The following is a 139,322-nucleotide window of genomic DNA, read 5'->3' as shown; positions in this document are numbered from 1 at the left end:
AGGCTAAATCAATGCTGTTAGAATAACACTAGTAAGAATATTAATTTGTTATTGACTAAGATACAAGTAACTGCTTACTTGATACTTTTCGCTGTTTGTGAATTAAACGTTAGAAGGCAATGAATTTTAAAATGATGCAATGTTCTCTCTGAATGATGTTAGAGTTGTAATATCAAGGTCAAAGGTGTTAGAGCTAATACGTATAGTTTATAGGTAGCTGCTATTTCTCTTTTTTGGTTTTTCTATACTTTTGTCTGTTCTTGAATTGTATTAGAGAAAATTATTTTCCTCTGTTCAATCGATTTCGAATACCTTTAATGGCATATAAATAGTTTAACATTAGCATTGCAAGATAATAACAGCCTTTACAACTTCTGACGAGTTAAAATAACACCATTAAAAAATTTAGCCACCGCTTCCAACAGTTGTGACTGTTTAAAAGATATATAACCTTCTGTTTATCTGTAATGCCTTCACTTCCATTCAGGAAGGGGATTATGTGCTTCTTCCTACCTATCTCATCAAAAGGACAATCCAATAGCATATGAGATACTGTTTCCACAGAACCCATGCCACACGGGCATTTCCTTTCTTTATGTGGAATTCCAAGGTGGCGTCCAAGGCTAAAGGAGGAAATTATTAAAGAGAAAAATTATTAAAAATATAAAATAAAAATCGTGACTTAGATCTCACTGTTGATTTTGTAAATCAGCAGCTGCTGGCAAAACTCGGATTCCGTCTAGTATTCTCTGAATGCAGTAATCGCTATTGACGGGTCAGGTCTCGAAAGGGAGAAAAAGGTGAACAGAGCGAGGCCAGAACAGATAGTAGACGCAGTTCTAGCTGCTCTTTGTTGTCTTCTTTTGCCCGCGGCATACCTGAGAGCTCTTCTCCCAGAGCGCAAGAGAATCCCTTCCTACAATGAAAACTGGGCACATTGCTTGTGAGAAACCTCTTCATAATTAATTTTGTTACAGTTGTCGCCGCTGACCGGCCCCACACGATCACTCAGTCACCAGCCAACTGGGGTGCCCTTTGATGCTCGGTGAGGCGAGCAAATTGCCTCCGCAGTGGCTGTACATGAGCCTCCCAGACAGAGACGTTGCCCAGATGACCTTGGCGACCAATCTGAATTGCCGAGTGTTCCCACTGGAATCCCCTTGTGGAAAGGACAAAGTTAGGTGGAAGGACCTGTGATCTTGGCAAATGCACCTTTCCCAAAGGTGTGTTTGCTGGTTTGGGGCTGGGCTGGGGTGGCATTTGCAGTCGAGAATGAATCATAGAATCACAGAACTGGAAGACAGCCCAAGGGCCATCAAGTCCAACCCCCTGCCATGCAGGAGCACACAATCACTTCTGACAAAATGTTCATCCACCCTCTGTTTAAAAAACCCCAAAGAAGGAGACTCCACCACTCTCTGAGGCAGTGAATTCCACCGTCGAACAGTCCTGACAGTCAGAAAGTTCTTCCTGATGTTTAGGTGGAATCTCTCTTCCTGCATCTCGAATCGATTGCTCCATGTCCTAGGCCGAATTCCCACTGAACATTTAATCCAGATACAACCAAGTTTCAAAAGAATTGGCACCTTTTCATCCAGGTTCCAACATCCTCGCTGCAACATGTTTCTAGTGAAGACAACTAAGCCTGCCCCTTGGGGGGGGGGGGGGGTGCCTGCTGTCAAGGGTGCAATTGTTAAGCTAGCAGCGCCAAAATTTCAGAGTATCTTTAGGAGACCCTCCTGATGGTACCACCCAGGTGTGGTGAAGTTTAGTTCATGGGGGCCAAAGTTATGAACCTTCAAACAAGCTTGCTCCCTCTTCAACATGGCTGATGCCTCGGGTTGCAAGCTTCCAGGTAGGTTCTGGAGATCTCCTTGTAATAGAATTGATCTCCAGGGGTTAGAGATCCATTCTCGACTTGTTGTGTGGTTCTCAAAATCCAGAAGTCAGGGAGAGACAGAAACTGTACAAGAAGGGTTTGCCAAGGTGGTGGTGGGGATGGGGAATGGAGATATTTCAAAATTCAGATCTCCAGGTTCCTTCCTTCCTTCCTTCCTTCCTTCCTTCCTTCCTTCCTTCCTTCCTTCCTTCCTTCCTTCCTTCCTTCCTTCCTTCCTTCCTTCCTTCCTTCCTTCCTTCCTTCCTTCCTTCCTTCCTTCCTTCCTTCCTTCCTTCCTTCCTTCCTTCCTTCCTTCCATTTATTCCACTTCTCCTTGAGAATATGCATGCTTAGAAGAAGAAGACGACCCTGTGAGGTTGGTGGGGGTGAGAGAGAACGCCGAAGAACTGTGACTAGCCCAAGGCATGTGTTGGAGTGCACAAGCTAATCTAGTTCCCCAGATAAACCTCCACAGCTCAAGTGGCAAACCCGGTTCTCCAGATTAGAGTGCACCTGCTCTTAACCACTACACCACGCTGGAAGGATCCTGCACGGCATTACAAGGCTCCTCCCCTCCCTAAACCCCACCCTCCTAGGCTCCACCCTCAGATCTCCCGGTTTTTTCAAAGCCAGAGCCGACAACCCTACAACTAGTGAGTTCTTGTTGCCCCCTAGTCTTCTATCTCCCTGTCAACATAACTCATGCTTCCTTGTCAACATGGCTGCCGACTCAGCCAGCGTGGTGTAGTGGTGAAGACCAGGTGCACTCTAATCTGGAGAACCGGGTTTGATTCCCCACTGCCACTTGAGCTGTGGAGGCTTATCTGGAGAACCAGATTAGCTTGTGCACTCCAAACACACGCCAGCTGGGTGACCTTGGGCTAGTGACAGTTCTTTGGAGCTCGTCGTCACCGTTCTTTGGACCTACCTCACGGGGTGTTTGTTGTGAGGGAGGAAGGGAAAGGAGTTTGTCAGCCCCTTGGGAGTCTTTTTACAGGAGAGAAAGTGGGGATATAAATCCAAACCCTTCTCCTCTTCATCCCCAAAATGGCAAACGGGGGCCTAAGGCTGTTTCCTTTCTCTCTGCCTTTTCCCTCACCTGGTGACGCCGATCGGGAGACAGAACACAGGAGCCCTGGATGCTTCCATTGTCTGAGGCAGAGTCGCCAGACAAGAGGCTTTGGGGATTGTCCCATGAATGAACTTCTGCTGAATGAAAGGCCTCGACGGACGATATTGCAGCAGAGAGACATCAAAGAGGAGCAACTTTCCTCCGGGCCTGTGTCTGTCTGCCATGCGGGTAATGCGCTGGGATCATCGAGGCAGACGCTTCGCGTGATGGCGCATAATATTTTTTTGCCCTTTCCTCCGACACCTGCCTCCCCAGACAGGCAGACAGGGAAAGCTCTGACAGGCCTCAATTTAGCCGTTTAATTTTAATTACGGGCAGTTAGTGTCACGGCGCAGACGCTCAGGGTCACAAGCAGAGAAGACGCGCGCTGGATGAGCCACTCTCAGATTTCCAGCAAGGATATTTGTTTTCTTTTTCGATAATAGCAATCATAGGTCACGATGGTGATTTGGATTAGGGCCACGGTATTTGTGGGGGTTAATTATCCCCCCCCCATATGTACTGTGGATTTGACCCCAGGGGTTACTACTAACCCCACTGAAGGCTGAAGACGGGCAAATTCAGGAATTATGAGGCAAAATGCATCTCCCGGGGACTATCTGAAGTGGGGAATCATATGGTGGTCCTGAATAGAGCATCTCCGTGGTGCCAGGGGCCTGGCGCAAATTGGGAGTCCTTCAGTTCTAGACTCTGCATTTAGAAGAAGAAGAAGAAGAAGAAGAAGAAGAAGAAGAAGAAGAAGAAGAAGAAGAAGAAGAAGAGTTTGGATTTATATCCCCCCTTTCTCTCCTGTAGGAGACTCAAAGGGGCTTACAATCTCCTTGCCCTTCCCCCCTCACAACAAACACCCTGTGAGGTAGGTGGGGCTGAGAGAGCTCCGAGAAGCTGTGACTAGCCCAAGGTCACCCAGCTGGCGTGTGTGGGAGTGTACAGGCTAATCTGAATTCCCCAGATAAGGCTCCACAGCTCAGGCGGCAGAGCGGAGAATCAAACCCGGTTCCTCCAGATTAGATACGCGAGCTCTTAACCTCCTACGCCACTGCTGCTCCTTTACTTTATTTACTTTATTTATATTCCAGCTTTCTTCCCAAAGGGGAACCAAATCAGCTGACATCATTCACTTCTCCATTTTACCTTCACAACAACCCTGTGATGTAGTTGTGGTGGGTTTTCCGGGCTATGTGGCTGTGGTCTGGTGGATCTTGTTCCTAACGTTTCGCCTGCATCTGTGGCTGGCATCTTCAGAGGTGTATCACAGAGAGAAGTGTTTTATACACTGTGTCCAGTGAGAAGGGAAAGTTTAATGTGTTCACCTAGAGCAGGGGTCCCCAAACTTTTTAAACAGGGGGCCAGTTCACTGTCCCTCAGACGGTTGGAGGGCCGGACTAAAAAAAAACTATGAACAAATTCCTATGCACAAATGATTGTAAAATGTTTGATTTCACCTTTCAGCCTTTCTGTCATGGTCTATTTTTAGAACAGTGACCAAAGTATGTCAAGTACAGAGTGGGCTCCAAATATTGTTGGGGAGGCTGTGGAATACCTTCCCCTGTAAAAAAAAAAAAGCAGAACTTTCCCAATGAAGCATTCCATCTAACCCAGGATCAGGTATCTTCCTGGGTTCTTTCCTCCCTAGCAGCCAGCGAGCGATTCGCCAGCCTGGCTGATGCCAATGGGAGTGAGGCGGAACAGAAAGCCTGAGAGCAACACATGGAGTAGCCGAGAGGGAAGGGCGGAGCAGGCGTTGCCACATGTAAGGTTTCCGACTCTGGGTCAGAAAATGCATGGAGATTTGGGGGTGCCATCATGTAACTGCAATCAATGGCCATTGGGGCCGGTTTCCCTCGAGCCCCCACTGCACATGAATGGAGCCATCGCTGCCATGCCTGGCGGGCTGGATAAATGCCTTCAGGGGGGCCACATTTGGCCCCCGGGCCGTAGTTTTGGGACCCCTGACCTAGAGAGTCACATCCATCATATGCGCTGTTTGTTGATGAAAACAGATTCCTACGGAAGATTGTTCCATGGATTATTAATACAAGAAGGAAGAAGAGGAAGGATTTAGATATATACCCTGCCTTTTTCTCTGTAAAGAGACTCCAGGTGGCTTACGAACTCCTTTCTCTTCCTATTCCCAAAACAGACCCCTTGTGAGGTAGACGGGACTGAGAGAGTTCTGAGAGAACTGTGACCAGGCCGCGGTCGCCCAGCAGACTTCACGTGGAGGAGTGGGGAAACAAATCCAGTTCACCAGATAAGCCTCCACTGCTCATGTGGAGGAGTGGGGAATCAAACCCGGTTCTCCAAATTAGAGTCCACCTGCTCTTAACCCCTGTACCACACTGGCTTGAACTAAACTCTACGACATTTCCTTGCCGTTATTTCCCCGTTTTGTTTACTTTGCCTTCTGCCCCTCCAGAAAGATGCCTCTGTGCATTTCAGCGAGGAAGCCAAGTCCTGATCTCGTTCTCAAAATGGAACCGCTGAGGGAGAGGCCCACTGATAACAGAGCCATGTTTCCTGGAAACCAAACACTTCTGCACAGGCTCCTAGAAACCGCTCGCTGAGGCTGAGAAGGTAGATTAAAAATCCTGAGCATCAGCATAAAAATGACCCGCAAAAAGAAAGCTAGATTTGAGTCCAGTAGCACTTCAGTGACCAACAAGATCTTCAAGGTACAGGCTTTTGAGAGACAAATCTTCCTTCATTAGATACTCCGATGTGAGAACAGTTATAGCCTGGAAATACAGTCTGTCTCTAAGGGGCCGCTAGACTCGAATCCAGCTCTTCTAGCGCAGGTTAACATGGCGAGTTTCTGAAACAAGAAAGAAATGTTGGCAATTGAGCAACCGGGTGGCCAACCACTCTGCGCCAATGATTTAAATGCTCCTGTACGAAGAAGAAGAAGAAGAAGAAGAAGAAGAAGAAGAAGAAGAAGAAGAAGAAGAAGAAGAAGAAGAAGAAGAAGAAGAAGAAGAAGAAGAAGAAGAAGCAGCAGCAGCAGCAGCAGCAGCTCTAGATTTTCACGCCATCTCTGAGGGCACGCAAGAGGACCTGTGACAGAAACCTGTTCCAAAAAGCTGGTTACATATGTTAAGATACATTTATAAGAATTCTCTGGAAATTAGAAGACTTCTGAGACCAATCAACAGGGAAACATGTTATTGGGTCAATCAGAAGAAAAATGAGACCAACCCTTACAGGCCAAACCTGCTGTATTTTTTAAAAGGATGTCCGAGAAATCATGGAGAATCTATGATTTCCTCATAACCAGTCACAGCCAACTCAAGTCATCCGCATAGGTGTCAAATTCGCGGCCCTCCAGATGTTATGGACTACAGCTCCCATCATCCCCTGCCAGCATCATGCTGGCAGGGGATTATGGGAACTGTAGTCCATAACATCTGGAGGGCCGCGAATTTGACACCTGTGCTGGGTTTTCAAGCTAAGACCCAGTCGGAGGTGGTTTGCCAATTCCTGTCACAGAGTTTTTGCCCAAATGCTAGAATGCCCTCCGTGATGCGCTGCCGCCACTTCTGGGAGCATGTCGATATGTTATCAGTGATCGCCTTTGTAAGTCTCTCACCCATCACCCTATATGGTGAGCACCTTCAAAAAACAACAGGCATGCACAAACTCAATAAAACTGCAACAGCCGCATCAGAGGCGTAGCTGGGCTAAACTGCACCCGGTGCGTATTCTATATTTTCCACCACCCGATGCCCTCCCCCCGTGGCACCCCCCCTTCCTCCCTTCCCACACTTACCTTAGTTCCTTTCCTTTTCCTAGAACTTTCTTCAGGCTGAAAAAAAGGCCTATTCACAGTTCAGGCTTAAAAACGGAACTATACTTCCCAGGAGACCTTGTGAGCCCCAAGGTCTCCTGGGAACTGTAGTTCCTCAGGCCGTTTTTAGCCTGTACTGTGAAGAGGCCTTTTTTTCAGCCTGAAAAAAGTACTAGGAAAAGGAAAGGAGCTAAGGTAAGTGTGGGAAGGGGGAAGGGGGAGGGTCCTGGGGAAGGGTCAGGGGGATTTTGCGCCCCCCACATGAACCAAAACCGTGTGCCCGGTGCATGGCGCACCTCCCCACCCACCGGTAGCCCCGCCTCTGAGCCGCATAGCCTTTGTTATAGGCTTCATGAGCCACTTTGGGGTCAGGATACACTAGTGTGGGGGGCGAAGCACAGGAGAGGGAGAAATAGGGGTTTGGGAATTGGCATCTGGGGAGAGTGGGATCTGGGGAGTTCAGCAGTGACATGATGCCCTAAAGTCTGCCACGAGAAGATGCCATTTTCTCCAAGAGTTCTGTAGTCAGGAGATCAGTTGTAATTCCCAGAGATCTTCTCCAGCAGTGGCGTAGGAGGTTAAGAGCTCGTGGATGTGATCTGGAGGAACCGGGTTTGATTCCCAGCTCTGCCTCCTGAGCTGTGGAGGCTTATCTGGGGAATTCAGACTAGCCTGTGCACTCCCACACACGCCAGCTGGGTGACCTTGGGCTAATCACAGTTCTTCGGAGCTCTCTCAGCCCCACCTACCTCACAGGGTGTTTGTTGTGAGGGGGGGGGAAGGGCAAGGAGATTGTCAGCCCCTTTGAGTCTCCTGCAGGAGAGAAAGGGGGGATATAAACCCAAACTCTTCTTCTTCTTCCATTCTCCTAACAGAGACAAGAATCATTCGTGAGAAACACATGTGAAATACGACTTCTGGAAGCAGGCATTTCCTCATTTGCAAAATAATGCCGAACAGATATCACAACGGCTATCCTTTCCCCTCTCCTGTAGGCCATATATATTTCAGAGATGGTTCTCCCTCTAGCTGTACAGCGAGGAATGTGCTGACTTACCTTCTCGACATGGTGTTCCCATAGCAATTTTTTCCCCCTGGACTTACTTGTCTCCTGTCCCCCAACCGTTCCATGACACACTGTAAAAGTCAGACACTCAGGGCCTATTCGAGAGAGCCAGCGAGGTGTAATGGTTAAGACATGCAGGAAGACATAATCAAAGCACTCTGGTCAGATGTCCATCCAGCCTCTGTTTAAAAACCTCCAAAGATGGAGACTCCACCACACTCCAAGGTAGTGCATTCCACTGTCCAACAGCCCTGATGGTCAGGAACTTTTCCCCTGATGTTTGGGTGGAATCTCTTTTCCTGCACCTTGAACCCATGACTCCTGGTCCTAGTCTCTGGAGCCGCAGAAAACAAGCTACCTCCCTCACCAACATGACATCCCTTCAAGTATCTAAACATGGCCATCATGTCACCTCTTAACCTTCTCTTCACCAAACTAAACATCCCCAGCTCCCTAAGTCTCTCCTCACCTTTGTCATGGCATTAGCTGACCATAGTTGATGAGAAATTTCAAACCCTACCGAGTTTGAAACACAGGCCGTTTCTGCATGGCCAGAGGCAGCGACTTCCCACCGGCTTAAATGAAGCCGGTGGAGTGTCGGGACCGTTCGCACGGTCCTGTGCGGGCAGTCCTGACGCTGCAACTGCCAATAGGGGCGGCTCCGCACGGAGCCGCCCAGGGTGTGTGCGAGGGACTTACCTTGCTTTCCTGTGCAGCTCCGGGCAGCTGGACAGACACGGCCATGCTGCCCTCTGACCCCCGGGCATGCCTGTCCAGCCACCCGGAGCTGCACAGGAAGGCAAGGTAAGTCCCTTGCACACATCGGAGTGGCCAAAAGCGGCGCCCTCACGCTGGTGCGGTTTGCACCACACCGGCGCAAAGACAGCGCTTAAAAAAACCCTCACTTAGGGAGTGTGGTTTTGAAGTGGCATTTTTGTACAGCTTGGACGGGCCCAGCACGGCGCTGCTGCGACGCAGCAGTGCCTGCTGTGCGAACAGCGCCCCAGGGACGGTGTTTTTACTGTCCCTAGGGCGCTGTTTTCCGCCTGTGTGGGAACAGCCTTAGTTTGCAAATAAAATACAATAAATCCATTGACATTTTAAAGCGAACAATTTGCATCAAACTTGGATTTCTTTTCTGTTGTGAAGACGGAGCACCCTTGCCCGGACAGGAGAGATAACTTCTTACTTCCGCCTGACCTCCACGTTCATAAAGAAATGATTTATTCATGGGACTGGTACCAGATCCAGCATCGCTAATTGATGGAGCCAATTTGTTTTCTTCAGACTCAAAGTTTAATCAGGAAAGCTGGCCTGGAGGAATGTGAAGAGGAACAAAGAGACAAAGTCTGGGGCCCGAAGCAGTTGAGGCTCATGAACCCACAAAGCTGTCTTCTATGGAATCAGACCCTCGTTCCGTTTCGTCAGTATTGCCTGCTCAGACTGGCAGGTGCCCTCCAGGTCTCGGGTCACTTTCCCAGTATGGTTCTTTTTCGGTGGAGACGATGAAGATTGAACCCAGATCCTTCAGCAGTGGGGTAGTGGTTAAGAGCAGGTGCACTCTAATCTGGAGAACCGGGTTGGATTCCCTGTTCTGCCGCTTGAGCTGTGGAGGCTTATCTGGGGAACTAGATTAGCCTGTGCACTACAACACACGCCAGCTGGGTGACCTTGGGATAGTCACAGCTTTACGGAGCTCTCTCAGCCCCACCTACCTCACAGGGTGTTTGTTGTGAGGGGGACGGGAGATTGAAACCCCCTTTGAGTCTCCTACAGGAGAGAAAGGGGGGATATACATCCAAACTCCTCCTCCTTCTCCTCCTCCTCCTCCTCTTCTTCTTCTTGTTCATGTTTCTTCTTCTCCTCCTCCCCCCTCCCGCTCCTCCTCCCCTCCTCCTCCTCCCCCTCTTCCTCCTCCCCTCTCCTCCCCTCCCCCTCCCCTTCCCCCTCCCCTTCCCCTTCCCCCTCCCCCTCCCCCTCTTCTTCTTCTTCTTCTTGTTCTTCTTCTTCTTCTTCTTCTTCTTCTTCTTCTTCTTCTTCTTCTTCTTCTTCTTCTTCTTCTTCTTCTTCTTCTTCTTCTTGTTTCTAGGACCAGGAGTCATGGGTTCAAGGTGAAGGAAAAGAGATTTCACCTAAACATCATGAAAAACTTCCTGACAGTACTTGAATATTCACGAGGCCGGAAAGGCAGGGGAACTGCGCACATAGGGCATGCAGCCCCGCACTCCCTGGCTGTGGTGCCACCTGTCCCTGCACTCCCAAGCTCCTGCCCTGCCTGCCTGCGGAGCGCTTCCCCCTCCACGGCCCCGGCCACGCCTCCGCTTCAGCTCTGCCTGGGACATTGTTCCCCTTCTCCCCGTTGGCGCTACACCACTGGCTGTCCAACAGTGGAATGCACTACCTTGAAGTGTGGTGGAGTCTCCTTCTTTGGAGTGTTTTAAAGAGAGGCTGGATGGCCATCTGTCGGGAGTGCTTTGATGGTGTGTTCCTGCATGGCAGGTGGATTGGACTTGATGGAGTCTCTTCCAACTCTATGATTCTATGATTCTTGCCAATCCTCAAAGGAACAAGCTGAAGGCAAAACCTCTTATGGCACAGGTGTCAAACTCGCGGCCCTCCAGATGTTATGGACTACAGTTCCCATCATCCCCTGCCAGCATGATGCTGGCAGGGGATGATGAGGTCCTTTAACGATCCAAGTGAGCATCTGAGAGCTGCAACCTGGATTCCATATGTCTTATGGCATTTAACCCTTCTTCTGCTCAGTTGGGAAAAGCAGAAAGTGCCGTTTTGATTCAGAATACCTCTTGTCATGATTTTAAGGCGAGCGAGAAGTCCAAGTGGGCCATCGTGGGTCCAGAGTAACTTCAGGACGTCAGGGAGACTTACCAGCATCTTGCGTCATTTCCTCCTTTGTTTTTACACAAGAGCAAAAGCGAAGTTGCGCGTGGAGCTGCTCTCAGCCAATCAGACTGCTCTGGTCGTCAAGGTTGCGAATTATTTCTCCACCGACGCTGGCAAAAGGTTCTCTCCAGCTGCAGGGCTGGGACTTCGCCAGCGCCTGTTGTGTGGTGGCAAGCTGCCAGGGCCCAGGTCTTCTGATACGGCCTGCTATCTCCATCCCTACGCTGCCAACGGAGGCCCTGTAGATGGGGTAAAGTGGGTGGCACTTCTGGGCAGCAATGAGACGATGCTCTTATCTGCACAGACCTCCCAGCACTACTGGTGAAACGACGACATTTGGTTTGAAGGGTCACAAATGGGGGGGGAGGGAATGAAAGACACACAGGAAGGTGGACGTGTGGATAGCTGCTCTCCTGGGTGTAAGGCTTAGGTCTTTCACATCACCAGCAGGGTGTAGTGGTTAAGAGCAAGTGGATTCTAATCTGCAGAACCGGGTTTGATTCCCCACTCCTCCACCTGAGTGGCGGAAGCTTATCTGGTGAACCAGATGTGTGTCCATGTAACCCCCATGCCCAGAATGGGTTGACCCAGAAAGGGGTGGAGACTCAAAGCAGCAGAAGGCTGCAGAGCTCATGTAGTTTGGAGGAGACAAGGCTACCAGACTGGGACCTTGGTTTTTATAAGTCCTTAACACCTTGTTAAGGTAACTGCAATGTTGTTGGGAACTACTGGGAAGGTAGTTGTTTATTTTTGCTAGGTTGTAAATGTTGGAGTTTATTGTTTCAGGTTTCCTATGTGGGTTGTAGAATGGGTGAGAGTTCTGGAAACCTCATCATGTTGGAGTCCTGTTCATCAAGCCTTGGAGTCTTCCCTAGGAACCAACCCTAACTTGCAAAGAAAGAATTGGACTTAGCAGTGCATTTCAGTAGACTGTAAATATAAAGCAATTTGCGAAAATGCACCCTGAACAGGACCTTGAAGTGTGATGTTAAATGTTGATGTTATATGTTAAGAAAGTAAACCATTTTGTGTGTTTTTTAAAATTTGTTGTTGCAAACTCATTCCAAGTTCTGCCCCACAGAACCCACAGATAGAGGTTACATGTCCACACTCCTACATGCCTGCTGGGTGACCTTGGGCTGGTCGCAGTTCTCTCAGAACTCTCTCAGCCCCACCTGCCTCACAAGGTGTCTGTTGTGAGAGAGGAAGGGAAAGGAGCTTGTAAACCACCTTGACTCTCCTTATAGGAGAGAAAGGTGGGGTATAAATCTAAACTCCTACTCCTCCTCCTCTTCCTCCTCCTCTTCCTCCTCCTCCTCTTCCTCCTCTTCTTCTTCTTCTTCTTCTTCTTCTTCTTCTTCTTCTTCTTCTTCTTCTTCTTCTTCTTCTTCTTCTTCTTCTTCTTCTTCTTCTTCTTCTTCTTCTTCTTCTTCTTCTTCTTCTTCTTCTTCATTATTGAGCCAGGGCATTAGGAACAGGCTGTCGCTGTTGAACTTGGCCGGTGAGAGGCAGAAGTTTGTGGCCTAGAGATGTGCCCAAGAGGTGTTCCTCCTCGGGGGTCTCCCCATAAACCTGGCAAAGTCCTGGTGGGCCTTTTCCAAAGGGAGCCGAGGGAGGCTGTTTCTGCTCGGCTCAGCAATGACAGTAATGTACAGGATTACGGAGCAAAGATAGATTTTACTGGAAAGATGAAAGGAAATTGCATCTTTAATAATTTCTCCAGGCAGTTTTGGGAGGGAGCCATGGGTTGTGGTCTCTCGGGTGCTGCCGTCAAGAAGATATCCCTACCATCTCTGTTCCTTGGAATCTTGCAGTGACTCCCACCAGCCCCAGAGACCTACAGGAGGCTGTGCTTTCTCTCATTAAAGCTAGTGGGCTGGCTCCACTACGTGTCTAGACCAAGGTGAAAGGTTAAAGCGCTGCAAGCCGGGAACACATGAAAGCGAGATCCCTGGCCCAAATGGGAGGGGCCGGGGGTGGGTGGGGAGAAGATGATACCCCAAAAGAAAAAGAAATTGAAATGAACAAGAGAACCTGATCCATAGAGCTGGAAATGATGCAGGCAAGTCTTAGCACTCGTGCTAATAATTCGGGTCCGGCTGATCTTCTGCTCCTCGGTAGTCGCTAGCTTTGCCTGCCCATCAAGGTTGGCCTTATCAGTTCTACTTCACACCTGCAGAGTTGAGTTTGATTCCCCGCTCTGCCACCTGATTCCCCACCTGCCACCTGATTCCCCGGGTTTGATTCCCCGCTCTGCCACCTAAGCTGTGGAGGCTTATCTGGGGAATTCAGATTAGCCTAATACACTTCAGCCTTGCGCTAGCTGGGTGACTTTGGGGCTAGTCACAGCTTCTCAGACTCTCCCTCAGCCTGCACCTTCCTCTTAGGGTGTGTGTTTGTTGGTAGAGAGGGAGAGGGAGCCAAGGAGATTGTAAGCTTACTGAGTCTCCCCTGCAGGAGAGAAAGGGCAGTGGATATAAATCCAAACTCTTCTTCCAAACTCTATGACCTTTGACTCTGGCAAAGGTGGTCCACTGGCTAGGTTGCACGCTGCAGCCTGGAAAATCCCTGGAGGTTTGGAGGCTGCGTCCATGAAGGAGAGGATTTGGGGAGGGAATTCACCTGCAGTCCACGGCATGCCGTCGAGTTTACCCTCTGAAACATCTGTTCCCTTTGGAGGAAGTGATCTATGCTGCCTGCAATTCAGCAATAATCTCAGGAGATCTCCAGGTAGCACCTCGAGGTTCCACCATAATATAAACCAATAGGGAAGGTCAGAGGTGGGATCCAGTAGGTTCTCACCAGTTCCCGAGAGTGGGTTACTAATTATTTGTGTGTGTGTAGCGAGGGGTTGCTACTTAAGTGGGTGTCCAGCCTTTTCTGTTACAAATTCCATTAGGTCCAAAAATCATAAAGTCCTGTTGTTTCCTATGTGGCTGGTTAGCGAAGGTAGAAAACGGGATCATTCTCCCTGTTGGGCTGTTTTAAAATTTTAATATTTTAATATTTAAATGTTTTAATATTTGAAAGTATTAAGTATTTGACAGGCAGTCAATCAGAGGAGAAGTAGTTGTTTCTGTTGGCAGTAGACGATAGGACTTGCTATAATGAATTTAAATTATGGACAGAAAGATACCAGCTGGAAATTAGGAACTTTTCTTTTACATAGTAAGGTTTTTTTACAGTAACAGAGAAATTATTAATGCTGTGCCCTGGAAATGCCTGGCCATGCCCTCAGATAGGTACCCTTCCAGGCCTATTACATGCTATGCACACTGTTTGAATCCCACTTCCCATAGGAACCTGTTACTAAAATTTTTGGATCCCACTCACTGGGAAGATTGCCAACAGAAAGCCAGAAAGTTCCAATCACTTTGTACTCTGACCAAGGCGGTACCCTGATACTGAAACAGTATAAAAGGCAATTAATGCCTCAACAGCTTAAGAGGTGTCTTGGAAGCTCAGTTTAATCAATAAATGCGTCAAACTCACTCCTAATATTGTCAGATGTCTCGTGATCTTGTAATTTTTCCTAGATGCTTGTAAGTGTCTTCACAGACTATTATACAACCCCATATACACAATAATATTAGACCAATAAACTTCCAGGCTCATTGGCCACCCATTTCAGACCCGATCTCGCCTGAAATGCTTCTGAACTCCTGAAATGCACTTTTTTCCCCCCTTAACAGTGCATTTGCAATTATCATTCAGGACAGCAATTCTCTCATTGCCCGTAATCTCAGGAGAGATCCAGGCAGCACCTGGGGGATGGCAAGCCCAATTACAACTCTAATGGCAGCTTCAGAGGGCAAACTTTGTGGTAAACCATAGATCCTAGGTGTATATGTAACCCCCATGCTCAGAATGGGTTGACCCAGAAAGGGGTGGAGACTCAAAGCAGCAGAAGGCTGCAGAGCTCATGTAGTTTGGAGGAGACAAGGCTACCAGACTCGGACCTTGATTTCTATAAGCCCTTAACACCTTGTTAAGGTAACTGCAATGTTGTTGGGAACTACTGGGAAGGTAGTTGTTTATTTTTGCTATGTTGTAAATGTTGGAGTTTATTGTTTCAGGGTTTCCTTTTGTTGCTAATGGGTGAGGAGTTCTCCTGGAAACCTTCATCATATTTGAATCCTGTTCACCAAGCCCTTGGAGTCTTCAGAGCCAACCCACTACTTGCAAAGCAAGAATTGGACTTAAGGTACTTTCAGTAGGAGCTGTAAATATCACAGGACTTTGAAAAATGCACCCTGAACAGGGACCTTGGAGGTGCTTGATGTTAAAATGTTGATGTTATATGTTATATGTTAAGAAAGTAAACCATTTTGTTTTTTTAAAATTTGTTGTTGCAAACTCATGTCTCCCAAAGTTCTGCACCCTAGAACCCATGCCAGATAGTTAAGGTTACATATCTAACTGCTAGTGCATGGTATAGTGGTTAAAGGCATATGGTTGCACTCCTAATCTGGAAGGAGAACCGGGTTTGATTCCCTGCTCTGCCACTTGGACCTGCGGAGGCTTATCTGGTGAACAAGATTAGCTTGTGTACTCCCAACACATGCCAGCTGGGTGACCTGGGTCTAGTCACAGTTCTTCAGAGCATGGATCTCCTTTTGGTAACAAAGTGAACCCGCTTGGACTTGGTGAGAAACCAATTAGGTTATCCAACAGACCCTTCTTTGTCACTTAAAGAATTCCTCTTTCTTCGGGATGCCTGCTATGATGGATGCACGGATCTCCTAAAAAATAAACGTACGCACTTCAAGAATCAATTAGCTAAAAGATACAGTGAGATCCCTGTGTATTCAGGGGGATCATCTGTGCAACATTGTGCCCTGAACACTTCACAAAGCTCTGAAGCAGGGAGGTTTGACTTTTGAAAGCTTATACCCTGAAAATCTTGTCGGTCTCTGAGGTGCTACTGGAATGGAGACTCTCTCTCTCTCTCTCTTTCTGCTTTCTGTGGCCTTCCTGTTCTTGCAAATGATCAATTAGTCAATCGATTAAAAGCCGTATGATTAATTAGTGGGTGAGTTCTTTTGGATTAAAAACAGGTGGCAGTCTGGCTTTGAAAAGTGTAATGGGATGCTTCTTTTTTGACCTCACTCCTGCTGGGGTGGAAGGTCGTAAAGAGTGTCAAGAACCTCGCATTATCAAGCAAAATGCTGAGCTTCTGAAAAAAAACACACTTGGCTAGTGCAGACAGATTCCATTCTAGGCTTGACGGTGCTGCCTCTTTGGTTCCCAGGAGGCATATCTTTAAGCCATATCAGCCTGCCTGAGCTATCCAATCCATGCATGGTGATTTTGGTTGGCTGGGACTCACAGCAGGGACTTTCCAGCAGTTGCCCCTGAAGACAAGGCTGATCCTGTTCCTGAATTGTTTATGATTTTATTTATTTCAATATTTCACTGTCCTTCCCCAAATAACACCCCCAAGGTAGCAGACAACAAAACATGAACACATTTCAACATAAAAGCAGCATTTAAAGTATACACAAAATAATTTTTTTGATAAAAGCGCATAAATACACATAACAACCAGGAGGAGGGCCAATAGCATTAAACAGGAGGTGGTGATGGCCACTAACCTGGATCGCTTTAAAAAGGGCTTGGACAGATTGATGGAGGAAAAGTCGATCTATGGCTACCAATCTTGATCTGCTTTGATCTCAGATTGCAAATGCCTTAGCAGACCAGGTGCTCGGGAGCAGCAGCAGAAGGCCATTGCTTTCATTGCTTTCACATCCTGCAGGTGAGCTCCCAAAGGCACCTGGTGGGCCACTGCAGTAGCAGAGTGCTGGACTAGATGGACTCTGGTCTGATCCAGCAAGGCTCTTTCTGATGTTCTTAAGAAGATTAGGCCAAAGACCTGTCTTTTTCTGGAATTATTTGGATCAGATTCATAATGAGATGGAGTTTAGGGGTGTGCGTTGGGCAAAAACCAAACTGGAACACCCTCTCCCCCCCGGTCTTTTTTTCTTCCTGCAAAAAATGATGGCAATTTAAATGGAGTTGAAAAGCAGATGCCAAATGTTTTAAGCATGACTGAGGCTGCTATGGCCTGCTGCCATTGAGGGGGGGGGGGAATTCCTTCTCCCCTCCCGCCTTCCTATCTCCCTTATTTACCTGCTAAGGCCAGGTTGGCACAGGACTCCTCTGCCAGTGTCTCTGAGCTCCACATAGGACTCAGAGATGGCAGGGAACAGAGTGGCCTTTGGGATCTATTGGATATCCCCAATATGGAGGTTCAGAAATATCTGGGTTTACCGCCCCCCCCCCTCCAAAATCAGGTCCATTAGTCCCAAATGTGAATTTTAGCAATTTTTTTGTTTTGCACGCCCCTAATGGAGTCCATTTCCCTGTTGGCTTTATGTTATTCAACACCGCTTCCAGTCCTTTGTCTCTTAATTCCCCTGACTTGGCTTCCCAAAGACCACAAGCAGAGAAACACTCGGCGACATTGATACTGGAGATCAGAGTTGTACATATTGCCCCGGTAGGCCCCTCCGCTCCTTGGAGGACCTGACCTACTCGTGATCCCTGGCTCCAAAAAATGATCAGGCTGGCCTCGACAAAGAGGGGCAGGGGCCTTTTCAGCCCTTAGCCCCTACCTGGTGGAACAGGCTCCCTAAGGAGATCAGGGCCCTGTTCCACCAGGCATTTGGCCAGCCTGGTTAAAAATACATCTACCATGTCATCTACCATGTCATCTGGCCTCCCGTGGGCAACAAGTGGGAAAGAGGTAGCCAGGCATGCCATCCACATTTTTTTAAATGGGTTCTGTTTTTATGTAATTGGTATTTAAATCTATGTTTTTTTAATGTATGTTTTAACCTTTGTTGTGAATCACTTCCTGAGCCCCCTCAGGGGGAGGGCGGTATATAAAACTAATAATAAGTAAAAAATAAAATAAAATAAATAAAATGTAGGTTTGGAGGAGAAAAGGAGTGGTCCTTCAAGTATTTATTTATAGTTCGGTTCTAGTCCCAGAAAATCCTAGGCAAGATGCAGGAACCTGCGGCTCTCCAGATACCCAGGAATCTACAATTCCCTATCAGCCTCTGTCTGGGGCATGGCCAGTGGCCAGCTAGGCTGGATAGAAACTGATAGAGCTATGGTCCTGGAACATCTGAGAAACACTGATTCTCTTCAACACACACACACACACAATTTATGGCTTCCCAAAAGCCGCCCCCACCTCTATTGGAGGCCATGGCTGTGCCTCTCCAAGGTCTTTCACATCATTTCCGTCCTGAGCTCTTTAACTGCAGGTGCCTGGGATTGAACCGGGGGCCTTCTGACTACCAGGCAGATGCTCTCGCATGGAGCCGCTGACATTCCTCCAGTTTTGAAAAGGACTCAGAGGCAGACAACCAATGAAGTTCATTCCAGCTTGGGACAATACGTTTGCTCTCCGGACTTGCTCCAAACAGCAACTTGGCTCTAGCTTTTTGTATAAAGTTCTGGTGAGCAACTCCACATTGCAATCACCCAGTCTGAGTCTGATCAGAACATGAGCAACTGTGGCCAAATCACAGTGGGTCTGGCCTAAAGCAGACTCTCCCATGTGGTCCCCCCTTGAGTATTTCTTGAGTCCTGGGAATAAAATTGGAAGGGTCTGAAGGGGGGGGGGGAGAGAGAGAGAGAGAGAGAGAGCTCTAAGCATATCCCGGGCAGGCGCATCACAATTTTGTGCTGTCAGCTTGACCACAGACATTTGTATGTTTCTGGGCAGCCCTGAAACCCTGATCTCTGTTTGGAAACTGAAGCCAACCTCTATTCTTTTAGGGTTGCTGTGGTTATGCATTTCTCCTCTGAACAAGGAGCTGGTTTAGATGGCCTCCAACGTCCCTTTCAGTTATAACACTTGAAGCAATCCTTTCATTGAATCATAGAGGTGGAAGAGACCGCAAGGGCCTTCCAGTCCAACCCCCTGCCATGCAGAAACACATAATCAAACACATAATCAAAGCACACATACGTTCATCCAGTCTCTGTTTAAAAACCTCCAAAGAAGGAGACTCCACCACTCTCTGAAGCAGTGGATTCCACTGTCGAACAGCCCTGACAGTCAGAAAGGTCTTGCTAATGTTTCCGTGGAATCTCTTTTCATTCATCTTGAACCCATGACTCCTGGTCCTAGTCTCTGGAGCAGCAGAAAACAAGCTTGCTCCCTCTTTGACATGGCATCCCTTGAAAAATCCCTTCTGCTATTGCAGAGGAGAAAAGCTTGTTTCCTCACCAACATGACATCCCTTCAAATATCTAAACTTGGCTATCATGTCACCTCTTAACCTTCTCTTCACCAAACTAAACGTTCCCAGCTCCCTAAGTCTCTCCTCGTAGGGCATGGACTCCGACCTTTGACTACCATTTGGTTGCCCTCCTCTGGACCCGTTCCAGCTTGTCAATATCCTTCATGAATTGTGGTGCCCAGAACTGTACACAATATTCCAGGTGAGGTCTTCTCTCCTTCCATATCTCTTCCACACTAAACTAAGAAAGTCTTTTCAGACCACCAGAACTGATACCACGTTTCAAAAGAAATGGCAAAGAGTCAAGCTCGAAACTTTTATTACTTAGATGATGCATTTTATAGCATACAGCGGTTTAGGGTGTTCCATAAACAAAACTGAATTGCCACGAAGAATTGTACTCTCCCTTCCTTTAACAGTCTATCAAATGCTGAAGATGACGGGAGCCCTCTCTGTATTACAAACATCTAAGTCACCCCAATTCCAGAATGTTTTTTTTCCCTTTTCAACTTTTTTTTTTAAACAAAAGCACTTTGGAAAACAAATATGATAAATGATTAAATTACATGTTGGTTTTCAAACAAAATAAATACTTTTTTTTTGCAATTAAAAAAAATCATCATTAGCGCAAACTCTGCGTTCTAAAGAAAATCACCGCTCCCTCTCTTTCGGACACAGGATTTCAACCGTTTAAGCATTAACTTGTCCTAAAGACCCTAGATATAGCCACATGGGTGAAATATTAATAATTAGCTAGTTAAGAAGGTCAGCATTAAATAAAAACAGACGGGAATGGGGTAAAAGATAAAAGAACCAAGATGGCAATCTTATGCATATTGAGATCTCTGCATTCTCGGGGATTATAGGGTTTAAGTGGAACCAGGAAACATTTAGGGGTTATTGACAGAATCATTTAAATGGCGTGATTAACAGGGGTTTTATGCTATAGTCAGCTGAGTGGCCCAGAAGACAGATGTGGCTCCCTCAAAACAATTCCTCATCCGGGTTCCCAGTAGTTCTGCCAATTTTTTAACCAAGGTGTGGAAAAATATTTTTAATGGGCTTCCAGTAGCATGAAAAAAGCTGTGTATCTCAAAGGTTACATATATCAACCTTTTTTTTAAAAGAAGTATTGCCCTGAGTTTTGGACAGACAGCGACTACTGTCAGTTCTGTCTCGAAGACATTATCTTTCAGGAAAACCGATTCCATTCCCTCAGTGATGAAACGGATGGCTTCATATCCTTGAAGCAATGCATGCTCTGTACACCTGAAGCTCTCAGTGCGGGACGATTCCAACTGTATTCGGATCGCCTGTCCAACTTTGAGAGAGTTGGTCAGATCTCTTTGGGTAGCCACACCAACTTGGCCCAGCATGAAAATATGCCCCCCAAGAACACGGGTTAACAGGCAGAAAACAGTTAGATGCCTCAAACAGTGTCCCCAAAGAATATAAACAGATTCTAACAGATATTTTAGTCCACTGTTGTTCAGAATTTTTTACAATAACAAATGGTTCAAGAATCGTGAGTCTACTTTCATAAAATGTTTTGGAAGAGTATGTTTGGGGGAGGGGGATTCCTTTAAAAGGACAGACAGATCCATTACTGTAGCAGACCGTGGAGATAGACTTGAATGTTCAGGGCGCTGATTCTTCTGAAACATTGTAGTGTTTGCAAGAGAAAGAACAAGTGTGCTATTTATTCCAGAGTTAGCATTCAGAATAATGAAAAGATTGAAAACACCTTGAAAACACCAAGACAAGATAAGTTTCAGAGGACGGTCATATTACTCTGCCATAGAAAAGCTACACTCCAGTCCAATAACTCCTTAGTGACAAACAAAGATTCTCGGGATATTAAGTCCCAGAGTCAAAGCTGACGAAGGGAGCGTTGACTCTTGAAAGCTCACACTCCAAAAATCTTTCTGGATTTGGACCTAGCTCTTCTGAGGCTGAGACGTTAAATAAGTCTTAAGACTTAGCACTAAAAAAGGCTAATGTTAAAAGTGTTTACCAAAAGAGAGAGGGGCAGAGACACCCTCTTGTTCCAAGATACCCTGTGTAATATGACTAGATACTCATTTATCTGGTGCGGACAAAAATAGTCACACTCACTTCTTCACGGGAATAGAGAAAAAAGCTATTCTTTAAATTCCTTCATCTTTACTGAGAACAAGAAACAAAACCTACAGAGGGACCCCATGCTGGCCGAAGTAGATTTTGGGCCACAGTGGCTGAGAGGTCAGAGGTCACCAGGACACAAACCTTCATTTCTGTGGTGTTCCCAAGTACCTTACCTGACTTTCTCCCATCCCTTCCAATGGAGAACAACGGAAGCGTGGCACTGTTTTTGCTCACTGGTGCTAACGGTAAATGCTCCACAGTGGTGGTGAACCTTTGGCACTCCAGATGTTATGGACTACAATTCCCATCAGCCCCTGTCAGCATGGCCAATTGGCCATGCTGGCAGAAGCTTGATGAGAGCCAATCCCTGTATCTGGAGATATAGGTCGCCACCACAGAACTAGAGTGTAAATTGCCTCTCTGCCCCTGGCAAATGGTCCCTTCCCAAGGTCACCGCGATATACAGGGCCCGCCTTTCACATATCACACCTGTAGTAATAAGGGCATACTGTTAGGCTTGTATGAATACTGATCTGCAATGGAAGAACTCCTCAACCAGAAGAATAGATGTTTCAAAAATCCTCAATGATTGGAGAGCGGGGTGGGGTGGGGGGTGTCCTCCACAGGTCAGGGTAAATCAGTGCAAAATTATCTGGCCTTTTAGTCAAATATATCAAATAGTCTAACCGTAGATCATTTCACCTCCAATGACAAAAGACTCTTGATGATCACACATGTTCAAACAGGCAACTGGGATGGATGAGTTTGCACAGCCCCTGCCACAAAATGATGAAAGCTGGATTCATGACCCTAGCAGCCAGTGAGTGAAACCTTTGGCACTCAGATGTTATATGGACTACATATTCCATCAGCTCTCAAGCCAGCATGGCCAATTGGACTACCTGCTGGTGGGGGCTGATGAAATATCAGATCCATAACATCTGGAGATATAGAGTCGCAATTAACGGACTCTTTTAACAAGTCTGCCAGGAATTATTCCAGCAAATTCTGCTCTTCCACGAAGGCTCCACCAATGCCCGATGGCTTCTGTAGAGTGCTTTTCCGCACCATTCATTGGAATGTTTTGAGGCAGGAAATAGAACTTTTCCTCCACGAAGTTCCGTATTGTTGTTACCCCCAAACTTTTTATTTCCGGCCTCAAAACGTTTTAAGTGTATCCCCTTTTAAAGAGATTCTCCGGCTGAAAATGCCTTCAGTTGGTAGGCTATTCACACTTCTCTGCTTCTTCGAATTTCCTCCTCAGTGCTGTCTTCTGAGCTCATTCGGTTCTCCCTCGCCTACTCATTTGAAGCATATTTTTGTTCTTTTAGTGGGGGGGGGGGCAATCTTTGAAGCACTGAGTATATAAGTAGTATGGAACGTAGCACGAAGCCATGAAGTATCGATTCAACACAGAACTCGAAAAAAAGGGGGAGGATCACAAAATGGTGGCCAGAAATCATTTCAAGGGCGCACGTGTGAACAAAAGGGAGCCAATTGAAGATGTTTTACAAATGTTTTAGGATATTTGTGCAGAATGGGGCAGAGCCATCCCCTTGATGAATCCATTTCCTCATATGACCTATGTCTGCATGGGGAACTCCATGAGATCTTCAGTTTACTTCTCAACTGGCAAAAGGGAGGGGCCACGGCTCAGTGTAAGAGCCTCTGCTTTGCATGCAAAAGGTCGCCGGTTCAATCCCTGGCATCTTCAGTCAAAAGGACCCGGAGGTAGGTAATGTGAAAGACCTCAGTCTGAGACCCTGGGGATCCAGTCAATACTGTCCTTGACAGACCAGTGTCTGATTCAGAATAAGGCATTTCATGCATGTTCACAGGAGGGGACGAATTAAGACAGGGACAATAAACTGTTTGAAGAACTTGGTGTTCAAGATAGGCCTTGATAGGTGATGTATAAGTAGGTTTCCATCATGTTAGGGCATCAAGCCATGGTGGCCTCTGAAGGAATTCCACTGCCCTCAGAAATGATTGGAGCCTCCTTCTTTGGAGGTTTTTAAACAGAGGCTGGACGAACAAATGTCGGGAGTGCTTTGATGATGTGTCCCTACGTGGCAGAGGATTGGACTTGGTGGCCCTTGGGGTCTCTTCCGACTCTATGATTCCATGACTTCTTCAAACACTATCAGCAGTTCCAATTGCATGGAGGGTGAGTCCGTGATGGGTGGGGCTCCGTTTCTGCATTGCAGTCGTTTTCAGTCCAGATGTTGCACAGGAGACCCAAAGAACTATTTATTGAAGAAGGAACCGCAGTCGGGGATGAGGGGTTGATTAGGGGAAAAATAGTCAGTGAGCAAAGGGTTAAGACTAGGTATGCCATCTTCCTAGAAGGACCTAAGGATCCCGTGGAATTTCAGCTCATCTCCAGACTACAGTGACCAGTTCCTCTGGCGAAAACTGATGCTTTGGAGGGTGGGCTCCACCACATTGTACCCCACTGAGGTCCTGATTCTCCCCAGGCTGCATCCCTGAAAACTCCACACCCCCTCAGTGATTTTGGCCGTGAAAGCCTTCCTTCTATTTACCAGTTTCTAAAGAACAACGTCAATTTTTCACTCCCCAAATCCATTCTACCTGGGTAGGTCCAAATGTAGGCTAAAATATTTTTGGGACCTGTCAGTGAGAATCCAAATAGTTCGCTCTCTATCCCCAGCCTCGTAATAATAGTAACAAATTAAAAAATCGCTGTCATACCACTTCATCGTTTCCTCAGATCAACGGCCTGACAGAGGTCACGTCGCCTTTAATCTGAGGCAGGGCTGGAAGATTCCTTAACAGAAACAACCTTGGTACAAGATAGCCACCGCGCCTAAACCCGCGGTGGCGAACCTTTGGCACTCCAGATGTTATGGACTACAATTCCCATCAGCCCCTGCCAATTGGCTATGCTGGCAGGGGCTGATGGGACCAATTATGTACATCTGAGTGCCTAAAGGTTTATCCTAGGTCACTAACCTAAACAGTTTCTTAAAGTCTGTTCTTTGTTTGGGGAAGTCTGGAAAGCGATCTCCCTTCAGGATGTAGTGTTTGAAAATCCCTGAGCGAAGGAGCACTGAAGGGTAAGTTGGGAGCCTTTATAACCCAGCAGGGGTAGACTAATCCAAACCGTTAGTCGACTGGTAACCTCGAAGATCTCACGGGGATCTCAGCCTAGGAGTCGGTCTAAAGGCCAAAAGTGAATCCCGGTACCCAGGGGTGGTCACTGCCCAGTATCACCTGTGCAATACAACCAGGATTTTCGACTGGTATACTTCTGCGTGCAACCAGTCTTGTTACTACCGTAAATACTGGGGGCTGGAGCCTTGCAGAAACTGGCAAACAACAAAAAAGTGGGATTATGGACAGCTCGGGACTTCCATTTTATTCCGCCAATGACTGGGATCGCAGCTTTGCAGTGCTTCAAAAGTGTCACCACTGCATGGTAAAAAATATAGAAGAAGAGGAGTTTGGATTTATATCCCCCCTTTCTTTCCTGTAAGGAGACTCAAAGGGGCTTACAAACCCCTTTCCCTCCCCCCCCCCACAACAAACACACCCTGTGAGGTGGGTGGGGCTGAGAGCATCCCGAAGAACTGGGCCAGGACTAGCCCTCCAAAAGTCACCCAGCTGGCATGTGTTGGGGTACACAAGCTAATCTGGTTCCCCAGATAAGCCTCCACAGCTCAAGTGGCAGAGCGGGGAATCAAACCAGCCTTCTCCAGATTAGAGTGCACCTGCTCTTAACCGCTCACGCACCGCGCTTCGGCTTGTGAAAAAGAACCAGGAGTGGTATCAGGAACCCTGTCTGTACAACTCTAACCTCCCTTCCCAAGAATAACCTCTGAATGCTTCATTTCACTTTGCTTGGATGGCTGATTATTTCAGCAAGCTATAAAGTGATGTTCTACAGTTATACAGAACACTAGTGAAAACTTCTCTCCTTAATTCCCTCTCATGGCGATGCGAGGCAGATGTAAACGTCGGGTAGAAAAATCTTCCTTCTCGGGAGCATATTCTTCAAACTTGGCTTGCTTTGGGAGAAGGATTCTCCTCGTTTTTCCTTTCCCACTATCCTTGTTCAAATGACACATACGGCATTGCCTTCCATTGGCCAGCTTCCCGAGAACAACTTCAAGTCTTCATTCCCCATATCTACAGGCTTGTATCAGTATTAGGCCCAAATGTAGCAGGCCCGACTTATTAATTATCATTATATAACAGCCATGACTGCAATTACAAACCCATCTGTAAACAACAGAACGATCTGGGGTGTTGAGGGATTCAGCTATACGTGGAAACAGTGTTCCAGTAGCATTTTTTTTTCTCGGCGTTTTATACCTAGATCTGTGGCTGGCATCTTCAGAGGATCTGAAGATGCCAGCCACAGATGCAGGCGAAACGTCAGGAGAAAATGCTACTGAGACACGGCCATGCAGCCCGGAAACCCCACAACACCCCAGTGATTCCGCCCGTGAAAGCCTTCGACAATACAACAGAAGTATCACCCTCTGAACTCCTTTTATTTAGGCATGCGTCAGAGCATCCTTCAAAGAGCCCAGCCACAAGACCGCTGCTTCCGAGAGCAATGAATATACCTTTTCCAGCCATCATCTTGACATGGCTAAAGCTACGGTGAGTGTTACGATTGCTGCGCAAAATGGCCTCCCATCTTGCAACAAACAAGTCTGGTCATTCGCGTGTGTACACGTGCATCTTTGAACACCTGCTGGGAAAACAAGATTGCTGACAGCAGCTTGGGAAATTCCTGGAGCTTCGGGGTGTTTGTAGAGGGCAGAATTGGCAGAGGAGGTCCGTAGCGAGACGTGTGATCCAGGTCGGCCCGCTTTGCGTACCGTTTCATCCTAAGGGGAAACAGATCTCTGCAGTAACTCTGAAAGGCTCCAGTTCTCAGCTAGGAAATGGAAGGAGCTTTTTGGGTGTGGAGAGAGGGTGCCTAGCAATGTGTGCACTTGGCATAATTTCTGGGGAAACCCAGAAGGGATGTCAGGTAGCTCTAGGAATTGCCGGAAGTGACATCACGGCATGCAGGACGCTGTTCTTTCTTAGATGGACGTTTGGCAACCTTGTCCCACCGGGAAACTGACTAGGCTGAGCTTCTGAAACAAGTATACCAAGGCGTTCAAAGATGCGTGTGCACTCCGTAACGGCATCTGTATTTGATGCCCTTGCCACGTGTAAATCTTACACTTCCTACAGCAATCAAAATTTACAGACTGGCCCCTTTTTTCCTGGAAGTGATTCCAAAGGAATGCCACAGAACTGATAAACATGTACACAAACGGGGCCAGGAACGGGCTCTTGGCAAGACATCTCGCGGCGCTAATACTTCCAAAGTGGTTTTCGCGTTTTCGCTCCCTCGCTTCGGGGTCCTTGAGCAAACCTCCTCGAGCTCGGGTGGCCGTTATCTTTGCTTTTTCAAGAAACTTGATAGCAATTTGTCGGTGTACATAGGAGATATACGTATACATAGGTATATAAAATAAAATGAGAAAAAAAAACAACCCAGTGCAAAATTTTCTTTTAAAAGAAAGAGGAAACAACCCCATCTTTTACAAATGCCTTATCTGGAAAGGGTTTCTTGGTAGCAACCAGAGGGAGGGAGACCAACTCCGGACAACCAGAGAAGTGGAAGAAAGGGGGGTGGGGGAAAAAGGGGGGGTCTCTTTGCTTGACAAAAGCTGTCAATTACCAGCGTCTGGTGTGGAACGTGTCTGCCTTTGTGTCCCCCCCAAGACATCTGCTGTGAGCCGCCTTCCGCCAGTTGGCCGGTGCAGGCCAGGAGAATGCCGTGAAAGCCATCCACGCCTGCTCTCCGCTTGGCTATTCAAACCCTCCGTGTTCTTTCTGATCCCAGACAATGACCCCGCAGGGTATGGAGCTAAACAAGCAATGGGTTTAATGAAAAGGGGGACCCTAAAACAAAACACAGCAGGGAGAGAGAGAGAGAGAGAGAGAGGGCTGGCCGTGGCGGCACTTCAGGGCATGGCTGAAAAGGAAACATGCTTCGCCCCCACGAACATATTCTAAAGCATGCTGGGATTCGTCTTCTTAGGGGATCGGATCATAAAGGGTCTCTCAGCCCCTCCTCGGAATGCTGTGCAGCTCAGTTCCTTCCCAAATCCGTTTCCGTCCCTCCCCCCTTTTCTGTGTATTTCTTGTTTGTTTTTTTAAAGTGCGTGTCTTCCTGTTATCTCTCTCTCGTCCTCGGCTCCCTTTCAGGCCGTAAGTTTTTGGATTGTCTTGTTGTAGTACTGTGTGATGGTGGGCATCAGGGGGTTCCAGTTGTTGGCGTGCAGCTCTATGACCTCGAGGAGGAGGGACCGGGTCAGCATGGACTCCGAGGGGCACAGCATCTTGTCCCGGGCTGTCGCCAGGAGCTCCGTCATCATCTCGGGCAGCTGCTCCTCCAGAAGTCTGCCGGTGCTTTGCAGCTGTCAGGAACGAGAGACACGGGGCGCGTCACATGATGCAGGCTCGGGAGTGCCCAGTGGCACCCCGGTCCTTATTAATTAAAATACTTATTTCCTGCCTTTCCCTCGTGGAACAAGGTCACTCGCTGTTCCAACTCTAAGAGCGTACCCAGTACAAGAAAACCCCAAATAAGCCCTCACTTACAAAAATGCCTGTTTATATGTGCGTGTTAAAAGCTATCAAGTCGTTTCTGACTCGTGGCGTGACGAATTCATCACCTCCCAAAACATTCTGGGCGTTTCCCCACTCACCCTTGGTTGCGCGCTAAGGAGAGTTTTGATTTGATTTGTCTTTATTGGTGGTCCACAGTATTCGCAAAACTCTCCTCCCACGCCACATTCCAAAAGGAAATGCCTGCACCCCGTTTAAAAAGCCCCCTGAATAAACGAGCCTCATAGGGCCTTCTAAAAATATCTAAAAACTGCCCCTCACCTTCTCAGGTAGCTGATCCGACAAGGTGGGGAGCACCAGAAGAAGAAGAAGAAGAAGAGTTTGGATTTTTATCCCCCCTTTCTCTCCTGCAGGAGACTCAAAGGGGCTGACAATCTCCTTGCCCTTCCCCCCTCACAACAAACACCCTGTGAGGTAGGTGGGGCTGAGAGAGCTCCGAGAAGCTGTGACTAGCCCAAGGTCACCCAGCTGGCGTGTGTGGGAGTGTACAGGCTAATCTGAATTCCCCAGATAAGCCTCCACAGCTCAGGCGGCAGAGCGGGGAATCAAACCCGGTTCCTCGAGATTAGATACACGAGCTCTTAACCGCCTACGCCACTGCTGCTCCTAGAATAGTAACAGAGAATAGTAACAGGCTCTCTAGGAGATGCTAAACCAATCCTAACTTTTGGGACCCTTTTCAGAAATCCTTCTGCCTAGATTTGGAATTTGTCCCGAGGAAGTTGGATGGGGGGAGAACAGTAGAGTTTCCTACCTCCATTGAACAGCAAAGGACGGCATCCTCCTTTATGTCCTGAGATTGTAACAACTGGAGAAATGAAACCAAAGAGAAAGACAAGAGACGCTGCTTTAGAAAATCTCACTGTATTCTGACTCATGCCGCTAGAAAACTTTCTCCTTGCTGTCTTATTCAGGAAGATATTTTCTTAGACTGGAGGCAAAAAATGTTGTAAAAGGAAATGTGACTTGCAGGTATCCTCCACGTGCTTGTTCTTTGTTCAAAGGCTACAGTGGGACTCCCTTTTGGGATCTTGCGATGTGTGATTCATAGGCCCCTTCCGCACATGCAAAATAATGCGTTTTCAAACCACTTTCACAACTGTTTGCAAGTGGATTTTGCCATTTGGCACAGCTTCAAAGAGCATTGAAAGCAGTTTGAAAGTGCATTATTCTGCATGTGCGGAATGAGCCTTTGTGTGGTAGTGGCAACATAGTGTAGTGGTTAGAGCATCAGACTAGGATCTGGGTTATTTATTTATTTATTTATTTATTTATTTATTTATTTATTTAACTTATATATCGCCCTCCCCCAGAGGGCTCAGGGTGGTTTACAACAAAAATAATAACTCATTCTGCCACAGCATATTCCACCTGACTAGTCACACCATCCCACAAACAAAAAGCCAGCATGGTGTGGAGATCTGGGTGTTGGATGAGGACTCAGGAGACTTGGGTTCAAATCCCCACTCAGCCGTGGACCTTGGTGGGTGTCTTTGGCTTAGTTGTCCTTTTTTCAGCCAGCCCAGCGGAGCAGCACTGCGACAAAAGTAAAACAGCAGGGCTAAACTAGGTAAATTGCCCCGAGCTCCTTGGAGGGAGAATGCAGTACAAATGTGATGTCTAGAGAGACAGAAAGGGTTATCTTTCTCTTCCTACTGAGTAACTGGAGAAAATGTCCATCAAGGGGTATTGGCCAAGATAAATAGGATCTCCATGTCCAAAGGCAGTTTACCTCTGAATGCCAGAAACTGGGGGGGACAGACAAAGAGGGGGGGCTTTGGCCAACCCTGAGCCCTCTGGGGGAGAGCGGTATATAAATATAATCAATCAATCAATCAATCAATCAATCAATCAATCAATCAATCAATCAATTACTTGTTAACTGCCACTGCTATGAACTGCTTAGAATTCAGTGGTTCTCAACCTTCCTAATACTGCGACCCTTTAATACGGTTCCTCATGTTGTGGTGACCCCCCAACACTAACATTTATCCATTTTACAGATGGAGAACACTGATGCAGAGAGTCTTAGGCAGTGGTTCTCAACCTTCCTAATGCCGCGACCCTTTAATACAGTTCCTCATGTTGTGATGACCCCCAACACTAACATTTATCCATTTTACAGATGGAGAACACTGATGCAGAGAGTCTTAGGCAACCCCTGTGAAAGGGTCGTTCGACCCTCAAAGGGGTCGCGACCCTCAGGTTGAGAACTGCTGGCTTAGATGGTTGGTTAGTCTTAGGTCGTTATGTTCCTGTGGCCTTGGCTATACAAGGGAAAGTTGCCATCAGTGTTTACTCAGGTTGCTTATTCTGTTATGCTTCCTGACGTTCTTTTTTTCCTGTTAATGATGTTATTATTGTTTATTTATTTAATTTGTATACCGCCCTCCCCCGAGGGGCTCAGACTTTTATCCCACACTTAAGAGTTTGGATTTATGAAGAGTTTGGATTTATATCCCCCCTTTCTCTCCTGCAGGAGACTCAAAGGGGCTTACAATCTCCTTGCTCTTCCCCCCTCACAACAAACACCCTGTAAGGTAAGTGAGGCTGAGAGAGCTCTGAAAAGCTGTGACTAGCCCAAGGTCACCCAGCTGGCGTGTGTGGGAGTGCACAGGCTAACCTGAATTCCCCAGATAAGCCTCCACAGCTCAGGCGGCAGAGCTGGGAATCAAACCCGGTTCCTCCAGATTAGATACACGAGCTCTTAACCTCCTACGCCACTGCTGCTCCTTTGTTGTTATGTTATGCTTATCGACGTTCTTTGCCCTGTGTAATGTTATGATTGTTGAGGTTTTGCTGTTTATGTTATATTTAATGCTGTTATGCTACACTCACTGATGTTTTTTGCTATTTCGAGATGTAATGTTTATCGATGTTTTGCTGCTTTGGTTACGATTACCAGTGTTTCGTTGTTTATACAGTGGTTGTTCGCCGCCCTGAGCCCTACGGGGGAGGGCGGGATATCAATCGAATAATGAAATAAAACAAAATTTTAAAAAATGAGATCAGGCTATACCCGTGGTGGCGAACCTTTGGCACTCCAGATGTTATGGACTACAATTCCCATCAGCCCCTGTCAGCATGGCCAATTGGGGCTGATGGGAGTTGTAGTCCATGACATCTGGAGTGCCAAAGGTTTGCCACCACTGGGCTATACCATGCCATCCCTAAAGCTCCCCCAAAAGGCAAAAAGCATCAGGGGTAGGGAACCTGAGGCTCGAGAGCCGCATGCGGCTCTTCTGCCCTTGCACTGTGGCTCCACGAGCTGAGCCGCCAGCTTCATCCTTGCCCGCCCTGCAGGCAGCAGGGCAGGCGCATCCATGCACTTCTCAGAATGAGCGGAGTAAAAGGTAAAAAAAACCCCTATATATATATAGTGTTATCTTTATTTTAAATGTCAAAAATTATTTGCGGCTCCAAGTGTTTTCGTTTCCCATGGGAAATGGGTCCAAATGGCTCTTTGAGTGTTAAAGGTTCCCTACCCCTGCTGTAGATCCTCATCATTAAAAAAAATAATATCCTGCTTTGAAAGGAAAGGAATGATTTCAGGAAGATTCCCAAAGGAGCCTGTCTCATGCTGCGAGAGAGACGTCCCACCCCCCCACCACGGTCAGGAGGGACGGAACGAGGCATTACCTCCCTGAGGCAGGTATAAATGGGACAGACGAGGACTCGGAAGGGCTCCCCGGTGCTGCTCCTCATGGTGCCGAACACTTCGCAGAGGAAGGTGATGAAGCCCAGCCAGCGTTCCACGTCGCTCTGCTGCAGCTCCTCTCGCCTCGTAAAGTCTTTCTGCGCAAAACGAAACGAAACGAAACAAAGGAAAGAGAGACAGGCAACAGAGGGCATCAAGCGAGGCGAAGTCACCGTGTCGGGGAGCAGGGCGGCAGCTTGCAAAGGGCCGGAACAAAGGGAAAGGCAAAGGCGGATATTGAATAGAAGAGGCAGCTGGCTCCTCTTCTACGCTGGTGGCCGGAGCCCGGCTACCTCCCAGTTTCCTTACGGACGTGGCAGACATCCTTAGCAGTAAACAGAATACAGGCCCTGCGACCCAGTTTTTTTTTTTGGGGGGGGGGCTCTAAGTAGAGGGTTCCCAGGTCCTACCACCATGTTTCCTCTTGTACCTCCCTTCCCACGCACTGACCTATATCTGTGCCTCCTTCCCCCGCTCCATCCAAGCCCTGCCGCCACCTGCACTCACAGATGCTGTTCCCAGACCCTGCTGGGCTGTGCAGGACGGAAGGCAGAGTGCTTGCAAGAAAGCAGGTGGGCAGCGGGGGAAGTCCAGGGGACAGTGGTCATTGATAGTGGCCCGGCCAGAAGCCCTCGGCCTCGCCAACCACCCCATCTCAGGGCACACTAATGCCAGCCCTTTGGTGTCCCCTCCGGATTCTTTTGGGGAGTATGAATTAAGTTTTTACAGCAGTGCTATGATAAGAACATAAGAACATAAGAACAAGCCAGCTGGATCAGACCAGAGTCCATCCAGTCCAGCTCTCTGCTACTCGCAGTGGCCCACCAGGTGCCTTGGGGAGCTCACACGCAGGAGGTGAAAGCAATGGCCTTCTGCTGCTGCTGCTGCTGCTCCTGAGCACCTGGTCTGTTAAGGCATTTGCAATCTCAGATCAAGCAGGATCAAGATTGGTAGCCATAGATCGACTTCTCCTCCATAAATCTGTCCAAGCCCCTTTTAAAGCTATCCAGGTTAGTGGCCATCACCACCTCCTGTGGCAGCATATTCCAAACACCAATCACACGTTGCGTGAAGAAGTGTTTCCTTTTATCAGTCCTAATTCTTCCCCCTCACAAGATATCTGTTGTGGGGAAGAGAAGGGAAAGGAGTTTTGCAAGCCCCTCTGAGACTCCTTCTAGGAGACAAAGGCGGGGCATAAATTCAAGCTCCACATGATCAGTTTGCTATCCACAAAGTTTGCTATGATCAGTTTGCTATCCACAAAGATTGAGCAAAAGACAAAACCATGTCTTCGTCGGCAAATGCGTTCGTTGGAATTGAACAACCACTGGCTTTTATTCCTGCGCTGCTTCTGTTGTATTTTATTATTGGTTTCAGGAGCTTTATTTGCAACATTTCCATTCATCCCTTTACCCCGTAAATCATAGAATCATAGAGTTGGAAGAGACCACAAGGGCCATCAAGTCCAACCCCCGGCCATGCAGGAATAAACCATCAAAGCACTCCCAACTGATGGCCATCCAGCCTCTGTTTAAAAAGAAAGAGGACTCCACCACTCTCCGAGGCAGTGAATTCCACTGTCAAACAGCCTTGACGGTCAGGAAGTTCTTCTTAATGATTAGGTGGAATCTCTTTTCGTGCACCTTGACTCCATTACTCCATGTCCTGGTATCCGAGGCAGCAGAAAACAAGCTTGCTCCCTCTTTGACATGGCATCCCTTCAAATAGTTAAACATGGTTATCATGTCACCCCTTAACCTACGCTTCTCCAGACTAAACATCCCCAGCTCCAGAGGTGGGATCCAACAGGTTCTCACAGGTTCCCGAGAGTAGGTTACTAATTATTTGTGTGTGCCGAGAGGGGGTTACTAATTGGTGATTTTGCCACGTCATTTTTGCCTTAGTTACGCCCCTCCTCTCAGCAGTAGCGCGCAGAACTGGAAGCAGTCTAGCAGGAAGTGCACCGTCGTGCGTGGCAGCCTGCGCCTGCGTGCATTTGTTTCCCGCCCAAGGACCGGCGCAGCGGCTGCGTCCTTGCCACAGCCCCGCCCAGGAATGCCCCGCTCCCGGAATGCCCGGCCACGCCCCCTAGTGCCCCGCCCAGCCCCATTGGCGCTACGCCACAGTTTGAATCCCACCACCATGGGAACCTGTTACTAAAATTTTTGGATCCCACCACTGCCCAGCTCACCAAGTCTCTCCTCGTAGGGCATGGATTCCAGACCTTTGACCATTTTGGTTGCCCTCCTCTGGACACGTTCCAGCTTGTCAATAACCTTTTAAAATTACGGTGCCCAGAACTAAACACTGTCCTCTAGGTGAGGTCTGACCAATGCAGAGTAGAGTGTTACAATTACTTCCCTCGATCTAGACATTATACTCTTATTGACGCATCCCAGAATTGCATTGGCTTTCCCAGTACCTTCCCCAGTACCCAGCATTCCCCCTACCTTCATGGAACTCAACAATCATTGAGTCCCTGGGTTAGGCCCTTCGTCTTGGACCAAAATGCACTGCATAGGATGGATCACAGAGACCTGGACATACAGTATGGAGCAGCCTGTTTAGCTATAACTAGCCACGCCATTTAATTCAGCAGCCGCAGAAGTCTCTGGAAGCCTCCTGAATGACCCCAATGTTCCCCTCTCCCAATCCCCGAACTCTCCCAATCTCTGAAACGTCAGCCTCTGCGATAAAACGGCTACATCGGCACTGTTCTTTCCCGTAATGGCCTATATCAGTGGCTCTCAGCCTTTTTTTTCACTTGAGTACCACTTGCCAGCCCATTTCCCTGAATTGTGCCCCAGTATTAGAACTGAAAAATTAATTTTTAAATTTAACTTAAAACAAAAACTCCAGTTAGTAGAGAAAACGCGGAACAACCGCCTCACCGAACACAGCGCAAAGGCTGCCCGCACTCGAAAGTTCACAAAGCGGAACAGATTTATAGCTTGTGAAGAGGCGCAAGAAGAAGAAGAAGAAGAAGAAGAAGAAGAAGAAGAAGAAGAAGAAGAAGAAGAAGAAGAAGAAGAAGAAGAAGAAGAAGAAGAAGAAGAAGAAGAAGAAGAAGAGTTTGGATTTATATCCCCCTTCTCTCTCCTGCAGGAGACTCAAAGGGGCTTACAATCTCCTTGCCCTTCCCCCCTCACAACAAACACCCTGTGAGGTAGGTGGGGCTGAAGAAGAAGAAGAGGAGAAGAAGGAGGTGGAGTAGTAGTAGTTTGGATTTACATCCCACCTTTCTCTACTGTAAGGAGACTCCAGGTGGCTTACAAGCTCCTTTCCCTTCCACTCTCCACAACAGACCCCTTGTGAGGTAGGTGGGGCTGAGAAAGTTCCCAAGAACTGTGACTAGCCCAAAGTCACCCAGCAGGAATGTAGGAGTGCGGAAATACATCTGGTTCACCAGATAAGCCTCTGCCACTCAGGTGGAGAAGTGGGGAATCAAACCCAGTTCTCCAGATTAGAATCCACCTGCTCTTAAACACTACACCACACCGGCTCTCAGAAGCCCGTTCGCCAAAATAATAAAGCTAGGAACGCAGGCTTTTCTTGCAGTTAAATAATGAAGGAACTTGCATTGCCATTCATCATAATCTTGAATTAATTTCACAACTTTTGACTGTATTTTGTCTTACACTGTTGATATTAATGCACCTTTCCCCTTCGTTATATAATTCTTTTCACGTACCCCTAAACATTCTGGCGCCTACCCCCGAGGGTAGGCGTACCCCAGGGTGGGAACCACTGGCTTATATTAACAGGCTTTGGAAGTTGTGAAACACTTCAAAATTTTCAAGGCGTGACCTCGGCTGCTCAGGATAACGGGGTAGATGCAAGATCATGAGTTAGGGCCCCTTCCGCACACGCAAAATAATGCGTTTTCAAACCACTTTCACAACTGTTTGCAAGTGGATTTTGCAATTCCGCACAGCTTCAAAGAGCACTGAAAGCAGTTTGAAAGTGCATTATTCTGCATGTGCGGAATGAGCCTTAGTCTGCAAACTGAAGCAGCTATGCTAAAACAAACGGGGGCAGAAAGGTCATGTATTCGTTTTGTAGTTTTTACAATCCACCATCATCCCAAGAACTGTGATGCTTAGAGTCAAAACCACCTAAAGGCTACGGAGAAATTATCCCATGCCTGAACAAGGTCAAGTCTGATGTTGCCTTTGTTTCATACAAATGCACTGGTAAATGTTTGCTTAAAGCTGGCTTAAAGGTAGAACACAGCTGGCTTAAAGGTAGAACACAGCTCACATACGAAGGCAGAACACTGACCGTATATTAAAAACCGGCCAACTATAAGAAATTACTGGAGGTAATTTTAACTTAATGCGTGGAGATGTTTGTAATTACGGGCATCTGTTAATAGACTACACTACTGTCAGCAAACAGTGCTATTTCTTAGCTGTAATTTATTTTAAAATAACAATGACATTAAAGGCAGTGTGTATGGGAAAGCTCTGGAGACTCAATAGATGGTTTTGGCTGTTTGCTGCGGAGTGCAGTTCACCCGTGAGTCACTCCCATAATTATTATTTTAAACGGGAGAGACTTTTGACTGAGTCTACCTGTGTGAGTCAGAGCTCGGTTGTACCTTAAACCCATCGGGGGTCTGCAGCTCAAATGGCACCAGTGTGGAGAGCTCTCTCCTTCTCTGCCCTTTATACAGCAATGTATAAAGTGAATCTTTACCACTCATGAGGCGTGTTAGGAGGAAGGCGGAGAGATATTAGGGGGAATTACAGCTCTTTCGTCGGCTAGAGGGCACGGGGAGAAGCATGTCTGAATGTGAGGCAGAATTATCGGGGAGACTTCCCATCAGCAAACCATTCTGGGGGTAGAAAATTTTTAAAACTGTCATTGCTGCAACATCACAACAGGAATTGCCAGAAACTCTATGGTACCATAGAGTTTCTGCCAGTTCCTAGAGTAGCATGACGTAGCTGGGTTTTTCCAATTGGCCATGCTGGTAGGGGCTGATGGGAGTTGTAGTTCATGAACATCTGGAGTGCCATAGGTTCGCCACCACTGCTCTAGGAATTGCCAGAAACTCTATGGTACCAAAGAGTTTCTGGCAGTTCCTAGAGTAACATGACGTAGCTGGGTTTTTCCTTGAAGATGTAAAGTGCCATCATGCTGGCGGTGCACCCGTGTCCCTGACTCCCCAGACTCTCACCAGTTCCTGACTGGCAACTCCAGTGTGAGGGCACCATTCTTTAATCTCTCCCCCTCAGCAGAGGTGCTTCTCTAAGCCCACAAATGACGGGTTATCCAGATGGTTCCCCTTCCCAAGGCATCTGGCCAGTGGTGGGATTCAGTCTGTTCGCACCTGTTCGGCAGAACAGGTAGCTAATTTGTTGTCTAGTTCAGAGAATGGTTGTAATCCCATCACTGTGTCCTTCCGGAACCGGTTGTTAAATTATTTGAATCCTACCGCTGCATCTAGCCCCCTTTCAGATGCTTGATTCTGGAGAAAACCTTCTCCACCATGGTTGGGAAAGGAGTTCGGAGTTCGGAGGGTACGGCTGCCAGCTCTGGAGATTTCTGGAGATTTGGGAGGGAACCCTTGCGAGAGCAGGGTTCGGGAAGGGCGGGACCTCGGCGGGGTTTGGTGGAGTCTACCCTCCAAAGTGGAACTAATTCCTCTTGTCTGGAGATCAGTTGTAATTTTGGGAGATTTGGCAATAATATAAATCTGTATCCAATGACTTAAACCACGCACAACGTGGGTAATTTTATCCACAATGTATATCCACACAATCTCATACACAATGATTTATATGATGCAATTTTGGACAACCTTGTATATTTACAATTTGGATTTAAAGGAGTACAATTTTGCATAAAGTACACCTACAATTGATATCAGAGTAAGTACACTCATGTACAAAATAATACTTCATATATGAGTTACAGCTTCAAAATAAACACGCAAGGTTTACCTGAAGATTGGCAGCCCAGGGGACATGAAATCCTTGCGTGGATTGTTTCTATGGAACGGTTTCCATCATGGGTCTGCGGCTCAAGGAAGGAACGGTTCTTTGGGCTGAGCAAGGAACGGTTCTTTGGGCTTAGGCCTGGTATTAATTACAGATTCCTAGACAAAGTCTGGGAATGATGTAACCCTAGGCCAGTGGTGGTGAACCTATGGCATTCCAGATGTTCATGAACTACAATTCCCATCAGCCCCTGCCAGCATGGCCAATTGGCCATGCTGACAGGGGCTGATGGGAATTGTAGTCCATGAACATCTGGAGTGCCATAGGTTTGCCACCACGGCCCTAGGCCAATGACGTGGCTCCAGCCACGGAATGGAGCCTTTGCCTGGTAGGGGCAGAGGACTGTAACCAGAGGGAATTCTTGTGAGAAGTTTCTAGAAAAAAAAGGAAAACTAAGACTGGATTTTTATAGGTCCTCTGACTACATGTTATACTGGAAGAAGAATCTGAGTAGTGGTTAATTTTTGAAAAGCGAGAAGATGGAGATTGCAGCCTGGAGCCCAGATCTATGGTGTGGCTAAGAGTGGCGTAGTGGCGAAGAGCAGGTGCATTCTGATCTGGAGGAACCAGTTTGATTCCCAGCTCTGCCGCCTGAGCTGTGGAGGCTTATCTGGGGAATTCAGATTAGCCTGTGCACTCCCACACTGGGTGACCTTGGGCTAGTCACAGCTTTTCGGAGCTCTCTCAGCCACACCCACCTCACAGGGTGTTTGTTGTGAGGGGGGAGGGGCAAGGAGATTGTCAGCCCCTTTGAGTCTCCTATAGGAGAGAAAGGGGGGATATAAATCCAAACTCTTCTTCTCTTCTTCTTCTATGTGAAGGTAAACCAATATACTAAAAACGTATGTCTTATAAGGGTGGGCACCAGTTTGCACAAAGTGTGGGGGTTGACTGGTGCATAGTTTAGGATTGGGGAAATCTAAGATTCTCCAAGAACAACGTTTTAATTTCTTTCTGAGCATGTGCAAAGTGCACACAATTATAGCTAAGGATACATGAAAGAGTAGCGAAAGGATATGAAAGAAGAAGAGTTTTGGATTTATACCCCACCTTTCTCTCCTGTAAGGAGACTCAAGGTGGCTGACAAGCTCCTTTCCCTTCCTCTCCCCACAACAGACACCTTCTGAGGTAGGTGGGGCTGAGAGAGTTCAGAGAGAACTGTGACTAGCCCAAGGTTACCCAGCAGAAATGCAGGAGTGCGGAAACACATCTGGTTCACCGGATAAGCCTCCGCCACTCAGGAGGAGGAGTGTGGAATCAAATCCGGTTCTCCAGATTAGAATCCACCTGCCCTTAACCACCACACCATGGTGGGGAAAGGATATAATTTGTTACTTTTCATGTGTTTCCTAAAAACATCCATGACCATTACTCAGATCACAGGCTACTACCTTGTCACGAGCAATAGACTTCTATGGACTTACTTAGCATCCTATTACGTAACGCCTGCGCCATTTAATTTGCCATGGTGATACTTATACTTTGCTTCAGCTTCGTGCCAGTTTTTTCCTTGATTTTAATTCCTGAAATCCGAATCCTGTGCATTCCTTAACTAATAAAACTAACCAACCAATTAACCAATTAGCTAACGAATAAAACTAACCAACCAATTAACTAACCAACCAATTAACTAATGTTAATTAACTAATGTCCCAATGAAAGGCTGGTCACTTTAGTGGCCCCACCGCCATTTTGTTCTTGTTGAAAGTGCAGTGGCTGACATTTTTGTGTTTAGAAGACGGAGAGAGAATGAAGAGTGAAACAAATGAGTTCAGAGAAGGTCACAGGGCCAGTGTGACTCAGTGGTATGACTGTTGGCTTAGGACTGGGGGAGACCCAACTTCAAATCTCCACTCTTATGAAGCCCACTTGGGGGGGGGGGGGGGGTCTTGGTTCAGCCATGTCCTTCCTGGCAAATCTCTCAACAAAAACGGGAGGAGGCAATTATGAGGGCCCTTTTATTATTATTAATTAAATTTCGATGCTGCTGCCCGCTCCCCCCCACGGGGAAACAAGCAGGATAAAAATGTAAATCAAAAAGAAACGACCCAAAAGGGAGAGGGGGTGAAGAAAAACAACAACACAGAGACCACGAGCACATAAAATAAGAAATCAGAAGTGACTCTCATGTTGCAGTTTGGGCTAAAAGAGAACTGGAAAAGTTCGAAAGCTACTCATTTGGGATGTGCTGGGCATGGGACGGAGACTGTTCTCGTCGCTGTCACAGATACGCTCCGTATGCAGCTTGACCGAGGCGGATCGGCGCTGCTGGTGCTACTGATCCTACCAGCGAGCGCTTTGGATGTGGTCGCACCACGCACCTCTTTGACCCAATCCGCCACTGGTCAAGCTTCGCTCAAAAGGGTACCGTCCTTCAATGGATTGGTTCCCAAGCCCGGACCGGAGTCAGTAAGTGTGGTGCGGGGACCTGAGCTTCCTCGGAGGTGCCCGCTTCATTGCGGCGTACACCTCAGGGAGCCGCTGTTGTCCCCGGGCTGTTAGTTTAACATCTATATACCACCCCTTGCTCCAGCTGGTAATGGAGCTTTGGGCTGGAGTGCCATCAGTACGCTTCGGATGATACCCAGCTCTATTCTGTCGGCGGATGGGGAGCAGACGCCGCCACTGCAGCTCCTACAGCATTGTTTGGAGGCGGTTGCTGGTTGGTTGATGGCAGAGCAGGTTAAAACTGAATCCAGCGAAGACGGAAGTCCTTTGGCTAGGTCGCAGAGGGAAGGGGCGAGGCTTTCCAGCCGCTGGTGGGAGGGGCCTTATTGGCACCGGCCCCCTCAGTTCTAGCCTGGGGTCCACCTGGATTCGTCTCTTTCTATGCGAGATCCCAGGTGGCCCATGTAACCCTGCCATGCGCTTTACCATCTCGCCAAGTTCGCAGCTGGCCCCCTTCCTCTCCCGGGCGGATCTGGCCACAGTGATTCATGCAACGGTCACCTCCAGATTAGACTATTGCAACTCGCTCTACGCTGGCCTGCTACCCTTGAGGCTGATCCGAAACTGAAACTGGTCCAGCATGCGGGCGGTTCGGTTCTGCTCAATGGGTGGTGCCTTTAGAGATCATATCACACCCGGTAGTTGCAACCGCTTCTGCACTGGCTCCCCAGTTGAATTCCGAGTCGCCTTCAAGGTATTGGTGTTAACCTTTAAGGCTCCTACGCTCGCCTGGGGACCCTCGTGCATCTTAGGGACCGCTCTGGCCCCATATGTCCTGTATCGCCGGTCTCTCTGCGCTCGCAGAGGCCAACCTACTGGAGATCCCCTTGCCCTCTATGATGCGGCTGGTCTCCACCAGGGCCAGGGCTTTTACGGCCCTGGCCCCCTACCTGATGGAATGCTCCTTCCTCCAGTTGTCCGGATCCAAGGGACCTACAAGAGTTCCAAGCAGGGCCTGTAAGAATTGAGTTATTCCGCCGGGCTTTTGGGGAGGCTCGGTTGCTGATAGGGTGCCCCATTAATAACAATCTAAGACTACTGTTCCCCTCTTAGGGAAGCGGGGGAGCTAATAGCTGTACGCCATCTGTTTAATTGTTTTAACTGTTTTAAATTAGGAGCGTTGCTTTTAACTATTATGAAGTTTTAGTATTTTATTTTGTTATTCACTTGCTGTATTATGATGTGAACCGCCCTGAGCCCCCTGGGGGAGGGCGGTATAAAAGTGAAACAAACAAATAAATAAATAAATAAAATAAATGTGAATTCCCTGGGGATTTTGACAGCTGTAACCTTAACTAAATTGCTGTTAAGCCCCTTGTAGTCTTTGGGATCTGACGGAGTAGAAAGACACAGAGCTGGATCCAGTGGTATTCTTCAGGTCTGCGAAGGGACGCCGTCCTTGTATTCGTCGACTATTTGTGGACTATTTTGCCTTGGACGGGATGTAACGGGGAGACGTCTGTTTAGCACCACGGATTCACTCCGAGACACAGAACCGTAACTTTCCGCTCTCCCATTTATGAACTGATTACCAGTGGCCGGATCTTGACCCAAGCTGGGTATTTTTAAAACCCTCTCTCAACAGGCCAGCCCATGTATAATAATGTCTACGAACCGAGTCTTTTAAAAAAAGCTCCATTGGGCACGCTTTTCATCTTAACTAACTCCTGGAGATGCTCTGTTTTGACGACGGCCAGAGAGATGGGTTGGTTGCCAGTTCCAACAGTTTTGAACAGAAAATACACCTCTCTTTATTTACTGCTGCCTTTGGCAAACAGAAGTCCACACTGGGGGTGTTTAAATACACAGTGAAGCCAGGCAGATATTCAAGGATATATGAACTGTGGAGCACCCCAGAGGCCTCTGTCGGCTTCCCTTTATTTTGAGCTCTCCCCCATGCCGACAAATCCCTTCAAAGCTGAAGTTCCTAATAATACAATAAAACACAACAACAACATTTCTTCTTGGTGGCTGAGGAATATCAGACACATCCAGATAATGGGGCGGTTTTGAGAAACGAGAAGCTTTATTTACGCATATCGAAAATCTATCTCTACATATTTTAATCTATATTTGTACCGATATGATTCTAAAAATGAAAATGCACAATGAGTTCAACTAACGAAGAGTTTTTTAGATTGTGGCCTACTGTGTATATCCACATATATACCCTCTCTCCTATTTTTAAACTCATTGCCACGGCCTGCTTAACTCCATTATGAGCAGACAGAGAAGAACATAAGAACATAAGAACAAGCCAGCTGGATTAGACCAGAGTCATAAGAACATAAGAACATAAGAAGTAGCCTGCTGGATCAGGCCAGAGTCCATCTAGTCCAGCACTCTGCTACTCGCAGTGGCCCACCAGGTGCCTTTGGGAGCTCACATGCAGGAGGTGAAAGCAATGGCCTTCTGCTGCTGCTGTTCCTGAGCACCTGGTCTGCTAAGGCATTTGCAATCTGAGATCAAGGAGGATCAAGATTGGTAGCCATAGATCGACTTCTCCTCCATCAATCTGTCCAAGCCCTTTTTAAAGCTATCCAGGTTAGTGGCCATCACCACCTCCTGTGGCAGCATATTCCAAACAACAATCATGCAACTTATGAACTAGTCCAACTTATGACTAATCCATCTAGTCCAGTTCTCTGCTACTCGCAGTGGCCCACCAGGGAGGAGGAGGGGAGGAGAAGGAGTAGTTTGGATTTATATCCCACCTTTCTCTCCTGTAAGGAGACTCAAGGTGGCTTCCAAGCTCCTTTCCCTCCCTCCCCCCACAATAAACAACTTGTGAGGTAGATGGGGCTGTGATCTGAAGAACTGACTAGCCCAGCAGGAATGTAGGAGTGCGAAAACACATCTGGCTCAACAGATAAGCTTCTGCCACTCAGGTGGAGGAGTGGGGAATCAAACCTGGTTCTCCAGATTAGAATCCACTCCACTAGCTAGCTACACCACACTGGCATCTATTGCAGTCTCCAACGTGGGCACAGGGGCACCTTGATGCCCGCAAACACCTTTCCTAGTGTCCACCAAGTGTTTTTAGAAAGTAGGCAAAGCTATGAGGGGTTTTTCCCAGCGAGGCTTCTGACTGGCCACTGGAGATTTGACTTTTTTAAAATGTTGCTATGGCGGCAGCCGCCACCTCACCATTCTGTGGCTGGCTCCACCTCTTGTAGAAGTAGTCTCATGGCGGCCATTTTGTGGCTGTGTCCACAGGTGCATACAGGCTCAAAAAGGTTTAGGACCAACTGCCCATGAACTCCCTCAAAATATTGCCTTATTTTCTACAGGATAAATTCTGCACTGAAACAATCCTGATTCCCCACTCCTCCGCGTAAGCGGTGGGCTCTTATGTGGTGAACTGGATTTGTTTCCTCCACATGAAGCCGACTGGGTGACCTTGGCCCAGTTGGTGAGGGAGCTGCTCCAGTGACCAGGACGAGGAGTAATGGGTTCAAGGTGAAGGAAAAGAGATTCCACCTAAACATCAGGAAAAACTTCCTGAGGAGGAGGAGGAGGAGGAGGAGGAAGAAGAAGAAGAGTTTGGATTTATATCCCCCCTTTCTCTCCTGCAGGAGACTCAAAGGGGCTTACAATCTCCTTGCCCTTCCCCACTCACAACAAACACTCTGTAAGGTAGGTGGGGCTGAGAGAGCTCTGAGAAGCTGTGACTAGCCCAAGGTCACCCAGCTGGCGTGTGTGGGAGTGTACAGGCTAATCTGAATTCCCCAGATAAGCCTCCACAGCTCAGGCGGCAGAGCTGGGAATCAAACGCGGTCACTCCAGATTAGATACACGAGCTCTTAACCTCCTACGCCACTGCTGCTCCTGTTGGACAGTGGAATGCACTCCCTCCGAGTGTGGCGGAGTCTCCTTCTTTGGAGGTTTTTCAACAGAGGCTGGATGGACATCTGACAGGAGTGCTTTGAATGTGCGTTCCTGCATTGCAGGGGGTTGGACTTGATGGCCCTTGGGGTCTCTTCCAACTCTATGATTCCATGATTGAGTCACTGTTCCCTTAGAACTCTCTCGGCCCTACTTTGAGACCCCTTAAAAAGTAGAGAAAAGAGGAGTATAAATCCAAACTTCTATCCTCCCTTCTGGGACTCTTCCCGTTGAATTCCCTTGGAGACCTTTGCTTCTGAGAATGTACTGAGAAGACAGCTTTTGAGTTTCCGTCAGCCTAACCCTTTTCATGTTTCCTCCCCTTGGCTGTTCAAGACTGTGACAGAATGCTGGCACAGACAGACCCACAACTCGACAGGTGCCAATCACAAAAACCGAAGCATGTCATGAAACCGTACGTGCAGAAATGTGTGCGCGGTTGTTCTGTGGGCTCACGGCAGCTCCTCCATCGCCAACGACTTAAGGTCCTTCTCAAAGTAACGTTTAAAGAAGAAGAAGAAGAAGAAAAAGCCAAAATCAACCACTCTCAGGAGGCAGCTGAAACTCTGGGAAGGCCCCTCAGACGTGTTTGTGTTGTAGTGTGAAAACGCAGCCTGCTGCCAGAATGTAAGCGAGCCGTTCCCAGAGGCTTCCAATAGGTGAGGGAGGAAATGGCCCGTGTATGTGCGGGCAGGTGAGAGAAACGGTGGCGCCTACAGAACAAGAGCTGAGGGCTCCCCAAATTAATGTGGGGCGGTTAAGAGTTTGCCTCGCGTGTTCTCGGCAATGTGCCCGCAACGCCGTTGGAGCAGTTTCTCAAGGAACTGTGAGTCCACAGAATGCCAGACAGCGGCAACAGGGGCACAGATGCTATTTTACACCCACACCCCAAGAATTTGGCCCCATTTTAAACAACAGGTGCTGTTCTAAAGCTGTTCTGCCTTGTGCCACTGCAGGAGACATCTGGCCATGCTGAGGGCCAAGGAAATGAGGCCTATTTCGAACAACCGGTGGAGAAACCCACCCCTGTTTAATGCTCCACAGGAAACTTGAGGGGATGGGGGAAGACCCCCGAGCTGGATGGCCCAGGCTGGTCCGATCTCATCAGATCTTGGAAGCTAAGCAGGGTCAGTCCTAGGTTGATTCCGCACTTACGCTATTGACCAAAGTTCGAGCTGCGTTTGACCTAAGTGCTTCGCACAACCACTGGGATCGACGTGGTTTTGTACCAGCTTCGCCCTGTGTAACGGTCAAATTTCTGGCTCCAGTTGGGAACTACTACTTTTTCAGGGAACCACGCTCGAACTTAGCTCGATTCCAGTAAAGTGTGGAATCTCTGGTGCCAGGAGTCCCCCATTCAGCCAATCACAGCTGAGTGTTTCGGGCATGCGTACAGCTGGCCAATCAAAAAATGCCACCTTTGTCCCTCCATTCCTGTGGCAGTTTTTTTAATAACGTGTGTGGGGATAGACGGAACATAGACGGTGTGTGGGGATAGACGGAACACGGAACATAGACGTGTGTGGGGATAGACGGAGCCAATCGGAACGGAGCGGCGAAGAGGCACAGGATGATTCCGCCCTCCGAGCTGGGATCAAGCTGGTGTCAGTGGGGAACAACAATGGTTTCGACCTAGGTTAGTACCCTTCTCAGGGAACTGGGTCGAACCTATTTTACTCGCGTGTGGAATTGCCCCTAGTTATTATTTGGTCAGGAGACAACCAAGGAAGTCCAGGAGGCAAGATATGGCAGATCACCTCTGTCCATCTCTTGTTTTGAAAACCCTATGAGGGGGTTGCCATAAGGGTTGTGTATGGTACAGCACAGCAACCTTTATTAGGCATCAAAAAGAGACACACCGGATAAAAATAGACAAGATAAGAGACCTGGGAGGAGTGTCAAAAGTGTACAAACAATATATACAGCGGAGGTCCTTTGCCAGAGGATTATTTCAGAGTTTTAATTTCCAATAACACGGGATCCTGATTATTCAGGAGATCACTCAATTTGGAGTTAGGCGGGCAAGGGCCTGCCAAAATTGGAAGCCTTGAGAAAAAAAAACTGGGTCTAAATTCCATAAATTTGGGGCAGACAAACAAAATATGCTCTAGCGACTCTTCGGAAGTTAGACAATACACACATATGTGCTTCTGGTGTAGAGATTTTGTAAATCTCTCTGGAGATTGTGTAAGAGGAAATGTGTTGGTTCTTGCTCTGGTAACCACCCATCTCAGCTTGGGGTTAAACAATATAAATAGCCGGCTAGAGAATTAAGGGGTAGCTTGTCTAACCATGCTGGTGCCATCCTTGCTAGACTCTGCCTTCAATTTCATCCTGTCCTGCTGGAGGAGGAGGAGGAGGAGGAGGAGGAGGAGGAGGAGGAAGAAGAAGAAGAAGGAGGAGGAGGAGGAGGAGGAGAGTTGGATTTATATCCCCCCTTTCTCTCCTGTAGGAGACTCAAAGGGGCTTACAATCTCCTTGCCCTTCCCCCCTCACAACAAACACCCTGTGAGGTGGGTGGGGCTGAGAGAGCTCCGAGAAGCTATGACTAGCCCAAGGTCACCCAGCTGGCGTGTGTGGGAGTGTACAGGCTAATCTGAATTCCCCAGATAAGCCTCCATAGCTCAGGTGGCAGAGTGGGGAATCAAACCCGGTTCCTCCAGATTAGAGTGCACCTGCTCTTAACCACTACGCCACTGCTGCTCCTAATAAGGGTCATGACTTGATGCCCCTTTCCTCCACCATCACAAACGGAGGGTCAGGGTGCATGGCTGCATGCTCTCCCACCCCAATCTGACAGGATTTCCCCATCATATCTTCCATATAGTCCTAAATAATCTAGGACCAAGCTATGTGAAGGCCCGCTTCCATTCAAATATGCCTAGCCGTGATCTTAGATATCATCTGCTGAGGCTAGGGTTGCCAGAAATTCCTGGAGATTTGGCGGCAGAACCTGAGGAGGTCAGAATTTGGGGAGGAGAGAGAACTTAGTGGGGATGTGAAGTCACTCTAGAACTTCAATTCCTCCTAGTCTCTATGGCATACCGCAAAGTCTGCCTTCTGAAGCTGATCTCTGCAGTCTGGAGATCCACTGTAATTCGTTGGGATCTCCAGGGCCTACCTGGCGGTTGGCAACACTAGCTGAGGTCCTATGCCAGTGATGGTGAACCTTTTCAAAAGCGAGTGCCCAAATTGCAACCCCAAACCCACTTATTTATCGCAAAGTGCCAACACGGCAATTTAACCTGAATGCTGAGGTTTTAGTTGAGAAAAAACGGTTGGCTCTGAGGCGTGCGTTACTCGGGAGCAAGCTTGATGACGTTGCTTTGACTTTGCTTTGAAGCAACCGTGCAACACTTCCAACGGGTGAATCATGACCCTAGGAGGGTTTACTCAGAAGCAAGCCCCATTGCCAGCAACCGAGCTTACTCCCAGGCAAAGGATCATGCTTTAGTTCTTTGAATGAAAATCAATGGGGTTTAGCAGCGCTTAACAGGGTTACCTCCACTGCTTCCCCACAACTAGGTCTGAAATTTAATGCTTATAATCGAGCCCAGCGGCCCAGGCCAGCCTAGATGGGGGGGGGGGGGTTGCTCTGTTTGCGCGTGCCCACAGAGAGGGCTCTGAGTGCCACCTCTGACACCTGTGCCATAGGTTCGCCACCACTGTCCTATGCCAACAGTGATGGAAGCATAGAGGGGATATGTGAAGTTGCTGCACCCAGGATGGGCCTCAACGTATTCACCTGAGCTCTTTACTCCTCCCCTCTAGATCTCGCAAGGACAGGAGTGAATTTCGTTGCACTGGAACCTGCTCCGAGGCTGCCATTCGATCGGTTCGTCATTTTAATTGTGCCGCGTTTGAAATGGCATTTGATGCTGCTTCCCAATTATTTGGTTCTTGCGAGCTGTTGTGCTGTTGACTTCTTTTTAAATAAAATAATCTTTCCAAGCTGCTTTGGGCAGTGTTCAGTGGAAAGTCAGAGCTCAAGGGTCCTAAACGGACAAACAAAACAAAATATTTGGGTCTCCTGCTGCTCACAAGAGTCTCACAACCCCCCCCCCCCACATTTGCATCTGCCTTAATAATCCGCTGGCTACAATCAGCATCCTCGTTTCCCCTTTGACCTCCCCTCTCTTTTCCTTTCTTCTTTCTCTCTCTGTCTTACACCCACATAGACATACACAGACAACATCCTCTTTATAAGGCAGAGGTGCCACAAAGTCTATTGGGTGCGTTCAGGTCAGCAGAAATCGAGAGCCAGGAGAACCAGGCGCGTCAGAGCAAGGGCATGCGTGCGCGGAGTGGCATTTCCCCCTCGCAACTTTTTCCACTGCCGCCAGCCTGTGACAGAAGGGACAGAACGTGCCCTCGAAAAGCACAGGACGACAGAGCCTTATTAAACCGATCGGCCGAAGGAAGGGAAATAATGCCCGCGACTGGAGAAAGACGGGGGAAGATGGTTTTTCTAAGCGTTTGTCTGGGAACCGGTTTCCAAGGCTCCGTTCCCTCCCTCGCCTTAGGATCTCGTGGAATATTTCAAAACCCCATTTCACCAACACGAGGTTTCCATTTCCTCCCCGCTAGGAGGCAATCAAAATACTTTCAGGGTTTACAACTAATTGCGTTTAATAGAGTTTATTTGTTGAGCTCAGTCGTACCTGGCCTTTCCCCCAAAGTGGCTGACGTAATTCCCCTTTATTTGCCCCTCCACCTTCTGTCTTCTGCTTTCTGTCTTTCCCTTCCCCTGGCAGCCTCAACCTGGAAATACGGCGGGATTTCAGCTGTTGGGCATGGTTAGCTGCCAAGATCATCAGTGTGGAGCCTGCCACAAGGCCAGGTCCAGCTGTATGGTGGGAAGCCGCAAAGATTTGCAGGGGACACCACACTTAACTCTGTATCTGCCCCCCCCCAACACTATTTCACCTCCTCCTGGCAACTTCCATATCGTCCCCTTTCTTTGTTCCCTCTTCTCTTTCTGACCCACCCACCATCCTACCACTGGAGTGTTGTGGGGTTCCCGGGCTGTATGGCTGTATTCCAGTAGCATTTTCTCCTGACGTTTCGCCTGCATCTGTGGCTGCCAGCCACAGATGCAGGCGAAAAGTCAGGAGAAAATGCTACTGCACCACGGCCAAACAGCCCGGAAACCCCACAACACTCCAGTGATTCCGGCCCTGAAAGCCTTCCGACATCCTATCATTGATCTGCCCCTCATCTTCAGCTATATTTATTATTTACTTCATTTATACTCTACCATTCTCCAAGTGGGGACCCAAAGCAGTCTACACCAGAGGTGGGATCCAGCAGGTTCTCACAGGTTCCCTAGAGTAGGTTACTAATTATTTGTGTGTGCCGAGAGGGGGTTACTAATTGGTGATTTTGCCACGTGATTTTTGCCTTAGTTACGCCCCTCCTCTCAGCAGTAGCGCGCAGAACTTGAAGCAGTCTAGCAGGAGGTGCACTGGCGTGCATGGTAGCCTGCACCTGCGTGCATTCGTTTCCCGCCCAAGGACCGGCGCAGTGGCTGCGTCTTTGCCACAGCCCCGCCCAGGAATGCCCCGCCCCCGTCATGCCCGGCCATGCCCCGCCGTGCCCCGCCCAGCCCCATTGGCGCTACGCCACAGTTTGAATCCCACCACCATGGGAACCTGTTACTAAAATTTTTGGATCCCACCACTAGTCTACACCATTCTTTCCTCCACAACGCCATGAGGCAGGTCAGGCTGAGGTAGACCGACTAGTCCAAAATCAGCCAGTGAACTCTTTCTGGCAGCCCCATATTCTCTTCCCTTTCCCTGCTTCCTTCTTTCCTTCCCGTTCAGCAGCCAACTTTTCGTCTTTCAGCCCCCAAGACATTAGCTTTATTATGCATTTATTTCATTTATACCTTGCCTTTCTCCCAAGTGGCTAAGGCTGTTCTTCTTCCCCTCTGTTTTCTCTCACAACAACCCTGCAAGGTAGGCCTGGCTGAGAACATGTGACCGGCCCAAAGTCACCCACCAAGCTTCCATATCAGATTGGGTTCCGAACCGAGATTTCCCAGATTCTTATCTGATGCTCTAACCATTACACCGCACTGATTCTCAGCACCTGCTGTGTTTTTTCTTCCTCTTGGTTCTCCCTCCAGTACTAAACAGAAGTTCCTAGACAGGATAAAGTACCTCAGGATGCTTACAAGCCATACAGGGAATGTTGGGGAATGTTGCCAGACCTTGAGATTGTAGCAAAATCCACCAACATCAAAAACCTGTATACCACACCAAAAACCTGTGCATCACACCAAAAACCTGTGCAGCATACCAAAAACTGTGCATCCGCACTACAATAAACCCACTCAAATATATACTGTTTACTAGCCAACCTACGAACAGTTAGGATAATCAATATTCCATTACATGTAATCTAAAAAAACCATACAATTAAGCCACAACTACAGTTAATTACACACAGTTAAGCAACAACTACAAAGTAACCTTTGAGATTGTGTTTGCTAATCAAAGCGTTTTCTATTTCATTTGGTTAGTTACAAGAAATTCTAGGTAGCAGATGCAGAAAAGGGACCTGACTCACAAAGGGAACTTACTAAGAAAAGGAATATTACTCTCACTTATTACTGTTAAAGTATTAAAATACTTAAAAACCCATTACTCCTGGTCCTAGACTCTGGAGAAGCAGAAAACAAGCTTAGTCCCTCACCAACATGGCATCCTTTCAAATATCTGAACATGGCTATCATGTCACCTCTTAACCTTTTCTTCACTAATCTAAACAGCTCCCTACGTCTCTCCCTGTAGGGCATGGATTCCAGACCTTTTGCCATTTTGGTTTCCCTCCTCTGGACTTGTTCCAGCTTGTCAATATCCTTCTTGAACTGCAGTGCCCAGAACTGAACACAATATTCCAGGTGAGGTCTAACCAATGCAGAATAGAGAGGTACAATTACATCCCTCGATCCTGACACTATACTCTTAATGATACAGCCAGTGGTGGGATTCAAAAATGTTAGTAACAGGTTCCAATGGTGGTGGGATTCAAACTGTGGCGTAGCGCCAATGGGGCTGGGCGGGGCACGACGGGGGCGTGGTCGGGCATTCCAGGGCGGGGCATTCCTGGGCGGGGCTGTGGCAAGGACGCAGCCGCTGCGCCGGTCCTTGAGCAGGAAACGAATGCACGCAGGCACAGGCTACCACGCACGCCGGTGCACCTCCTGCTAGACTGCTTCAAGTTCTGCACGCTACTGCTGAGAGGAGGGCCGTAACTGAGGCAAAAATCACGTGGCAAAATCACCAATTAGTAACCTCCTCTCAGCACACACAAATAATTTGTAGCCTACTCTCGGGAACCTGTGAGAACCTGCTGGATCCCACCTCTGGATACAGCCCAAAATCGCACTGGCTTTCTTGGCAGTTGTCAATTCAATTTGATCTGCAGGCATCTTTCCAAATGGGAGCTCTGGATTGAGATGCGTGTTTCTTCTATGCATCAAAATCAAACCGGTTCCAACGGGGCCCAGCATTTGAGAAGGAGGGGTGGCTGAGTGATCCAGCAGACAGTTTTCAAGCAGAAGAGCTTGGGTTCGATTCCTGACATTTTCAGCTAAAGGGATCTTGACCAGCAGAGCTCTTTTGACCCAATATAAATTATATTTGCCTGCAAATGGGATGTTGTCGCCACCGGTGATGGCAGCCGACCAGAAAAATCTTGTGGCAGTGAGTTCCATACACTTAAGGAGAGGAAAGTCTAATATAACAGGAAAGTGATCACTACTGCACAGAGGATTATCGGCTGCCCTCTCCCCTCCTTGGAAGAACTCTATAATTCCCGAAGCCTAAAGAAAGCCCAAAATATTCTGAGGGACCCGTCTCGTCCAGCACACTCTCTTTTGGAACTGTTACCATCTGGCAGACGATACAGGTCTATCAAAACTAGGACAAAGAGGCTTAGAGACAGCTTCTACTCTAGAGCTGTGGCTATGGTGAACTCCGCGGCTTCGTGTCGATGTGTTTGGGGCTGTGTAGGGATGGGTGGAGGAAGGGGAAAGTGAGGATGGGGTAGGAGTCTGAAATTGTGTGCATCGAGGGATGCTGCTGTAAATTTCGTTGTGCGTGCACAATGACAATAAATGCTTATGTTATGTTATGTTATGTTATGTTATGTTATGTTATGTTATGTTATGTTAAAGCACCTGAAGCACCGTTAAAGGAACGAGAAGCCTCCTCCAAACGACTTTGTCCCCTTGCAAATTTATTAACACTTGCCCCAAAAGCGCACACATTTTTTTTGCAGGTAAAAGCGCCAGGAGGGCTGTGTGTTTGTGTAACAAATGCGACGGTGTCCCCTGTCGTGGCACACAAGCAGGCAGCAGACATCTCTGGCTCGGGCATGCCAACCCAACACATTCTTCGTCTAAGCTTCACACTTGCGGACGTCCACTTTATAAGGCCGAGGTGCCGGGGAGTCTATGGGGAGACGCCAAGTTTGGAAAGAGAGACACAAGGGAATCCAAAACCGTTGGGTGGGATGCTGGAGGGCAGGGCAGGGCAGGGAGCCATTCATGCGTGCGGCTGGGTCCTCCTCTCCCAATACCTGATTACTGTTATGATGAATGGCTCTGGCAAGATCGCCTGCGAATGTGGAGCTGCGGCCGTTGAAGGAAGGGGGAGCAGCACTGACACAGTCAAAAATAAGCCGCTTTGGGTCTGTTAAAGAGGGGCGGATGGGAACTGTAGTCCATGAACATCTGGAGAGCTGCAGGTTGCAGACCCCCTATAGCAGTGGTGGCGAACCTTTGGCACTCCAGATGTTAATGGACTACAATTCCCATCAGCCCCTGCCAGCATGGCCAATTGGCCATGCTGGCAGGGGCTGATGGGAATTGTAGTCCATAACATCTGGAGTGCCAAAGGTTCGCCACCACGGCCCTATAGCCTAATTTGAAAAGACCATCGCAGAGTCTCTTGTTGGCGTAACTCAGGGGCAGGGAACCTGCGGCTCTCCAGATGTTCAGGAACTACAATTCCCATCAGCCCCTTTCAGCATGGCCAATTGGCCATGCTGGAAAGAGAACTGATGAAAACCAAAGTCTCGAACATCTGGAGAGCCGCAGGTTCCCTACCCCTGGCATAACTCAATACAATATAAGGAAGGCTCTGACCGCATTACGCTTGCAATCAATGCCAACAAAGTATCTAGAAGGCAGATATACCAAAATATCATTGGAGCAGTGAATTTGTATTTGTAGGTGTGAAGTAGAGGATCTACCACACGATGTGCTGAACTGCTCCTTGTAAGATGATCCAAGGGCCAAGTTCCTTCTTAGCTTTATATCTATGCCCCAGATGTATTCTGATGCAGATAAAATATAGCTTCTCCTTTCAGACTCCGATCCTTTTACATCCTATAGCGTTGGCCTTTTTGCATTGGCAGCCTCAAAGATTCAATCTAAGATTATATGAAAGGAAACACCAGGTTCAAATTCAGCATGAGATATGTCCGATTTTAGCTCAGATACATTGGAAGGGTGAATCGAGCGTTCGAGGGTTCGTGCATTTTATCTTCAGTTGGTAAACTTTTATTGCATTTTTTGTTAATTTATGTGTTTTAATATTGTAATGGCCTATGACACTCCAGATGTTCATGGACTTCAATTCCCATCAGCCCCTGCCAGCATGGCCAATTGGGAATTGTAGTCCATGAACATCTGGAGTACCATAGGTTGGCCACCCCTGGCCTAAGGCTTCACAATGAAGTCTTGCTGGACTGTACTGGAATGAAATAAGGATGTGCCCAAGGAAACAACAGAGCGTAGAGCTCGATATAGCGGAGGGAGGTCTTCTTCATTGAACCCATGATTATAAGGCACCCACCCGAAAATCAAGGCAGCCAAAAGACACCCCTTCCCCTCCACACACACAGCCCGAGAGATGCGAAGCCAAAGGACTCTGTGTACAGTTTCAGACTGGAACGCTTTTTAAAAAATTCTTTTGGTCACGAAATAACAGAGGGGAGAAAACAGCGGAGCGGATTTGACTCTCAAGGGAGGTGGCCGTGACCCAGAAACTGGGAACACGTTGCCACGCGGTTATGGAATCCAGACCAACAAAATTGGCCCCTGTCTCTCCTCGGTTCTCAGTCTCCCTCCCCCTCGCAGCCCCTCCCCAATAGCGTGGGGTGAGCCACAGTGGCGTGGTGGTTAGAGTGCCAGACAAGGATCTGAAAGGCCCCGGTTCGAATCTCCAATCTGCCATGGAAGCTTGCTGGGTGACCTTGGACCAGCCACACATTCTTAGCCAAGCCCACCTCACAGGTGAGAAAAAATGGACCAGGGGAGGACGAAGTAAGTGGTATTGGATCCACAAAGGAGAGAAAGGCTAGGGGGCTAGCATGTATGTTAGTGAGATAGGGAGAGAAGTGGGACCCCCAGCCATGCCCTAAATCTGCCCTAAATACTCAGAAGGCAAGAGGATAAAGCCAGACCTGCTCGGCGCAGGGCACCCTAATCCGAATGCAGACACCAACCACGTAGTGTGGCTTGCCAGCTGATTGGCTGGAACCTCCTTGTTTGTCATGACTTGGAAACCCTACAGCATAGGTGTCAAATTCGCGGCACTCCAGATGCCATGGACTACAGCTCCCATCACCCCCTGCCAGCATCTTGCTGCCAGGGATGATGGGAACTGTAGTCCATAACATCTGAAGGGCCGCAAGTTTGACACCTGTGCCCTACAGGGTCACCAGAAGGTGGCTGCAACTCGGCCACCACCAATATTTTTGACTGTGGGGAGTTATCTAGAGATGTATTGATTTATTACTTACATTTATATCCTGCCCTCCCCAGAAGGGCTCAGGGCGGCAACAACAGTATAAAAACAGTTACAATAAAAACAGAAGCAACTATAATAAATAACAATATAGAAGAGAAGAAGAAGATGAAGAGAAGAGTTTGGATTTATATCCCCCCTTTCTCTCCTGCAGGAGACTCAAAGGGGCTGACAATCTCCTTGCCCTTCCCCCCTCACAACAAACACCCTGTGAGGTAGGTGGGGCTGAGAGAGCTCCGAGAAGCTGTGACTAGCCCAAGGTCACCCAGCTGGCGTGTGTGGGAGTGCACAGGCTAATCTGAATTCCCCAGATAAGCCTCCACAGCTCAGGCGGCAGAGCTGGGAATCAAACCCGGTTCCTCCAGATTAGATACACGAGCTCTTAACCTCCTACGTCACTGCTGCTCCTTAAGTTCCTAAAACGTAAGTACCTAAAATCAGATGGCAACTTAAGCCTATCATCCCCCCCCCCGCCCCGGGAAACCAAAACCAGATGTTATTAACCGATGTTAAACCGGCTGGCCTACAAAAACGCCTGGTGGAATAGCTCCATCTTACAGGCCCTGCGGAAGCTACTCAAGTCCCGCATGGCCTTAATCTTGGACAGAAGAATATTCCACCAGGTAGGGGCCAGGACCAAGAAGGCCCTGGCCCTCGTTGAGGCCAGCCAGATGGTTTTCGGGCCAGGGACTACTAGGATGTTACCCTCCGAGGAGTGGAGGGGCCTACTTGGGCAATATGGGGAGAGATGGTCCCTGAGGTATTTAATTTAAGGAGGGCAACATTCATACCACCACCACCACCCCCAATGCATTTTTGAATGTTTTCATATTTTTCTGAAAACCTGGGGGATCCTTCAAGTTTGCTAAATTATTTGTTTGGAGTGTGGCCCCAATCCACAGATTTAGGTATCCACAGATGGGGCCACACCTTCAATATACAGATCTCCTGTTTTCAAGACCTGGTTTTAACGCCTTGCAAATTACATTTATTTTATTTATATTATCTATTTATTTCTGTAAAACATTTATTCGTTTGATTAAAACGTTTCCACCGGAATAGTGTGCCCTACTATACCCCACCTTGTTCCCTAAAGTAGATGGCTTCGTTCTTCTCTCCTGCGTTTTATCCTCACGTCCATCCTGCGAGGCAGCCTTGGTTGAGTGAGTGACTGTTCCAAGGTCACCCAGCAAGCTTCTGCAGCAGAACCGGCATTCGAACCTGGGTCTCCCGAATCCTAGTCCGACACTCTAACCATTCCACAATTCTGTCTCTCCACTGCCTGCTGCCTTGAGGGCCGAAAGGTGACATGCAAATGTTGAAAGTGAATAAATACATGTTGTATCCACCTTCCCAAGAGGTGACCTGTGGGCTGGGAAGCACAGGTGAGAAGTCCTAGTTTGCTAGTGGATCTGGAGCAGGGGTCTGCAACCTGCAGCTCTCCAGATGTTCATGGACTACTAATCCCATCAGCCCCTGCCAGCATGGCCAATTGACATCTTCTAAACATTGTTCCTTACCATAGTTCCATGGGTTTTCACCTTAGGCTGCAAACCAGCTGGGAGCATTTAGGAGGAAGGGACAATTGGTTTGGCGTCTGAACCACTAACCATAGAGATCTGAGTCCATCCTAAAAAGTTGCCCTGACACAAAAATGTCATTTCTGATTTTGTGCTAGAAGTGAGGCCAAACATTTATCTAGAGCAGGGATCCCCAACGTTTTTGAGCCTGTGGGCACATTTGGAATTTTGACGCAGAATTGTAGTCCATGAAGAAGAAGAAGAGTTTGGATTTATATCCCCCCTTTCTCTCCTGCAGGAGACTTAAAGGGTCTTACAATCTCCTTGCCCTTCCCCCCTCACAACAAACACCCTGTGAGGTGGGTGGGGCTGAGAGAGCTCAGAAGAGCTGTGACTAGCCCAAGGTCACCCAGCTGGCGTGTGTGGGAGTGTACAGGCTACTCTGAATTCCCCAGATAAGCCTCCACAGCTCAGGCGGCAGAGCTGGGAATCAAACCCGGTTCCTCTAGATTAGATACACGAGCTCTTAACCTCCTATGCCACTAGAGAACATCTGGAGAGCCACAGATTGCAGACTCCTGATCTGGAGCAAATATTTACTTGCTCTGCTCCTACCTGGATCCTTGCTCACCTTCATCGGCCAGGAACGGGAACCAGCATGGAATGTTAGCAGGTGAGGCATTTGGAACGGGTTCCAAGGAAAGCCTAATTAGCCCCTGTTCTGCAAAATGCTTTGAATTATGTAAAATATTCTCATTACTTTGGTTAAAAAAGAAACCGCTCGTGCAGTTCAGACCTTGGCGTGCCTCCTAGAATGTCCAGCTGGATCAAATTATTGCCTGTGCTTATACATACTATTTTTTTTAAGCAAAAAGGCAAGGTTAACAGAGGAAATGCTGGACAGTCCAGAGTTTGCAAGTCATGCTCGTTCACCAGGCCAGAAAACTTGCACGCACGCACGGTCCAAAGCCCGCCTTTCCGCCAGCGTTTTATCTACAATCTCCACGCCGCTTTGCGTTCCACTTGACAGAATGAAATTCAGAAAGGGAGACATTTGCAAAAACAGCAATTACAGTAAGAAGGCAGGGGACAGGAAGCGCTTGTTGGGTGTGCTAAGACCACTGTATGTGCTTTAGGAATCACAGGCAGTGTTACCGTAGGTTACAACGCCGGCACCACCTACAGGATACAGAGACCCACATAACGCTTTGTGTGTTCCATGTTATCAGAGAATTGACTGCATGGTTCCCTGCTGATCGCCTGGGGCAAATTTCAGCCTTTAAGTTAAGAAGAAGAAGAAGAGTTTGGATTTATATCCCCCCTTTCTCTCCTGCAGGAGACTCAAAGGGGCTTACAATCTCCTTGCCCTTCCCCCCTCACAACAAACACCCTGTGAGGTGGGTGGGGCTGAGAGAGCTCCGAGAAGCTGTGACTAGCCCAAGGTCACCCAGCTGGCGTGTGTGGGAGTGTACAGGCTAATCTGAATTCCCCAGATAAGCCTCCACAGCTCAGGCGGCAGAGCTGGGAATCAAACCCGGTTCCTCCAGATTAGATACACAAGCTCTTAACCTCCTACGCCACTGCTGCTCAGGGTGGGAGTGAGTGGCATCTGAAAGCTGAATGAGAGAACACAGAAACGTGATATAGTAACTGTGGGGCTGGGTCCAAAGATGCCAAGCCTACATTCAAAATCTCCTCCCCAGGATGCTATAAGAACATAAGAACAAGCCAGCTGGATCAGACCAGAGTCCATCTAGTCCAGCTCTCTGCTACTCGCAGTGGCCCACCAGGTGCCATTGGGAGCTCACCTGCAGGATGCGAAAGCAATGGCCTTCTGCGGTTGTTGCTCCCAAGCACCTGGTCTGTTAAGGCATTTGCAATCTCAGATCAAAGAGGATCAAGATTGGTAGTCATAAATCAACTTCTCCTCCACATGGAGCTAGGGTTGCCATCTCTGGGTTGGGAAATCTCTTTCTTGGTTGGGAAAGGGCAGATTACTAGCAGCAATAATATTGGTGTCAGCAAAAACATACGAGCGTTCCCTGATAAAGCAATGAGACAGTGGAGAACTGAACTTTTATTGCTTTGATTGTGTGTTCCTGCATGGCAGGGGGTTGGACTTGATGGCCCGTGTGGTCTCTTCCAACTCTATGATTCTATGAGCTGATAGTCAGAAATGAGAACTATGGAACAGTCAAGCGAAGAATTTTACAAGGTGGTTCAGTATCATCCTTACGGCTTATCATCACCACGATCCCACTAACAGTGACCTAAAAGAAAACAAAGTCGGGATATCAAAGGGCCAGACACTCAGAAAAAAAAATCTTACATTTGCTACTGTACATGGATGATTTGAAGCTCTACAGGAAATGAGACCCAGAAATCCAGTCGCTAGTGAACACAGTCCGAATATTCGGCACCGACATTTTTATTGCGTTTGGCCTGGAAAAGTGCACCATTGTGGTGATAAAGAGGGGCAAGATCACTGAGAGTGACGGCATAGAAATGCCTGATGGCCAACTAATCAAGTGCAACCAAAAGGAAGCCTATAAATACCTGGGCATTTTGCAGCTGGATAACATCAAGCACGGGCAAGTGAAGACTGTGGTCAGCAGAGAACACACCCAGAGGGTCAGGAAAATTTTGAAATCCAAATTAAATGGTGAGAATACCATCAAGGCCATCAACACCTGGGCTATACCTGTCACCAGGTACACCGCTGGAATCTTAAACTGGATACAGGCTGATTTGGATGCACTGGATAGAAAAACTTGGAAGCTTATGACAACACAAAACCTTGCGTAGTGATACTGAGAGAATATATTTGTCCCTGGAGACAGAGGGTTACTGCAAGTAAAGCAAACAGTGGAAGAGGAGAAACACGCACTGGCCGATTATGTGAATGGAAGTCAAGAACAGGCATTAATTGAAGTGAAGAACAGACATTTGGTGAAGACCCAGAGAACCAAACAGGAATATTAAAAAAATGTGATTAGAACGAGGACTGAAAGCTGGCACAACAAAGTACTGCACAGCCAATTTCTAGAGAAGATTAAGGACAAAGTAGACAATGAAAAGACCTGGCTGTGGTTAACAACTGGAAGTCTGAAAAAAGAAATGGAATAAGTGATTTTAGCAACTCAAGAGCCGGCCATTGGGACAAATATGGTCAAGGCCAGAATTGAAAAATCCTCAGACGATGCAAAGTGCAGATTGTGCAAGGAAACCGACGAAACTGTAAACCGTGTATTCAGCAGCTGCAAAAAGATCGCCCAGACTGTGTACAAACAGAGGCACAACTCAGTGGCCGAGATGACCCACTGGAATTTAAGCAAGAATTACATTATACGAACAGCTAAAAACTGGTGGGAACAATATTCAAAGGAAGTCATGGAAAACGAGAAGGTCAAGATCTTGTGAGACTTTCAAATCCAAACAGACAGAGCGTTGGCACACGACACAGCGAACATCACAGTGATCGAGGACAAGAAAGTGACTGTCCTTGATATCCTGGCACGCTAAGGGTTTTGGGCCCTCGCAGCATTTGAAAATCCCCTTTCAAATGGCCCTGGCGCAAAGACACACCCCACCCCCACAGGAAGGCCTGCTATTTCTTATCCATGCCATGTTATTCACTTCTTGTTTACCCTGTTTTCCCTAAAATAAGATGGTGTCATATTAATTTTTGCTCCCTAAGATGCGCTAAGCCTTATTTTCAGGGGATGTCTTATTTTCGGGGAAACATGGTTATTAATGTAATGCTCTTGCTGGTCGTTATTGACTATTAGGATTATTGTTGTTGTTTACTGATGTTACACTTTGTTGGTTATCATTGGATGTTATGATGTTGTTGTTACTTTGCAGCTGTTGTTCACTGCCCGGAGCCCTCCGGGGGTAGGGTGATATGCAAATTTAATAAACTAAACTAAACTAAACTAACCTCCTCAAGGTACTGAGAAGAGAAGCTTGCTCCCTCTTTAACATGGCATCCCTTCAAGTATTTAAACATAGGGACAAGATAGCCATGTTTAAATATCTGGAGGGATGCCATGTTGAAGAGGGAGCAAGCTTGTTTTCTGCTGCCTCAGAGGCTGGGACAAGGAGTAATGGATTCAAGGTGCAGGAAAAGAGATTCCGCGTAAACATTAGGAAGAACTTCCTGACCGTCAGGGCTGTTCGACAGTGGGATTCACTGCCTCGGAGAGTGGTGGAGTCTCCTTCTGTGGAGGTTTTTAAACAGAGGCTGGACGAACATCTGTCGGGAGTGCTTTGATTGCTTGTTCCTGGGATTGCAGGGGGTTGGACTTGATGGCCCTTGGGGTCCCTTCCAACTCTATGATTCTAAGTCCATATGGAGGGAAAGGAGACCTTTCGGTTCAAAATCGTGGGCTCTGCACAGACGCCAAAGCAAAGATGTGTTTCCAACTGTGCCCCCTTCCTCGGTTGCCACACCAGGAGTGTCCACTACTGAATGCACCTTGTTATTTGAGTTGAGCGGTGTCGCCTTCCATCCTGGAGTATCCCCGGGCCTTTTAAAGAGCCCTGGGGACGCTCGCCCGCTCTCCCTGCCCTATTTGTGGCTTTCAAGCTCGCTCTTCCCATATCTTCCTGGGAAAGTTGCTTGCGATGACAGGCGCCTCTCCAGATCAGAGGTGGCGACCGACGGGCTTATCTGACAAAACTGCGCTCCCTCTCCTGACAAGGCTGAGGGAACAGACTGACCCCCATCTCTCCTCCTGTTCGGCGGTGCAAGTGACTGAAAATAGAGCGAACGTGAAGTTGTCTGGCAAATTTCAGCGCAGGAAGCGGAGCAAAAACCCCCCGGCCAAAGTCTGAAAGCCTGTCCCTTCCCTATTTGGGATTTCACTTCAGGCCGCAGACACACAGGTTTTCTCTCTCCATGACGCCAACACAAGAACTTGTGTATCTAATCTGGAGGAACCGGGTGTGATTCCCCGCTCTGCCGCCTGAGCTGTGGAGGCTTATCTGGGGAATTCAGATTAGCCTGTGCACTCCCACACACGCCAGCTGGGTGACCTTGGGCTAGTCACAGCTTCTCAGAGCTCTCTCAGCCCCACCCACCTCACAGGGTGTTTGTTGTGAAGGGGGAAGGGCAAGGAGATTGTAAGCCCCTTTGAGTCTCCTACAGGAGAGAAAGGGGGGGGGGATATAAATCCAAACTCTTCTTCTTTATATTGAATCAGACTTTTGGTCTATTAAGGTCAGTAGATGAGTAGCTGCTTTCCAGGATCTCGAGACATTCATATAATCTACTACCGGATTCTTTTAACTGGCGATGCGGGGGCTTGAACCTGCAACTTTCTGCACACCATGCTTTACTACTGAGCCATAGCCCTTTGCCAAGGTCATTTTCAGACATGGGGAGAAGGGTGAGTATACCATGGGTATAAGCACTGCCAACTGACTCTACCGTATCAGTGCCAAATGGTGGGTTCACAGCACTTCTACACCAACTAGGCACCTCTTGACCATTCTGCCCAAAGGTGGGATCCAGCAGGTTCTCACAGGTTCCCGAGAGTATGTTACTAATTATCTGTGTGTGCCGAGAGGGGGTTACTAATTGGTGATTTTGCCATGTGATTTTTGCCTTAGTTACGCCCCTCCTCTCAGCAGTAGCGCGCAGAACTTGAAGCAGTCTAGCAGGAGGTGCACCGGCGTGCGTGGCAGCCTGTGCCTGCGTGCATTTGTTTCCCGCCCAAGGACCGGTGCACTGGCTGCGTCCTTGCCACAGCCCCGCCCAGGAATGCCCCGCCCCCAGAATGCCCAGCCACGCCCCCGTCGTGCCCTCCCAGCCCCGTTGGCGCTACACCACAGTTTGAATCCCACCACCATGGGAACCTGTTACTAAAATTTGTGGATCCCACCACTGATTCTGCCCCTCCACCCCCACAAACCTTTGGTCTCCCAGCAAACGAGAAAATCTCAGGAGAAGGCCATTGAAGGATCCCGTAGCATTTCCCTCCAGCTACCAGTTATGCAATGGAAATGGGGCGTTATCAAGGTTAACTTTCGGGTTATATTGAGACCCCTACTGATAACAAATACTCTGTGAACCAATGAGAAATATCACTAAAGAACAAGGCAATTAGCATTCTACCAGCCAGGACCTGGATTCTGATTGATATGGCCAAGATCTGAAACATTTTAACCAGTCACCAAACAGGCAGGGCCTAGGCCTCGATGGCTTGTATGGCCTAGGTGGCTCATATGTGGCTCTGGTGACTGTCTTTCCCTTCCTTGGTTTGCAAATTCTTAATCCGGCTATCGATTTGTTCCTCTGGGTTTGGGCACTAAGCACTAACACAAGATTCTCCATGGCTATGTTGTACACATGAGGGAAGGGAATTCCACTCCAGGGAAGCCCATATGAGCTCTGCCACACGACCACCCATCAGCCTGTTATGATGAGAAGATTCCAGACAGGAGCATTTAGAGAGGAAACAGTTGGCACAGATGGCCAAACTCACTTCATTACTTAAGGAAAAGAACTTATCTACGTTTTTGGACCACTGGAAACCTTTTGTAGATTGTATCGTCGAAGGCTTTCACGTCTGGAATCACTGGGGTGCTCTGGGGTGTGGTTTCTGGGCTGTATAGCCGTGTTCTAGCTGCCTGGCAAATTTGATCCTCTGAAGATCCCAGCCACAGATGCAGGCGAAACGTCAGGAGAGAATGCTACTAGAACACGGCCATACAGCCCAGAAACCACACAGCACCCCTTTGTAGATTACTTGGGTAAAATAGAAAAACAAAATGAACTGATGACTAATGGATTTGAAGATTAGTAATGATCAAAATAAGACCCAGTAAGAGAAAAGTGTGATGTTGATCAGTAGTAATTATAAGGATCCAATTATATCTGCGTTATTAAAGAGCAAGCAGTAATATTTTTTTGTGTAAATACTTGGTGCAGACAAAATTGGGAGTCACAGTAAGCGTACTTTTTGTGAGAGGAAACTATCCTGTTTTATTTATGCCACGTCAAGGGACCAACTAAGGATAGCTGGGGGGTTTTTTGGCATTAGTTGTCTGGTGCCAGGAACTGGGATTTCTCGGGGCTGCAGCCGGTTAATGCTGGCGATAAAACCTTGTAAAGTTCAAGAGATTCTATGAGACTGACCTGGATTTAATAGGGTCTGGGCAGGAGCAGATGGCTGTCCAGACTTAATGCATTAGACCGGCTGAGTCCCTCAGCTGGCGAGGTGCACGGCTCCTCCCCTTCCCCCCCCCCCCCCCGGCTGGGGATCGCTCTTCACCCTTTGAATGACAATGTGGTCTGCAGCATCCCATGGAAAGGCCAACCAAAGGGTGACCTGGGGTTGTGTTTCAGCAGGGAAAATAGTCCGGATTTTGTGCATCTCCTCCTCCTCCTATTTCACATCAAACAGGCCTGAGGAACTTGGTGGGAAGTGAATGCTGTGCAGAAGACTGGAGCGTCCTCTCCAAAGCCTAGTGCAAAGCAGGCTCGGGATCCGCAGTCAAAGTGCGACAAGGTGGGTGTTTGGTTTCGGTAGTGCTCCCACCACTGTGATCCCTACAGAATAAGTGGCCATCTTAGCAACGGAACCTCCAACAACAGAGCAAAGAATAAGAATTGGGATTTATACCCCACTTTTCCCAATCGTAAGGAGTTCCAAAGCAGATTACAAACTCCTCCTCTTCCTGTCCCCATAACAGACACTTTGTGAGGCAGGGGGGCTGAGAGAGTTCTGAGAGAACTGTGACTAGCCCAAGGTCACCCAGTCGGCTTCATGTGGAAGAGTGGGGAATCAAACCTGGCTCTCCAGATTAGAGTCCACCTGCTCCCGACCACTATACCACACTGCCTAAGTCATTTTACCATGCTTGTTGGTCAGTCAAGGTCAGAACTGTGGATGCCAAGTAGGAGTTGCCAGGAGGTAGCTGGCACCCCTTGGGAGCATTTAGGGCATAGATCTTGGCATGTTGGCGTCACTTGCCATGAAAATGAGAAATGCTGTTGTAGGCCATGCTAGGATTTACAAGCAACTCTATGATAAAACTGTCCGGGCGCGGCTCTGGCTCCTGCCACCGAGCCCGGACTTGCGCGCTCGGGCGGGCCGGCGGGAATCTCGCCGGCAGGTCGGGGCATTGATACAATCAAGGGGCGACCCATCGACGCGATCGAGGAAGAAACGGGAGACGGAGCAAAACGGGGCTGGATCGAAGAGGCGAGGGCGGGACAGGGCGAGGGTGCGGCGGCGCACCGGGAGAAGGAGCAAGGCCGTAGTCTAGGGCCGCAGCTGGGCTCAATCAACAAGGCTTGGAGCGGCCTCAGCTGGGGAGGGGGAGGGATTTAAGGCCCGGAAGGGCATTTAAGAGCAGGGAGAATGACGCTCGGGAGCTGCCGCTGCAGCAGGGTGCTGGGAGGGGAGCAGATAGTGGTGGTGGGAAGGAAGGAGGAGGGAGCGGCGAGGTAGGGCCAGGTGAGCAGGCGGAAGATAGCTCAGCCCGGGGGAACTGTCTCTGGCCCAGTGAGGCAACTGGGCAGGGCGTGCCGTCTCTTTTGAGCCTGGGTCTAACTGTCAGTGAAGCAACTGCAGCAACCCCACTTCCTGCCCTCACAGCACTAGGGAAGGGAAGGCTGTGAAGCCTAGGACGGGCGGCCTAGGACGGGCGTCCAATTGGGAAAAGACATCTCTGGGGAAACCAGCCCCCAGGACAGGGAGGGAGGGAAGGAACCTCGGCTCGAGAGCCCTGGGCGGGAAGGGGAAGCGCCACAAAAACCATAGAGTTTTTGCAAATCCTAGCATGCTCCATAATGCCATTTCCAGTTTTCACCAGATGTGATGTCAGTAAGGTGGCTTGATGCTGAGATGTGGCCTCATTTCCCCAGGTTTCTTTCCAGCAGCACTTCGGGGACCTGACGGGCAACAAACTGGATTTCTGGAAGGTCTCCTGCTATGGTGGCGGCCCTTCTGGCCGTAGTTCTGCAGGGTTTCAGGTAGAGGTCGTTCACACCGCTTCCTACCTGATCCTTTTCATTGGAGATGCTGGGGATGGGACTTTGGATTTTTTGCATGCAACCAAAAGTTCTACTATGGCTTCTACCATGAGTTTTTTAATGGGTAAATTTCACATTTGGGTTTTATGGGTAAATTTTGGATTTGGGTTTTAAAAACGCTGAAATGTTGGGTAAAGCTAAATAAAGCCTACTACCATCGGCTTTATTCAGCTTTTTACTGAAATATTCTGGGTTTTGGAACCTGAAATTTACCAATTTGAAGAAACCCTCCCTGCTTCATTTCCCATGTGGGGATTGAGTTGCAGCCGAAAAGCCAAATTATGTTCGGCTCTGCCGAATACCTTAGGCTGTGGTGGCGAACCGATGGCACTCCAGATATTCATGGACTACAATTCCTATCCACCCCTGCCAGCATTGCCAATTGGCCATGCTGGCAGGGGCTGATGGGAATTGTAGTCCATGAACATCTGGAGTGCCATAGGTTCGCCACCACTGCCCTAGGGGGTTTTGGGTAAAGAGGAAACCTGACAAAAATTGATATGGCTTTATCATTTTTTTCGGTAATTTGGTTTTACCGAATCACCACCCCGATTCTGGATTTTATTATGCCCAATTTTTGTCTCCCCCTCCAACCATCTCGTCCTGGTTTGGCAGAAGCTGAGGCTGACATATCTGAGTTAGCATTTCACTACTGCATCTGCCAGCAACAGCCAGCGTCCCAATCCAAGAGTTTGCACAGAACACCGCCATTTGCAAAAAGAAAATGTGTTCCATTCTTCCCTGGCTGAGTGCAAAATTGAAGAGCGATCGTAGCACTGGCTCCTCGCACACAGTGGGAGAGGGCGGGCTAAGGATAAGGGTTTCTTTTTTCAGAACTGTGCTAATTCCATCTATAAATAAAAGCTAGTTTTGAGGAAGACTGGTTGAGGCTTGATCAGCAATCCTACGGAGATGCATTGCATCATCTAGGTCACAGGTGACAAACTCGCAGCCCTCCAGATGTTATGGACTACAGTTCCCATCACCCCTGCCAGCATCATGCTCGCAGGGGATGATGGGAATTGTAACCCATAACATCTGGAGGGCTGTGAGTTTGACACCTGTGATTTAGGGGCACCTCCACACTTTTATAGCTTCTTGATGGTGGTTGATGGTCCTCCCCTGCCTTCAGAAATCAGTCACAGCAGCTGAGCCATGATGTCACAACACTGAGTCATGGACCACAGGTCTCAAGGCTGCCTCTCAGCCAGCCATGAATTCAAATGGTGAACTTGCACCTCCCAGCAGCGTGGTGGGGAGCCAGCGCGGCATAGTGGTTAAGAGCAGGTGGATTCTAATCTGGAGAACCGGGTTTGATTCCCAACTCCTCCACCTGAGTGGCAGAGGCTTATCTGGTGAATCAGATGTGTTTCCACACTCCTACATTCCTGCTGGGTGACCTTGGGGTAGGCACAGTTCTCTCAATACGCTCTCAGCCCTACCTGCCTCTCAAGGTGTCTGTTGTGGGGAGGGGAAGGGAATGGACCTTGTAAATCATTTTGAGTCTCCTTACAGGAGAGAAAGGTGGGGTATAAATTCAAACCGCCCGGAGCCCTTTGGGGGTAGGGCGGTTTATCAAATCGAACAAATAAATAAATAAATATAAATAAACTCCTCTTCTTCTTCTTACTCTGGAAAGAAGACTCAGCTTTTATATCACAGTTCCCTTAACCTTTACGGAGTCTCGGAGTGGCTTACAGTCACCTTCCCTTTCTCTCCTCACGACAGGCACCTTGTGAGGTAGGTGGGGCTGAGAATTGTGACTGGCCCAAGGGTCACCCAGCAGGCTTTATATGGAGCAGCGTGGAAACAAATCCAGTTCACCAGATCAGAGTACGCTGCTCATGCGGAGGAGTGGGGAATCAAACCCGGATCTCCAGATCAGAGTCTGTTACTCTAATCCGGGAGAGCCAAGCATTGACGGAACCCTTCCTCCCCTCACGATCTGCCCAAGTTCACAGATTCAGCTGTCCGATGGCCATCTAGCCTCTGAGTCCTGCTGGGATAGGGCGGTATATTAAATCTAATAAATAAATAAATAAATACATAAATATTTAAAAACCTCCGAAGTGCCACGAAGCGCAGTTTCAGAGGCTAGTTGTGTTGGGTTGGAGTAGAACAGCAGTGGTGTAGTGGCTAAGAGCAGTGACTGAGAGCAGGTGCACTCTGATCTGGAGGAACCGGGTTTGATTCCCAGCTCTCCCACTTGAGTTGTGGAGGCTTAACTGTGGAATTCAGATTAGCCTGTGCACTCCCACACATGCCAGCTGGGTGGCCTTGGGCTAGTCACAGCTTCTCGGAGCTCTCTCGGCCCCGCCTACCTCACAGGGTGTTTGTTGTGAAGGGGGAAGGGCAAGGAGATTGTAAGCCCCTTTGAGTCTCCTGCAGGAGAGAAAGGGGGGATATAAATCCAAACTCTTCTTCTTCTTCTTAATTCGAGTGCAGTAGGCGTAGCACCTGAAGAGATCGACAAGATTTTAGGCGTACGAGCTTTCAAGCATTACAGCTCCCTTCGTCAGATATAGAGCAGCAACGGGGATACTACAGTGCTTACTCTCACAGTGGCTGTATCCTGGTTGCCTCTTTAGCGCCACTCAGTGGCACTCAGTGAGAGTCACCCCACAAACTGCCACCACCCTCGGCTGAAATATACGCCTCGGCTTAATGGTGGTCTGGTGTCCTCCCGAGTTCACAGAGCAAAAGGAACAAAATCCACAAGATATCTTTTATTAGGATCAACTCAAACGACAAAGGGCCTTTGCTTATCCCATCTCCATTCTCTCCCTTGTGGGGCCTTATCCCTGGAGACGGACAAAGGACAGCATTACATAACGCGGCAAGGAAATTTTCCATAGGCCGGACGTTGCCAGGGAATTTTTTTTAAAATCCCTTTCCTGGCCCAGCAGGTATAAGCAGCCTGTTCTTGAGAGAGACTGCCAGGCGCGCTTTCTTGGGCCGAGATTCAGCACATTGCTAGTTAGCGTGGTTGGGATGCTCTCATCTGCCTGCTTGACTAGGCAGGAATCGATCCAACCTCACAGGCCCTGGCCTTCCCCCCCCCTCCCCGCCCACACTCTGGACAAGCTGGCTCGGGGTGACGGAAAGGATATTCGCATTAGCCGCTCAGACGGGCCCAGTCTGAGAGGTGCCGCCACTCTGCTTACACACTAGGAAAGCTTAATAGCCGTGCGGAGCCGGACACTTAATACTGGCTTCTCCGATAGCTGGCTTTATCTGCATGGGACCCGGCTGAGAGCGGCTCCCGTAACGCTAACAAAACACAGCGAGGAAAGCCTATCAGGAGATTAGGAAGAAAAATATGCAAAGACGACGGCGGCTTGGCCAGACTCGGCGGGTCGCAGTGGAACATTCCCAGCGCCGTTCGAAGCTGTGGCCCAGCCGGAGGTGCATAGCCCTAATTGATTCTGAGCTTTCGTTTTCACCTGCCCGTTTGGGCCGCCGGCCAGGAACCCCCTCCTCTCCCCCTCCCCTCATATCTCATGTCTCAAGAGCGGAATTTGGGTGACTTGCAGACTCTTGTACCCTGACTACCAAGAAGTGTATAAGATAAACAGACGGCTACAGAATTACCAGAGACGTTCAAGGGTAAAGGAACAAACCCCTGATAACCGGCAAGGCCTGCAGATCCAGCAAGCTGCCCGTCTCCCCTTTAATTTCTTTCTGAGGGACAAATCCTCATCATTTAAACATACTCTGAACATGCCATGAGCTTGTCAATCCTTATCTCATTTGAAGAAGAGTTGGATTTATATCCCCCCTTTCTCTCCTGTAGGAGACTCAGAGGGGCTTATAAACTACTTTCCCTTCCCCCCTCACAACAAACTCTCTGTGAGGTGGGTGGGGCTGAGAGAGCTCCGAAGAGCTGTGACTAGCCCAAGGTCACCCAGCTGGCGTGTGTGGGAGTGCACAAGCTAATCTAGTTTACCAGATAAGCCTGACAGGTCAAGTGGCAGAGCGAGGAATCAAACCCGGTTCTCCAGATTAGAGTGCACCTGCTCTTAACCACTATACCACGCTGGCTCTCTTTGGTTTCTAGTTTTGCAAAAGCTTGACGTCGGGGCTTTTATCTCCGCTTTTATCCGCAGTACTTTCATCTCTGCTAACTTTGCTGAGAAATTTAGGAAAAAGTCTTCGGAGAAGAGTCAAAACCAATGGAAAGGAATGGGGTGTGTGTGTGTGTGTGTGTGTGTGTGTGTGTGTGTGTGTGTGTGTGTGTGTGTGTGTGTGTGTGTGTGTGTGTGTGTGTGTGTGTTGCCGACATTGTACACTGCAGAAAGTTGTGGATGGATTTGGAATTGGGCAAGATTCTCATCCATGCTCTGGATGAAGCTGAGCCTACCTCACAGGGATACTGGGAGGACAAGGTGAGATTATTTTAAGCGAGCTGCCATCTGCTCTTTGGAGGCAGATTGGCCGACGTAACAGATTAAAAACATCCATGTTTCCCTGAGGTTGAGAGAAGCCCAAGGTCATTTGGTGAGTCCATGACAACGGCTGGGACTTGAACCCAAGTTCAAGTGTTGGGATGCCAAGTCCGATGTCTCTGCTGGACCTCCCCCCCCCCTTCCCCAATGATCTCTGCCTTCTTCCTGCCTGCCAATCTGCCAGCAAAATTATTGGGACATCCACAGCTTGTGGAATTCATGGTCCTTATTAGGACGAGGGCCATTAGGCGGGAAGATAGATCATGCATAGGTGTCAAACTCTCGTCCCTCCAGATGTTGTGGACTACAGTTCCCATCATCCCCTGCCAGCATCATGCTGGCAGGGAATGATGGGAACTGTAGTCCATAACATCTGGAGGGATGAGAGTTTGACACCTGTGACCTAGATGATGCAATGCATCTCCATAGGATTGCTGATCGAGCTTCAACCAGTCTTCCTCAAAACTAGCTTTTATTTATAGATGTGACTAGCTCAAAGTGACTAGCTCAAAGTCACCCAGCTGACATGTGTTGGAGTGCACAAGCTAATCTAGTTCACCAGATAAGCCTTCACAGCTCAAGTGGCAGATCGGGAAATCAATCCCAGTTCTCCGGATTAGAATGCACCTGCTCTTAACCACTACACCACGTTCTCACCATTTAGGCCTCTTTCAAGGCCCAGGATCCATTTGCTAAGGTCATCCATTACCACGACATGCAGCCCAATGGTACACAGCGGTCTACACCATTTTCGAAAGCAGGACGTGGTGGGGAGAAGAGTCCCCGAGAAGAAAACCTTAGCTAGTCCAGCTCCGAGTCCTGTTTGACATTTCAAGGAAGAAATACACGCAGTCCCCGCAACACCAGGTTCTTAATGGCCAGAGCTACTAAGCGCTCAACTTCGCTCCCCTTTTTAATAAGACCTTTCATACATAACTCAGGTTCTTAAAAAAAAAAAACCACCCCTAAACAAAGCTGGGATCTCTAAGCTATGGTTGGTGACATCCGATACTTTCGGCAATGCAGATACGGCCTTAGAGAACATTCTGGATTGTTCTGTGACCCGTCGCTCGAATGCCTGGAATTCCAACGTGACTCGGACCGGCTCTGATTACACGGCTGCCCTCCTGGCAAGAACTCGGCCTGCCAATCAGGTAACATCACGGTGGGCAAAACTGAAAGTAGCCGAAACCGCCCCATGAAATCTGGGATGCCTGGACCACGAGGATAGTGAGTAGTTGGCATGCAAAGCGCATTCGGCTCTCTTCATATTGGCCCAAGGCTTTGGAAGGGGTCAAAATACCCCTTCTGCCCAAATATTAGGACCCTGTCCTGGCTTAGCCTTCAGGAGGACGTGTGGATGGGGGTTGCCGACTGTGTGTTGTGAAATTCCTGCGGATTGTGGGGTGAAGTCTGGAAAAGGGTGGGGGGTTGGGGAAGGGAGGAGATGGGAGGAAAAAGACATCAGTGGGATAAAATGACCTAGAGCAGTGGTGGCGAACCTATGGCACGGGTGCCAGAGGTGGCACTCGGAGCCCTCTCTATGGGCATGTACACACAGAGTCCGTCATGTGGGGGGCGGAAAATCACCCCCCCCCCACACACACACATCTAGGCTGGCCTGGGCCACTGAGAATGACATGCGCACACCGTGGTGACCAGGGAGGACTCGGCTGGTGGGTCTGGTGCCTGTGCTCCGGGTGGCTTCTGCCCGAGGGTGGGGGAAGGTGCAGAGGAGGCAGGGATGCCAGAGAGGCACAGAGCGGTGCACGCAGGACTTGCTGGAGACTAGAGCAGGCTGGCCCCTGCTCGAGCGGGTGGGGCGGAGGAAGAGGGACCCAACTGGTTTTTTCTAAACTAAAACCTCAGCATTCAGGTTAAATTGCTGGGGTGGCACTTTGCGATAAATAAGTGGCGTTTGGGTTGCAATTTGGGCACTCGGTCTTAAAAAGGTTCGCCATCACTGACCTAGAGTACCACCCTCCAAAGTGACCATGTTCTGCAGGGGGAATGATTTCTATTATCTGTTGTATGCAGGGCCGGAGTGAGGAGAAACAGCACGTGGGGCATGCGTGCACCCTGTGCTCCCGCCCCAAGTGCGTCGCGCCCCCACGCCCTTGGCGCTATGCTACGTTGTATGGTTGCCCCTTCCACATCACTTGGGTAGGGAAATGGCGCCCCCACGATCTAGAACACAGGTGTCAAACTCGCGGCCCTCCAGATGTTATGGACTACAGTTCCCATCACCCCTGCCAGCATGCTGGCAGGGGATGATGGGAACTGTAGTCCACAACATCTGGAGGGCCGCGAGTTTGACACCTGTGTTCTAGAACAGGGGTAGGGAACCTGCGGCTCTCCAGATGTTCAGGAACTACAATTCCCAATTGGCCATGCTGACAGAGGCTGATGGGAATTGTAGTTCCTGAACATCTGGAGAGCCGCAGGTTCCCTACCCCTGATCTAGAAGTACATGTAAAAAAATTTGGCCTTCCCTTTGTTCCAGCGAAAAGTCTGCATTTTTTTTCTTTCAACTTGAAAAAAAAAAGAAATTGTGTATATTCATGGTACTAAAAGATAAAATATGTTAATATTATACACTACTGTACACATGTTTTATGCATTTCTGAGTTTCTAAACTCCGCCCAAATTCCCATTTAATTTCTTATTCTGACCTGTGATATATCAAAACAGCAATGGGGAAAGTCGCGATTAGGAAGGGACACCGTAATTCCAGTAGACCTCAAGGCCCCAACCAGAGACGTCACACAAGTAAGCAATAGTGTGCCTTTTTGTACATTATAACAATCTTTCATTATAACATTATAACAATCAGTCATTATAACAATCTTTCAGCCTTGGGGGAATGAAGGTTGAAAAAATAAGTGTTTGTCTAAACAAGTTATATGACCTCTCAAAGACACCTGGTGGGCCACTGCAAGTAGCAGAGTGCTGGACTAGATGGACTCTGGTCTGATCCAGCAGGCTAGTTCTTATATTCTTTCTTATGTTCTAACCTGGGACTTAACTCAAACCCAACTGTAAATTAGTATTAAATCAATGTATTGTCGAAGGCTTTCACGGCCGGAATCACTTGGGTGCTGTGTGGTTTCCGGGCTGTATGGCCGTGTTCTAGCCATTCTCTCCTGACGTTTCGCCTGCATCTGTGGCTGGCATGATCCTCTGAAGATGCCAGCCACAGATGCAGGCGAAACGTCAGGAGAGAATGCTGCTAGAACACGGCCATACAGCCCGGAAACCACATAGCACCCAAGTATTAAATCAGATCATTAAGGTAACGTCTGTGGTTGAGTCCCAACCGAGACCCCTGAAGTTCCGCCTCATGAGGTTTTCAAGGAAAGATAAGAGCAGAGGGGGCGTGTCCCCCTACCTCTACACAGCAACCCCATTCCTCTTTGGTGGTCCTCCATCCAATTACTGAGCCTGCTCAGCCAACTTATGACAACCCTGTAGAACGTGCAAGGCAAGAGATGAATGGAGGTAGTCTGCCGTTGCCTGCCTCTGCATTAAAACACCGGCTTTCCTTAGCAGACTCCCATCCAAGTGTCAACCATGGCCAATCCTGCTTAGCTCCTGAGCTCTGACGAGGTTAGGCGAGCCCAGGCTATTCAAGCAGCTAAGTCAGGTCAGCATGGGGGAAAAAGAACGTCACGCTGGAAGATAGTTCAGGCACACTGTTGCCTAGGGTTGCCAGCTCCGGGTTGGGAAATACCTGGAGCTTTGGGGGCGGAGCTTGAGGAAGGCAGAGTTTGCGAGGGGAGGGACTTCAGTAGAAAGACCACCTTCCTAGGCGGCCATTTTCTCCAGATGAACTGATCTCTGCCTCCTGTCTTGGCCCCAAGAAAATTTCCTTTCCTACAGCTCCTGGACGTGACACAACCCATAATAATCCTATGACCATATTGTTTCTGCAGCCAAAGCAAAATTCAAGCTTTTAGTTTGATTCAAACCAATTGAAAGGACCAGGTTTTAAAGCTCCTGATTAGAGTCCACCTGCTCTTAACCACTACACTACGCTGGTGCCTCTACATCACGCCCCAATATTCCCTTGGAGGTCTCTTATCTAAGTACTAACCAGGGGTTCATCTTCTCATCTTCTGAGATCAGGCTATCCTGGTAACGTTAAAGTTTCCCCTTCAGTCGTGTTCGACCCTGGGGTACCACTGCAAGCAGTGATTTCATAGGCAAGCCGTTTTTGTGGAGTAGTTTGCCATTGCTTTCCCCGGCTATTCTTTACCGCCTAGCTATGTGCTAGGTACTCATTTACCGATCAAGGAATTGGATGGATGGCTGAGTTGACCATGAGCCAGCTGCCAGGATATCTGACCCACAGGGGGCTCGAACTCCTGACCGTGTGAGTGGCAGTGCAAGCACTTAACCACTACGCCACGCGGCTCTTCTGAGATCTTCTGAGATCGGGCTGTCCTGGCCCGTGACTTAAACCTAACCGCTGTTCTATGGCTCTTATTCTTTGTTAAAAAAAATTCCTGAATCACTTAGAAGACCCAAATTCTTGCTACTGAGGAAAATCAGCCATGAAGCGGAGAAGAAGCCGCGCTGCCTTCCCTTGCTGGACTGCAAACAGGATGCAGCGAACGCGGCGATGAAGCTAAAAACCCCGGCCTCCTCTCCTAGGCTCCCATGAGATCTATAGATGAAAAGGATTCTGTGATTGTCAGGTCTTAATTAATATTAATAGCAACACCAACCAATCCCCCTGCACACAAACCTCCGGGGAGAGATTCCCAGCCTGCTGCAGCCGATAGAACTGTTCGCTTACCAAAATAACTCACTGCACCTTGATAAATGACGGGAGAGAATTTTTGTCCTTGATGGAAACACAAATCATACGCTGTAAAGCCCTCGACATGTACACCATTCAGAGAAAAGGAAGCTGTAAACCCTTACATGGGAGAGATTAAATGTGTTTGTCTTCTTTAACGAAGCTGATTTATTTCTATTTAACGGTGGCGGTGTTTTAAAAACACCGATCTGTCTTCCCCGCAGGATCCGAGCACCAGACGAATATTTTGGATTCGGGGCCGAATTCTAGGCCATTTTGATATCTGAGGCAGAAACCCAACCAGCCAGGGGAGCGCAGCCAGAGACCCGGGTTCGAATCTCCTTTCTGCTATCTGAGCTTGCTGGGAGATCTTGGGTCAGGCAAAGTCTCGGCATAACCTACCACGCAGGGTGAGTCGTGAGGATAAAATGGTACTGCAAACTGCTCAGGGTCTCCGTTGGAGAAGAAAGCCGGGTATAAGCATCTAAAATAAACCACAATGTTATTTCCTCACAAAGTAGGATGCTCTGGTACATCACATTGTACTGTTATGCCAATAAAGGTTGTTGAAGTTGAAACATCCCATGATAGTTGAAGTCTATAAAATTATGCATGGGGTAGAAAATGTTGACAGAGAGAAATTTTTCTCTCTTTCTCACAATACTAGAACCAGGGCATTCATTGAAATTCTGGGGGGAAGAATTAGGACTAATAAAAGGAAACACTTCTTCACGCAACGTGTGATGGGTGTTTGGAATATGATGCCACAGGAGGTGGTGATGGCCACTGACCTGGATAGCTTTAAAAAGGGCTTGGACAGATTTATGGAGAAGTCGATTTATGGCTACCAATCTTGATCCTCCTTGATGTGAGACTGCAAATGCCTTAGCAGACCAGGTGCTCAGGAGCAGCAGCAGCAGAAGGCCATTGCTTTCACCTCCTGCATGTGAGCTCCCAAAGGCACCTGGTGGGCCACTGCGAGTAGCAGAGTGCTGGACTAGATGGACTCTGGTCTGATCCAGCTGGCTTGTTCTTATGTTCAGAGTTGGACACCCATGGAATAGACAGTGCTGACCAGGGTAGACTAATGGTCTGTCTCAGTAGAAGGCAGGTTCATTCACGAGATGGACTCTGGTCTGATCCAGCAGGCTAGTTCTTATGATAATATACAGGAAAGGTGCAATGTTCAGAATTTTGCCTCAGCCATCAAAACTGCACCTGTGGATCAGTTCTCTTTATCTTCCAGTCCCCAGTGGCATCTAAAATCTATTGCCAGAAATATTCACTGTAAAGAGATGCAAGAAATTGGGGAACACAGTATTTACGCGTTACAGGAGCGGTGAACTTAGCACCGGTGGAAACCTACAGATTGAGACAAATCCTTGTGCGTTGGTTGAAAATAAATGAGACAGTGTGGTGTAGTGGTTACAGCGTTAGACTAGGACCTGAGAGACCCAGGTTCCAATCCCCACCCAGCCATGGACGTTTGCTGGGTGACCTTGGGCCAGTCACACACTCTGAGCGTGACATACTTCACAAGGTTGTTGTGTGGACAAAATAGCAGACAGGGGAACAACGTAAGTTTTTATAAGTTTCCACTAGGGGAAACGTGGAGCATAAATGATATAAAATAATAACTTTTCCAGATTAGGTTCGGATGTTTGCTTCTAAATAGGGAATTTAGGTGGGCATAACCAATGATGAGTCTGTCTGTCTGTCTGTCTCCTCCCTCCCCCTCTTCTTTCCTCCCTCCCTTCTTTCCTTCCTCCCTCCCTTCTTTTCTCCCTCCCTCCCTCCCTCCCTTCTTTCCTTCTTTTCTCCCTCCCTCCCTTCTTTCCTTCTTTTCTCCCTTCCTCCCTCCCTTCCTTCTTCCCTCCCTCCCTCCCTCCCTCCCTCCCTGTGAGCTCCCAAAGGCACCTGGTGGGCCACTGCGAGTAGCAGAGTGCTGGACTAGATGGACTCTGGTCTGATCCAGCAGGCTAGTTCTTATGTTCCTTCCTTCCTTCCTTCCTTCCTTCCTTCCTTCCTTCCTTCCTTCCTCCCTCCCTCCCTCCCTCCCTCCCTCCCTCCCTCCCTCCCTCCCACAAGGTTGATCTCCACCCACAGATCTGTGGGTTTTCGTGGATTCCCTAAACTTCCACCCCACCCCTTTCCTGAAAGGTATCACATCGTTCTGTTTCGTGTGTTGTTGGGAACAGTTGCTACGGAGGGAGGGTTCTATTACAAACCCTGTGATGCCCACTCTAAGAATATACTTTGCTACACATACTTTCGGCGCAGACACCTCTCGGCTATAAAGAGCATGCAGATTTCAACAGAGGGATACTTTAACTTATGTTACACGCCCAAGGCTTGTGGGCAAGGCTGTTAACCTCTCTCCCCACCCCAAACCCACCCTCTGACCAAGGTAACTGCCGGTATTTATAACAATGGCCGGTGAAAACCTCTCATGGGAAACGTCCTTCAAAAACAGGAGCCTCTTTAAACATTCGCACACGAGACAAGCAAATCCTGAAATGTTCTTCTGTGAATTAGATCCATGGTGGTGAACCTATGGCACTCCAGATGTTCATGGACTACAATTCCCATCAGCCGTAGTCCATGAACATCTGGAGTGCCATAGGTTCTCCACCACTGAATTAGAGGGATCCACGTGCTCAGCCCGCTAGCTGATTTCCAAAACGAGTTGCTACCAGGTCTCAGTTTTGTTTTTGTATTTATGATGTGTGCATCTTGCTCGACTCCTTTGGAGGATGTTCTTCGGAATTTCTCCTGAGTAAAGGCAACGGGCTCAAAGCCACCCAACCCGCAAAATAGCCGAGCGAGGATTTGACTACAAATCACCCAGATCTTAATTGATGAACATGCTTGGGCTGCAAACTTCCAGGGATACCTTACCAGGAAGACACTGGAGTTGCTTTAGGAAAGTAATGCAGCCCCAAGCACTAGAGGTCACTGGGACGTGTCCAGAGGAGGGCAACCAAAATGGTAAAAGGTCAGGAATCCATGCCCTACGAGGAGACACCAAGAAAGCTGGGGATGTTTAGTCTGGAGAAGCAAAGGTTAAGGGGGGGACATGATAGCCATGTTTAAATATTTGAAGGGATGCCATGTTGGTGAGGGAGCAAGCTTGTTTTCTGCTGCCTCAGAGACTGGGACACGGAGTGATGGATTCAAGGTGCAGGAAAAGAGATTCCACCTAAACATCAGGAAGAACTTTCTGACTGTCAGGGCTGTTTGACAGTGGAATTCACTGCCTCAGAGAGTGGTGGAGTCTCCTTCTCTGGAGGTTTTTCAACAGATGCTGGATGGCCATCTGTCAGGAGTGCTTTGATTGTGTGTTTCTGCATGGCACGGGGTTGGGCTTGATGACCCTTGGGGTCTCTTCCAACTCTATGATTCCTTGATTCCTTTAGAAGGGCTTCTGGGAGGCTTTGACCAACGAGACCAAAGACCCCAAACTTGTCCCAGCAAGGTTCTCAAATAGCAAAACTCCTGGAGGCTCCAGTTAGACTCTTGGTTGCCACTAAACTTTGTCACCTTGGGAGTTACAGGAAGGCCTAGTCAAAGGAACTCAAGACATCAATGCCCTTAGCACGGCCCCACTCCTTGCAAGGGGCGTGGCTCAGTGGTAGAACACCTCCTTACCATACTGAAGGTCCCAAGTTCCATCCCCAGCACCTCCAGAAAGGACCAGGCCACAGGTGATGTGAAAAACCTCTACCTAACTCACAGCCTGACCTATCTCACAGGGTTATGTGGACAAAAGGAAGAGAGATGACAGAAGCCACTGGAGAGAAAGGTGGTACATAAACAAGGCACATGAAGAAGAAGAAGATTTATTTCCCACCTTTCTCTCCTGTGAGGAGACTAAGGTGGTTTACAAGCTCCTTTCCCTTCGTCTCCCCACAACAGACACCTTGTGAGGTAGGCGGGGCTGAGAGTTCCAAAGAACCGTGACTAGCCCAGGGGAAGCTCTTGCAGACAGCTCTGTTCCACTCAGTGGTAAGGAACTTCCGCACAGTTCCCAACCATGAATAGAGGGACTATTGATTGCAATAGTCTGGCAGCAGCTCTCCAATATCTCAGGCAAAAATCTTCCACATTACCCTCGTGTAGTGTAGTGGTTAAGAGCAGGTGGATTCTAATCTGGAGAAACGGGTTTGATTCCCCACGACCACACCTGAGTGGCAGAGGCTTATCTGGTGAACCAGATATGTTTCCACCCTCCTACATTCCTGCTGGGTGGCCTTGGGCTAGTCACAGTTCTCTCTGAACTCTCTCAGCCTCACCTACCTCACAAGGTGCTTGTTGTGGGGAGAGGAAGGGAAAGGAGCTTGTAAGCCACCTTGAGTCTCCTTACAGGAGAGAAAGGGGGGAAATAAATCTTCTTCATGTGCTTTGTTTATGTACCACCTTTCTCTCCAGTGGCTTAAAAGCTGCTTTTGCATCAACTGTCTCCTTTAGACAAGGATCTTCACTGTGTGATAGACGGCTGGCGCTGCCTCCTTTTGCAGGCATCTTGTGGCTGTGCTCAGTGTGCTATGTAAAAATTCTAAAGGAGGCGGTTCAGCAGAGGCCAATCCGCGTTCAGCAGAGGCCAATCTGCTGGTGGTCCCCGGCCCCTCAATGATGCGGCTGGCCTCCACACGGGCCAGGACTTTTACAGCACTGGCCCCGGCCTGGTGGAACACTCTCCCTCCAGCTGTCCGGGCCCTGCGGGACCTTGGTGAATTCCACAGGGCCTGTAAGACTGTGTTGTTCCACCGGGCCTTTGGAGTGCCCAGCCGCTGATATGGTACCCCCTTACTGCTCCTTGCCTTGGTGCTGTTACATCAGGGTCCCCTCGTATTGTGGGGCCCGCCTTCCCCCCTTTTTGGGGTTAGGTTTTAAATTGGGGTTTTTGGACGCCTCTTGTTTATTTATGTATTAACTGTTATTCGCTGTTTTACATGAGTTTTTAGATTGTTTTATTGATGATTATGGGATGGAGCCTATGTATTTATATTTTGTGTGTGACCTGCTCCTGTTTGATGTTGAATTGTGTTGTTTACCGCCCGGAGCCCTTTGGGGATCGGGCGGTATAAAAATCGAATAAATAAATGAATGAATGAATGAATGAATGAATAAATAAATAAATAAATAAATAAATTAAAAACCACCGGGGACCCCTGCCCGGCCTCATTTTTCATTTGAACGGGAGGTGCCGGGGCTTGAAGCTGGGGCCTTCTGTGTGCCAAGTGGATGCTCTACCACTAAGCCATGACCCATCCCCAGTCTTCTGCCTCTACCGTCTATCCCAATGAGGATATCAGGATGGCTCTCAAGAATCTGGCACAGTTTGAGAGAGGAGAAGACGGAGCCATTAGGAATGTGCATGTAAACAGGAGCGCACTATCAGAAAGGGAATAGATTCCGGTCCACTTAGCCCAGCACAAAAGAGACAGACGGAAATATACACCCAAGCCGGGAGAGGAAGAGTCTGCCCAATGCTCCCCGTAGCCAACAGATGGGAAGTCTGGGTGCTGTGCCTGAATCACGTCGCTTTACCCACTGCGCTCTGCAACCGTCTCTTGAATTGTGTTACTACAGCCATCTGTTGTCAGATCACAGTAAACACACACACACACACACACACACAGACGAGACCGGTTTCACACATCGCTGGATAATACCCTTGCAATGCATTATGGCAATCATTTGCAAATGACTGCTATAGTGAATCCAGAGCACGAAACACACACAATAGAAGAAGGAGAAGGAGAAGGAGAAGGAGAAGAAGGAGAAGAAGGAGAAGGAGAAGGAGAAGGAGAAGGAGAAGGAGAAGGAGAAGGAGAAGAAGGAGAAGGAGAAGGAGAAGGAGAAGGAGAAGGAGGAGAAGGAGAAGGAGGAGAAGGAGAAGAAGGAGAAGGAGAAGGAGAAGGAGAAGGAGGAGGAGGAGAAGGAGAAGGAGAAGAAGGAGAAGGAGGAGAAGGAGAAGGAGAAGGAGAAGAAGGAGAAGGAGAAGGAGAAGGAGAAGAAGGAGAAGGAGAAGAAGGAGAAGGAGAAGGAGGAGAAGGAGAAGGAGAAGGAGAAGGAGAAGGAGAAGGAGAAGGAGAAGGAGGAGGAGGAGGAGGAGGAGGAGGAGGAGAAGAGCCCCTCGGGGATGGGGTGGACTATAAATTTAAATAATAAATAAATAAAATAAAAAGAAGAAGAAGAAGAGGAGGAGGAAGAGCAGGAGTTTGGATTTATAACCCCTTCCTTCTCTCCTATACGGAGAATCAAAGGGTCTTACAATCTCCTTGCCCTTCCCCACCCCACCACAAACACCCTGTGAGGTGGGTGGGGCTGAGAGAGCTCCAAAAAACTGTGACTAGCCCAAGGTCACCCAGCTGGCGTGCGTTGGAGTACCCAAACTAATTTGGTTCACCAGATAAGTCTCCACAGCTCAACTGGCCCAGCGGGGAATCAGACCTGGTTCTCCAGATTAGAGTGTACCTGCTCTTAACCACCACACCACGCTGCAAACGTTAACCCTCAAACTCACCTGAAGCTTCAGAGTTGCTTCTTCTTTTTCCCTAATGGTTTAACAGGTTGAAGCTTAGGAAGGTGATGCGAGAGCTGGCGGGGGACTAGAATTATCTATGCCCTGTTGAATGAAGCTCTATGCCAGAAATCTTTTAACAAAATTTCTGTTTCCCCAGATGGCTCTGCTTCTGCAGATTCAGGTTAGGAAGGAAGTCAGACAAATTAGATAGATAGATAGATAGATAGATAGATAGATAGATAGATAGATAGATAGATAGATAGATAGATAGATAGATAGATAGATAGATAGATAGATAGATAGATAGATAGATAGAGAGAGAGAGAGAGAGAGAGAGAGAGAGAGAGAGAGAGAGAGAGGAGAAGCCTGTAGATACACACAAATCCAATAGCGAATAAGAGAAGTGTTTGACTTTATACCCAAACTCCTTTTCCCTTCCTCTCCCCACAACAGAAACCTTGTGAGGGGATATAAATCCAAACTCCTCCTCTATTCGTTCAGGACTATATTCCAATGCGGAAGCATACAATTTTCTCACCACCGTACCTCAACTGACTGAACTGTCATCTTTCTGTGGAACAGAGTACAGTAGCCAATGATGGACCGTTCCTACAGGAAATCTGTCTAATTCCTGTATAAAGCCATCTCTGCTCGCAGGCATCCCTAATTCCATACCTGAATTCCTCACCAAGGAAAGAAGCATTTCCTTCCCCTTGAGCTCTGCCCAAGATGGTGAGGCTGCGAATGATTTGCCTCACTCACTCTGAAGATGCCAGCCACAGATGCGGGCAAAATGTTAGGAGTAAAAACTACCAGACCATGGTCACAGAAACTACCAGCCTGCAAAACCCACAATAGCCAGCTGACCTGCAGCTGTACTTCAAGTGCACTGACTGTATTAATTAACCTGATGACGGATCCGCCAGTGATGTTTAGCACAATAACGACAGCTTCGTGAGACTCCTTTGTTGCTCCAGCTGGAGAGCCGGGCGCACTGTTAGACCAGCCTCCCAGGACAATCAATACCCCGCGAGGACCCCGATCGTTTCTGTCTGTCTTTGTTTAGCACAGCTGCCCAGTCCACCCCCGCCCAGTGCCGCCCCAGTCAATCCCAGCAACTAGGACCCCCGGCTCCAGTTGCTGGCTAGACCATCCTTAAACCCTGGCATGAAAACTATGCAAAGTTGCAAGCATTGGCCCGACTTTTTTTCATCTATTTCTGATTGGCTTCAAAGTTTGGGAAGATCTCCCTGAACGGAACGTGCGGCAGACAACTGCGGGAGAAAGCCCACCGGATTCAATTCTTCATGTTCAGCCCCTGCAATTTTGCCCTGGTTTTTTCGCCCCCAGCAAAGGCCCCCAACCATTTGGAGCAGGCTTTGGAATTCTAATAACAAGGTGCCGGGGGCAGCCATAAAATGACAACCGGGAGTTGCCAATATCCAGGTGGGGGCTGGAGATCCTTTTGGAATTACAGCTGATATCTGGACTACAGCAGCAGTGGCGTAGGAGGTTAAGAGCTCGTGTATCTAATCTGGAGGAACCGGGTTTGATTCCCAGCTCTGCCGCCTGAGCTGTGGAGGCTTATCTGGGGAATTCAGATTAGCCTGTACACTCCCACACACGCCAGCTGGGTGACCTTGGGCTAGTCACAGTTCTTCTGAGCTCTCTCAGCCCCACCCACCTCACAGGGTGTTTGTTGTGAGGGGGGAAGGGCAAGGAGATTGTCAGCCCCTTTGAGTCTCCTGCAGGAGAGAAAGGGGGGATATAAATCCAAACTCTTCTTCTTCTTCTTGCTTATTTATTTAAAACATTTGTTCTCCTTCCCCTAATGAAAACGGCTATTTTGGAAGGTGGATCGTAGGGCCTTATATCTCCCAAGGTTCCTCCCCTTCTCAAACCGTACCACCCCCCGATTCTACTGCCAAATTTTATTTCTTTATTTGACTGATTGATTTAATACTCTGCTTGCCAAAGCGGGCTGATAGAATCATAGAGTTGGAAAAGACCCCCAGGGCCATCAAGTCCAACCCCCTGCAATGCAGGAACGCACAACCGAAGCACTCCCGACAGATGGCCATCCAGCCAATCCTTGCGTGAAGTCAGACTTCATATTCCCACTTGAGTTTTGCGTTTCTTTCTGGTGCAAGATATTCTGTAATTAAAACATCTGGGCACTGCAGGGAGAAAAATGCCATGGAGGGGTTGGCACAAAAACCTGCGCAAGCAAAACTGTGCAAAGTCCTTTTGTGCGAATTGCAAGATCCGAGCCAAAATATGCAGCGTGATACACACTGAATTGCCCTCTGGGCTCAGTTCCTCCAAGAAGGAGCTCACACAGGGCTGTGTGCTGCAGTGGATAGAGTGTACAACTAGTACCTGGGAAGTTTGGGTTTTAATCCCCCGCTCGACCATGGAAACCTTCCATAGAGGCCCAAGCTTTTCCTTCATGCTGCCTCTGTGATTTAAAGGTTTACTGCCCCTGAATGTGGAGGTTCCCTTTGGTTGATATTCAGCTTTGTCTCATAGAACAAATCAAGTTAGGGAGCCTTCAGGAATGACTGTGAGGGTGTGTGAGAATAGACAATTGGAAAATCTCTCCCTCCAGAATACTATGTTTCTGCTCCCCCCCCTCCTATTAATTGATGTTTCTCTGCTGTCAGTCATCCCATTTCATTCTGAGGACACTGAGCATGCTCAGTTCCCAGCCAGGTACTGAGAACTGCGCCAGCTTCTATCTGCATAACTCCACCCCTTCATCTGCATAGCTCCTTCTTGTAAGGTGGACTGTATGGCTTTATACCTATAAGGTCTCCCCTCTCCCTAAATCCCATTATCCTAGGCTTGTCACAGTTCCTCTTGTGACAAACTCTCAGTCTAACCTACCTCACAGGTTTGCTCTTGGGGGGATTAAGTGGAAGAGGGGGCAAATATATGAAAAGCAGCTCTCTCATTAGACGCCGGAAGCTAAGCAGGGCTAGCTTGGATGGGGGACCACCAAGGAAGACACAATGTGAAGAAGAAGAAGAAGAAGAAGAAGAAGAAGAAGAAGAAGAAGAAGAAGAAGAAGAAGAAGAAGAAGAAGAAGAAGAAGAAGAAGAAGAGTTTTTATTTATATCCCCCCTTCTCTCCTGTAGGAGACTCAAAGGGGCTTACAATCTCCTTTCCCTTCCCCTCCCCCCCACAACAAACACCCTGTGAGGTAGGTTGGGCTGAGAGAACTCCGAAGAACTGTGACTAGTTCAAGGTCGCCCAGCTGGCGTGTGTTGGAGTGCACAAGCTAATCCGGTTCCCGAGATAAGCCTCCATAGCTCAAGTGGAAGAGCGGGGAATCCAACCCGGTTCTCCAGATTAGAGTGCACCTGGCTCTTAACCACTACACCACGCCAGCTCTCAGTGGATACTGGTTCTGTTGCCGGAAGCGACAGCTTCAGGAGGCAGACGTGACGGCGCAACGCTCACGCTGAGCTCCCAAAAAGGAGCTGGCAACTCCACCCAGAGGTCACCAGACAATGTGGAGCTTAGCCCCGCCCCCACAGCGGTCCTCCCCCCAGTGCAAAATGTGCGGCAAAGCCATATGTTCACCTGCGCATACTGACTGGCGTGAGTACAGACACAGATGGTCTTGGGGCAAGATCTGCCAAAAATCCACCGGCCCATCATTTCCGTCTCGTTTAAAGAAATGTGTGAAATACAACCCTTTTCGGTTCGATGTAGACCTCTAAGCCAACGTTTCGTTCCCTCTCTCACTCCTGAATCCCATGCCAGCTTTTCCCTTCTCCTGCCACTGGATGTACACCCATTCGTGCCTATTAGTTATAAATTAAACACAAAGCGTGCTGGTCCGCTGACAACCTCTCAACGTGTTGTGATTGGTCAGATCCCCTGCAGCAGCCATTTTGAGGTGGCGACGCCCTCTTCAAGCCACGGAAGCCATTTCACAGACATTGTTCTCAGCATTCCAAAAATACTCAAGTGTCAACAAGGTTGCCCGCCCGTATACTCTGCTTCACATAAAGATGTTAGTGGTTTGTATAATACTCCAAATAAACTCCAAAATACTCACGTTGCACTCTGGCTGTGTCTAATCTTATACATTGATCTTACATATAATTAAACAACTTAACACTTCTATTTGTATTTACATTTCCTTATTTCTCTGACAAAGTTCTTAAAGATACAGCATAAGTCTTCCAACTCTTATAACTAAACATAAATAATCACTTAGTCCATTCAATTCTTTGTTCAGAAACAAAGCCATATAGTCCATATTCCAATTCTGTAGGTTCTACATAAAAAAGTCTCGTGCGTATAGAACGTTTTTCGTGCGTCTTCCTCAGTATGCCAGTATGTTCAAACAACTTCCAACAGTTCTTTGAGGCTTCTAATGGGTATATCTCAAATTAAAATTACACAGGTACATATATACTGAAATCAAAATTATGCCTATTCATCTATCTTTCTTGCACCAGTCCATTTCATCTGTCTTTCCTTATGCTGTATCTTTAAGAACTTTGTCAGAGAAATAAGGAAATGTAGTGTAAATACAAATAGAAGTGTTAAGTTGTTTAATTATATGTAAGATCAATATATAAGATTGGACACAGCCAGAGTGCAACGTGCATATTTTGGAGTTTATTTGGGCTAACGTTGACATTGCACTCTTAAAGATAGTGGTGATTGTATATTCCTTCACCACAGAACAAACCTCTTTGTTGTAGAATGCTCTGACTAGGTCCTAGTGCCTACCTAGCCCTGCTTCCTCCAACCATTTCAAAGCTTGAAATGGATAAATGCTCCATTTGGCATAAATGCTCTTGTATCAAAGTATCATGTTCAATAATGTACAAAATAATGGTTTAAAAGGCAGAGTGTAAAAACGAATGATAATTCTTATATTCACTCGGGACTACATTCTAATGCGGAAGCATACAATTTTCTCTACTGCTTCACCTCAACCGACTGAACTAACATCTTAATGTGGAACAGAGTACAGAATACAGCATATATCAGTGGTGGCGAACCTATGGCACGGGTGCCAGAGGTGGCACTCAGAGCCCTTTCTGTGGGCACGCGTGCACAGAGTTCATCGTGGGGGGGGGGGGCAGAAAATCACACCCACACACACATCTAGGCTGGCCTGGGCATGACCTGGGAGTAAGCTCAGTTGCTGGCAATGGGGCTTGCTTCTGAGTAAACCCTCCTAGGGTCGTGATTCACCCATTCGAAGTGTTGCATAGTTGCTTCACCAAGCTTACTCCCAAGTAATGTGTGCCTCAGAGCCAACTGTTTTTTCTAAACTTAAACCTCAGTATTCAGGTTAAATTGCCATGTTGGCACTATGCGATAAATAAGTGGGTTTTGGGTTGCAATTTGGGCACTCGGTCTCGAAAAGGTTCGCTATCACTGGCATATATGAATCCCAGAACTGGGGCATATAAAACCGAAGCGGCCCTGGGTCTTCATAATTGGAAGACATTCCCTGTTATGCCTTTCTAAAAACCAAAGGAACCAGATCGTTAGTATTAACAGGAATGCGCCCCCCCCCCCCCTTGCCCTCAGTGATATCTCAACATTCATAGTTCCTTCTGGAGCCAATGACAAGACAAACTGTGCCTTGGGGGAAACGAGGCCTTTGTCAAAGCGACCCTTTAAAATAGCACAGGGCTCACAGAGGGGCCAGTGCTTATAAATGTGTATCCGTCCGTCGTAACCACAAAACACTGCTGTAAACAAATGCAAACAGGGCCCCGGCTTCTCCCCCCTCCCCTCCCCTCCCCCGTCCATTTCTGCTTTTCTTTTTCTAAAATTAATTGGGTGAGACTGGAACGCAGGAAGACAGCTCAAGCACGGCCAGAACTTCTGGACTTTGCTTGGGGCGAAGCCCTGACAGGCCGCCGCCGGCAGCTGCGATCGAGCCGGTTACCTGGAGCATGTTCAGAAGGAGGCTCCGGAACTTGGTGCCTTCCACCATGAAGAGCGCCATCTTGTCGCACAGCTTCGCGGCCGTGGAAGCGAAGCTGCGGTCCGTCACCGCCTTGTGGTAGATGGTCCGGACAATCTCCCCCAACATCTCCTCCGAGTTGGTGGAGTTCTGGGCCTCCTCCATGAAGCTGGTGAGCTTGGAGTCCACCCCGCGGCTGTTGTTCCGCATGCTGTTGAGAATTTCAATTAGTTTGTCCATTTTGTTCTGCTGTGGGCTGGTAGACTCCACGGCCACTTCGTCCTGGTCCGTGAAAAGGGAAACACAAGGAATCTGTTATGCAAGGGGACACGGAACGGGGAAGGGGGGGAGGGGAAAGAGAAGAAACGACACATCAGCAGGTGGCAACAGGCAGCGAAGCACAGCGAAGCTACGAAGCAGAAGTTTAAGCAAGCCGTAAAGTAGGGTCAGAGGTGGGATCCAGCAGGTTCTCACAGGTTCCCGAGAGTAGGTTACTAATTATTTGTGTGTGCCGAGAGGGGGTTACTAATTGGTGATTTTGCCACATGATTTTTGCCCCTCCTCTCAGCAGTAGCGCGCAGAACTTGAAGCAGGCTAGCAGGAGGTGCACCGGCGTGCGTGGCAGCCTGCGCCTGCGTGCATTTGTTTCCCACCCAAGGACCGGCGCAGCGGCTGCGTTCTTGCCACAGCCCCGCCCCCGGAATACCTGCCCCCGCCGTGCCCCACCCATCCCCTTTGGCGCTACGCCACTGTTTGAATCCCACCACCATCGGAACCTGTTACTAAAATTTTTGGATCCCACCACTGAGAAGGGTGTTGTGGGTTTTCTGGGTTGTACGGCCGTGTTCCAGTAGCATTTTCTCCTGACGTTTTGCTGGCATCTGTGGCTGGACAGCCACAGATGCAGGCGAAATGTCAGGAGAAAATGCTACTGGAACATGGCCCTACAACCTGGAAAACCCACAACACCCAGTGAAAGCCTTCGACAATACAAGCTGTAAAGTGTTGGGATGGGAGACCAGGGGCATGATGGGGAGACAAGCAATGGAAAACCCAGCTCTGAATGTCTCTTGCCTTGAAAGCCCTAGAGCAGGGGTCTTCAAACTATGGCCCTCCAGATGTTCATAGACTACAATTCCCATGAGCTCTACCATTTGGCCATGCTGGCAGGGGCTGATGGGAATTGTAGTCCATGAACATCTGGAGGGCCATAGTTTGAAGATCCCTGCCCTAGAGAGTCTTGATGGCCAAAATAAATAAATAAATAAAACAAAAATCTGAACCTGCAGCTAGGAGTTCCAGAGCTCCAACTGTTGGAGGAGAGACCCATCAATGGCTGCTAGCCATGGCGACTAAAGCAAACCTCCATTTTCAGAGGCAGTGAGCCTCTGAAAACCCATACTAGGATGCAACATCAGGGGAGAATATGGCCCCGTTGCTGGCTCTCCAGAGGAACTGGTTGGCCACTGGGTGAGGCAGGATGCTGGACTAGATGGACCACAGGTCTGACCCAGCAGGGCTCTTCTGATGTTCGTAAGAAGGCCTTGTCTTCTCTAGCTCGTTGTTGGACCTCCCAAGGAACTGCTCGACCACTGGGTGGATCCTGAGCCAGCAGGGGTCTTATGTTCTCATGAAGGCCTCTTTGCCCCATTGTGGGGCCTCCAAAGGAACCGCTTGGCCACTCTGTGAGACAGGATGTCATCTACACAGATCACAGGCCTGATCCGAGAAAGATCTTCTCATGCTCTCAACTGCTGATCTGGCACTGAATGGTCAGAAGGCATTTTCCTTAGCACCTGAGCTCTGGAGAGCAATCCAAGCCTGGATTAATGGTCACAGTTCTCCATAAAGAACACTTTCCAAAGCCTGAGGACATCTGAGAAAGAATCACAGCTGCTTCTACCAAAGGACAACTCCTGAGATCGTTCTAGGAAGGTTGTGTGAGTTGAACTCGGCTGAAGCTAGTGTTAGCAGAACAATCCTAAAAAACTGGGGTGCTGTGTAATTTCCGGGCTGTACGGCCGTGTTCTAGCAGCATTCTCTCCTGATGTTTCGCCTGCACCTGTGGCTGGCATCTTCAGAGGATCCGATAGTAGGAAAGCAAGTGGAGTATATATACCTGTTGGAGTGTACTCCGCTTGCTTTCCTACTATCAGATCCTCTGAAGATGCCAGCCACAGATGCAGGCGAAACGTCAGGAGAGAATGCTGCTAGAACACAGCTATACAGCCCGGAAACCACACAGCACCCCAGTGATTCTGGCCGTGAAAGCCTTTGACAATACATTAATCCTAAAAAAAAAAGTTACACCAAAATACAGTAGACTTATAACTCTACTGAAGATGGCATGCGGAATGTGACATTTGCTTATATAGACACACAATAAATGTGTGTGACGTACAAGGTAAGTAAACAGATAATTGCGTCACACACTAAATCGCATCTGAAATCATATATTGATTATTTTATGTTATATTGATTGGATGATTACAAATTTTTTTATGAATTTGTTGTTTGGACTTATAACAAAGTGGTAATAATATATGTGCAAAAAATATATGAGGATATATACTGGATAGGTTGATTCTCCGCCTATTTAGTGTGTGACGCCATTATCTGTTTACTTTCATTTGCTTATATGTCATCCCTCTTTCTCAAAGAGAGAAGTTTAGAAATCAGATTCAGCAAGGACTTGTCCACATAGATGTCCCGGTGTTATCCCAATGAAACAGTGGTTGGATTCAGACTTGCTTGGCTCCAGTGATGGGGCTATGACAGGTGTCTTAAAGAACTTAAGGAAGAAGCAGCAACCAAAATCATTATTTATCGCAAGAACCGCTGCTGGGCAGGCCCCAGAGCTCAAAATCCTTAAAGAGATTGGGCAACCTGGTTTTCCTAGCCAGAGGTTTCTGTGCTTTTAAAATAGGCACTGAACCAATAGAAAGATCTGGGAGTCTTAGTAGATCACAAACTGAACATGAGTCAGCAGTGTGATGCGGCAGCCAAGAAAGCCAATGCGATTCTGGGCTGTATCAATAGAAGTATAGTGTCTAGATCGATATAATTGTACCTCTCTATTCTGCATTGGTTGGACTTCACCTGGAATATTGTATACAGTTCTGGGCACCACAATTCAAGAAGGATATTGACAAGCTGGAACGGGTCCAGAAGAGGGCAACCAAAATGGTCAAAGGTCTGGAGTCCATGCCCTACAAGGAGAGACGTAGGGAGCTGGGGATGTTTAGTTTGGTGAAGAGAAAATTAAGAGACATGATAGCCATGTTTAGATATTTGAAGGGATGTCATGTTGGTGAAGGAGCAAGCTTGTTTTCTGCTGCTCCAGAGACTAGGACCAGGAGTCATGGGTTCAAGGTGAAGGAAAAGAGATTCCACCTAAACAGCTGGACAAACTTCCTGACAGTCAGGGCTGTTTGTCAGTGGAATGCACGACCTCGGAGGGTGGTAGCATCTCCTTCTTTGGAGGTTTTTAAAGAGAGGCTGGATGGCCATCTGTCAGGAGTGCTTTGATTGTGTGTCCCTGCATTGCAGGGGGTTGGACTTGATGGCCCTTGGCGTGTCTTCCAATTCTATGATTCTATGATCTATGATTCTAGGAATCAAAGTATGAGCAGTTCTCCTAACAGCATGCAGATATGTGACAGAAAGGCATACTGGCTGGACTTCTGCCAGTCATAGGCCCAAAGCAGCCCATGGATCTGGACAGAAGAACAGGATAAAAAGCGTGTTGCTGTTGAGAAATGGCCACTGCCCGTTTTAATGGTTCTGCCCTCAATAACTAGAGCTTCAGAGCCTCTCTCGCCTCCATCACTATGTCATCAATGGTTTTATGGTGAATTAATATTAGGAATGCATCTTTCCATAGCTCTGTGGTGGCGAACCTTTGGCACTCCAGATGTTGTGGACTACAATTCCCATCAGCCAATTGGCCATGCTGGCAGGGGCTGATGGGAATTGTAGTCCATAACATCTGGAGTGCCAAAGGTTCGCCACCACTGCCATAGCTGGTTTGTTAGCCGACTGTTTTAAAATATTTATCTTCCAGGGAAAAGTAGGTGACAATTTTGTGCTTGGATCAGAAACACAGCACGATGATATTAGCCTTTTTAGTTGCAAGCGACAAATGGCATACAGAGGCATCTAGTGGTAGAACATGGCATTACACAAAATTGCAATGGTTCAGCTAAAGCGACAGATAGCGACACCCATTGATGTCTCTTAGACATGACAAATCAGAAGAAAAAGAAGAAAAGAAGAAGAGTTTGAATTCCCCCTCCTTTCATTCTCTCCTGTAAGAAGACTCAAGGCGGCTTACAAATTCCTTTCCCTTCCTCACTGTACAACAGGCACCTTATGAGGTATGTGTGGCTGGGAGGTTTCTGAAAGAACTGTGACTAGCCCAAGGCATCATGTGTAGGAGGAGGGAAACAAATTCAGTTCACCAGATAAGAGTCCTCTGCTCCTGTTCAGGAGCGGGGAATCAAACCTGGTTCTCCAGACTGGAGTCTACCCGCTCTTAACCATTACACTACACTGGCAAAAATAATATTACTTCTTCATAAAATATGTGATAAGGTAAGGCAAGCCCCCCAAGTTCTGTAGGATCAATCTATCAATACAATATACATAAAAAGATGTCCACAGGGCAGGAATCAGAGAGTGTCTCTGTGAGAGTTTTAAAGATGATAAAGCAGAGTTTCCCAACTTCTTTGAGCCTGTAGGGTACAACCACAAAATGGCTGCTACAAAATGGCTTCCAGGGAAGGCAGAGCCAGATACAGAATGGCTGTCCCAGATTACCTTTAGTCACACAGTGCTTTGGGAGCTGCTGCCAAAGCAACGTTTTTAAATACCTGCACAGCCAATCAAATTTCCAGGAACCTTTGGTGACCATGCCCACTTTCTAAAAACACTAGGTGGAAACCAGAAATATGTCAGGGGCGCCATGATGCCCACAGATACCATTTTGGGACCCCTGTTACAGAGCACGTCAATTTTGTACGTACTCAGTTCTTTCTCATATACCAGGGGTCTGCAACCTGCGGCTCTCCAGATGTTCATGGACTACAATTCCCATCAGCCCCTGCCAGCACGGCCAATTGGTCATGCTGGCAGGGGCTGATGGGATTTGTAGTCCATGAACATCTGGAGAACCGCAGGTTGCCGATCCCTGTCATATACTCTAAGAGCCTATTTCCTAACCCACCCAGTGGCGCAGCTGCCATGGGGAAGGGGGGGGCATGCCCCTGTTGCGTGCAATTGGGGGGTCACATGGGAGGCCGAAAATCGCCCCCCACACCCTCCCGCTTCCTCCGCCCCACCAGGCCTGGAAGCCCGGAGCAGCCTGAAGTTTAGCTGGCTGCAATGAGCAGCCAGATGAACTAGGGTAAGAGGGGGGCACCATTTTGCCCCCCTATGCCACTGAACCCACCCTACCCTACCCTACCCAACACAACACAACCTTCCCATTTATTATCCCAGATCCTGAGCCCCAAAGTTTCTATCTTTGGGGGGGGGGGAAACTGTAAGAAAAATATACTACCCTACCCTACCCTACCCTACCCTACCCTACCCAACCCAACACAACCTTCCCATTTATTATCCCAGATCCTGAGCCCCAAAGTTTCTATCTTTGGAGGGGAAAAAACTGTAAGAAAAATATACTGAACAATGTAGGGGGGCAAATACACCCCAAACCTACAGCTTGGCCTTTTCCTGAAAGGCTGCGGATTCCAGATGCTCCCCTAACATGACAACGCTTCGGCTTGCTCAAAGGGTGAGGGGTGGGGAAGGAGGTACCTTTTCTTTTAGCCTCCGGCGTAGTCTGTCTTTGGAAGACTGGAGTAGGTTGATTTTGGGCCTCTCGCTTATCCGTTCGTGGAGGCTGTCTTTCCGCCTGCTTTCCGAATCTTGACTATACGGCGGGCCGTGCCTCTCTGTGGCGTCATTGCTGCGGTGCATCTCCAAGGGAATGTGCACGGTGCAGACGGAGGCATCTTCGATTTTCAGGTTCTCGGTCTCTTTGGCATTTCGGTGCGTCTCTTTGTCGTTGGGCGAGGGCTTCTGGTTGTGGTGCCACCGCCGGTTTTGGCTGTAGCCGTGGTGGCTGGGCCGCCCTGAGGGGTGGGGGGCTTGGTTCCCCTGCGAGGGCTTCTGGTGTTCCCTGTTGTGTTTGGCTGTCCCTTGCGGGTGTTCTGCATGTTGCTGAGGCTTATTCCCTCCTGGAGCCCTTTGTCTCCTGCAAAGTAAAAATGGAGCAGTCAATATCTTGGTGCGTTTGAACAATCCTCTGCCCTGATCTGGAAAATCCAGGACAGCCTGATCTCATCCGACGTTCAAAGCTGGTCAGGATTCGAACGGGAGATCACCAAGGAAATCCAGGTTTGCTACACGAAGGCAGGCAATGGCAAACCACCTATGTTAGTCTCTTGCTTTAAATACCCTACGTCAAGGACCTCCAACTTCTTTGCGGCAGTGGGGACAACTGGAATTCTGGAAGGTGAGTACAGCAACAAAATGGCTGCCACAGGAGGCGGAGCCAGCCACAAAATAGGTGACGCATCTTAATGCCAGCAACACAGTGCAGATCCTTGAGCTGTGGCCAAAACAGCATTTTTAGAAATCTGAACAGTCCATCAAATCTCCAGTAGTCAATCAAATGCCTTGCTGGGCAAAACCCCTACCTGGCCCCACTCACTTATAAAAATACTTGGTGGATGACAGAAAAAGGTTTCAGCGGGCGCCACGTTAGAGACCCCTGCCCAATGGGGGGGTTGCCAAATACTGGAGAGGCATGACTTTTACAGCAGATAAAACCCAGAGCACTTATTGATGTCCTGGAGAATGAGCATGGAACTTGTTAACAAAGTGCATGCTACAGAAGAAGAAGAAGAAGAAGAAGAAGAAGAAGAAGAAGAAGAAGAAGAAGAAGAAGAAGAAGAAGAAGAAGAAGAAGAAGAAGAAGAAGAAGAAGAAGAAGAAGAAGAAGAGGAGGAGGAGGAGGAGGAGGAGGAGGAGGAGGAAGAGGAAGAGGAAGAGGAGGAGGAGAAGAGAAGTAGAAGGAGGAGGAGAGGAGGAGAAGGAGGAGGAGAAGGAGAAGGAGGAGGAGAAGGAGAAGAAGAAAGAGAAGGAGAAGGAGAAAAAGAAAAAGAAGAAGAGGAGAAGGAGAAGGAGAAGAGGAAGAGGAAGAAGAAGAAGGAGAAAAAGGAGGAGGAGAAGAAGGAGAAGAAGGAGGAGAACGAGGAGGAGAAGGAGAAGAAGGTGGAGGAGAAGAAGGAGAGGAGGAGGAGTTTGGATTTATACCCCATCTTTTTTCCTGTAAGGAGACTCAAGGCGGCTTACAAGGTTCCTCTCCCCACAACAAACACCTTGTGAGGCAGGTGGGGCTGAGAGAGTTCCAAAGAACTGTGACTGGCCCAAGGTCACCCAGCAGGAATGTAGGAGTGCGGAAACACATCTGGTTCACCAGATAAGCCTCTGCCACTCAGGTGGAGGAGTGGGGAATCAAACCCAGGTCTCCATATTAGAATCCAACTGCTTTTAACCACTACACCACGCTGGCTCCCAACCGTTTCAGTCTATTATGTGCAGTATTACCAGATTTATCTCAGGGAGGGGTCATGGCTTAGCAGAACAGCCCCTCTGCTTGGGATGCAGAAGATTCCAGGTTCGATCCCCCAGCATCTCTGCCTCAAGGGTCATTTAGCAAGTGATGGTCAAGACTGCTGCCTAGACCCTGGAGAGTCGCTGGCAGTCTGAGTGGACAACACTGACCATAATGGACCAAAGGTCTGATTCAGGATAACACAGCTTTTTGTGTGTTCACTGAGTTCCACTGAGGACACACGGAAGCCTGCACTGTTCTCTCCTTCATTTATCTTCACAGCAACAATCCCACGAGGTAGGCCAGGCTGAAACCACGCAACCGGCCCAAGGTAACTCATGGAAGGATGGGGATCCAAACCTGCACCTCCTAGATTCTATTTCAGTAATCTAACGACTACACCCAGCGGTTCTCAACCTGTGGGTCGTGACCCCTTTTGGGGTCGAATGACCCTTTCACAGGGGTCGCCTAAAACCATCAGAAAACACATATTTCACAATATATTGTTCTTGTGATTAATCACTATGCTTTAATTATGTTCAGTTTGTAACAATGAAAATACATCCTGAATAAGATATTTACATTATGATTCGTAACAGTAGCAAAATTACAGTTATGAAGTAGCAACGAAAATAAGTATTGGGCAGTTACATCACAATAAAAGGGATAAAATCATGATTATGGGATATTGAAAGGGCCTAGATAAGAAAAGACATTTATTTAAATTAAAATATGAAGGACATATAGCATTATGAAATACAAGGTTTATTTGTAGGTTAAATATTAAAAATATGGAATGAAAAATAAGGTAGTATAGTATAGATATTTAAGTTTATTAAAGCTAAAGAATAAATTACCAAAGAATAGTGAAGTAACTGATTTGATTTAGATGTATTGAATTATGTGTTATTGTTATGGGTAGTTGGGGTAGGATAGATTATGTTTGAGTAACTGTAAATGTGGGTCATTTGTTACATGTTAATATTTGTTGATGTCTTATGTGTTTCAATGGTTTCATGCATGTTTTATGTTCAATGTGTTTTTTAAAGAAGGAAATTAATAAAAAGTATTATGGAAAAAGAAAATAATGTTATGGTCAACATAAACTGTATTAAAGTGTCGCGGCATTAGGAAGGTTGAGAACCACTGCACTACACCAACTTGCTCTCATAGGTAAGGTTTACAGACAGGTGTACAAGAGGAGTCTAAGGCACAATGAGCTGGTGTGATTTTACAATTTATGCAGTGATAAATAACTACAATAAAGGGGAAAGGCGTAGGTAAATGTAACAAAGACTAGAAAGAACTGTGCCACTAAGATAAGAAGTACCTGTGATCCATAACTGTGTACATTTCAATAAAGATAATGACAGATCTTTTGTGTGTTATTTTGTAAACGAGATATTAAATCTATCAGATTTTTCTGATAGATTTAAGCTAAGTGGTTGTTTATAGGATGGATGTCTAATGTCTATAGGATGATGTGACTATGCAGAGCTTTTAAATTATTTACCTATGAATAAATCAAATCATTTCCGAAATAATGCATAAAAAGATTTGTCATGATCTTTATTGAAATGTATACAGTTATGGATCACAGGTACTTATCTGACCAGAGTAGTTCTTTCTGGTCTTTAGCTTTTTCTAACTCATGCAAGTGGCCCCCTGTCTGTCTCTGCACATTGTCCCTCCTGGGTCTCTTCTCCTCTGGTCTTCTCCGGTTTCACCAAAAAACCACCAAACTTCCTTTCCAGGACACGTTCCTTCTCTGCTTCCCTTGATCTCTCAGAATATTTTGGATTTTCTTTAGGCTTCGGGAATTATAGAGTTCTTCCAAGGAGGGGAGAGGGCAGCCGATAATCCTCTGTGCAGTAGTGATCACCCTTTGGAGCGCCTTCCTATCTGCCACTGTGCAACTGGAGAACCATACTCAGATGAAGTAGGTTAAGACACTCTCTACCGCTGTGCTATAGAGAGTGTCTTAACCTACTGCATCTGTGTATGGTTCTCCAGTTGCACAGTGGCAGATAGGAAGGCGCTCCAGAGGATTATCGGCTGCCCTCTCCCCTCCTTGGAAGAACTCTATAATTCCCGAAGCCCAAAATATTCTGAGAGACCCATCTCATCCAGCACACTCTCTTTTTGAACTGTGACCATCCGGCAGATGATACAGGTCTATCAAAACTAGGACAAAGAGGCTTAGAGACAGCTTCTACTCCAGAGCTGTGGCTATGCTAAACTCTGCGGCTTCGTGTTGATGTGTTTGGGGCTGTGTAGGGATGGGTGGAGGAAGGGGAAAGTGAGGATGGGGTATGAGTCTGAAATTGTGTGCATCGAGGAATGCTGCTGTAAATTTTGTTGTGTGTGCACAATGACAATAAATGCTTATGCTTATGCTTATGTGCTATCCTGTCAAAGCCAGGTTGTCTCATTCTCTAGACTCCTGCTTCTATTTATCCTTGTCTTGGATTGCCTTCCTGCTCTGACACGTTTCTCTTAAGAATGAGATCAGGTGGGCGTATTCATGTGAAATATTTTAACCTGCTTTCTCTCCCCCAGACCTAAAGCAGCTTACAGGGATTTAAAAGAATCAATCACAACAGGCTAACAAGAAAGAACATCCACGCCATTCAATAATTTCAATAAAAAGCGCAGGTCGGGAATAAAAGCATGAAAGAACTGCAGGTCCTTTGATTTCAGGCACCTCAGCTAAGAACCTCCACTCTGTGCGCTTCTGTGATGTCAGTACAACTCAGCCAATCACTGAAGAGGCTTACCCATCAACCACAAATTCTAACACACATTACGATCAGATATAAGCTCCCTGCAACTGCTGGATTCATTGGCAATATGTGGCATGCTCCTTTCCCCTAGATCAGTGGTGGCGAACCTTTGGCACTCCAGATGTTATGGACTACAATTCCCATCAGCCCCTGCCAGCACGGCCAATTGGCCATGCTGGCAGGGGCTGATGGGAATTGTAGTCCATAACATCTGGAGTGCCAAAGGTTCGCCACCACGGCCCTAGATACAATAAATCAGAAAAATGTGTTTGTGATAACTGCCTTGTCAAAGGTCGCACTTTAAGGCACTATAGGGTATGATATTGCAAATCCTTAATCTTGGCATATAACCCTGCACTATAAATGCTACGCTGAAGCATTTCTTAAAATTACTGTTCCTGTATTGCTCAACAAACGTTTACGTCCCATGAGCTAAGTTTGAGACTACTACTGAAGAGAGCACATCTGACGTGGGTATTTCCTACCCAAGACACATCACCGTTCTCTTCAGACACACCTCAGAAGTTTGACGGATGAGGATATTTTCCTCTTGCCCCTTGTGAGAGGAAGCTAAAATCAGAGGAAATTCCAGTCAGCAAACGCAGCCAAAAAGAGAGTGTCTCTTGCATCCCACTGCTGAACTTAAGATACTGTAGATTTCCAAATGGGCCACTGTGACAAGAGGATCAGCAACTGCAAACCATTAGTGTCAAACTCGCGGCCCTCCAGATATTCATGAACTACACTTCCCATCAGTCCCTCCCAACATGAGCATTGACTACACTGGCAAGGGCTGATGGGAATTGTAGTTCATGAACATCTGGAGGGCTGCGAGCTTGACACCTGTGGGGTTTTTTTTAGAAAGGAAATAAAAGGCTCTTATAGCATGCAAAAGAGACAGGCCATCCAAAGAACAGCCGGCTTCTCCAGTGTAGCAAATAGGGCTGTCATCCAGAGTCTTAAAAACAACAGACATTTCTACACTGCGGGAGTTTTTTGGCAAGAAATGTAGGGGTTAGAAATAAAGTACAAGCATATTCACTTCTAGTCATTGAACACACACAGATCACTGGTTAAAGCTTTCCACCTTATCTGCCCTATTTACTTCGTTTATTATTTATTAAAACATTTATACCCCACCTTTCCTAGCAAGTCAGGGCAGCTTTAGTTATTTACTTTCCTCATAACCTGCCTTTCTTCCTATGGAGATCCAGAGTGGCTTACACTGTTGTCTTCTCCATTTCATCCTCACAAACATCTGGTGAGGTAAGCTAGTTCTGAGAAGGCATACCAGGCCAAAATGGTGCCTAAGGGCATGACTGCCTTCCCCCCCATGCTCCACTTACGGGAGCCAGCAGGAAAGCTGAGAGAGGGTAGCTTGGATGGGCACTGTGGTGCCCCACCCTCCCCAGGGCCTGGGGAAGGCAGAAGTCGGCTTGCAGGGGGGGGTGCCACAGCGGGGTTGCAAGGAGGCTGAGAGGGGGTGCGAGGCTCATGGCGTGTGCCTGGGGACATGGGATACCCCATTTTCCCATTAGCGCTACGCCACTGCTCCTGAGAATGTATAAATGGTCCAAGATGAAACAGAACAAAAAACCCTTCACCCACTGGTAGAAGACAATGACTGAGAGCAAGAGATGAATTTGACTGGGTTACCTAGTTCGCTCTCGCTCTCTCGCTCTCTCGCTCTCTCTCTACCCCCCCCCCCCATCTTTGTGGTTTTAAAACATATCCATGTCGGATCAGACTCATGCAACCGGAAGAAAATGATGCCAGTAAACGCATTTCATCCCCTGCAAAACTGTCTTCCTCCCAGCTCAACGATCGCCCTTCTGAAGTTTTGCCTCCACCGTTCCCCAACCGAATCTCAAAATTGTTTCCCTCCGGAGAAACAACCTGTGTTACTTTAAAACACTCGAAACAATTTTTGTTTGACACAAGAGGTTTATTTTACTTGCGCAGAGAACAAATTTGCACTGACCAGCTTAGAATGTTCTTGAACTAAAAGGAAGTGGCCATTAGCCTTTGCTGGCCAGTGGCTAAAATGGTCCCCCCCCCTCCCCGGCCAAGGTTTGTTTGCCAAACCAATCTTGTCCATCCAAAGTGTGTTCTTTGGCACCCGGAGGAGATCAGACCTCCGTTCTGTGGCCAGCTGGCTCTTAACGGGCAAGACTGAGCTCTTGTGTTTAGGCGAAATGGGGGAAGAGCTGACTGGAGCAGTGCGGTAGCGGAAGGAATTCCTTCTTGGGTTTAAAAATGGTCGGCTGAGTTTATGAGACACAGGAACTTCTGACAAAAAAACCGGCCGGGGGAAAAAATAAATCCAGACCCAGATGCGATGTTAAAATCAGTGTTATAAATAAAAGATGTTAGTGGCAGCCTGGTATTAAAGGCACAGGTAGTCACCTGTGCAAGCATTACTGACCCATGGGGTGATGTCACATCATGACATATACTAGACTGTTTGCTTAGAACATAAGAACATAAGAACCTAAGAAAGAGCCTGCTGGATCAGACCAGAGTCCATCTAGTCCAGCTCTCTGCTACTTGCAGTGGCCCACCAGGTGCCTTTGGGAGCTCACATGCAGGATGTAAAAGCAATGGCCTTCTGCGGCTGTTGCTCCCCAGCACCTGGACTGTTAAGGCATCTGCAATCTCAGATCAAAGAGGATCTGCTTGGTGGCTTGCTGGTCGTTTACACTTTACCCCCAGCAAGCTGGGTATTCATTTTACCAACCCCTGAAGGATGGAAGACCGAGTCAACTTTGAGCCGGCTACCTGAAACTGACTTCCGTCAGGATCCAACTCAGGGGATAAGCAGAGCTTACGATTCTGATGGGTATCTGAAGGAACATCTACTTCACATAAACCTTGCTCTTTAAGGACCCGATGGAAAATCTATATCCATATTCATCCGTATGAACCTTGTTGATCTTTAATGATTTGATAGAACATCATTAATGACTTGATAGAACATTGATAGAACAATGACTTCATAGAACACCTGCACTGGCTCCCAGTTGAGTTCCGAATCATTTTCAAGGTGTGGGTGTTGACCTTTAAGGCCTTACGCGGCCTGGGACCCTCGTACCTTCGGGACCGCATTACCCCATATGTCCCTACTCGGCCTCTGCGTTCAGCAGAGGCTAATTTATTGGTGGTTCCTGGCCCCTCAATGATGCGGCTGGCCTCCATTCGGGCCAGGGCCTTCTCAGCCCTGGTGGAACACTCTCCCTCCAGCTGTCTGGGCCCTGCGGGATCTTGGTGAATTCTGCAGGGCCTGTAAGACTGAGTTGTTCCACCGGGCTTTTGGAGTGTCCAGCCACTTCTACAACTCCGGTTTCGGAGTCCCCTTGCCATCTAGGGGACTTACTTTTTTGTTCTGATACCCCCTCCTTGGGAGGGTTTAATTTGGGTTTTGCTGACGCCATTTTTATTGAATCTACCGCTGTGCTTTAAATCTAAACTATTTTAACTTAATGGGGTTTGGTTTGTATATATTATATGTAGAATCTGTGTTGTGAACCGCCCAGAGCCCTCTGGGGGTTGGGCGGTATAAAAATCCCATAAATAAATAAATAAATAAATAAATAAATAAATAAATACATACATACATACATACATACATACATACATACATACATACATACATACATACATACATACAAATCTACTCCACAGGAACCTTCTTGGTCTTCAAAGACCTGATGAACCAGCTACTCCCTTTGTTCTTCAAAGATCTACCATTTTTGTAAAGGTAGAAACCAGTTTGCTTTCTTCCAGCAACCCAGATTTTCAATAGCAGCCCCAATATTCAGCTACTCTGTCCTCTCTCACATTCAATCCCCCACACCTGGATACTTTGAAGGTCAGGGTAAGGCGTTTCCATTGAGCCCACTGGCTCAGGTTTGGAGATCTGGACCACCGTATGATGCCTGTTGCCATGCTCCCTATCTGGTGAAGTGGTACGACACAAAATTGTGGTGAGTACAAAATGGGGGATGGCAACGTTGTGAGCTTCTTGGAGCATCAGTGGGATAGACAAATTAATAAAATATTAAAAGTCACTCTAAATGTGAATGTGTTTTCATGATGGAATGCCGCGAATGTTTGGTCTGTAGGTTAAAGCCTTGAAAAGTGGGTTATATGTTGGCATTAGCTGTCCAACCCTTTCACCAAGAATTGAAGGGCTATTTGGAAATTCACTGAAAGTTACATTCTGTTCTATTTAGAGTCCTGAAAGAGGGCTGGGATGAACAGAACGTAACAGGTTGAGGGCACAGTTATGGAAATAGCATATGGCATTCCAGCTAGCACAATGGCATTGTGAACAGGAATTTTTTAATTTGATCCCATCAAAAAAAGGATGGAAACGAACATGCTCTGAGCGGCCCTCATAGGTAACATCATTTTGTGAAAGGGAAGGTTTTTTTAAAAAAAACAAATGCACGAAAAAGCTGATTGTCCAGGGATGTAGGACAAAAATTGCAACAAATCTAAGAACACACTGGATTTATCTACAAGGAATAGGCCCACCCCCAGTTTCTCGCTGGAATTTAAATCAATGGGAGGAGAGAGCTATAAAATAATCAATGAAAAGGAACCCTCGGATTCTTCTGTGTTTCTTTCTCCCCCCTCACCCCCCACCCTTGATTCTTTGTACAACCTTGGGGGAGGAGAAAAGAATAGCGTTGAATCTCATTGTTTATTCCACTGGGCACAAGATATTTTTGATTAAGCTAGGGCAGTGATGGCGAACCTTTTCGAGACCGAGTGCCCAAATTACAACCCGAAACCCGCTTATTTATTGCAAAATGCCCACACGGCAATTTAACCTGAATACTGAGGTTTTTGTTTAGAAAAAACGATTGGCTCCGAGATGTGTGTTACTCGGGAGTAAGCTTGGTGCTAGTCGGTGGCTTTGCTTTGAAGCAACTGTGCAACTCTTCCAACAGATGAATCATGACCCTAGAAGGTTGCTCAGAAGCAAGGCCCATTGCCAGCAACTGAGTTACTCCCAGGTAAAGGATCGCACTTTAGTTCTTCACATGAAAATCAGTGGGGCTTAACAGCGCTTAACAAGGTTATCTACACTGCTTCCCCAAAATTAGGTCTTAGGTTTAATGCTAATAATTGAGCTCAGCAGCCCGCCAGCCTAGATATGTGGGGTGTGTGTGTGTGTGTGTGACTCCGTGTGTGCCCACAGAGAGGGCTCTGAGTGCCACCTCCGGCACCCGTACCATAGGTTCGCCACCACTGAGCTAGGGAAAGGGTTACCAACATGGTGCCCCTGGGTCTAGTGGCATAGTGACAAGGGGGGTGCATGATGCACGGGGCATTGGTGCGGGCATTCCAGGGAGGGGCGTGGGCGTGGCATGCACACAGGGTGCATAGCTGCCCTGGGCACAGTTCTTCCTCGCTCTGGCCCTGCCTGGGTGTGATGGCCTCTGCCAACACCTTTCATGGCACCTGCTGAGAGTCATTAGAAGGTGGGTGGGGCTAGGTGGGGCTGCTACCCAAGATGGCTGCTGACTGACCCCTGGTGATCTGATTGGCTGCGCAGATTTTTAAAACAATGTTTCAGCAGCAGCGGTCACCGAAGTAGGTTTAATCCACTATCACACTCCCCTTTCCTAGTTCATTTTAAATGTTATCCCTCTCCCCCCCCCCCACATCTGGGTTTCCTCTCCATCTCTACCTTCTGCGGCAGCAATGTTTGGGTGGCTCCACCTCCTATGGCAACCATTTTGTAGCTGAGTCCACCATTATGTGTCAGAATTCTGAAGTTGCTAAGGGGTGTGTGCAGCTAGACAGATGTTTTATTTTCTTTTATGCGTGTGTCAAGTACTGTTGTCACTTCCGACTTATGGTGACCCAATAAATTAATGACCTCCAAACGTCCTATTGTGAACAGTCTGGCTCGGGTCTTGCAGACTGAGGGCTAGTGGGTTCCTTCATGGAGTCAATCCATCTCTTCGCCTTTGATCTCCCTCAGTTTAGGAAAAAATGGTTGGCTCCGAGACGTGCGCTACTCGGGAGTAAGCTTGGTGGTAGACGGTGGCTTTGCTTTGAAGCAACCGTGCAACTCTTCCAATGGATGAATCATGACCCTAGGAGGGTTTACTCAGAAGCAAGCCCCATTGCCAGAAACCGAGCTTACTCCCAGATAAAGGATCGCGCTGTAGTTCTTCGCATGAAAATCAGTGGGGTTTAACGGTGCTTAACAGGGTTACCTACGCTGCTTCCCCAAAACTAGATCTTAGGTTTAATGCTAATAATTGAGCCCAGCGGCCAAGGCCAGCCTAGATGTGTGTGTGGGAGTGGGGGCGACTCTGCGCGTGCTCACAGAGAGGGCTCTGAGTGCCACCTCTGGCAGCCGTGCCATAGGTTCGCCACCACTGATCTATAGTCTAGTCAAGGACAACCACTCAAGTAAGACATTATCCCTTCCACCCAAGGAATTCTGTCTGACACTTTTCAGGCAGATAGCAGAAAAGTTCCTGATTCATCGATAATTCGTACTGACTTAATCCAATGCCTGAATGTATTGTCGAAGGCTTTCACGGCCAGAATCACTGGGGTGCTGTGTGGTTTCCGGGCTGTATGGCCGTGTTCTAGCAGCATTCTCTCCTGACGTTTCGCCTGCATCTGTGGCTGGCATCTTCAGAGGATCTGATGGTAGGCATGGAAAGCAAGTGGGGTATATATACTGTGAGGTCAAAAGGTGAGGCCATCTGAATAGAGTAGCCTGGCATGTGAGTCACAGAGAAGTCTGTAGCATGGGAGTAACAATGAAGATGGCAAGGTCAATAGGTGGATGGATCTGAATAGGAGTATCCTGGTCTTTGTTCCCTTTGATTGCTCTAGTCTATAGTTGTCCTGTGTTTGTGTGGAGCTGATCAGTCACTGTCTTGATTCTAGAGTTTTTCAACACTGGCAGCCAAATTCTGTTCATTTTCATGGTTTCTTCCTTCCTGTTGAAGTTGTCCATGTGCTTGTGAATTTCAATGGCTTCTCTGTGTAGTCTGACGCAGTGGTTGTCAGAGTGGTCCAGAATTTCTATGTTTTCAAATAATATTCTGTGTCCAGGTTGGTTTATCAAGTGTTCTGCTATTGCTGATTTTTCTGACTGAAATAGTCTGCAGTGCCTTTCGTGTTCTTTCCATGCTTTCCATGCCTACCATCAGATCCTCTGAAGATGCCAGCCACAGATGCAGGCGAAACGTCAGGAGAGAATGCTGCTAGAACACGGCCATGCAGCCTGGAAACCACACAGCACCGCAATGCCTGAATGTTCCCTTGTCCCTTGAAGCATGCCGGGCAAGGGATACTGTCTTAATTTACGCAGACATCCGTTTATCCTTGCTGGAGAACAAGACGTCTAAGGCCGGATTATGAGATTTCGCAGCCTCTAAATCTGGCTGGCTCGCAACTGCCGAGTGAATGACATCTTGTGTCAATGAACGGTACGAGGCGCACGTATTGAATGGCTGAAAGGGTTTCTTCTCTCGGGTTTGCAATTGGCTCGATTAATTCCCACCCAGGGCCCGCGTGTCCTTGCATTCAATAAAGATCCCGCCGAAACGACGAACGCAGCGGATGACCAGTATCCTTCACGCTTCTGTACAATACGATGGCATTCCAAATCCTTCCTCAGTTTGACTTTAATAATGGTACTTCCAAGTTCACTGCAGAGCAGAAGACAATTTGCCACATCTATGTAGTTTCACAGTCCATTCTCACCCCAACCCCCTCACACACAACTGTTCTGACAAAGTGTGGCTGCTTGCAATGGGGAGACTAGTGTGGGAGAAAAGGGCTATATAATCTTTCCCTATGCACCACCTTCCCCACTGAAAATCACTACTTTTGAGCCACCCTGCTGGTTGAAATATGCTGGGGAGAATCATAGAATAGAATCATGGGCCCCTTCCGCACATGCAAAATAATGCATTTTCAAACCACTTTCACAACTGTTTGCAAGTGGATTTTGCCATTCCGCACAGCTTCAAAGAGCATTGAAAGCAGTTTGAAAGTGCATTATTCTGCATGTGCGGAATGAGCCAGAGTTGGAAGAGATCTCAAGGGCCATCAAGTCCAACCCCCTGCAATGCAGGGACACACAATCAAAGCACTCCTGATATATGTTCATCCAGCCTCTGTTTAAAAACCTCCAAAGAAGGAGACTCCACCACACTCCGAGGTAGTGCATTCCACTGTCGAACAGCCCTGACTGTCAGGAAGTTTTTCCTAATGCTTAGGTGGAATCCCTTTTCCATGACTCCTGGTCCAAGTCTCTGGAGCAGCAGAAAACAAGCTTTTTCCCTCACCAACATGACATCCCTTCAGATATCTAAACCTGGCTGTCATGTCACCTATTAACCTTTTCTTCACCAAACTAAACATCCCCAGCTCTCTAAGTCTCTCCTCATAGGGCATGGATTCCAGACCGTTTACCATTTTGGCTGCCCTCCTCTGGACCCGTTCCAGCTTGTCAATCTCCTTCTTAAATGCTGAACACAATATTCAAGGTGAGGTCTAACCAATGCAGAATAGAGAGGTACAATTGCTTCCCTCAATCTAAACACTACACTCTTATTGATGCATCCCAGAATCGCATTGGCTTTCTTGGCCGCTGCATCACACTGCTGACTCATGTTCCGTTTGTGGTCTACTAAGACTCCCAGATCCCTTTCATATCTCAGGGAAAGCTTGGCTGAGTAGCTGAGCATCGGCTTTGCATGCTGAAGGCCCAGGTTCTATTCCCCGCTATCTCCAGTTAAAACAATAAGGTAGCAGATATGGTGAATGACCTCTTCTTGAGAGTCTGAGTAGACAATACTGGTCTTGATGGACCAAAGCTCTGATTCAGTAAAGGCAGCTGTATGTGTTCAGGCCATCTTCTCATTGTACGTTAAATAGAAGCGAGTTCCGCAGGGCCTGCAAGACAGAGCTATTCCACCGGGCTTTTGGAGGGGCTGGTGAGTTCCGCAGGGCCTGCAAGACAGAGCTATTCTGGGCTTTTGGAGGGGCTGGCCGCGGTTTTACTGCCCCCCCCATTGAAGCTGCAATTGCAACTGAGGCTGCCTATGTCCATCTTCTTTCCATCTCGGTTGGGCCTGATTCTCTGATACCACCACAGGCCCTCCCGCTCCCTCCCTTTCTTTTTGGCCTATAGATCGGGCGCCGATTTTAATTAATGATTTTGATTAATGGTTCAACAACTTTTGTTGTTCAATTTTTATTTATGGTATGAAATTGCTGCTTAAATTTTAATCTGTCAATAGGTTAAGTTTTATGTAATTGCTGTTTGAATAACAGCCATGCTGTGAGCCGCCTCGAGCCCTTCGGGGATGAGGCGGCCTATAAGTCAAATGATAAATAAATAAATAAAAGAATTCCTTCCTCCACACTTGTCTTCCCTCCTTAAATTTCAGCCTTGGCCACTTCATCCTGTTTGGACAGGGGTTTCCAACACTGTTGTACCTGAAGACAATTCTGGAATTTTGAGAAGCTTCCATGCACCAATGGGACAATGCCACGTGTGACATGCCCTCTGGAAATACTTCACAGAGGCATGCAGCCACAAGAGGAAATAAAGTTCAATTATAGGAGATGATCACGGCAGGTGTCTTAAAGTCCTTGAGGCAGTGGCGTAGCACCCAGGGGATAGGGTGGGACATCTTGCACCGGGCACGTGCCGGGGCAGGGGCCTTCCGAGGCATGGCAGGCAAGGGCGTGGCAGGGGTGCAGGGCACACACGTGCCCTGGGCACAGTTCCGTTTCGCTATGGCTCTGCCTTGAGGGATTGTAAAACCAGTGACAATAGGAAAATTGTGTGTGTGTGTGTGTGGGGGGGGGAATGTAGAGAGTCACTTTTCCAAAAGTATACTTGGAGTGAAGGGATTGAAAAATAAAATACGCAATAGAGAAGATCTTAGATGTGGGTCCTTACTTTTTGATTTAATGCAAATTCCAGGGAAGAAATCTTGGGGGGAATTTACACTTGGAAGGTAAGCCTTCCAGAACATTTGTTCATGTTTTGTCTGCTTAGGGGAAATTACCTCTGGATCCTGTGCTTTTTCATAGTCCACGAAGTTATCTTGCTGGGATCCAGAACATTGTATGGATTTTTTGGAGCTGGTAGGCATGAGACATAGTGCATGGGGTGGGACATAAGGGGTCTGTCCAAGGCCCCCTCCCCAAGTTCTGCAGTCATTTCACCCCACTTTTAGAGGTGAAAAAATTGCAGGAATTGGAGAGATGTCTAACAGGAGGGAAGCAGAGGTGGGATCCAGCAGGTTCTCACCAGTTCCCGAGAGTGGGTTACTAATTATTTGTGTGTGCCGAGAGGGGGTTACTAATTGGGTCTGCTTTTCGTTAGAAATTCCATTAGGTCCAAAAATCATAAAGTCCTGTTGTTTCCTATGTGGCTGGTTAGCGAAGGTAGAAAACGGGATCATTCTCCCGGTTGGGCTGTTTTAAAAACATGTTTTAGTAATATGGTAAAGTTCCTTGTTTAAGGAAAGTATCCTCCTTTTGATTTCTAGAAACAAAATTAAGTATTTGAAAGCATTAAGTATTTGACAGGCAGTCAATTAGAGGAGAAGTAGTGGTTTCTGTTACTAAGGTGACCAGATGGTCACCTTTGTTAACATTACAGAGGTGGCGGCTGCATGGTGCCTCTTGTGGCCGCAGAGGCCTGCCTTCTGGGGCTTCGTTTCCCACCCTGTGACAGGAAGGAAGCGGCAAACTAGAAACTTGTGAATGGGGCAGCTGCCCACACTGCCTTGCGCCCCAGAAGGCAGTGCGGCAGCCTCCCAAAAATTGGGACAATTTAAATAACCTACAGGACAAGTTGTTTGAAGGCGGGACTGTCCCGCCAAAAGCGGGACGTCTGGTCAGCCTGCAGTAGACAATAGGACTTGCTATAATGAGTTTAAATTATGGACAGAAAGATACCAGCTGGAAATTAGGACCTTTTTTTTTACAGTAAGAGTTTTTTACAGTCACAGAGAAATTATTAATGCCCCGCCCCGGAATGCCCAGCCATGCCCCCATCGTGCCCCGCCCAGCCCAATTGGCGCTACGCCATTGTTTGAATCCCACCACCATGGGAACCTGTTACTAAAATTTTTGGATCCCACCACTGGTGGGAAGGCCTATATGAGCCTGTTGCAAAAAAGCTAGCTAGACTCTTTCTGGGCTGCCGACAGTCTAGGTAAGAGGAGGAAAAGAAGGGTCAATCCTTCTTGGCAGACTGGATTTGACTCAGAGGCGGTTCATCTTCTAACCCCAACCCGCTGCTTACCTCACTCAAGTAGGAAACGGGACTTCTCTATTTTGTTAACCTCAGGCCACCCTGTTATCAAAAGTGGAAATGAATTTAATGGGTCACCAGCATCTTACAAAATATTTGCACAGGGAGGGGGAAAGGAAAACAAAATTCACGGGAGTTTCGGTGGACAGGAAGTTGTTTGTTTCCTCAAGATGTGAAATTAATTAAAGAATTACAGAACAGAAATAAAGGGAATCGGACAAGCTCCACATGATCATTAAAGAGCGAAGCCAAATTAACAGCGGGAAATTCACCTGGCAAAGATTGCGCTGGAAAGTTAGGGACATGCTTATAATCCTGTTATTTAACAAATTGGGTTTTGCTCCGGGGGTCTTTGATCTTTGAAGGCAGAAGGGATCGCCCCCCAAACGCCTCCTTTTCCCACACGAACCCAGCTCATAAACACAAGCCGTGGCTATTTTTTTGAAAAAGACTCATATTTTAATCATTTTACAATTGGCTGGAATGTAAAATATGAGCCGCCAAAGCAAAGATTTGGCTCCCTAACGCAGATGATTTCTTGAAAGTTTCATATCCTTTTGCCGACTGTGACTTCCTCTCATGCCCTTCCTGGCTTGCTTTTAACTACTTGGGAAGACTTGAAATTACCTCCTGGGAGGGGGGCCTCCGAGGGACCCAACGTCGGTGTGAACCACAGCAAAGTCTCCTCCAAGAGTGGCGGCCAACTCATGAAGCAAAGCCTGCCTTGGAAGAAGCTGATTCTCGAGCACAGCTAACAAATGGGAGAAATGCTATGAAGAACAAGAACTCAACGGGAGGGGAGGGGAGGCCACCGTTCTATTCTGTCTGTTGAGACAGCCCTGGGCCAACAGGTCCTGGTACAGCCCAGAGCCCTAAGGAGAGAAAGGGAGCTCAGGTTTCCAACAGATTTATATCTGGGGTCTTGGGTGGTTTCCAGGCTGATTTGGCTGTATTCTAGTAGCATTTTCTCCTGATGTTTTGCCTGCATCTGTGGCTGGCATCTTCAGAGCATCCTCTGAAGATGCCAGCCACAGATGCAGGCGAAACGTCAAGAGAAAATGCTACTAGTACACGGCCATACAGCCCGGAAACGGCCGATTGGATACTTACCGTTAAGGGGCCTTCTGCTGGAGGAATAGGGGGACATCTGCCTGGGTGTTTCCCAGCTCGTTCTCAGGGAGACAGGATGTAGTTTTTTATGTCACTTCCTGGGGCATCCATCTTAGGCGCCAGTTTAAATCCTGTCTCATCAGGGAGAACAGCCTTTTTGAGAAGCTCCCACTTCCACAAGTCTTTTTCTTTTTCCAATCCATTCTCTCCTTCTTCAGTCCCCCCCCCCCCCACCACCACTCTTCCCTCCTCCCAACCTCCTCTTCCCGGGCGCATTCCAGCACCCCAGTGATTCCAGCCATGAAAGACTTCGACAATATGATTTATATCCTGCTGTTTGTAAGGAGTCTCAAGGCAGCTTACAAACTCCTTTTCGGAGAGAGTTCTGAGAGAACTGGGACTAGCCCAGCAGGCTTCACGTGCTGAAGTGGGGAAACAAATCCAGTTCACCGGATAAGACTTTGCCGCTCGTATCGAGAAGTGTGGAATCAAACCCAGTTCTCCAGATTAGAGTCCACTGCTCCTAACCCGTGGCTCGTGCTCTCCTGCTGCGCCCGGCAACAGCCGGCACTTTCTCCCACCCACCTGGGTATATTTAGTTTGGTGAAGAGAAGGTTAAGAAGTGACATGATAGCCATGTTTAGATATTTGAAGGGATGTCATATTGGTGAGGGAGCAAGCTTGTTTTCTGCTGCTCCAGAGACTAGGACCAGGAGTCATGGGTTCAAGGTGAAGGAAAAGAGATTCCGCCTAAACATCAGGAAGAACCTCCTGACTGTCTCACCTGTTCGACAGTGGAAAGCACTACCTCAAAGTGTGGTGGAGTCTCCTTCTTTGGAGGTTTTTTAAGAGAGGCTGGATGACCATCTGTCAGGAGTACTTTGATTGTGTGTTCCTGCATTGCAGGGGGTTGGACTTGATGGCCAACTGTCTCTTCCAACTCTATGGTTCTAGGATTCCCTGCATCCGACACCAAAGCTGGCCCAGGACCAGAGCTGTGGCAGCCCACGCTCTCCCACACCAAAGTCAGCCACAGCCCTCTCCCGCTGCATCCGGCCCTTTGGGTATAGGTTTGTTTATTTGTGAAAGTTTTTTTCCTCATAGAATTGTCAAAACACAGCACTGTCCAGCCAATGGGTGTTCCAGCCATTGGCTGGGAACCCTGCATAGACTCTATGGCAGTGATGGCGAACCTATGGCACGGGTGCCAGAGGTGGCACTCGGAGCCCTCTCTGTGGGCACGCACGCACAGAGTTCGTCGTGGGGGGCGGAAAATCACCCCCCCACACACACACACACATCTAGGCTGGCCTGGGCCACTGAGCACGACATGCGCACACCGTGGTGACCAGGGAGGACTCGGCTGGCGGGCCTGGTGCCTGTGCTCCGGGTGGATTCTGCCCAAGGGGGGGGCGCAGAGGAGGCAGAGATGCTAGAGAGGCACAGAGTGGTGCACGCAGGACTTGCTGGAGACTAGAGCAGGCTGGCCCCTGTTCAAGCGTGTGGGGCAGAGGAAGAGGGAGCCAATCTTTTTTTCTAAACTAAAATCTCAGCATTCAGGTTAAATAGCCAGGTTGGCATTTTGCGATAAATAACTGGGGTTTGGGTAACTTGGCAATTTGGGCACTCGGTCTTAAAAAGGTTCGCCATCACTGCTCTATGGTTCAAGCCAGTTCTGGTGCTGACATTCAGATTACCGCATTTGGCTACCCTGTCTCCTCGTTCCAATTCTCCAGCCTTTGGTTGTCGTCTTTCCACGCCACGTTATACGAGCGCTTCTGTTTCACAAAAACCCACAACTGTTTGGCGGCGGAACGTATTTCACCTCTAAAGAAATCAGGTGCAACAAGTCTCAGTAATGGACTCCAGGTCTGACTCCCAAGATTCCAAGATTCTGATTGTTGGTTATTAGCCCGCTCCTGACGTGCACTTATTTTTCCATAAATAAAACAGAAAATATTGACCGGGGATTGTTCTATTTTGGTGTCATAAACGTTTGATGCAGATAGTAATGCGAAAATCACCGGACTTTTAAAAAAGATACTTAGAAAATACTTATTGGAATTTTCCCCTACCTCCGATCGTTCCTCCTCCTCCTGAATAACTTTTTGGTGTGTGCAATTTCGGCTTCATTTGGCAATGGATGATAGCCCTGGTTTGAAAAGGAAAGAGAAAAGAAGGCAGTCATTTTTCAGACAGAGGAGTCAGTAAGCCAGTTTGTATAACAGAGAACTTTGACAATCCCGCTTCCTTGTCGTGGTCTCCCAACAGTCACCTGATTCAACTTTTTTGGCCCCCCCCCCCCACCCCCCCCCCCCCCCCCCCCCCCCCCCCCCACCCCCCCCCCCCCCCCCCCCCCCCCCCCCCCACACCCCCCCCCCCCCACCACCCACCGCCCCCACCCCCCCCCCCCCCCACCACCCACCACCCCCACCCCCCCCCCCCCCCACCCCCCCCCCCCCCCACCCCCCCCCCCCCCCACCCCCCCCCCCCCCCACCCCCCCCCCCCCCCACCCCCCCCCCCCCCCACCCCCCCCCCCCCCCACCCCCCCCCCCCCCCACCCCCCCCCCCCCCCACCCCCCCCCCCCCCCACCCCCCCCCCCCCCCACCCCCCCCCCCCCCCACCCCCCCCCCCCCCCACCCCCCCCCCCCCCCACCCCCCCCCCCCCCCACCCCCCCCCCCCCCCACCCCCCCCCCCCCCCACCCCCCCCCCCCCCCACCCCCCCCCCCCCCCACCCCCCCCCCCCCCCACCCCCCCCCCCCCCCACCCCCCCCCCCCCCCACCCCCCCCCCCCCCCACCCCCCCCCCCCCCCACCCCCCCCCCCCCCCACCCCCCCCCCCCCCCACCCCCCCCCCCCCCCACCCCCCCCCCCCCCCACCCCCCCCCCCCCCCACCCCCCCCCCCCCCCACCCCCCCCCCCCCCCACCCCCCCCCCCCCCCACCCCCCCCCCCCCCCACCCCCCCCCCCCCCCACCCCCCCCCCCCCCCACCCCCCCCCCCCCCCACCCCCCCCCCCCCCCACCCCCCCCCCCCCCCACCCCCCCCCCCCCCCACCCCCCCCCCCCCCCACCCCCCCCCCCCCCCACCCCCCCCCCCCCCCACCCCCCCCCCCCCCCACCCCCCCCCCCCCCCACCCCCCCCCCCCCCCACCCCCCCCCCCCCCCACCCCCCCCCCCCCCCACCCCCCCCCCCCCCCACCCCCCCCCCCCCCCACCCCCCCCCCCCCCCACCCCCCCCCCCCCCCACCCCCCCCCCCCCCCACCCCCCCCCCCCCCCACCCCCCCCCCCCCCCACCCCCCCCCCCCCCCACCCCCCCCCCCCCCCACCCCCCCCCCCCCCCACCCCCCCCCCCCCCCACCCCCCCCCCCCCCCACCCCCCCCCCCCCCCACCCCCCCCCCCCCCCACCCCCCCCCCCCCCCACCCCCCCCCCCCCCCACCCCCCCCCCCCCCCACCCCCCCCCCCCCCCACCCCCCCCCCCCCCCACCCCCCCCCCCCCCCACCCCCCCCCCCCCCCACCCCCCCCCCCCCCCACCCCCCCCCCCCCCCACCCCCCCCCCCCCCCACCCCCCCCCCCCCCCACCCCCCCCCCCCCCCACCCCCCCCCCCCCCCACCCCCCCCCCCCCCCACCCCCCCCCCCCCCCACCCCCCCCCCCCCCCACCCCCCCCCCCCCCCACCCCCCCCCCCCCCCACCCCCCCCCCCCCCCACCCCCCCCCCCCCCCACCCCCCCCCCCCCCCACCCCCCCCCCCCCCCACCCCCCCCCCCCCCCACCCCCCCCCCCCCCCACCCCCCCCCCCCCCCACCCCCCCCCCCCCCCACCCCCCCCCCCCCCCACCCCCCCCCCCCCCCACCCCCCCCCCCCCCCACCCCCCCCCCCCCCCACCCCCCCCCCCCCCCACCCCCCCCCCCCCCCACCCCCCCCCCCCCCCACCCCCCCCCCCCCCCACCCCCCCCCCCCCCCACCCCCCCCCCCCCCCACCCCCCCCCCCCCCCACCCCCCCCCCCCCCCACCCCCCCCCCCCCCCACCCCCCCCCCCCCCCACCCCCCCCCCCCCCCACCCCCCCCCCCCCCCACCCCCCCCCCCCCCCACCCCCCCCCCCCCCCACCCCCCCCCCCCCCCACCCCCCCCCCCCCCCACCCCCCCCCCCCCCCACCCCCCCCCCCCCCCACCCCCCCCCCCCCCCACCCCCCCCCCCCCCCACCCCCCCCCCCCCCCACCCCCCCCCCCCCCCACCCCCCCCCCCCCCCACCCCCCCCCCCCCCCACCCCCCCCCCCCCCCACCCCCCCCCCCCCCCACCCCCCCCCCCCCCCACCCCCCCCCCCCCCCACCCCCCCCCCCCCCCACCCCCCCCCCCCCCCACCCCCCCCCCCCCCCACCCCCCCCCCCCCCCACCCCCCCCCCCCCCCACCCCCCCCCCCCCCCACCCCCCCCCCCCCCCACCCCCCCCCCCCCCCACCCCCCCCCCCCCCCACCCCCCCCCCCCCCCACCCCCCCCCCCCCCCACCCCCCCCCCCCCCCACCCCCCCCCCCCCCCACCCCCCCCCCCCCCCACCCCCCCCCCCCCCCACCCCCCCCCCCCCCCACCCCCCCCCCCCCCCACCCCCCCCCCCCCCCACCCCCCCCCCCCCCCACCCCCCCCCCCCCCCACCCCCCCCCCCCCCCACCCCCCCCCCCCCCCACCCCCCCCCCCCCCCACCCCCCCCCCCCCCCACCCCCCCCCCCCCCCACCCCCCCCCCCCCCCACCCCCCCCCCCCCCCACCCCCCCCCCCCCCCACCCCCCCCCCCCCCCACCCCCCCCCCCCCCCACCCCCCCCCCCCCCCACCCCCCCCCCCCCCCACCCCCCCCCCCCCCCACCCCCCCCCCCCCCCACCCCCCCCCCCCCCCACCCCCCCCCCCCCCCACCCCCCCCCCCCCCCACCCCCCCCCCCCCCCACCCCCCCCCCCCCCCACCCCCCCCCCCCCCCACCCCCCCCCCCCCCCACCCCCCCCCCCCCCCACCCCCCCCCCCCCCCACCCCCCCCCCCCCCCACCCCCCCCCCCCCCCACCCCCCCCCCCCCCCACCCCCCCCCCCCCCCACCCCCCCCCCCCCCCACCCCCCCCCCCCCCCACCCCCCCCCCCCCCCACCCCCCCCCCCCCCCACCCCCCCCCCCCCCCACCCCCCCCCCCCCCCACCCCCCCCCCCCCCCACCCCCCCCCCCCCCCACCCCCCCCCCCCCCCACCCCCCCCCCCCCCCACCCCCCCCCCCCCCCACCCCCCCCCCCCCCCACCCCCCCCCCCCCCCACCCCCCCCCCCCCCCACCCCCCCCCCCCCCCACCCCCCCCCCCCCCCACCCCCCCCCCCCCCCACCCCCCCCCCCCCCCACCCCCCCCCCCCCCCACCCCCCCCCCCCCCCACCCCCCCCCCCCCCCACCCCCCCCCCCCCCCACCCCCCCCCCCCCCCACCCCCCCCCCCCCCCACCCCCCCCCCCCCCCACCCCCCCCCCCCCCCACCCCCCCCCCCCCCCACCCCCCCCCCCCCCCACCCCCCCCCCCCCCCACCCCCCCCCCCCCCCACCCCCCCCCCCCCCCACCCCCCCCCCCCCCCACCCCCCCCCCCCCCCACCCCCCCCCCCCCCCACCCCCCCCCCCCCCCACCCCCCCCCCCCCCCACCCCCCCCCCCCCCCACCCCCCCCCCCCCCCACCCCCCCCCCCCCCCACCCCCCCCCCCCCCCACCCCCCCCCCCCCCCACCCCCCCCCCCCCCCACCCCCCCCCCCCCCCACCCCCCCCCCCCCCCACCCCCCCCCCCCCCCACCCCCCCCCCCCCCCACCCCCCCCCCCCCCCACCCCCCCCCCCCCCCACCCCCCCCCCCCCCCACCCCCCCCCCCCCCCACCCCCCCCCCCCCCCACCCCCCCCCCCCCCCACCCCCCCCCCCCCCCACCCCCCCCCCCCCCCACCCCCCCCCCCCCCCACCCCCCCCCCCCCCCACCCCCCCCCCCCCCCACCCCCCCCCCCCCCCACCCCCCCCCCCCCCCACCCCCCCCCCCCCCCACCCCCCCCCCCCCCCACCCCCCCCCCCCCCCACCCCCCCCCCCCCCCACCCCCCCCCCCCCCCACCCCCCCCCCCCCCCACCCCCCCCCCCCCCCACCCCCCCCCCCCCCCACCCCCCCCCCCCCCCACCCCCCCCCCCCCCCACCCCCCCCCCCCCCCACCCCCCCCCCCCCCCACCCCCCCCCCCCCCCACCCCCCCCCCCCCCCACCCCCCCCCCCCCCCACCCCCCCCCCCCCCCACCCCCCCCCCCCCCCACCCCCCCCCCCCCCCACCCCCCCCCCCCCCCACCCCCCCCCCCCCCCACCCCCCCCCCCCCCCACCCCCCCCCCCCCCCACCCCCCCCCCCCCCCACCCCCCCCCCCCCCCACCCCCCCCCCCCCCCACCCCCCCCCCCCCCCACCCCCCCCCCCCCCCACCCCCCCCCCCCCCCACCCCCCCCCCCCCCCACCCCCCCCCCCCCCCACCCCCCCCCCCCCCCACCCCCCCCCCCCCCCACCCCCCCCCCCCCCCACCCCCCCCCCCCCCCACCCCCCCCCCCCCCCACCCCCCCCCCCCCCCACCCCCCCCCCCCCCCACCCCCCCCCCCCCCCACCCCCCCCCCCCCCCACCCCCCCCCCCCCCCACCCCCCCCCCCCCCCACCCCCCCCCCCCCCCACCCCCCCCCCCCCCCACCCCCCCCCCCCCCCACCCCCCCCCCCCCCCACCCCCCCCCCCCCCCACCCCCCCCCCCCCCCACCCCCCCCCCCCCCCACCCCCCCCCCCCCCCACCCCCCCCCCCCCCCACCCCCCCCCCCCCCCACCCCCCCCCCCCCCCACCCCCCCCCCCCCCCACCCCCCCCCCCCCCCACCCCCCCCCCCCCCCACCCCCCCCCCCCCCCACCCCCCCCCCCCCCCACCCCCCCCCCCCCCCACCCCCCCCCCCCCCCACCCCCCCCCCCCCCCACCCCCCCCCCCCCCCACCCCCCCCCCCCCCCACCCCCCCCCCCCCCCACCCCCCCCCCCCCCCACCCCCCCCCCCCCCCACCCCCCCCCCCCCCCACCCCCCCCCCCCCCCACCCCCCCCCCCCCCCACCCCCCCCCCCCCCCACCCCCCCCCCCCCCCACCCCCCCCCCCCCCCACCCCCCCCCCCCCCCACCCCCCCCCCCCCCCACCCCCCCCCCCCCCCACCCCCCCCCCCCCCCACCCCCCCCCCCCCCCACCCCCCCCCCCCCCCACCCCCCCCCCCCCCCACCCCCCCCCCCCCCCACCCCCCCCCCCCCCCACCCCCCCCCCCCCCCACCCCCCCCCCCCCCCACCCCCCCCCCCCCCCACCCCCCCCCCCCCCCACCCCCCCCCCCCCCCACCCCCCCCCCCCCCCACCCCCCCCCCCCCCCACCCCCCCCCCCCCCCACCCCCCCCCCCCCCCACCCCCCCCCCCCCCCACCCCCCCCCCCCCCCACCCCCCCCCCCCCCCACCCCCCCCCCCCCCCACCCCCCCCCCCCCCCACCCCCCCCCCCCCCCACCCCCCCCCCCCCCCACCCCCCCCCCCCCCCACCCCCCCCCCCCCCCACCCCCCCCCCCCCCCACCCCCCCCCCCCCCCACCCCCCCCCCCCCCCACCCCCCCCCCCCCCCACCCCCCCCCCCCCCCACCCCCCCCCCCCCCCACCCCCCCCCCCCCCCACCCCCCCCCCCCCCCACCCCCCCCCCCCCCCACCCCCCCCCCCCCCCACCCCCCCCCCCCCCCACCCCCCCCCCCCCCCACCCCCCCCCCCCCCCACCCCCCCCCCCCCCCACCCCCCCCCCCCCCCACCCCCCCCCCCCCCCACCCCCCCCCCCCCCCACCCCCCCCCCCCCCCACCCCCCCCCCCCCCCACCCCCCCCCCCCCCCACCCCCCCCCCCCCCCACCCCCCCCCCCCCCCACCCCCCCCCCCCCCCACCCCCCCCCCCCCCCACCCCCCCCCCCCCCCACCCCCCCCCCCCCCCACCCCCCCCCCCCCCCACCCCCCCCCCCCCCCACCCCCCCCCCCCCCCACCCCCCCCCCCCCCCACCCCCCCCCCCCCCCACCCCCCCCCCCCCCCACCCCCCCCCCCCCCCACCCCCCCCCCCCCCCACCCCCCCCCCCCCCCACCCCCCCCCCCCCCCACCCCCCCCCCCCCCCACCCCCCCCCCCCCCCACCCCCCCCCCCCCCCACCCCCCCCCCCCCCCACCCCCCCCCCCCCCCACCCCCCCCCCCCCCCACCCCCCCCCCCCCCCACCCCCCCCCCCCCCCACCCCCCCCCCCCCCCACCCCCCCCCCCCCCCACCCCCCCCCCCCCCCACCCCCCCCCCCCCCCACCCCCCCCCCCCCCCACCCCCCCCCCCCCCCACCCCCCCCCCCCCCCACCCCCCCCCCCCCCCACCCCCCCCCCCCCCCACCCCCCCCCCCCCCCACCCCCCCCCCCCCCCACCCCCCCCCCCCCCCACCCCCCCCCCCCCCCACCCCCCCCCCCCCCCACCCCCCCCCCCCCCCACCCCCCCCCCCCCCCACCCCCCCCCCCCCCCACCCCCCCCCCCCCCCACCCCCCCCCCCCCCCACCCCCCCCCCCCCCCACCCCCCCCCCCCCCCACCCCCCCCCCCCCCCACCCCCCCCCCCCCCCACCCCCCCCCCCCCCCACCCCCCCCCCCCCCCACCCCCCCCCCCCCCCACCCCCCCCCCCCCCCACCCCCCCCCCCCCCCACCCCCCCCCCCCCCCACCCCCCCCCCCCCCCACCCCCCCCCCCCCCCACCCCCCCCCCCCCCCACCCCCCCCCCCCCCCACCCCCCCCCCCCCCCACCCCCCCCCCCCCCCACCCCCCCCCCCCCCCACCCCCCCCCCCCCCCACCCCCCCCCCCCCCCACCCCCCCCCCCCCCCACCCCCCCCCCCCCCCACCCCCCCCCCCCCCCACCCCCCCCCCCCCCCACCCCCCCCCCCCCCCACCCCCCCCCCCCCCCACCCCCCCCCCCCCCCACCCCCCCCCCCCCCCACCCCCCCCCCCCCCCACCCCCCCCCCCCCCCACCCCCCCCCCCCCCCACCCCCCCCCCCCCCCACCCCCCCCCCCCCCCACCCCCCCCCCCCCCCACCCCCCCCCCCCCCCACCCCCCCCCCCCCCCACCCCCCCCCCCCCCCACCCCCCCCCCCCCCCACCCCCCCCCCCCCCCACCCCCCCCCCCCCCCACCCCCCCCCCCCCCCACCCCCCCCCCCCCCCACCCCCCCCCCCCCCCACCCCCCCCCCCCCCCACCCCCCCCCCCCCCCACCCCCCCCCCCCCCCACCCCCCCCCCCCCCCACCCCCCCCCCCCCCCACCCCCCCCCCCCCCCACCCCCCCCCCCCCCCACCCCCCCCCCCCCCCACCCCCCCCCCCCCCCACCCCCCCCCCCCCCCACCCCCCCCCCCCCCCACCCCCCCCCCCCCCCACCCCCCCCCCCCCCCACCCCCCCCCCCCCCCACCCCCCCCCCCCCCCACCCCCCCCCCCCCCCACCCCCCCCCCCCCCCACCCCCCCCCCCCCCCACCCCCCCCCCCCCCCACCCCCCCCCCCCCCCACCCCCCCCCCCCCCCACCCCCCCCCCCCCCCACCCCCCCCCCCCCCCACCCCCCCCCCCCCCCACCCCCCCCCCCCCCCACCCCCCCCCCCCCCCACCCCCCCCCCCCCCCACCCCCCCCCCCCCCCACCCCCCCCCCCCCCCACCCCCCCCCCCCCCCACCCCCCCCCCCCCCCACCCCCCCCCCCCCCCACCCCCCCCCCCCCCCACCCCCCCCCCCCCCCACCCCCCCCCCCCCCCACCCCCCCCCCCCCCCACCCCCCCCCCCCCCCACCCCCCCCCCCCCCCACCCCCCCCCCCCCCCACCCCCCCCCCCCCCCACCCCCCCCCCCCCCCACCCCCCCCCCCCCCCACCCCCCCCCCCCCCCACCCCCCCCCCCCCCCACCCCCCCCCCCCCCCACCCCCCCCCCCCCCCACCCCCCCCCCCCCCCACCCCCCCCCCCCCCCACCCCCCCCCCCCCCCACCCCCCCCCCCCCCCACCCCCCCCCCCCCCCACCCCCCCCCCCCCCCACCCCCCCCCCCCCCCACCCCCCCCCCCCCCCACCCCCCCCCCCCCCCACCCCCCCCCCCCCCCACCCCCCCCCCCCCCCACCCCCCCCCCCCCCCACCCCCCCCCCCCCCCACCCCCCCCCCCCCCCACCCCCCCCCCCCCCCACCCCCCCCCCCCCCCACCCCCCCCCCCCCCCACCCCCCCCCCCCCCCACCCCCCCCCCCCCCCACCCCCCCCCCCCCCCACCCCCCCCCCCCCCCACCCCCCCCCCCCCCCACCCCCCCCCCCCCCCACCCCCCCCCCCCCCCACCCCCCCCCCCCCCCACCCCCCCCCCCCCCCACCCCCCCCCCCCCCCACCCCCCCCCCCCCCCACCCCCCCCCCCCCCCACCCCCCCCCCCCCCCACCCCCCCCCCCCCCCACCCCCCCCCCCCCCCACCCCCCCCCCCCCCCACCCCCCCCCCCCCCCACCCCCCCCCCCCCCCACCCCCCCCCCCCCCCACCCCCCCCCCCCCCCACCCCCCCCCCCCCCCACCCCCCCCCCCCCCCACCCCCCCCCCCCCCCACCCCCCCCCCCCCCCACCCCCCCCCCCCCCCACCCCCCCCCCCCCCCACCCCCCCCCCCCCCCACCCCCCCCCCCCCCCACCCCCCCCCCCCCCCACCCCCCCCCCCCCCCACCCCCCCCCCCCCCCACCCCCCCCCCCCCCCACCCCCCCCCCCCCCCACCCCCCCCCCCCCCCACCCCCCCCCCCCCCCACCCCCCCCCCCCCCCACCCCCCCCCCCCCCCACCCCCCCCCCCCCCCACCCCCCCCCCCCCCCACCCCCCCCCCCCCCCACCCCCCCCCCCCCCCACCCCCCCCCCCCCCCACCCCCCCCCCCCCCCACCCCCCCCCCCCCCCACCCCCCCCCCCCCCCACCCCCCCCCCCCCCCACCCCCCCCCCCCCCCACCCCCCCCCCCCCCCACCCCCCCCCCCCCCCACCCCCCCCCCCCCCCACCCCCCCCCCCCCCCACCCCCCCCCCCCCCCACCCCCCCCCCCCCCCACCCCCCCCCCCCCCCACCCCCCCCCCCCCCCACCCCCCCCCCCCCCCACCCCCCCCCCCCCCCACCCCCCCCCCCCCCCACCCCCCCCCCCCCCCACCCCCCCCCCCCCCCACCCCCCCCCCCCCCCACCCCCCCCCCCCCCCACCCCCCCCCCCCCCCACCCCCCCCCCCCCCCACCCCCCCCCCCCCCCACCCCCCCCCCCCCCCACCCCCCCCCCCCCCCACCCCCCCCCCCCCCCACCCCCCCCCCCCCCCACCCCCCCCCCCCCCCACCCCCCCCCCCCCCCACCCCCCCCCCCCCCCACCCCCCCCCCCCCCCACCCCCCCCCCCCCCCACCCCCCCCCCCCCCCACCCCCCCCCCCCCCCACCCCCCCCCCCCCCCACCCCCCCCCCCCCCCACCCCCCCCCCCCCCCACCCCCCCCCCCCCCCACCCCCCCCCCCCCCCACCCCCCCCCCCCCCCACCCCCCCCCCCCCCCACCCCCCCCCCCCCCCACCCCCCCCCCCCCCCACCCCCCCCCCCCCCCACCCCCCCCCCCCCCCACCCCCCCCCCCCCCCACCCCCCCCCCCCCCCACCCCCCCCCCCCCCCACCCCCCCCCCCCCCCACCCCCCCCCCCCCCCACCCCCCCCCCCCCCCACCCCCCCCCCCCCCCACCCCCCCCCCCCCCCACCCCCCCCCCCCCCCACCCCCCCCCCCCCCCACCCCCCCCCCCCCCCACCCCCCCCCCCCCCCACCCCCCCCCCCCCCCACCCCCCCCCCCCCCCACCCCCCCCCCCCCCCACCCCCCCCCCCCCCCACCCCCCCCCCCCCCCACCCCCCCCCCCCCCCACCCCCCCCCCCCCCCACCCCCCCCCCCCCCCACCCCCCCCCCCCCCCACCCCCCCCCCCCCCCACCCCCCCCCCCCCCCACCCCCCCCCCCCCCCACCCCCCCCCCCCCCCACCCCCCCCCCCCCCCACCCCCCCCCCCCCCCACCCCCCCCCCCCCCCACCCCCCCCCCCCCCCACCCCCCCCCCCCCCCACCCCCCCCCCCCCCCACCCCCCCCCCCCCCCACCCCCCCCCCCCCCCACCCCCCCCCCCCCCCACCCCCCCCCCCCCCCACCCCCCCCCCCCCCCACCCCCCCCCCCCCCCACCCCCCCCCCCCCCCACCCCCCCCCCCCCCCACCCCCCCCCCCCCCCACCCCCCCCCCCCCCCACCCCCCCCCCCCCCCACCCCCCCCCCCCCCCACCCCCCCCCCCCCCCACCCCCCCCCCCCCCCACCCCCCCCCCCCCCCACCCCCCCCCCCCCCCACCCCCCCCCCCCCCCACCCCCCCCCCCCCCCACCCCCCCCCCCCCCCACCCCCCCCCCCCCCCACCCCCCCCCCCCCCCACCCCCCCCCCCCCCCACCCCCCCCCCCCCCCACCCCCCCCCCCCCCCACCCCCCCCCCCCCCCACCCCCCCCCCCCCCCACCCCCCCCCCCCCCCACCCCCCCCCCCCCCCACCCCCCCCCCCCCCCACCCCCCCCCCCCCCCACCCCCCCCCCCCCCCACCCCCCCCCCCCCCCACCCCCCCCCCCCCCCACCCCCCCCCCCCCCCACCCCCCCCCCCCCCCACCCCCCCCCCCCCCCACCCCCCCCCCCCCCCACCCCCCCCCCCCCCCACCCCCCCCCCCCCCCACCCCCCCCCCCCCCCACCCCCCCCCCCCCCCACCCCCCCCCCCCCCCACCCCCCCCCCCCCCCACCCCCCCCCCCCCCCACCCCCCCCCCCCCCCACCCCCCCCCCCCCCCACCCCCCCCCCCCCCCACCCCCCCCCCCCCCCACCCCCCCCCCCCCCCACCCCCCCCCCCCCCCACCCCCCCCCCCCCCCACCCCCCCCCCCCCCCACCCCCCCCCCCCCCCACCCCCCCCCCCCCCCACCCCCCCCCCCCCCCACCCCCCCCCCCCCCCACCCCCCCCCCCCCCCACCCCCCCCCCCCCCCACCCCCCCCCCCCCCCACCCCCCCCCCCCCCCACCCCCCCCCCCCCCCACCCCCCCCCCCCCCCACCCCCCCCCCCCCCCACCCCCCCCCCCCCCCACCCCCCCCCCCCCCCACCCCCCCCCCCCCCCACCCCCCCCCCCCCCCACCCCCCCCCCCCCCCACCCCCCCCCCCCCCCACCCCCCCCCCCCCCCACCCCCCCCCCCCCCCACCCCCCCCCCCCCCCACCCCCCCCCCCCCCCACCCCCCCCCCCCCCCACCCCCCCCCCCCCCCACCCCCCCCCCCCCCCACCCCCCCCCCCCCCCACCCCCCCCCCCCCCCACCCCCCCCCCCCCCCACCCCCCCCCCCCCCCACCCCCCCCCCCCCCCACCCCCCCCCCCCCCCACCCCCCCCCCCCCCCACCCCCCCCCCCCCCCACCCCCCCCCCCCCCCACCCCCCCCCCCCCCCACCCCCCCCCCCCCCCACCCCCCCCCCCCCCCACCCCCCCCCCCCCCCACCCCCCCCCCCCCCCACCCCCCCCCCCCCCCACCCCCCCCCCCCCCCACCCCCCCCCCCCCCCACCCCCCCCCCCCCCCACCCCCCCCCCCCCCCACCCCCCCCCCCCCCCACCCCCCCCCCCCCCCACCCCCCCCCCCCCCCACCCCCCCCCCCCCCCACCCCCCCCCCCCCCCACCCCCCCCCCCCCCCACCCCCCCCCCCCCCCACCCCCCCCCCCCCCCACCCCCCCCCCCCCCCACCCCCCCCCCCCCCCACCCCCCCCCCCCCCCACCCCCCCCCCCCCCCACCCCCCCCCCCCCCCACCCCCCCCCCCCCCCACCCCCCCCCCCCCCCACCCCCCCCCCCCCCCACCCCCCCCCCCCCCCACCCCCCCCCCCCCCCACCCCCCCCCCCCCCCACCCCCCCCCCCCCCCACCCCCCCCCCCCCCCACCCCCCCCCCCCCCCACCCCCCCCCCCCCCCACCCCCCCCCCCCCCCACCCCCCCCCCCCCCCACCCCCCCCCCCCCCCACCCCCCCCCCCCCCCACCCCCCCCCCCCCCCACCCCCCCCCCCCCCCACCCCCCCCCCCCCCCACCCCCCCCCCCCCCCACCCCCCCCCCCCCCCACCCCCCCCCCCCCCCACCCCCCCCCCCCCCCACCCCCCCCCCCCCCCACCCCCCCCCCCCCCCACCCCCCCCCCCCCCCACCCCCCCCCCCCCCCACCCCCCCCCCCCCCCACCCCCCCCCCCCCCCACCCCCCCCCCCCCCCACCCCCCCCCCCCCCCACCCCCCCCCCCCCCCACCCCCCCCCCCCCCCACCCCCCCCCCCCCCCACCCCCCCCCCCCCCCACCCCCCCCCCCCCCCACCCCCCCCCCCCCCCACCCCCCCCCCCCCCCACCCCCCCCCCCCCCCACCCCCCCCCCCCCCCACCCCCCCCCCCCCCCACCCCCCCCCCCCCCCACCCCCCCCCCCCCCCACCCCCCCCCCCCCCCACCCCCCCCCCCCCCCACCCCCCCCCCCCCCCACCCCCCCCCCCCCCCACCCCCCCCCCCCCCCACCCCCCCCCCCCCCCACCCCCCCCCCCCCCCACCCCCCCCCCCCCCCACCCCCCCCCCCCCCCACCCCCCCCCCCCCCCACCCCCCCCCCCCCCCACCCCCCCCCCCCCCCACCCCCCCCCCCCCCCACCCCCCCCCCCCCCCACCCCCCCCCCCCCCCACCCCCCCCCCCCCCCACCCCCCCCCCCCCCCACCCCCCCCCCCCCCCACCCCCCCCCCCCCCCACCCCCCCCCCCCCCCACCCCCCCCCCCCCCCACCCCCCCCCCCCCCCACCCCCCCCCCCCCCCACCCCCCCCCCCCCCCACCCCCCCCCCCCCCCACCCCCCCCCCCCCCCACCCCCCCCCCCCCCCACCCCCCCCCCCCCCCACCCCCCCCCCCCCCCACCCCCCCCCCCCCCCACCCCCCCCCCCCCCCACCCCCCCCCCCCCCCACCCCCCCCCCCCCCCACCCCCCCCCCCCCCCACCCCCCCCCCCCCCCACCCCCCCCCCCCCCCACCCCCCCCCCCCCCCACCCCCCCCCCCCCCCACCCCCCCCCCCCCCCACCCCCCCCCCCCCCCACCCCCCCCCCCCCCCACCCCCCCCCCCCCCCACCCCCCCCCCCCCCCACCCCCCCCCCCCCCCACCCCCCCCCCCCCCCACCCCCCCCCCCCCCCACCCCCCCCCCCCCCCACCCCCCCCCCCCCCCACCCCCCCCCCCCCCCACCCCCCCCCCCCCCCACCCCCCCCCCCCCCCACCCCCCCCCCCCCCCACCCCCCCCCCCCCCCACCCCCCCCCCCCCCCACCCCCCCCCCCCCCCACCCCCCCCCCCCCCCACCCCCCCCCCCCCCCACCCCCCCCCCCCCCCACCCCCCCCCCCCCCCACCCCCCCCCCCCCCCACCCCCCCCCCCCCCCACCCCCCCCCCCCCCCACCCCCCCCCCCCCCCACCCCCCCCCCCCCCCACCCCCCCCCCCCCCCACCCCCCCCCCCCCCCACCCCCCCCCCCCCCCACCCCCCCCCCCCCCCACCCCCCCCCCCCCCCACCCCCCCCCCCCCCCACCCCCCCCCCCCCCCACCCCCCCCCCCCCCCACCCCCCCCCCCCCCCACCCCCCCCCCCCCCCACCCCCCCCCCCCCCCACCCCCCCCCCCCCCCACCCCCCCCCCCCCCCACCCCCCCCCCCCCCCACCCCCCCCCCCCCCCACCCCCCCCCCCCCCCACCCCCCCCCCCCCCCACCCCCCCCCCCCCCCACCCCCCCCCCCCCCCACCCCCCCCCCCCCCCACCCCCCCCCCCCCCCACCCCCCCCCCCCCCCACCCCCCCCCCCCCCCACCCCCCCCCCCCCCCACCCCCCCCCCCCCCCACCCCCCCCCCCCCCCACCCCCCCCCCCCCCCACCCCCCCCCCCCCCCACCCCCCCCCCCCCCCACCCCCCCCCCCCCCCACCCCCCCCCCCCCCCACCCCCCCCCCCCCCCACCCCCCCCCCCCCCCACCCCCCCCCCCCCCCACCCCCCCCCCCCCCCACCCCCCCCCCCCCCCACCCCCCCCCCCCCCCACCCCCCCCCCCCCCCACCCCCCCCCCCCCCCACCCCCCCCCCCCCCCACCCCCCCCCCCCCCCACCCCCCCCCCCCCCCACCCCCCCCCCCCCCCACCCCCCCCCCCCCCCACCCCCCCCCCCCCCCACCCCCCCCCCCCCCCACCCCCCCCCCCCCCCACCCCCCCCCCCCCCCACCCCCCCCCCCCCCCACCCCCCCCCCCCCCCACCCCCCCCCCCCCCCACCCCCCCCCCCCCCCACCCCCCCCCCCCCCCACCCCCCCCCCCCCCCACCCCCCCCCCCCCCCACCCCCCCCCCCCCCCACCCCCCCCCCCCCCCACCCCCCCCCCCCCCCACCCCCCCCCCCCCCCACCCCCCCCCCCCCCCACCCCCCCCCCCCCCCACCCCCCCCCCCCCCCACCCCCCCCCCCCCCCACCCCCCCCCCCCCCCACCCCCCCCCCCCCCCACCCCCCCCCCCCCCCACCCCCCCCCCCCCCCACCCCCCCCCCCCCCCACCCCCCCCCCCCCCCACCCCCCCCCCCCCCCACCCCCCCCCCCCCCCACCCCCCCCCCCCCCCACCCCCCCCCCCCCCCACCCCCCCCCCCCCCCACCCCCCCCCCCCCCCACCCCCCCCCCCCCCCACCCCCCCCCCCCCCCACCCCCCCCCCCCCCCACCCCCCCCCCCCCCCACCCCCCCCCCCCCCCACCCCCCCCCCCCCCCACCCCCCCCCCCCCCCACCCCCCCCCCCCCCCACCCCCCCCCCCCCCCACCCCCCCCCCCCCCCACCCCCCCCCCCCCCCACCCCCCCCCCCCCCCACCCCCCCCCCCCCCCACCCCCCCCCCCCCCCACCCCCCCCCCCCCCCACCCCCCCCCCCCCCCACCCCCCCCCCCCCCCACCCCCCCCCCCCCCCACCCCCCCCCCCCCCCACCCCCCCCCCCCCCCACCCCCCCCCCCCCCCACCCCCCCCCCCCCCCACCCCCCCCCCCCCCCACCCCCCCCCCCCCCCACCCCCCCCCCCCCCCACCCCCCCCCCCCCCCACCCCCCCCCCCCCCCACCCCCCCCCCCCCCCACCCCCCCCCCCCCCCACCCCCCCCCCCCCCCACCCCCCCCCCCCCCCACCCCCCCCCCCCCCCACCCCCCCCCCCCCCCACCCCCCCCCCCCCCCACCCCCCCCCCCCCCCACCCCCCCCCCCCCCCACCCCCCCCCCCCCCCACCCCCCCCCCCCCCCACCCCCCCCCCCCCCCACCCCCCCCCCCCCCCACCCCCCCCCCCCCCCACCCCCCCCCCCCCCCACCCCCCCCCCCCCCCACCCCCCCCCCCCCCCACCCCCCCCCCCCCCCACCCCCCCCCCCCCCCACCCCCCCCCCCCCCCACCCCCCCCCCCCCCCACCCCCCCCCCCCCCCACCCCCCCCCCCCCCCACCCCCCCCCCCCCCCACCCCCCCCCCCCCCCACCCCCCCCCCCCCCCACCCCCCCCCCCCCCCACCCCCCCCCCCCCCCACCCCCCCCCCCCCCCACCCCCCCCCCCCCCCACCCCCCCCCCCCCCCACCCCCCCCCCCCCCCACCCCCCCCCCCCCCCACCCCCCCCCCCCCCCACCCCCCCCCCCCCCCACCCCCCCCCCCCCCCACCCCCCCCCCCCCCCACCCCCCCCCCCCCCCACCCCCCCCCCCCCCCACCCCCCCCCCCCCCCACCCCCCCCCCCCCCCACCCCCCCCCCCCCCCACCCCCCCCCCCCCCCACCCCCCCCCCCCCCCACCCCCCCCCCCCCCCACCCCCCCCCCCCCCCACCCCCCCCCCCCCCCACCCCCCCCCCCCCCCACCCCCCCCCCCCCCCACCCCCCCCCCCCCCCACCCCCCCCCCCCCCCACCCCCCCCCCCCCCCACCCCCCCCCCCCCCCACCCCCCCCCCCCCCCACCCCCCCCCCCCCCCACCCCCCCCCCCCCCCACCCCCCCCCCCCCCCACCCCCCCCCCCCCCCACCCCCCCCCCCCCCCACCCCCCCCCCCCCCCACCCCCCCCCCCCCCCACCCCCCCCCCCCCCCACCCCCCCCCCCCCCCACCCCCCCCCCCCCCCACCCCCCCCCCCCCCCACCCCCCCCCCCCCCCACCCCCCCCCCCCCCCACCCCCCCCCCCCCCCACCCCCCCCCCCCCCCACCCCCCCCCCCCCCCACCCCCCCCCCCCCCCACCCCCCCCCCCCCCCACCCCCCCCCCCCCCCACCCCCCCCCCCCCCCACCCCCCCCCCCCCCCACCCCCCCCCCCCCCCACCCCCCCCCCCCCCCACCCCCCCCCCCCCCCACCCCCCCCCCCCCCCACCCCCCCCCCCCCCCACCCCCCCCCCCCCCCACCCCCCCCCCCCCCCACCCCCCCCCCCCCCCACCCCCCCCCCCCCCCACCCCCCCCCCCCCCCACCCCCCCCCCCCCCCACCCCCCCCCCCCCCCACCCCCCCCCCCCCCCACCCCCCCCCCCCCCCACCCCCCCCCCCCCCCACCCCCCCCCCCCCCCACCCCCCCCCCCCCCCACCCCCCCCCCCCCCCACCCCCCCCCCCCCCCACCCCCCCCCCCCCCCACCCCCCCCCCCCCCCACCCCCCCCCCCCCCCACCCCCCCCCCCCCCCACCCCCCCCCCCCCCCACCCCCCCCCCCCCCCACCCCCCCCCCCCCCCACCCCCCCCCCCCCCCACCCCCCCCCCCCCCCACCCCCCCCCCCCCCCACCCCCCCCCCCCCCCACCCCCCCCCCCCCCCACCCCCCCCCCCCCCCACCCCCCCCCCCCCCCACCCCCCCCCCCCCCCACCCCCCCCCCCCCCCACCCCCCCCCCCCCCCACCCCCCCCCCCCCCCACCCCCCCCCCCCCCCACCCCCCCCCCCCCCCACCCCCCCCCCCCCCCACCCCCCCCCCCCCCCACCCCCCCCCCCCCCCACCCCCCCCCCCCCCCACCCCCCCCCCCCCCCACCCCCCCCCCCCCCCACCCCCCCCCCCCCCCACCCCCCCCCCCCCCCACCCCCCCCCCCCCCCACCCCCCCCCCCCCCCACCCCCCCCCCCCCCCACCCCCCCCCCCCCCCACCCCCCCCCCCCCCCACCCCCCCCCCCCCCCACCCCCCCCCCCCCCCACCCCCCCCCCCCCCCACCCCCCCCCCCCCCCACCCCCCCCCCCCCCCACCCCCCCCCCCCCCCACCCCCCCCCCCCCCCACCCCCCCCCCCCCCCACCCCCCCCCCCCCCCACCCCCCCCCCCCCCCACCCCCCCCCCCCCCCACCCCCCCCCCCCCCCACCCCCCCCCCCCCCCACCCCCCCCCCCCCCCACCCCCCCCCCCCCCCACCCCCCCCCCCCCCCACCCCCCCCCCCCCCCACCCCCCCCCCCCCCCACCCCCCCCCCCCCCCACCCCCCCCCCCCCCCACCCCCCCCCCCCCCCACCCCCCCCCCCCCCCACCCCCCCCCCCCCCCACCCCCCCCCCCCCCCACCCCCCCCCCCCCCCACCCCCCCCCCCCCCCACCCCCCCCCCCCCCCACCCCCCCCCCCCCCCACCCCCCCCCCCCCCCACCCCCCCCCCCCCCCACCCCCCCCCCCCCCCACCCCCCCCCCCCCCCACCCCCCCCCCCCCCCACCCCCCCCCCCCCCCACCCCCCCCCCCCCCCACCCCCCCCCCCCCCCACCCCCCCCCCCCCCCACCCCCCCCCCCCCCCACCCCCCCCCCCCCCCACCCCCCCCCCCCCCCACCCCCCCCCCCCCCCACCCCCCCCCCCCCCCACCCCCCCCCCCCCCCACCCCCCCCCCCCCCCACCCCCCCCCCCCCCCACCCCCCCCCCCCCCCACCCCCCCCCCCCCCCACCCCCCCCCCCCCCCACCCCCCCCCCCCCCCACCCCCCCCCCCCCCCACCCCCCCCCCCCCCCACCCCCCCCCCCCCCCACCCCCCCCCCCCCCCACCCCCCCCCCCCCCCACCCCCCCCCCCCCCCACCCCCCCCCCCCCCCACCCCCCCCCCCCCCCACCCCCCCCCCCCCCCACCCCCCCCCCCCCCCACCCCCCCCCCCCCCCACCCCCCCCCCCCCCCACCCCCCCCCCCCCCCACCCCCCCCCCCCCCCACCCCCCCCCCCCCCCACCCCCCCCCCCCCCCACCCCCCCCCCCCCCCACCCCCCCCCCCCCCCACCCCCCCCCCCCCCCACCCCCCCCCCCCCCCACCCCCCCCCCCCCCCACCCCCCCCCCCCCCCACCCCCCCCCCCCCCCACCCCCCCCCCCCCCCACCCCCCCCCCCCCCCACCCCCCCCCCCCCCCACCCCCCCCCCCCCCCACCCCCCCCCCCCCCCACCCCCCCCCCCCCCCACCCCCCCCCCCCCCCACCCCCCCCCCCCCCCACCCCCCCCCCCCCCCACCCCCCCCCCCCCCCACCCCCCCCCCCCCCCACCCCCCCCCCCCCCCACCCCCCCCCCCCCCCACCCCCCCCCCCCCCCACCCCCCCCCCCCCCCACCCCCCCCCCCCCCCACCCCCCCCCCCCCCCACCCCCCCCCCCCCCCACCCCCCCCCCCCCCCACCCCCCCCCCCCCCCACCCCCCCCCCCCCCCACCCCCCCCCCCCCCCACCCCCCCCCCCCCCCACCCCCCCCCCCCCCCACCCCCCCCCCCCCCCACCCCCCCCCCCCCCCACCCCCCCCCCCCCCCACCCCCCCCCCCCCCCACCCCCCCCCCCCCCCACCCCCCCCCCCCCCCACCCCCCCCCCCCCCCACCCCCCCCCCCCCCCACCCCCCCCCCCCCCCACCCCCCCCCCCCCCCACCCCCCCCCCCCCCCACCCCCCCCCCCCCCCACCCCCCCCCCCCCCCACCCCCCCCCCCCCCCACCCCCCCCCCCCCCCACCCCCCCCCCCCCCCACCCCCCCCCCCCCCCACCCCCCCCCCCCCCCACCCCCCCCCCCCCCCACCCCCCCCCCCCCCCACCCCCCCCCCCCCCCACCCCCCCCCCCCCCCACCCCCCCCCCCCCCCACCCCCCCCCCCCCCCACCCCCCCCCCCCCCCACCCCCCCCCCCCCCCACCCCCCCCCCCCCCCACCCCCCCCCCCCCCCACCCCCCCCCCCCCCCACCCCCCCCCCCCCCCACCCCCCCCCCCCCCCACCCCCCCCCCCCCCCACCCCCCCCCCCCCCCACCCCCCCCCCCCCCCACCCCCCCCCCCCCCCACCCCCCCCCCCCCCCACCCCCCCCCCCCCCCACCCCCCCCCCCCCCCACCCCCCCCCCCCCCCACCCCCCCCCCCCCCCACCCCCCCCCCCCCCCACCCCCCCCCCCCCCCACCCCCCCCCCCCCCCACCCCCCCCCCCCCCCACCCCCCCCCCCCCCCACCCCCCCCCCCCCCCACCCCCCCCCCCCCCCACCCCCCCCCCCCCCCACCCCCCCCCCCCCCCACCCCCCCCCCCCCCCACCCCCCCCCCCCCCCACCCCCCCCCCCCCCCACCCCCCCCCCCCCCCACCCCCCCCCCCCCCCACCCCCCCCCCCCCCCACCCCCCCCCCCCCCCACCCCCCCCCCCCCCCACCCCCCCCCCCCCCCACCCCCCCCCCCCCCCACCCCCCCCCCCCCCCACCCCCCCCCCCCCCCACCCCCCCCCCCCCCCACCCCCCCCCCCCCCCACCCCCCCCCCCCCCCACCCCCCCCCCCCCCCACCCCCCCCCCCCCCCACCCCCCCCCCCCCCCACCCCCCCCCCCCCCCACCCCCCCCCCCCCCCACCCCCCCCCCCCCCCACCCCCCCCCCCCCCCACCCCCCCCCCCCCCCACCCCCCCCCCCCCCCACCCCCCCCCCCCCCCACCCCCCCCCCCCCCCACCCCCCCCCCCCCCCACCCCCCCCCCCCCCCACCCCCCCCCCCCCCCACCCCCCCCCCCCCCCACCCCCCCCCCCCCCCACCCCCCCCCCCCCCCACCCCCCCCCCCCCCCACCCCCCCCCCCCCCCACCCCCCCCCCCCCCCACCCCCCCCCCCCCCCACCCCCCCCCCCCCCCACCCCCCCCCCCCCCCACCCCCCCCCCCCCCCACCCCCCCCCCCCCCCACCCCCCCCCCCCCCCACCCCCCCCCCCCCCCACCCCCCCCCCCCCCCACCCCCCCCCCCCCCCACCCCCCCCCCCCCCCACCCCCCCCCCCCCCCACCCCCCCCCCCCCCCACCCCCCCCCCCCCCCACCCCCCCCCCCCCCCACCCCCCCCCCCCCCCACCCCCCCCCCCCCCCACCCCCCCCCCCCCCCACCCCCCCCCCCCCCCACCCCCCCCCCCCCCCACCCCCCCCCCCCCCCACCCCCCCCCCCCCCCACCCCCCCCCCCCCCCACCCCCCCCCCCCCCCACCCCCCCCCCCCCCCACCCCCCCCCCCCCCCACCCCCCCCCCCCCCCACCCCCCCCCCCCCCCACCCCCCCCCCCCCCCACCCCCCCCCCCCCCCACCCCCCCCCCCCCCCACCCCCCCCCCCCCCCACCCCCCCCCCCCCCCACCCCCCCCCCCCCCCACCCCCCCCCCCCCCCACCCCCCCCCCCCCCCACCCCCCCCCCCCCCCACCCCCCCCCCCCCCCACCCCCCCCCCCCCCCACCCCCCCCCCCCCCCACCCCCCCCCCCCCCCACCCCCCCCCCCCCCCACCCCCCCCCCCCCCCACCCCCCCCCCCCCCCACCCCCCCCCCCCCCCACCCCCCCCCCCCCCCACCCCCCCCCCCCCCCACCCCCCCCCCCCCCCACCCCCCCCCCCCCCCACCCCCCCCCCCCCCCACCCCCCCCCCCCCCCACCCCCCCCCCCCCCCACCCCCCCCCCCCCCCACCCCCCCCCCCCCCCACCCCCCCCCCCCCCCACCCCCCCCCCCCCCCACCCCCCCCCCCCCCCACCCCCCCCCCCCCCCACCCCCCCCCCCCCCCACCCCCCCCCCCCCCCACCCCCCCCCCCCCCCACCCCCCCCCCCCCCCACCCCCCCCCCCCCCCACCCCCCCCCCCCCCCACCCCCCCCCCCCCCCACCCCCCCCCCCCCCCACCCCCCCCCCCCCCCACCCCCCCCCCCCCCCACCCCCCCCCCCCCCCACCCCCCCCCCCCCCCACCCCCCCCCCCCCCCACCCCCCCCCCCCCCCACCCCCCCCCCCCCCCACCCCCCCCCCCCCCCACCCCCCCCCCCCCCCACCCCCCCCCCCCCCCACCCCCCCCCCCCCCCACCCCCCCCCCCCCCCACCCCCCCCCCCCCCCACCCCCCCCCCCCCCCACCCCCCCCCCCCCCCACCCCCCCCCCCCCCCACCCCCCCCCCCCCCCACCCCCCCCCCCCCCCACCCCCCCCCCCCCCCACCCCCCCCCCCCCCCACCCCCCCCCCCCCCCACCCCCCCCCCCCCCCACCCCCCCCCCCCCCCACCCCCCCCCCCCCCCACCCCCCCCCCCCCCCACCCCCCCCCCCCCCCACCCCCCCCCCCCCCCACCCCCCCCCCCCCCCACCCCCCCCCCCCCCCACCCCCCCCCCCCCCCACCCCCCCCCCCCCCCACCCCCCCCCCCCCCCACCCCCCCCCCCCCCCACCCCCCCCCCCCCCCACCCCCCCCCCCCCCCACCCCCCCCCCCCCCCACCCCCCCCCCCCCCCACCCCCCCCCCCCCCCACCCCCCCCCCCCCCCACCCCCCCCCCCCCCCACCCCCCCCCCCCCCCACCCCCCCCCCCCCCCACCCCCCCCCCCCCCCACCCCCCCCCCCCCCCACCCCCCCCCCCCCCCACCCCCCCCCCCCCCCACCCCCCCCCCCCCCCACCCCCCCCCCCCCCCACCCCCCCCCCCCCCCACCCCCCCCCCCCCCCACCCCCCCCCCCCCCCACCCCCCCCCCCCCCCACCCCCCCCCCCCCCCACCCCCCCCCCCCCCCACCCCCCCCCCCCCCCACCCCCCCCCCCCCCCACCCCCCCCCCCCCCCACCCCCCCCCCCCCCCACCCCCCCCCCCCCCCACCCCCCCCCCCCCCCACCCCCCCCCCCCCCCACCCCCCCCCCCCCCCACCCCCCCCCCCCCCCACCCCCCCCCCCCCCCACCCCCCCCCCCCCCCACCCCCCCCCCCCCCCACCCCCCCCCCCCCCCACCCCCCCCCCCCCCCACCCCCCCCCCCCCCCACCCCCCCCCCCCCCCACCCCCCCCCCCCCCCACCCCCCCCCCCCCCCACCCCCCCCCCCCCCCACCCCCCCCCCCCCCCACCCCCCCCCCCCCCCACCCCCCCCCCCCCCCACCCCCCCCCCCCCCCACCCCCCCCCCCCCCCACCCCCCCCCCCCCCCACCCCCCCCCCCCCCCACCCCCCCCCCCCCCCACCCCCCCCCCCCCCCACCCCCCCCCCCCCCCACCCCCCCCCCCCCCCACCCCCCCCCCCCCCCACCCCCCCCCCCCCCCACCCCCCCCCCCCCCCACCCCCCCCCCCCCCCACCCCCCCCCCCCCCCACCCCCCCCCCCCCCCACCCCCCCCCCCCCCCACCCCCCCCCCCCCCCACCCCCCCCCCCCCCCACCCCCCCCCCCCCCCACCCCCCCCCCCCCCCACCCCCCCCCCCCCCCACCCCCCCCCCCCCCCACCCCCCCCCCCCCCCACCCCCCCCCCCCCCCACCCCCCCCCCCCCCCACCCCCCCCCCCCCCCACCCCCCCCCCCCCCCACCCCCCCCCCCCCCCACCCCCCCCCCCCCCCACCCCCCCCCCCCCCCACCCCCCCCCCCCCCCACCCCCCCCCCCCCCCACCCCCCCCCCCCCCCACCCCCCCCCCCCCCCACCCCCCCCCCCCCCCACCCCCCCCCCCCCCCACCCCCCCCCCCCCCCACCCCCCCCCCCCCCCACCCCCCCCCCCCCCCACCCCCCCCCCCCCCCACCCCCCCCCCCCCCCACCCCCCCCCCCCCCCACCCCCCCCCCCCCCCACCCCCCCCCCCCCCCACCCCCCCCCCCCCCCACCCCCCCCCCCCCCCACCCCCCCCCCCCCCCACCCCCCCCCCCCCCCACCCCCCCCCCCCCCCACCCCCCCCCCCCCCCACCCCCCCCCCCCCCCACCCCCCCCCCCCCCCACCCCCCCCCCCCCCCACCCCCCCCCCCCCCCACCCCCCCCCCCCCCCACCCCCCCCCCCCCCCACCCCCCCCCCCCCCCACCCCCCCCCCCCCCCACCCCCCCCCCCCCCCACCCCCCCCCCCCCCCACCCCCCCCCCCCCCCACCCCCCCCCCCCCCCACCCCCCCCCCCCCCCACCCCCCCCCCCCCCCACCCCCCCCCCCCCCCACCCCCCCCCCCCCCCACCCCCCCCCCCCCCCACCCCCCCCCCCCCCCACCCCCCCCCCCCCCCACCCCCCCCCCCCCCCACCCCCCCCCCCCCCCACCCCCCCCCCCCCCCACCCCCCCCCCCCCCCACCCCCCCCCCCCCCCACCCCCCCCCCCCCCCACCCCCCCCCCCCCCCACCCCCCCCCCCCCCCACCCCCCCCCCCCCCCACCCCCCCCCCCCCCCACCCCCCCCCCCCCCCACCCCCCCCCCCCCCCACCCCCCCCCCCCCCCACCCCCCCCCCCCCCCACCCCCCCCCCCCCCCACCCCCCCCCCCCCCCACCCCCCCCCCCCCCCACCCCCCCCCCCCCCCACCCCCCCCCCCCCCCACCCCCCCCCCCCCCCACCCCCCCCCCCCCCCACCCCCCCCCCCCCCCACCCCCCCCCCCCCCCACCCCCCCCCCCCCCCACCCCCCCCCCCCCCCACCCCCCCCCCCCCCCACCCCCCCCCCCCCCCACCCCCCCCCCCCCCCACCCCCCCCCCCCCCCACCCCCCCCCCCCCCCACCCCCCCCCCCCCCCACCCCCCCCCCCCCCCACCCCCCCCCCCCCCCACCCCCCCCCCCCCCCACCCCCCCCCCCCCCCACCCCCCCCCCCCCCCACCCCCCCCCCCCCCCACCCCCCCCCCCCCCCACCCCCCCCCCCCCCCACCCCCCCCCCCCCCCACCCCCCCCCCCCCCCACCCCCCCCCCCCCCCACCCCCCCCCCCCCCCACCCCCCCCCCCCCCCACCCCCCCCCCCCCCCACCCCCCCCCCCCCCCACCCCCCCCCCCCCCCACCCCCCCCCCCCCCCACCCCCCCCCCCCCCCACCCCCCCCCCCCCCCACCCCCCCCCCCCCCCACCCCCCCCCCCCCCCACCCCCCCCCCCCCCCACCCCCCCCCCCCCCCACCCCCCCCCCCCCCCACCCCCCCCCCCCCCCACCCCCCCCCCCCCCCACCCCCCCCCCCCCCCACCCCCCCCCCCCCCCACCCCCCCCCCCCCCCACCCCCCCCCCCCCCCACCCCCCCCCCCCCCCACCCCCCCCCCCCCCCACCCCCCCCCCCCCCCACCCCCCCCCCCCCCCACCCCCCCCCCCCCCCACCCCCCCCCCCCCCCACCCCCCCCCCCCCCCACCCCCCCCCCCCCCCACCCCCCCCCCCCCCCACCCCCCCCCCCCCCCACCCCCCCCCCCCCCCACCCCCCCCCCCCCCCACCCCCCCCCCCCCCCACCCCCCCCCCCCCCCACCCCCCCCCCCCCCCACCCCCCCCCCCCCCCACCCCCCCCCCCCCCCACCCCCCCCCCCCCCCACCCCCCCCCCCCCCCACCCCCCCCCCCCCCCACCCCCCCCCCCCCCCACCCCCCCCCCCCCCCACCCCCCCCCCCCCCCACCCCCCCCCCCCCCCACCCCCCCCCCCCCCCACCCCCCCCCCCCCCCACCCCCCCCCCCCCCCACCCCCCCCCCCCCCCACCCCCCCCCCCCCCCACCCCCCCCCCCCCCCACCCCCCCCCCCCCCCACCCCCCCCCCCCCCCACCCCCCCCCCCCCCCACCCCCCCCCCCCCCCACCCCCCCCCCCCCCCACCCCCCCCCCCCCCCACCCCCCCCCCCCCCCACCCCCCCCCCCCCCCACCCCCCCCCCCCCCCACCCCCCCCCCCCCCCACCCCCCCCCCCCCCCACCCCCCCCCCCCCCCACCCCCCCCCCCCCCCACCCCCCCCCCCCCCCACCCCCCCCCCCCCCCACCCCCCCCCCCCCCCACCCCCCCCCCCCCCCACCCCCCCCCCCCCCCACCCCCCCCCCCCCCCACCCCCCCCCCCCCCCACCCCCCCCCCCCCCCACCCCCCCCCCCCCCCACCCCCCCCCCCCCCCACCCCCCCCCCCCCCCACCCCCCCCCCCCCCCACCCCCCCCCCCCCCCACCCCCCCCCCCCCCCACCCCCCCCCCCCCCCACCCCCCCCCCCCCCCACCCCCCCCCCCCCCCACCCCCCCCCCCCCCCACCCCCCCCCCCCCCCACCCCCCCCCCCCCCCACCCCCCCCCCCCCCCACCCCCCCCCCCCCCCACCCCCCCCCCCCCCCACCCCCCCCCCCCCCCACCCCCCCCCCCCCCCACCCCCCCCCCCCCCCACCCCCCCCCCCCCCCACCCCCCCCCCCCCCCACCCCCCCCCCCCCCCACCCCCCCCCCCCCCCACCCCCCCCCCCCCCCACCCCCCCCCCCCCCCACCCCCCCCCCCCCCCACCCCCCCCCCCCCCCACCCCCCCCCCCCCCCACCCCCCCCCCCCCCCACCCCCCCCCCCCCCCACCCCCCCCCCCCCCCACCCCCCCCCCCCCCCACCCCCCCCCCCCCCCACCCCCCCCCCCCCCCACCCCCCCCCCCCCCCACCCCCCCCCCCCCCCACCCCCCCCCCCCCCCACCCCCCCCCCCCCCCACCCCCCCCCCCCCCCACCCCCCCCCCCCCCCACCCCCCCCCCCCCCCACCCCCCCCCCCCCCCACCCCCCCCCCCCCCCACCCCCCCCCCCCCCCACCCCCCCCCCCCCCCACCCCCCCCCCCCCCCACCCCCCCCCCCCCCCACCCCCCCCCCCCCCCACCCCCCCCCCCCCCCACCCCCCCCCCCCCCCACCCCCCCCCCCCCCCACCCCCCCCCCCCCCCACCCCCCCCCCCCCCCACCCCCCCCCCCCCCCACCCCCCCCCCCCCCCACCCCCCCCCCCCCCCACCCCCCCCCCCCCCCACCCCCCCCCCCCCCCACCCCCCCCCCCCCCCACCCCCCCCCCCCCCCACCCCCCCCCCCCCCCACCCCCCCCCCCCCCCACCCCCCCCCCCCCCCACCCCCCCCCCCCCCCACCCCCCCCCCCCCCCACCCCCCCCCCCCCCCACCCCCCCCCCCCCCCACCCCCCCCCCCCCCCACCCCCCCCCCCCCCCACCCCCCCCCCCCCCCACCCCCCCCCCCCCCCACCCCCCCCCCCCCCCACCCCCCCCCCCCCCCACCCCCCCCCCCCCCCACCCCCCCCCCCCCCCACCCCCCCCCCCCCCCACCCCCCCCCCCCCCCACCCCCCCCCCCCCCCACCCCCCCCCCCCCCCACCCCCCCCCCCCCCCACCCCCCCCCCCCCCCACCCCCCCCCCCCCCCACCCCCCCCCCCCCCCACCCCCCCCCCCCCCCACCCCCCCCCCCCCCCACCCCCCCCCCCCCCCACCCCCCCCCCCCCCCACCCCCCCCCCCCCCCACCCCCCCCCCCCCCCACCCCCCCCCCCCCCCACCCCCCCCCCCCCCCACCCCCCCCCCCCCCCACCCCCCCCCCCCCCCACCCCCCCCCCCCCCCACCCCCCCCCCCCCCCACCCCCCCCCCCCCCCACCCCCCCCCCCCCCCACCCCCCCCCCCCCCCACCCCCCCCCCCCCCCACCCCCCCCCCCCCCCACCCCCCCCCCCCCCCACCCCCCCCCCCCCCCACCCCCCCCCCCCCCCACCCCCCCCCCCCCCCACCCCCCCCCCCCCCCACCCCCCCCCCCCCCCACCCCCCCCCCCCCCCACCCCCCCCCCCCCCCACCCCCCCCCCCCCCCACCCCCCCCCCCCCCCACCCCCCCCCCCCCCCACCCCCCCCCCCCCCCACCCCCCCCCCCCCCCACCCCCCCCCCCCCCCACCCCCCCCCCCCCCCACCCCCCCCCCCCCCCACCCCCCCCCCCCCCCACCCCCCCCCCCCCCCACCCCCCCCCCCCCCCACCCCCCCCCCCCCCCACCCCCCCCCCCCCCCACCCCCCCCCCCCCCCACCCCCCCCCCCCCCCACCCCCCCCCCCCCCCACCCCCCCCCCCCCCCACCCCCCCCCCCCCCCACCCCCCCCCCCCCCCACCCCCCCCCCCCCCCACCCCCCCCCCCCCCCACCCCCCCCCCCCCCCACCCCCCCCCCCCCCCACCCCCCCCCCCCCCCACCCCCCCCCCCCCCCACCCCCCCCCCCCCCCACCCCCCCCCCCCCCCACCCCCCCCCCCCCCCACCCCCCCCCCCCCCCACCCCCCCCCCCCCCCACCCCCCCCCCCCCCCACCCCCCCCCCCCCCCACCCCCCCCCCCCCCCACCCCCCCCCCCCCCCACCCCCCCCCCCCCCCAC

At 56.9% G+C, this 139,322-nt stretch overlaps 1 protein-coding gene and 1 long non-coding RNA gene across 2 annotated transcripts; both read right to left on the bottom strand.

The window, feature by feature from the left end:
• Nucleotides 1–19,328: 19,328 nt before the first annotated feature.
• Nucleotides 19,329–22,028, bottom strand: LOC125436251. Its single transcript, XR_007245027.1, has 2 exons — nt 21,552–22,028; nt 19,329–21,421 (listed from the first exon to the last, which is right to left on the bottom strand). It is a non-coding gene; the product is annotated as an uncharacterized LOC125436251 (long non-coding RNA).
• A 3,618-nt stretch (nt 22,029–25,646) lies between these two features.
• On the bottom strand, nt 25,647–111,972 carry LOC125436937 (CBP80/20-dependent translation initiation factor-like). The gene is made up of 6 exons (XM_048504321.1): nt 111,860–111,972; nt 92,768–93,206; nt 86,933–87,232; nt 31,450–31,605; nt 28,565–28,618; nt 25,647–27,599 (listed from the first exon to the last, which is right to left on the bottom strand). Exons 1-6 carry the CDS (start codon nt 111,970–111,972, stop codon nt 27,384–27,386), a joined length of 1,278 nt encoding a protein of 425 aa, XP_048360278.1. The 3' UTR covers nt 25,647–27,383.
• Between the last annotated feature and the right edge of the window lie 27,350 nt (nt 111,973–139,322).

This window comes from Sphaerodactylus townsendi, linkage group LG07 (genome assembly GCF_021028975.2).
Source record: "Sphaerodactylus townsendi isolate TG3544 linkage group LG07, MPM_Stown_v2.3, whole genome shotgun sequence".
Classification (NCBI taxonomy): Eukaryota; Metazoa; Chordata; class Lepidosauria; order Squamata; family Sphaerodactylidae; genus Sphaerodactylus; species Sphaerodactylus townsendi.
Note: the sequence above shows the minus strand (reverse complement) of the source record. Positions and strands in the feature narration are given on the sequence as shown.

Bases quoted from the DNA above. Each gene is read 5' to 3' on its own strand.
- LOC125436937 (XM_048504321.1), bottom strand. From the start codon at position 111,972: ATGACTGCCTTCTTTTCTCTTTCCTTTTCAAACCAGGGCTATCATCCA. The intron at 31,606-86,932 runs GTAACCGGCTCG...CGTTTTGCGCAG, and splicing joins TCCTTCTGAACATGCTCCAG to AAAGACTTTACGAGGCGAGA. The intron at 27,600-28,564 runs GTAGGAAACTCT...CGTTCCTGACAG, and splicing joins TCCTTTGCTGTTCAATGGAG to CTGCAAAGCACCGGCAGACT.